The following is a 121,896-nucleotide window of genomic DNA, read 5'->3' as shown; positions in this document are numbered from 1 at the left end:
TGTTTCAAAGGAACAAACCATTTGCCAATCTGTGGCAAAGCGGAAGTAGAAAACAGAGATGACTGTGCATCCAGCCAAGATGCACAACAAGAAGCTTACTACAGAGCTTGTAACACCAATGCATTTTAAAAAATGACATGCGATCGACCAGAATGCCTGGACTGAGCCTATGTGGCTTTAACTACAGACGGCTGGACATCTGTGTGCATGATGTCAATGTAAATGTAAATCCTTAATTTTGCAATTAGACATTAGACTAATGAGTTTAACATGGCCCAAAATGGTCACAAGGCTACTCCAGTTTGTTTTTTTCATAAGATACTACCCCTAGTGGTCATAAGCAGTATCGGTTACACGGTTAACCATTTTCTAAATGGGATGGTAACCGTTTACAAAAATTGATGATTTGTCACATCCCTATAATCTACATTTCTTAAAAGGAAACTTTATTTCTAAATTCAAATCCTGGTTTCTAAAATGGGAATCCTGGTTTCAAAATGTAAAATCCTTGTTTCTAAGAATTTATCTTTATTTCTAAATGTAAAATTTTAATTTTAAACTAAGGAATCCTAGTTTATGAAAAGGAATCCATCATTCTAAATTTTAAACACTTTTATTTTTTACATCTTTATTTGCAAATTGAAGTCCTTGTTCCTAAAAACTAAATTCCCATTTCAAATTTGAAAGCCTTATTTCTCAAAAACAATTCTAAAAAAGAAATTTGCATTTCTGAAAAGCAATCCGTATTTCTATATTGAAATCTTCTTTCTTTCAAAGAACTCATTTCGTAAAATTGTGGCCCAAATTTTTTAAATGTCTGTCTCTGTTTCCTAAAGCAGAAGGGTGAGCGAGTACGGCATTATCCGTATCTGTCTCCATATCCGTTGAACGAACTAAAATATCCGTATCTGTACTCATACTTGGAAATGGGCATGTTACCTGAACGTGGGCGTGATATAAACTGGAAGTGGTGTCGCTAAAACAGTCCCTTGCACATTGTGATTTGCAGTAAAGTACATTGTAAAGCCAAGACTTACAAATAAACCTGCCCAATCAAATCAGCACAATGGGGCACCATAGACGATCATAACATCGACAACTCTGGCCAACAGATCTAATATATTACTTATTGGACAACAAAACATAGATGTGAATAAACAGAGAATCGCAAACCATTGCAAATTGTTCTCACAAAGACAAGACACAGCAAGATGATCCCTCCAATGAAGAACTTAATAATTTAACTATGCAACTATTAATAGACAGTTACAACAACTGTATAAAAATTTAAGGTGGATTGGGAATTACGAATAAGAAATTGGAAATAAGAAACCAATTAAAAAAGATAAAAAGAATCAAAACCGGGCTTAGTCATCTGGCTAGCTTCTCTATTTTCAGCAGAACATAGCCAACATATGCAACCATGGCAACACGCTGAAACAGTAGCCACCAGTAGCAACGGCTTGAGGAAAAAGTATTTTGAGGGTGAATTGCCAAAAATATTAATAACCCCTGCTTATAATTTAATCTTTGGTAAAAGACCAAGACTGTCCTATTGTTTTTACAATAGAATTTAGAATTTGGACCGCTGTGTGTACACATGAACTGAACAATACATTTCTCACAGAAAACATAATTTGTCCACTTCTTTTCTTCACAGCAGTGGTAATAAAACTTACATAAACTAAGTGTTAGTGCGTTCTAAGTCTTTACTGGTCCCTGTATGAGGTTAGAATGATGTAGCTAGCATAAGTGAATACCACAAACCCATACAATTGGCTTTGTCAGCTCACCTCAAGCACGCACAAAGCATACTGAGAGCACATGATGTTGGCCTGTGTCTGAAACTTCAATCAGAGAGCAGCAAACTCCTTCTATGCTCTATGCTACAGTCTATGGTCTGAAAGTTATGTTTGTAGCAAGGTTTGGCAAATGAGGAGTGAGTGGATATGGATATATTTTCTACATAGACAACCCTGTTTTCATGTGTATGAATGGCACTGCTGTGGAATGCTATGTTGGCTGCCATGGCCAGAAGACCAAAGCTGAGCAAAGCAGGCTATGCGTAAGTTATAGATAATATGTATTTTTTCCACAGCTAACCGGCTAGCTAGCTGGCATGCTGTGTTTTTCAGTTCCATGCTAGCCAGTTGAGCAGGCAATGCATCGTCAATATGTTCAGAGCTAGCCATCTCTAGTTAATAATAATAATAATACATTTTATATGAGATGCCTTTCAAGACACCCAAGGTCACCTTACAATGGATAAAAGAGTACAATAAAAACAGTGGAATGTGTACATTGGTGCAGTGGGTAGCACAAGACAGGACAAGAAGGTGTGAGAGGGGGGTAGAACGGGGGGTAGAGTAAAAAAGTGCGGAACACACAATGCAGTGAGAGTTACAGAACAGGCCAGTTTGAACAGGTGTGTTTTGAGGTGGGATTTGAATGTAGTGATTGAGTCGATTGAGTCAAACTGGCGAAGGTGTGGGGGCAAGGAGTTCCAGAGCCTAGGAGCGGTGCAGCTGAAAACCCTCGCTCCCATGGTGTGTACTCGTGAAGGAGGCCAGAGAGATAAGTGGGAGCAAGGTTATGGGGGGCTTTGTAGGTGAGCAAAATGTATTTGCAGTGAATTTGGTATTGTACAGGGATCCAGTGTAGGTGGATGAGAATAGGGGTGATGTGTTCAGATGATTTAGTGCATGTAATGATCTGGGCATCCGAGTTCTGAATAATTTGGAGCCTTTTGAGTAGTTTGGTAGGGAGGCCGGTAAGGAGAGCATACGGTCCCGTATAAGAGCAAGATACGTTTTGCTTTTTCTCTCTTCTGCTTCTTCTGCCTCTTCTGCTTCTTCTCTTTGACGCACCCTTTGTGGCCATTCGCTTCAGCTCATCTGCTCCGAGACTGAATGCTGCACAGCGCATTACCTCGCGGTAACTTCGTGGCCTATAGCGAGTGGAAACTGGTGTATGCGGAACGCTACATCAGTTTACCCCTGCAAAGCTAACCAACGAACAACAGCAACGAACTTTCCACCCGGAAAAGGGACCAACGAACATCCTTCCAGCAACCGAGCGAACCAGACGACAACGCGCGACTAAGACGCCCCAGCCTGCGCATCTCTCCAGGACACACATTCACAGCACCATCGCGGCTCCTACAAGGACAGCACGTCTTTTGGATCCAATGCGTATGGACTCAGTAAGAGAACAAACATTCAGGCATAGCCAGTGTTTAGTTTAGTCTTAACTGTTTTTGTGAATCTGTGTTTCCATATTTGCCGTCTTATCATTGGAATGTATTTTGTTAGCTATATATGTACGTGAATTGATTCGCCGTCTTTTGCGCATATATAGAGTAAACTACGCAAGTAGTCTTCTCACAGCTAACAATAACTAACACACCCAGAACTCTAGCTTACCCAAGCTAGCTACTCCCACTTTTACCTTTCCTTTGTTCAAGCGACACGCGCTCTTGCGCGCGCCACACACACACACACACACACACACACACACACACACACACATACCCAACTAAATTTCATTACTAGCTTCCCGTTAGTTTATCTGTTCTGTGTTTTACGTTTGTTTAATAAATATATTTTATTAAACCCCGGTGTCCGTTTTGGAATCACATAGACATGAGAGCCGAGTTAAAGCAGTCTTTCGAAGAACTTCCAACCTTCAGGTTATCGGTATGTTTAATCATTAATATTGGTTATTTTAATTATTAATTAAAATACTAACTTTGTGGTTAGATATTTCTGATAATAGTAATTTTATGAGACTGATTACTTTCTGCAGTTATACTGCTACACAACGTCTAACTGGCGCCCCGGTTTCGTAGAGAGTAAAATCCCTGCGTTATTTGGCGGCCCGTGCGAGGACCCTACATAATTTGGAGTCCCGTGCGAGGACCCCTACACTGGAGAGGGGAACAAGGAATCCATTAATGATGATGTTCGGGGGTGTGGACGGCCTGTAGCGTAGTGGTTAAGGTAAATGACTGGGACGCGCAAGGTCGTTGGTTCTAATCCCAGTGTAGCCACAATAAGATCCGCACAGCTGTTGGGCCCTTGAGCAAGGTCTTTAACCCTGTATTGCTCCAGGGGAGGATTGTCTCCTGCTTGTCTCCTCCTCTAATCAACTGTACGTCGCTCTGGTTAAGAGTGTCTGCCAAATGCAAATAATGGAATGGAATTTTGGGCTTTGGCGAGGGTAGTTTTAGAGAAATTTAAAGAGAGTTTTAGGGCCTCAGTTTTGCTGCCATTGAGCATCAGATAGTTCCTGCTCATCCAGCTCCTGATGTCCTGGAGGCAGGTGGTGAGGGAGGTGGCTAAGGCAAATGAGCACAAAGAAATGTTTACGTAGAAAATCTGTGACCCAAGCAAACCAAATCTAACCACCGCATCTATTTGTCTGGCCTTAGCTACGCCCTTCTCAGTATATTATTGTGGGCTGAGTGACACACATCCTCATAAATGTTAGAGGACTGAAATTGTAAATTGGCGGCAAATACTAAATAATCGGAAAATAGATAAAGGAATATATGTTAACATAAGTCTGATTTTGAGAAAAATACTAAATACAACAAAAAGTACAAGCAAATATACATTCACCGAACCCTTTATTAGGAACATTTCTACTTTATTACACCTACTTATTCATGCAATTATCTAATCAGCCAGTTGTGTGGCAGCAGTGCAATGCATACAATCATGTAGATACGGGTCAGGAGCTTCAGTTAATGTTCACCTCAACCATCAGAATGGTGAAAAAATTTGATTTTGACCTTGGAATGATTGTTGGCAGACAGGGTGATTTGAGTATCTCAGAAGCTGCTTAATTTCTGGCATTTTCATGCACACTAGTCTCTAGCGTTTGCAAAGAATGGTGCAAAAAACAAAAAGAAATCCAGTGAGCAGGAGTTCTGGAACACACAACACATCATAACTCTAAGTGGATAGACTTACTCTTTAGACTTCTCCTGCTGTAGCCTAATACATACCTAATTAAGTGCTTGGTGAGTGTATGTATAATTTAAATACCTTATAAATTTGTTTGTTTGTGTCCATTTAATTTTATATTTATTTATTTCTTTATAATCCATTTTATTTCATGCTGGCTTTTATTATTTGAGAAGGTGCACACACGAGCCCCCATAAATGAACTCCATTTAGCCTGAATGTGGTCTAGACAAAGTGCTAACTAGCCTACTAATTGTCACGTCACCCCCCTGCTTACTTCCCTCCACTGGCTCCCTGTCATGGCTCGCATCAAATTCAAAACATTGGTGCTAGCCTTCCAAGCAGTTAAAGGGTCTTCCCCAGCTTATCTGCAAAAAATCATCAGACCCTACACCCCTGCCAGACCTCTTCGTTCAGCCTCCACAGGCCGCTTGGCACCTCCCCCTCTCAGAACCTCCACCTCACGCTCACGACTACTGTCTGTTCTGGCTCCACGGTGGTGGAACGAACTCCCCGTTGAGGTCAGAACTATAGAATCTCTCCCCACCTTCAAGCGCAAGCTGAAGACGCACCTCTTCAAGCAGCACCTCTCCCCATCCCTCCCTACCTCCCTGTGAACCTTAATTGTTGTCTCTGTGACTTGCTTTGTGTATCGGTATTTTTAGTTGGCTAGGGAAGCAGTGTTTGGATAGTTAACTTTGGTGACTTTTGCTCTGTTTGTTTGTTTGTTAAAAAATAAATAAATAAATAAATAAAAAAAAGCCCCTTGTCCTTATCTTTGTTGTACAGGTAGCAGTTGAAATTGTACTTACCTCTAGGGTCTTTCAGCGAACTTATCCCTGGTTATGGGTATGCACTTTGTTGTACGTCGCTCTGGATAAGAGCGTCTGCCAAATGCCAATAATGTAATGTAATGTAATGGTCAATTTAGATGCTTTGACAGAAAAGTCAACACTTTTTCATGAATATGATTAATTAATTAATTGTGATGAATGATAAGATTGAGTTGCATCAAACAGCTATTCAAAAATACTGAAAATCCATGAAAATAGTCCAGTCGCTATGATTCACAAACTTTGATAGTAGCTACCCACATTTGTCTGGTACACATACTACATAAGTAATTTAGACATCTACCGTATCACAGAATGTGTGAGTTAATGTCAAATACGAGGAGTGCCACTGTTACAACCTACCACGCTACTGGGGTGAGTTTTAACACTAACTGCGGATGGATGTAACAGGAACAGAACATTTTGTTAAATCAGACTCATACCATTACATTTACACAAGAACTTGTGCATAGGCCTAAAGTATACTCTTTTCAATAAAACAAATGAAAAGTAAAGACTTTTGTTCTTAAATTTAGCTTGGGTTCTAATTGTGTTTCTAAGTGTGCCAGGCAATGCCACAATAATCTGTATTCCCTCAAAAACAGAAAATCTTTTCAGTGAGAAAAAAATCTTCCACTTTCCCTGTGATTGTGCTTCTGTAACTTTGATTTAGTAATATTTAGAGTAATTCTGACTCTTGAAAAACAAGCCCAAAGGGTTACCTTTCAGAAGACACCAGGGCTATGCCTGTAGTCAAAAGGGTTCAAGAATTTTATTTTGGGGATGTCATTTTATTTTGTTGAGAAAAGGGGTTATGTAACATGTTTCTATCCAGTGATTATAAGTGATCTAAAGCTGGGTTTCAAACATGATTGCAAAGTCTTGTTCAGGATTACATTTCTTTTCAATGTGGTTTCAATATTCAAGAGCAAGAAATATATATGTATGTATATTCTGGCAGAATATTTCTAAGAATATATTTCAGAGGATCTTGTGTTTTGATCTTGTGCCAACAGGTTCTTGCTAAATATCCTTCAATAATCATGCTGTACATAAAAATAAATAAACATCTACTTCAACTGACTGTAACTGATTGCAATTGATAGCATAAAAAACAGCTGGCTGACAAGACCATGCATTGCGCTCTAATAATGTTTAAAGAAAGGTGCGCTGTACTGATAGTCCCATTATTTCGTGCCATGAAAGTATCACAAACAGGATATATGAAAATATATCTTGTATCCGACTGCACAAAGAAACACCCAATGAAGAATTTGACATTTCTTTTTTTTACTTTATTAGTTTGTTTATTTGCACATACATGGGTAATAACTTTGTAATAAAAAATAAAAAAATAAAATAGGTTTGGCACATTTCACTGTAACAGTGGGTCAGTGAAGAGCTCCCTAGAAGTTCATTTTAAATACAGGTGTCACTTATATTTTATTGTGTAGTTCAAAGCTGTGGTAGAATCAACTGAATGAGCATTAATTTCATCCATGTTTATTAAGCCACACTTTTGGTGTTCAAATGATGTGATACATTACAGAAAACATTAATTAAAAAACAACTGTAAAGTAGTCAATGCAGGAGAACATCATTTTTCAGTACATACTATAAACTATTAAGACACATACTGGATAATATGACAAATACTGCTTACAACAGTTATAATATGTGTAATTTCTGGTTAGATAGGAATCAGTTATAAATTGCACTTTATTTCACACATACACATACATTACAATAGATCTAAATAGGACCATTATTAGCAGGCAACCTTCCCAGAAAACATTAAAAGCTTTTAATGTGACTCTTCTCGCTACCTCATTCTCAATCTGAAAACATTTACATATTATTTTTCACATACAGATGCACACACACAGACACGCACCCACATACAGACATATACCTTCATATGTGTATGCCTATGTAATATCATACAGTATCCATACGTTTAGCTATGTGATGGTATGACCAGATTTACAAAAATATATGCCTTAAGATAGTGTTTTACAATAAGCCCCCAGGTAGTTTTTACATTTCAAATCCATGCTTACTGAACTGTACATCTTGATAGACTGATAATGATATATCATGCAGGCAAACTATCAATCAGAAAATGGCAGGCCAAGAACCTGCAATATTGAATTATCTTATTACGTAACATTGTGAGGTGATCGTAAATGTGTGATGCATGAGATGATGCATATTGATGGCTTCCTGTGATCAGTTTGCTTTCATGCAGCTTCTGTGAGGTGGACATCATGATGAAAGTGAGTTGAGGTCACTAAAGAGATTATCTTCATTTTATGTCAGTGTAATTCTTTTTAATGACAGAATGTATCTTTAAGCTAACAGTACCACAAATCCCCTGTCAGCATGTAAAATGGTATACACAAGATAATACTGTAAACAGGATTCAATATGCTATTTGAATGACATACTGTAATGTGGAGTAAGACATCAGCTCTCTACATTGCACAATATATTTTAAAGCAGCTTTGAAAATTATACTTGGAACAGTCAATATTACTTGGCAGAATTTCAGTGAACAATTTAACCAAATGCACTTGTGGCAATGTGGCAAAGCACTTTTTTGTCATGTTGGATATATATTTTTTGTCATATCAGAGATCACATAATACATAATGAAAACCAAATAAGGACTATGTGGCAGTAGTTGCTTTAGAAAGACATAATACTGATATACTGTATATGATAACTGTATATTTACAGGGCATTGCTCTAAAAGAGCTCAGTCAACCTAGCCTGTATAAATAAATGAATAAATAAGCCTTTTAAATAAATGTAAAGCCATAAACACACTCTAAGTTTAAATAACGGTACATGAACACTGTGAAGTGGAACCAAATTACTAGATAAATATAATATCTATGGTTTATATTAATTGTTACAGTGCTGTGAAAAAGTGATTTCCTCCATCACACTTAATTGTTTCAGATCGTCAATATCACCCATGTGAAAATGCTTCCTTATACTTTGACATCAGTCTTTCAACATTGCTGTGGTAGAATATTAAGCCAGTATTTTTGCAGGATTGCTTTAATTCAGACAAATTGGAAGGTTTCATAGTATGAAACTGCTAGTTTTAGGTCCTGCCGCAGCTTCTCTAATGGGATATGGGTGTTTGGTTCAGGATATGGGTGTTAATAAGTGTTAAATAAGTGAAAATAATTACAAAATGTGTCTTGTGTTTACTCAGTTTCCCCTTGTCGGATATTACATTTTGTCTACAGATCTGAAACCATTCAGTGTGACAATTATGTAATGATAGAGGAAATCAGGAATGGGGCATACTTTTTCCTGAGACTGTATATGTGGCGGGTTGAAGTGGTATTCTGATGCAGATTGAAAACTGACCTGCAAATGGCTCCCTGAACCCCTCTTGATAACCTTCCTCTGGAGTTCCCATTGAATGATGTTACAGCTATAACTTTGTAAAGATTCTGTCCCATGCAGAGGCGTCCAATCATGTGCCAGACACCCCTGTAGCCAAGTTGCCGTGGTCTGAACCTCTGTAATTTTTTCCCTCTCAGGCTGACATTTTGCATTATATGTGTGTGTAAATGAACTTTATTATATTTTGTGAATTGAAGTGTTTTGATATCGTTATAAATCTCCCTGCCGACGCATCTATTAGGCTAATGTTAGAGCATAGCCAAGGCAGAACAGTTCTGAGTTAATTCTCTGTAGGCCCTATGGTCATATTGTTCCACCAAATAAGACTATTTCTGCCAATTAGAAGTTATTCTTCAGTGATAAGCGACCATGTGTCTGTCACATCTGATAGTCGGAGGGATTAGGACAGTGACAGCCTACCAGCAGTGAGTAACATTTTCGTATCTACTAACTAGTGTCCTCTTTTTTGAAAACTGAAATATGGTCACCCTAGGTAAATATTAAATTGACATATTTACCATGTTATCATATCTGTTGAACCGGTCCATTCACTACCTGTGGGACAGCAGCATTTCCGGATGACATTTTGTATCAGCTAAACGTTAGCTAATGTTAGCTGGCTAGTTAGCTAGACTTGCTAGCTAATGCTCACTATAATCAAAGGCTAAATATAATTTACTGCATTGTATGGGTTAACTAATTGACAAAAAATGATTCAGGAAGAACCTGCCTAAAAGTTCCAGAAAAACTGTTTGCTGAGGAGGAGAGAGAGTGTAGCTCTGTTGCCAAGCAAGAGTGAGGCAACTGTCAAACAGCTCTTAAACAGCTAGCTAGCTTGCAACATTAACCAAACTATAACAACCTCATCAGTTAGCACAAGCACATCACGGTCTGGTATTCTACTTCTTGTCAATGTGATTTCATCTTACAGCACGGGCTAGCCTCATAATTTGACAGCTTTGAAAATGAACATTACCTGTGCAATGTGGTCCAACAGAGTTACAATACGTGCTGATATATCAACTAACTTACAGTTCTCAAGGTTAGCTAGCTAAGATGGCATTTACTTTGGTCACCTCAGGCCAATGTCTTTTTTAACCCATTCATGTCCATAACAGAAACATCTTAGCCTACTGATTTTGCAGGAGTGTTTCAAAATGCATTAAAAGTAAGCTGGTGGTAAGAAGAAAGGATGTTTGTTTAGCCTACATTTTTGGTACGCAATAGCCTATTAGAATACATTGTTTGCTTTCAAGCTAACTTTATTCCATTGGATCAGTTGATTTCAATACATTATCATTGCAACATTCTCAGTGTCAATTATGACAGAACAATGTCTGTGATACACTAATTTTAAGAACTCACTGTGAGGGACAAACAACAATTATGACAGAAATACGAACAATGTGACTTTGATTGTATTATACGTATAACACAATATGACATAATTAAGTAAGTGCATAATTTTAACCAGGTGTATCGTATCGCTGTGGGCCGTCCACTAGACGCGGTAAAGTAAATTTGTAATTGCTATTTTAAACAGCAGAGGTTAGGGCTGGAGCTAGTTTGTTTTTATCACTGTGTTAATCACTGAAACTGGTTGCATACCTGTCAAGTGATTGAACATTTGTTTTAAATAGTGCTGGAATGGGTGTCTCGGTGGCGCAGCCTGTAGAGCACTGACCGCATGCTCATTGTGAGCTGCGACGTCGGTGGTTCGAATCCGACCATCTGACATTTGTTGCATGTCTTTCCCTCTCTCTTGCTCCCATTCTTCCTGTCTCTCTATACTATATACTGTCCAATAAAGCTGAAAAAGGCAGAAAAAATATCTTGAAAAAAAAAAAGCACTGGAATTTATGATCTAAAACCATAGAACAAGCCGCTTCTAGTCAACTTTCTTCTTTCTTTTCTAACAACAACCTGCTAGACCCCCACCAGTCTGGCTTCAGATCTGGCCACTCGACAGAGACCGCGCTCCTCTCCGTCAGTGAATCACTCCATGCCGCACGAGCAGCCTCCCTCTCCTCTGTCCTCATTCTTATAGATCTCTCTACTGCCTTCGACACTGTGGATCCATCCTCCTGTCCGCCCTGTCAGCAACGGGCATCTGTGGCACAGCCCCTACCTCTCTGGTCGCTCATTCCAGGTTGCCTGGGCTGGCACGGTATCGACACCTCGGCCCCTTGCCACAGGAGTTCCCCAGGGCTCTGTCCTAGGCCCGCTTTTTTTTTTCTCTTTACACTCGTTCCCTTGGCCCTGTGATCACTGGACATGGTCTATCCTACCACTGCTATGCGGACGATACCCAACTCTTCATCTCATTCCCACCATCTGATACACAGGTTTCAGCCCGTATCTCTGCTTGCCTGAGTGACATCCAGCGCTGGATGGACAACCACCATCTAAAGCTCAACCCAGGCAAGACTGAAATGATATTCATCCCTGCCATTACCTCTCCCCATCTGGATCTCTCCATTTCCCTAGGGGATACCACACTTACACCACCACCCAATGCAAGGAACCTTGGCGTGGTGATGGACAGCAGACTGTCTCTCTCCGAGAACGTTGCGGCGGTGACCCAGTCATGCAGGTTCTTCCTATACAACATACGGAGAATCCGCCCCTTTCTCACCCCCTACTCGACCCAGCTGCTGGTCCAAGCGATGTTTCTGTCCCACCTGGACTACTGCAATTCCCTCTTGGCTGGCCGCCCAGCGTCCGCCATCAGACCCCTCCAGCTTATCCAGAATGCAGCAGCTCATCTGGTCTTCAACCTTCCCAAATACTCATGTCACGCCCCTGCTGACTTCCCTCCACTGGCTGCCTGTCATGGCTTGCATCAAATTCAAAACATTGGTGCTAGCCTTCCAAGCAGTTAAGGGGTCTTCCCCAGCTTACCTACAAAAAATCATCAGACCCTACACGCCTGCCAGACCTCTTAGTTCAGCCTCCACAGGCCGCTTGGCACCTCCCCCTCTCCGAACTTCCACCTCACGCTCACAACTACTGTCTGTTCTGGCTCCATGGTGGTGGAACGAACTCCCCGTTGAGGTCAGAACTGTAGAATCTCTTCCCGCCTTCAAGCGCAAACTGAAGATGCACCTCTTCAAGGAGCACCTCTCCCCGTCCCTCCCTACCTCCCTGTGATCCTTAATTGTTGTCTTTCTGTGATTTACTTTTTTGTGTATTTTTAGTTTGGCTAGGTAAGCAGTGTTTGGCTAGTTAAGGGGTTTGGTCATACTTTTGCGTTTGTTTGTTTGTTTGTTTGTTGAAAAAAAAAAAAAAATTTCAAATTGGCCCTGGTCCTTATCTTTGTTGTACTGGTAGCAGTTGAAATTGTACTTCCCTCTAGGGTCTTTCAGCGCACTTATCCCTGGTTATGGGTATGCACTTTGTCGTACGTCGCTCTGGATAAGAGCGTCTGCCAAATGCCATTAATGTAATGTAATGTAATGACAATATAAAAAATAATTAGCCCTTTTTATATTGGCCTACTGAGTATTACTTCAGAACTTTAAAGGCAGATTATGTTGTTTTATTTACCTATTTATTTTTGAAAATAATTAAGACTTTTTTTCCAGAATATTTTCAACTATTAGTCCTAAAAGTAGATTTGCTGTTCATAGGTTACATTGTGATTCATGTGCATTAAAAATTCACCCGAACGCAGGAAATGACATCAACTCAAATTTCGGAAAGATTTTATCCGTAAAATGTGTTTTAAGATTCTCCCCGAGCCAATGGTAACTCAAATTTTTCCCAATAAAAAAAGCCAGTTCTTTAGGCATTCAAATAGGGATGGGGTTTACCATAAATCTACCAATGCAAAGCAATGCACTGCTTCAGTCTGTAACTTTGAGTTCCATTGAAAAATGGATCCTCGTTGCTTTCCATAGAGTCTCTAATCATGGATCTAAACCAATCAGAGCTAAAGATACCCTATCATGAATGTGAGCAGTCCCACTACAGATCATCCTGCTCTGTCAAGGAAGGAGTTAGAAGACAGAGGAATGGTTTGTTAGATGTAATGTATATAGTTTAATACTTGGGCACAGTTTTGCTTTCCAATTTGGGTCTGCTTTGGTTTTCTCATGCCAAGACCATGGAGTATATGAACAAAACACCTTGGAACACAAATACAAATAAATATTTATGTTTACAATAGTATAATAGTATAATACAAGAATTTCACTTAGGGTTTTTGGGAATTTGAAATGACTGTTTCATGGTTTGTCCATGTAGCTGAGACTGTTCTGAGGATTGAGGATGGCATGATTGTGACGGTAAAGGCATACAATAAAATGGAATAAAAACCTGCATACACTGAACTGTCCATGGTGCATGATTGGGCATAACTGGTCTGGTGGTACTTTAGTAGCAATATAAATTGTTGTTTGTTAGATTTACATTACACTTATTGATTACTGATTATTATCTCGTCTTCCTCCTTTTTGGAGGTATCACATTTTTTGTATTCATACTGATTACATTGCTCTGGATAAGAGGATCTTCGAAGTGATTGTAATTTAATGTGATGTAATGAGTCCAAAATATAAAATCTCCATTCAGGCCTGGCAGAGAGCTCGGGGCTTGTTTTATGCTAAAGGGAAACTAAACTCGTCAATATGCTTTACAACTAAATCCTTATTAGACAGCATTATATGTCTGGTTTACTGTGCGGTATATTTGGGGGGGGGGCGGGGGGGCGGGGAGACGTTAATTTTTCAAATACATGATTTTCTATAAGACATACAATTTTAATCAATCTAAGCATTGGTTCCCCAAAGTATTTGCCTTACTAGTCAATTTGTCTGGCTGACATTTTAAAAACCATAATCTTGGCAGGAGATGCTATGGAATATATTGGTGTGCTTCTGTATCTGAATATATTTGACCTCTGAAAAACACAAGTTCTTTGACAATTGAGTTTTACAGCATGATTCAACAAGCCATTGTCTACTTCGGGGTTGTACGTCCTGGTGGTCGTTTGTTTTTAAAATGATGCATACTGGCCACACATTTCCCTATATATCATTTTTCATAAATTCGTTTTATTTTGCATGTGACTAAACATAGCAGTTTTTTTTGTTATATGCATAGTTTTTGCTTGTTATTCTGTCGCTAGTGGGAGATATGCTAGACACAGTCACAACTATTGATGCATTTGAATAATACTTTTTTCCTTCTCAGAGATTTAAGAGCCAAAAACACGTCTGTGGTGGGCTGCATTCAGCTCCTGGGCAACCAGAGTCTTGCATTTTGTGAAATTTCCCTGTGGACTTATCGACCGCATGGATGTCTTGTCCTTTGTTATGAAACTTGTTTAGCTTGTCAAAAGTTTTTCTTAAATCATGTTTACCCTCATTGCAGGAAAATAAATGTGTATGCAATTTTTTTTCCTGTGCTTGATTTTAGTGACATAATTTAATTGCACACTGCAGCACCATCCTTGCATGTTTAGAACTTTAATGTAAGGGAGTTTTAAGACATACACAGTCTAAAATATCTGCATGTTTCAATTTAAAAGCTGTAGCTTGAACTGCACCATGATATTGTTGCCATTGTAACCATCTACTTGTCATAGTCCTTATAATCATCTTTCTCAATCTTTGATTAAAATGCAGATATGAAGTGTAAGAATTATGTGACAGAAGCTTTTGATTTCCTTCCATCTAGATCCTGGAATAACCTTGTTATGAAAATAACATGTTTTAGAGGGCTCCATTTCACCAGAAGTCAAGAATCCAGGAAACGGTATCGGAATTATGTACTGTTAATGTTTTCAACAATAAACATTCTTTGTTTCATTATGGATTGATAATGGCTATTGTATATACACTCACTGAGCATTTTGGCAGACCTGTACACCAGCTTGTTAATTAAAATATTTAATCTATTTAAGCCAATCATGTGATCTAAGTGACTTTGTCCGTGGAAAGATTGTTGGTGCAAGACAGGGTGGTTTGAATTTGAATTGTTAATGAGAGAAGTTAGTGGAGAAGGGCCAGACTGCTCAAAGCTGACAGGAAGGTGACGGTAAGGCAAATAATCACACATTACAACATTGGTATGCAGAAGAGCATCTCTGAACACACAACGCGTCAAACCTCTAAAGTGGATAGGTTACAGCAACAGAAGACCAATAAGTGTTCAAAATTAAGTCTAATAAACACCTAATGAAGTGCTCACTGAGTGCATGAGTGTATCTTCTGTGTATATTGAGATGCTCTCATGGCCAATCCCTGATTTAAAAATATATTGTTTGTTATTTTAAATAGTATTCAGTTTAAAAGTGTTTTCTAATGCCCTTGACAACAGTAATAATACTGATGGCATGTTTTGAAGGAACATCTGATTAATAAAATAAGGAATAGTGGAGTTTAATCTATATTTGGTGTCTAGCAAAATTTCTAAGACAGCAGTATTGTTAAATTCATTCTTTGAAATGAGAAAAAGAACATATCCTAAGTAATGAAATGAGATGCAGAGATGCACATTCTTGGCCAAAGCAAATAAGAAAATAGTTAATAACACCTAATGTTACCTCCCAAACATTCTTATAATGAAAAAATGGTGGTATTAGAGCAGTTTTCTTGGTTAGAGGTATTTCTAGGGTGAAAACCTAGACCACTATCTGACAGTGCAGTCTGGGTAATGAAATGAATCAAGAAAACATATGTATTCAATCCTGTTTGTCTAAAAGGAACACAGCCTGGTTCATTCTGACACAGTAATTCACATCTGCTTAACTCTCCCATAAACTGAAGATAATACAACTGCTGCATTATCCTCATGGAAATACAACTGCTTTAGAAAGTCAAAGACTGTGAAAAACATAGAAGGAGAAGGGAAAGAATGTGTCACATTTTTCCTAACTAAGAACAATTTGATTATTGCAACAGGATTTAGAAATCTGGGACTCCTAAAAAAATTAAAAAAAATTTTTTTAAAAGCACACTTGAGAACAACAATATGAGCAGTAATGAATCTCTTTGTCCATCCTCTGTGTCCTTTCTAATCAGCAATAGCCACGCTCTTGAAAACTAATAGGCGCACAACCATAGCAGGCTGTGTGAACTCACAGGGTCACTGGCCTAGACCAGATTTGCTTGCACCAGTTTGGTAGTGGAAAAGAAATGATCAGAAGGTTACATTAAAAAAATTTTTTACCTATGAATTATGTGTGTAGTTTTAAGACAGACAGCACTGAATTAAAAACTAAAATGAAACATAACAAATCCAGTGATGCAGCACTGAAATGCAGAACTGCATTTTAAAGAATGGAGGCATTATGGTACTGAATTACTGCAGTGGGCATGATGATTGCTTAATGAAAATGCTGCAGAAAAAGATTCAGAATAGTGTTTTTCAACAGTACAGTGTAAACCGTTAGACAAAATAGTTATGCATTGCTGTTGTAAAAACATATAATGTGAATGTACTAGATTATTAAAATGATTACTCATGAAATTGGGTGTTTGTCTACTCAAACGATGAGACGATTTATGAAGCTGCCTTAATCTTTTTTTTTTTAAGACCAGACCAGTGAGGAATACATGTGTGTTGATATTTTATGTTTCCTTGAAGATCTTTAACACTGCGCATCAATCAGGATCAGGTTATAATAAAATACTGGGTCACAACACTACCCATCATAACAGTCATTGAATATAGAATCAAGATTGATATTAGCCAACAACATTGTGATCAAAGTCACTGCACAGCCACAGTTCCAATTACAGAGAAGACATCAAGAAAGTTTTTTCTTTTTTATGCATTTGTTGGCACTTATAGATTCCACACTTTTGAACTCACAGTACAGGGAGCTTGCTGTGCCTCCTCATTTTAAAGAGACAGATGCCCCTCTTCACAGCTCAGATGACTAGCCAGTGCTTGCGCTGTCCAAAAAGGAATCAAGAAGAAATGTGCAAAAATTAGATTTGAAAGAGGAACTGTGAAAATAATCATGGAATAATTTTCACTAGTGAAATCAATGTCTCTCTTTATCATCAATATATTATCAAGTGACAAAACCACGTAATTTGGTCAAAACAAAGATAATAACGCTTCCTATGGTAAATCATCCGGCCAATCTTCCCAGACTATCTTTAGTTGAATGCGATAAACAATATGGCAGCACCCATTGAACTGTAAAGCGGCGCAAAGCAGTAGCTACCGTCTGAATATTTGCAATGTTTGTTGAGTCTTTACTGACCTATTTTGATCACAGGTGGGTTTACCATGATGTGGCACTGAAACTTGTAATCAACATTATATGGTTTACGTTCTGCTTTTTGTCACTGCACAAACTTCCTGTTTCATTTGGTTGTTTGCCTCTGCGGTAAGAATTTTGCCGGCCGGGGCAAAACTATTACGAGTCATTTGTAGAAAGGTTTGCTTTTCACACAACCACCACCAGGTGGCAAATGTGAGGGTAAAGGGTATATCTTCCACTGCAGCACTTAATCTCATTAGCACTGGAAACTTTTATGAATCAATCCTGTAGTCTAACTTTTGCTGTTTATGGATGGTGTGACAGAAATTTTCAGTGTAGTTGGCTGTATCGTTCAACTGTCCAAGTAGCCTACTGTGGGGACTAGTAAGGCCAACAACACACAAACACTTCCTTCTTGTAAGTTATCCTCAACTATGACCAGCTTAAGATACCAGCTACCCACCATCGTTTCTAGCTGGTCAAATCATGTTGAGTATGTTCTAACTGGTCAACCAGCTACCAGCTGTTTCAAAACCTAGCTTAAGCTGTTTTTTTTCAGGAGGTGTTGATATTCGCTTGCAAAGCTAAACAGGGATGTAACGTTACAAGCGACCAGAAAACAATGATCTCATTAGTTTTTGGCTGTGGGTTTACCACAAATTTGTTAGGGTTAAAGTGAGGTTTCAGATCAGCTTATTTATTTATTGTCTTCCCCCACCCCCACAAGACTCAGATAAAGCGTGAATGTGTGTAGCTAGCGATGACCTGCTATTCATCTGAATGACTGTAGATTACAATGCACGTGATAAGGTGTAAACTTAAGTTTACGCATGTCAATTGTTTAAGAAAAAGACCACACACTGACTTCTTGTAAGATATAAAAAAGAGGGGTTATTTATCCACATTGCAGACAATACGCTGGTCAATACAATGGCTTTTTTTACTATATTCATTAAATTCAGCCTTTCTCCACTTCATCAATGTGAACTACGGATCTAGCATTGAATCATCTTGGATAACTGCAAATCAAACATAGCCTGAGCAGCCAAAATGAGAGAAAGACTGGCAGGACAGTATTTGCAGATAAATGAAATTCGGAATAAAACTTGTATTTATTTGCTTTCATGACTTCCCATTCACCTCCATTTCAGTGTGGAGGCATTATCGAAAAAGCAAGCACATCAAAGTAAATGTAAGTATCATAAATTCATAACCAATTAGCTACTTGTACACCGTTATAGGCAAGTGGTTAACCTCACAGGATCTTTGGGAAAGCTATGGAAACATTTATTTTGTAATTAAGCACTATAGTTGCATTTATGTATGAAATGAGAGGACAATAAAGTTTATTGTATGAATCACTGGAGGTAACTGATTCCCCGACAACTAAATCTGAGGTGCTCATAAAGATAACATTAAAAGGTCTTGTTCTGAAAAAACACATTCCTTTCCAAATGCTCTTCTTACAAAGGTGGCTTGTTCATCTACAAGAAGCTGACTTACAACACATCTGTCTACTGTCTGAGTGTGATTTCACCAGGTGGTTTATATAGACTACGTATATGTTATCTTCCATGAAGAGATTTGTCTCAATATTATTCATAAATCCGTGTAACATGATCCACAAATAAGAAATGACTCACAAATGTGTTTAATATATCCACAGAGAAATATCTCTTAACTTATGTCTTGTGTCTTCTGATTTGTATAAATGCATACTTATTTGTACATGAAGTCAGTTCCTACGCAATCAACACAGAAATAGCTATCTATCCACAAAAGTGGCAAGCTGTATATTGAACACCAAAAGGGTCACAATTCACCAGGTTTTCTCCATGGTCCCTTTGCTCAGATGGCTAGCATGCTTAAATAAAACCTTTGTACTTTAATATGTGTGTGGTCTCACATCGGCAGTTTGTTAGCTGGCGTGACCAGCTGGCTAGGTCTGTAAATACTGGGAGTAATGCTAAATTAGCTAAGCAATTCAATCTAAGCCTAAAGCAAAGCAGGGAATGCATTTATTTAATTCAGAGCTTGCCAGCTAGCTGTATATTTTAATTGAAGCTGGCCAATTTCACAATAATTCCAGTTATGTGCTAGCCAGTTGTCCAGGGGGTACACCATGAAATAGGATTACTGAGTTAGCAGGGTAAAATCTGGTGTGTCGTTCCTCCATTGAAGCATGTGCCACTTAGAGTCACCAGACTCACGGCAATGATTCCAGAGAAACATAAACTATGTTTTGGAATCAGCTTGCTCCCAAGAAAGAATTGGCACATATACCATGGAAAGTGATGAATATGAATATTTCGGCATTTGCAGCGATTTGTCCATTTCCAATACAGGAACTGTCTGCTTCTCAACGGTTACACAATCACATAAACTGCTTTTGTGGCTGCAGTTCAGTTTCATTTGATATTCCTGGAGAAATGTTTGGGCTTTCATAATCTGCATGTTCTCATGTCAATTTCAGAGTAAAATCAACACACATAGGTGTACCCCCTATGCATTATGGGGTACATGATGCATTCGGTGAAAAAAATTCAACACAACGCCTGAACAGCTGTTTTATTCCAAACCATGTTGCAGTTTTGCAATGGTTCCGAGTTTTGTTCGGTGAATTTCCGGCTCAGTGAAATTATGGTAATGTTGGTCAAATTTAGTGATGCAGCTAGAAGTATAATTTCATTGGAAGCCCAAAGCTAAGTAGGTTATGCATTTATTTTGGTCATACCTATCTAAGCTAGCTATAAACTAAATAAATACAAGAGAGTTAACATTAGTGCCAGCATTTGCAGACCGAGCCAGCTGGTCATATCATCTGACAAACTGCCATTGTTAGACACACAAATGGAAATAGCAAGCTAGATACCTCGTACTAAAGTCTAGGGGTGAGCGAGTAGTGCAGTACTCATATACAGAAACGTATTCACCAATACAATTATACGTTACTTGTACTTGGAAGTGGGGGTGAAGTAACCTGCAATTGGTGTCATTTAAACAGTCTTTACCTGCATAAATGCAAAACTACTACATTTTTGCATTTATGCAGGTAAATCTCAATTGAATCTTTATCTGGGTAATCTTAACATTAATTAAAACTTAAAATGTCTATATAAAATGAGGTGTGTACATGCATGAACAATTTTACAAGGAACACTTTTGGCTGAAGCACTATACTCCTAAAGCACTATACTCTTAAGCAACACATCCAACACAGTTTGTTACATAAAATAACGCAGATAAAAATCACTACAATAACATACCAATAACATACAAGCAATAGAGGCAATACACCTCATTCAATACACTGGGCTCGCATGGATTATCGGTACGTTTCAAAATAAGAAACAAAACTGCCCCATACCTTGCTATCGGGTGACGTCTATCCATCACCAACACTACAGTACAGTTAGCCTAAACTAGCTGGGTAGGCTACATACTTAAATACTTAAATTCAGGAGCTAAAATGTATACATTGACATGATCATTAAAACACTGTACTTATAAGCATGATTGATTTCTTTAACAACCTCGACTGGAGAATGCAGTAACTCTGACCCAGGTAGAAAGCTCACTCCATACAGTGCCCCCGTTAACGCTTTGAAATGTTTGGGGCATTATGGGTTTATTCAGGACAGTAATCCTGCTTTGTGAAATACCACAAACTCAGATTGCTAGCCAGATACTACAGTGAAAGTAGCTAAAATGGAATTCTGTGCTATACATACATGTAGCAACAACAGCAATAAGCCAACAGGGTCCACCAAGATAAGCATTTAACATTATAGTAGACCAACTGTTAGATTAACTAACATGAAGAACCAGAAATGGAGGCATTGAGTTGTTAAACATAGGCAAGGAATGGCTAAACATTAAGGATTGTCAGATGTCCTCACATATTAAGGTGTGTTCAGAACACTTCAGATTACAGGTAATCTGACGAGAAAAATCGGTAGGACATAACAAGCAAGCTCACTAGCTACATTAATATTATGGAAATCTCGAAAATCCACCGCAACATCACTGCAAACAACTTCAACAAACAAATCAATCCGATGGCAATCGCCCACACGTGTCACAGCACAATCCCAGTACCTAGCTAGCTGGCTAGTAACATTTAAAAATTTGTTCATTCATTCATTATCCTAGCCCGCTTATCCTGAACAGGGTTGCAGGGGGGCTGGAGCCTATCCCAGCATACATTGGGCCAAAGGCAGGAATACACCCTGGACAGCTCGCCAGTCCATCGCAGGGCACACACACCATTCACTCACACACTCATACCTACAGGCAATTTAGACTCTCCAATCAACCTAACCTGCATGTCTTTGGACTGTGGGAGGAAACCGGAGTACCCAGAGGAAACCCACGCTTACACGGGGAGAACATGCAAACTCCACACAGAGAGGCCCTGGCCGACCGGGATTCGAACCCAGGACCTCCTTGCTGTGAGGCAACATTTAAAAGTGAATAACTAAATAACAGGAATCACCACCAGAAGAATGTGAAATTTACAAAATGCACTACCTTACCTCTAGTTAAAATAATGTTGAAATATCCAAATAACTTATTTTAACTTAATAACGTAATAGCATTTTTAATCCTGGATCACTTATGTCTAATGTTTGCTCTGTACAGTAGCTTGTTTGAAGCACATGGCTGTGTGTTTACAACAGGTATACCCTGTCGGCAGCCAGTCTCTTGACATGCGCAAGAGAAAAAAGAGGAAAACAACAGCAGGTAGTAGTTTTACTGATCTATTGAGGGAGAGGAACCAGGGAGGAATGTTACACATTTGTCACTGATGTGCAGCAACTGCAGCCAATGTAAGAAATAAATAAAGCATGGATATGAATCAAATTATTCGTATTCAGAAAAAAGTAAATAATCTTTACAAGTACTCGTCTGAAACGGATACTCGGATCACCCTACTAAGGTCTTATTTAAGTGCGCTACCCATCTAAGCAAAGGGACCATGGAGACAACCTGGTGAATTGTGACCCTTTGGGCATTCCATACACAGCTTGCCACATTTGTGGGCCGCTAGCTATTTGTGTGTGGATTGTGCAGGAACTGCGGTATGAAAAAAAAACAAATAAAAAAACAACTCACGTTGCTGAATGCACGTGTGCTATTTGATCCGCTAACGCAGATTTGAGACTGGATGATTGGAAAAAATACACTCAGAATTTTGATAAAAAAATGTTGCTCTTCGTATACAAATATTTATGCATTTGTACAAATCAGAAGACAAAATAAACTCTAAAAGTCTCTTTTTTTTGTGGATCATGTTACACGCACTTATTGAGACTAATCACTTTCCATATAAATTAGCTTTAAACCTAGGTTTTTGCAGGTTTGTCCTTAAGACACTGTTTTCCCAGCAACAAGCCTGTATGTTTTCCACATTCTAAGACAAAGAGAAAGATAAATTATAATTCTAAGAAATCCATGTTTAAAACTTTTTTCTATGTATAAATAGAAAAAAAACATAACCATGATAACCAAATGTCTGTTTCCCTCTGGTGAGTATTCCCTCATGATGAAAAAGGGCACTGCTGCCCTTCCCTACTGTCAGAAACTGCAAGTATGTCAGACCGCTTTGGATTAGTGTGCTAACATATAACATATAACAGAATTGATATGGAAAAAAACAAAAGATCTCCCGGAGCCTGGCAGATCTCCCAAGGTAGAACCACCAAATGAAACCACCGTAGTTAGCTCATTTTGACATTCAGCAGTCTAATATAATATAATTTATAATGTGATGTTGTTTCTAAAGGTTCACAGAAGTGGACTTGAGAATTCAAACTAGCTACTGACTAACTGAACATAGTGTTCCACTATGCTGTATATATAAAAACAATAAAGCAATACATCTTTGTGCAAATGTTCCATGCAATATTGCAATATGCGGTTTACATTATAAACTCGCAATCAATCTGTGGCCATTTCTGGGGGGTTAAGAATGCAAACACCGCAGGGAATTGAACGCTACAGTAGCCAACCATTACTATCAAATAATTTATGTGTTTTAAATGTGTAGCTGTTGGTCCACTTATTGTCACGTTTCATGTTTGTCACGTCATGTTTCATGTTTAGTTATTGTCTTAGTTATGTTATTGTCATGCCACGTATTATGTTAGTCTCGTCTTGCCACATTTTAATGTTTTATTTCCTGTTACATTTCATTTTCATGTCATGTTACGTTTCATGTTTAGTTGTTACGATGTCACGTTATGTAGTTTATTCATGTCACAGTTCACAAACTTACGTCATGATTTATGTTTGTTTCATGTTATGTTCTGTTAATTGATTAGCATACACTTTTTTGTGTCTTTCTGCAAATCTTGCATTCATGCTTTTTCTCTCTCTCGCTTTTCTGTCACTCACGCTTCCCTAATTGTTTCAATTTCCCTTGTCTTCTTACTAATCTACTAACGCTAGATCAGGATTGGGTAATACTAACATTGTGTTCATGTTTACCTTACGTTTCTTGTGCATGTCATTTACTAATTTACTAACGCTAGGGCAGGATAGGTTTAACTAATTATCTTGTTAACTTGTCAATCCTCTACATCTGATTTCCATTCTCATGCTGCTCTCAAGCTAATTGTCTACACCTGTCTACACCTGCATATAAGCTCAGTTTCATGTCAAGCCTTTGCGAAATTGTTGCCTCCTGTTCGTCAGTGCACGCTTTAGCGGTTTTGGCAAGCCATTGTCTACCCTTTACGAGCTAAGCCTGTTTATTGACCAACGATAATTGACTTCTGTTTTGTTGACCATTGCCTGCCTGTACCACGATTTTGCCTGCTGTCTTTGTGCTTTTGCCCCGCGGAGCAGACTTCGGTCTTGACTCTTGCGCCGTCATTGACCCTGAGCCTGCCTGCTGTCCGCCTGTACTTCTGCCCCGCTGACAGCTTTCCTGGCTACTGGACTTTTTTGCATGGTGTACCGATTACGAGACTGCCTTCTCCCTCGGTACTGTACTTTGGTTTTGGCTGGATTTTTTGTGTATGAACATTGCTTGTTTTTTGACTACGCTCACTGGACATTTCCTGAATAAAGCCCTGACAGGACTTTACTACACCCCTTTTGTCTGGTCCAACCCCCCACTCATCCGTCTCACTTATGGCTTATTGTATGGCGTTTCTTCATTTGTGACACATGCAAATTCGAACTACCAGCAAATGGAAGATTGCTTTCCACTATGCACTATCCACTATGACTGCTAAAATTGTCAGCGAAAGATTGACCATATTTATGTCACCACCACGATTGTCCCATGCCATTTAAAGTGCATTGAGAAAGTTTACCGTTACATGAAAACATTAAAAATTGTATAGAGACCTGTATTGGCATAAAAGTAAAATCATTAGACCAGTTACCTACGGTAAAATAGATCCGGAGTTATATTATAGCAGGCAAATATTGTGTGACTACGGAACTGTAAGTGCACACACCCGTCTGTAACAAGTTCTTAACAGCAGCATATTTATGGATTTCATGCCAATCAAGTCTGCCAGGCAGAAGCCATAGGGAACAGGGTTGAAAACCTGAAGAATTATCATTTAATGTAAATTTACTGTTTAAAAAATGGAAAGGTATCCGTTTACTGAAACTGATGATTCCTGACATCCTTAGTTTATAAAGCTGTGTAACCTAGCGATGCATATAGTGCAAAATAAAAATATAAATGTAATAAAATGTGCATTTTAGTGCAACAACAGCTGACTCCTAGGCATCGTACTGGATGTCTGTGATGTTGTTCAGAAGCCATGTTAGATAGCAGAAACTCATTGTGACAACATTATCAAGTGATTCAAATGTTATAATGATACATTCTAATCACATTGACTGCTCTTGGTATCCAGGGGTGTGGTTACATCTTATAGTGGCATGGTTTTAATTAGATTAATTTAAATCAATTACCAAAATGAGTATCTGCAGTCAGAAATAGTTAAAATATGATAACATGTCAAATATGAAACATTATTATAGAATAATGGCACTTAGGTTGCCTGGCTAGTCTGGAAGTTAATGGAAAAACAATAAAATGTTTTAATTTAAAACAGAAATTAGAACATTCATGTACAAATTTCATGTACAGAATTTTGTGTAACTTAAAAATATATGTCACAGACATTGAAAAGTTTATGGATTACAACTTCAAGAAAACAAACAAAACTTACCGTAAACCGTCGAACCTCACCACTTTCCACCAAGTGATGTTCTGGCTCTGGGGTGATGGCATAAGCAAGTTTCTGCAATGAAGAAGCACTTTATTAGATAGACCTGTACACCAGCTTGTTAATGCAAATATTTAATCAGCCAATCATATGGCAGCAATTCAATGCATAAAATGCATACATGGTCAAGAGGTTCAGTCATTGTTCAAACCAACGATCACAATGGGGTAGAAATGTTATCGAAGTAATATCGGCCATGGAATAATTGTTGGTGCGGGCGGTTTGTGTATATCAGATACTGGTGAACTCCTGGGATGTTAATACAAAACAGTCTCTAGTAGTTACATATTATGATGGGACGAGCAAAAATATCTCCAGTGAGTGATCAGCAGCTCTGTGATTTGCAGACAAGCATCTCTGAACACAGCAGCTACAGCAGCAGAACACCAATAAGTCTAAACATAATAAATACCTAATAAAGTGATCACTGAGTGTATACAGTATATACAGTGTGTATGAAAACACATGCTGAAAGAGGATAAATTCCTACTTACATCACAAAAGCGTCCAGGCAGGATGCAGAGCTTGTATAGGGCATAGAGGGGAACCATAGACATGGATGATATAGCTAAACACCAGCCAAGTACGTTGGCCCATGTTGGAAATACGTACGTATCATAACCGGGGGGGTTAGATGTCGCAAAGCTGACACCTAACATAAACTAAGAAAAGGCAAAAGAAACATATTTTAGTCATAATAACCTCTGACTGTGTAATAGTCCATGATAGTGGCATAATCCAACATTCTAAAGACTTTACTGCATTTACTGTAAGAGAAACACAATTGCTGGAATGGGTAAAGCTGTGGATTGTTCTTAAAATGTCACAAATGCTTTCAAAAATAGAAATGTTAATATTTCATTTTTTATCAATTAACAAAATGCAAAGTACAGAAGAAAAATCTAAATCAAATCCATATTTGGTGTGACCACCCTTTGCCTTCAAACCAGCATCAATTCTTTTAGGGACACTTGCACAAAGTCAAGGTTTTTCTAGGCATATAGTCAGGTGTGTGATTAACCAATTATACCAAACAGGAGCTAATGATCATAAATTTAATATGTAGGTTGAAACACAATCATTAACTGAAACAGAAACAGCTGTGTAGGAGGGTTAAAACTGGGTGAGGAACAGTTGAATTCTGCTTCCAAGGTGAGGTTGCTGAAGACAGTTTAATGTCAGAAGTCATACACCAAGGCAAGACTGGGCACAGCAACAAGGTCTCTCCCAGGCAGAAATGTCAAGGCAGACAGGGGTTTCCAGGTATCCAGCTATCCAAGCTCTGTTGCAGAAGCACAAAGAAACAGACAACGTTGAGGACCATAGACGCAGTGGTCGGCCAAGGAAACTTAGTGCAGCAGATGAAAGACACATCATGCTTACTTCCCTTTGAAATCAGAAGATGTCCAGCAGTGCCATCAGCTCAGAATTGGCAGAAACCAGTGGGACCCAGGTACACCCATCTACTGTGTGAAGAAGTCAGGTCAGAAGTGGCCTTCATGGAAGAATTTCAGCCAAAAAGCCATACCTCCAACGAGGAAACAAGGCCAAGCGACTCAACTATGCATGCAGTGGGGTACAGAAAAATGGCAGCAGGTTCTCTGGACTGATGAGTCAAAATTATAAATATTTGGCTGTAGCAGAAGGCAGTTTGTTCGCCGAAGGGCTGGAGAGCGGTACAAGAGTGTCTGCAGGCAACAGTGAAGCATGGTGGAGGTTCCTTGCAGGTTTGGGGCTGAATTTATGCAAATGGTGTTGGGGATTTGGCTGGAATTAATGGTCTCCTCAATGCTGAGAAGTACAGACAGTTACTTATCCATCATGCAATACCATCAGGGACGCATCTGATTGGTCCCAAATTGATTCTGCAGCAGGACAGTGACCCCAAACACACAGTCAATGTCTTCAGCATAAAGAATCTTCAGCGTAAAGAAGAACAAGGAGTCCTGGAAGTGATGGTATGGCCCCCACAGAGCCCTGATCTCAGGTTATAGCTAAATATGCTTATAGATTAGCTAGCTGGCTACCTAGCTCAATGATATAAACTGATAAACTGCAAAGTCTTGTTTGTGCTAACTCGGGATGTGACAGTTACCATTACGGTTGCCACACATTCTGGTTTTCCCGGGATTGTTCTCTTTTTTGAGCAACTGCCCTGGAAAATGACTATTCTTTCCCGGGACACAAATTGTCCCGGTTTTCTGTAAATGTCAGAGTTCCAAATAAAACCAGATTCTTCTAATGATGAATCCCTGATTCCCTGATTCTGTTTTTTCCTCTTTACGTTTGACATCCAATCCCGTGTCTGTAAACAGGTCAAAATGAGTAAAACACAGCAACGATTGGCCATATGTCTATACTTCTTTTTAATGGGTAGCAGAAATACAAAAGTTTACCTTATCACCTAGCAACTGCTGCACAGGCTTTCAGTCTGGCGAATGCATTCACTTCAACGACCCCACCGTGGGAAACTTCAGCTAGCTACTAGCCTAGAGGTAATCGCCTAATACTTCTGATTTTTTATTTTTTTATTTTGTCGGTTTTATAAAATGGGGGGAGAGGCGGACGAGGAGGACGAGAGAACAAAATCAGACAAGCAACCAGCAGCAAAAAAACAAAAAAGAGCACTTTTCTGAATGGATAAGGCCAACCCTCTCTGCCACATGTATTTTGAGTCCAGCCAAGATCTCAGTTAAATATGATTATATAAATATGATTAATCCCTGATTCCCCCTCTGGTTGCCACAGAGTGCATCTATGTCAGGACAAATAGAGGTAAGAGAGGCCCTACAACTGTTAACAAATATATGTGTAAATATGGTTTAACGGCCCATGTCACGCGTCAAATGTCCCGTTTTTTCACAAATCAAATGTAGCAACCCTAGTTTTTCAACGGTTAACTGCTTCCACTTATGACCACTAAGGGTCATATCTCTCTTTTCTCTGGATTACTGAGAAATTTAATAGCATTTTCAAATATTAGTTTGGGCCATCTCAATAGTTAAATGTCAACATTGTAAGTCAGATACTAGTAAGTCAGCCTAATTGCCAAATTAAATATTTACATTAACATTGACATTGTGCAGTGTAACTTCACAGTTGCAGAAATCTGTAGTTACATCCCTGTAGTCCCTGTAGTCCAGACATGCTGGTCGATAATTTAAAATGCATCGGTTAAAATGATAATTCTTTACTTTTTCATCCCTCTTCCTTATGGCTTCTGTCTGATAGACTTGATTGGCATAAAATCTGTATATATGCTGCTGTTAAGAACTCTGGGTCTGTTTTAGCCATGGGAAACTGGTCTAATGAATTGACTTTCATGCCAATACAAGTATATATTTTTATGTAACAGTAAACTTGCATTTTATATGACAATGCATTTTATATGCCGTGGGACAATCATGGTGGTGAATGTGCATTCATTTTAAATTGAGTTGACCATTTCACCTTATCGGTTATCGGTTAGCATTTTTTTGTAAACGTTTACAAATCAGTTTCGGTTAACCGGTTAAACATTTAACCGTTCACAACCCTGGTGCGTAGGCTAACCCTGTTGCTCACCAGCTGCTTTTAAATTTTGCTATATAGTTATTTAAAACAGTTGCTTGTTTTTGTTGCAGTAGTGTGGCTAACATTAATATCTGTGTCAGAAAGATGATGTTGCAAGTCATTACTTAAAGGTACAATAGGTAATTTTTGACTCCTAACATTCAAGAGAGTAATTGCAAAAGCAAACACCCTCAAACCACAACACTTATCTATGAATATAATGCGTAATATAAAGCGTTATTATACAGTTCCGTGTTCTCATGCACTGTTTTGGAAAGCTGACAGTGACAAACCCGACAGAGCCTGCCATCTTTTCATAGTGCTCTTGTAAAAAAAAAATGTTTGCCTAACAGGTAACTTTATGAAATGTTGACTGTAGTGTGCTGCACTACACTATTTATATTCCTTTTGTCTTTTTGAAGTTTCACTTTAGCTAACCAACTGTAATATGAGCAAGCAATTTATTTGGGTATGTAACTAGCTAGCAATATAACCAAGAAATGATAGTCTACCACAAACGATGCAACTGTAAGTTACAGTTCGAGACAAATAAAGGTTAAGCTAAGCACGCATGATTGAACATATAAAGAAGTTGGCATTTATATAGCGCCTTTATCCGAAGCGCTGTACAACTGATGTTTCTCATTCACCCATTCACACACACCAACGGCAATTGGCTGCCATGCAAGGCACCACCCAGCTTGTCAGGAGCAATTAGGAGTTAGGTGTCTCAGGGACACATCGACACACCCAGGGTGGGAATTGAACCGGCAACCCCCCGACTGCCAGACGACTGCTCTTACCAACTGAGCTCATGTCGCCCCTATGCGTAGCTGCCCAAATTGGACTCCATACAAGCAATCATAATCTCTGAACTATTTGTTGTTATCCAAGCAAATAATACATATCAAATGATACCAGTTTGTTATCAGTAGCAACAAGCAAATTAGCTATTAGTTAGCTTGTCGAATTTACAAATATCCACCTGAGACATAACGCGTGTGCAACTATGCTCGCAACGCTCGATACTATGTATATATTGCCTCAGGTGGATATTTGTAAATTTGTCGAGCGAACTATGCCTAGTTCGCTTGTTGCTACCGATTGTAAACTGGTACTGTTTCATAACTAGATATGTAGTTTTTGCTTGGATAATGAGCAATAGTATACCGAGTTTCTGTTATCGCTTGGTCACAATGGTCTTGCAACAATGTTTTAACAGAAAAATCTGACCTATGGGACCTTTAAACTTTAAGCTAGTTAAGTTGATATTTCTCAGTTCTTTATAAGCCTAATATTCGCTAGCTAGCTAGCAAGCTAGTTAATTTTATAGGAATTAGCTAACTTTATTAAAGCAAGCTAACTAGGTTAGTATTAAATTATACAATAGTTTTTATGAGGACCCCAGTAAGACTAGCCTGTCGCCTGTGCCTTGGCTAAAGGGGAACCTAACTAAACCATATTAGATTACTACCCTAACCTTGTAAAACAGGCTCATACTTTTAACGTTCATAATGTTGCTGTGGTTCAACTTTTTTTGTGTGTAACTTAAAGGCTATATTTAACTGGTACATTAGAAACTATTAGAAACTATTTTAATAGATTTTAACCTAATTTGTTCTACTCAGTGCATTTCTTTTGCTTGATTATGTTGTTTATGCATGAACAGTTCAACCGCTGAATAAAGAGGTGAGCCTGTTCCAGTGAACATTTGAAGCAGTAGCTTCAAAGTTCATCTTGACCACAAGTGAACAATTTCTGGATTCACAATCACTGAACTGAAATGAGAGCTCTCCGAATTTTAGTTTGTTTTGAATAACTGGGTAGCTTTTTATTTATTTATTGACAACAGTTCTACTGTTGTTAGATACAAACACAAAATGTCATTTTTATTTGATACTTTTTACACTGTATTTTGCCTGTATGCTTATTGATCTGAATAACTACACAGATAATAATTTGCATAATGAAATTACCAGTTATATCATTTAGTAACAACTGTCTTGCGCAGTGAGTTACTTTATCCTTATTTCTGAGCCCAGGTTATTGATGTATAACCTGTACTGAATCGAGAGTAGACGTGCTACCCATATGACTAGTATACGCCTACTTTCTTAAAGTCTACTTCTCTTACCTAAAAGTGTATTGCAGTATACTTATGAGAAGTGCACTTTCTTAATCCTGGAAAATGACAGTCCCTTCAAAAAGTATTGGAACAGCAAGGCAAATTTTTTTGTTTTTGCAAAACACTGAATACATTTGGGGTGGAGAAAAAGATTAAGAACAGACCAGAGTTCAGAATTTCAGCTTTTAGTGCCTGGTATTTACACCTAGATGTGTTACACTACTTAGAACATAGCACTTTTGGTATCTGACCAAATTTGGTATCAAACATATTTTCTTTAGGTGAGCAAAAGTATTGGAACAGAGAGTATAATTAACCGCATCAAGCCTGTGACTCATTGACATCACCAAACTATTGTATTCTTCTTTTGTGATGCCTTTCCAGGCTTTTACTGCAGCTTCTTTAAGTTGTTTGTTTCAGGATTTTTTTTTCTCCATTTTCCCCAATAAGTTTGGGCTCATTTCCCTGTAAGTTGTCAGAAAGAATGTTTTTGTAGACTTCTGAATTTATCCTGCTGTTAACATCATGAGATCAATAAAGATAAGTGAGCCCAAGCCATGACACTTCATCTACCGTGCTTCACAGATGAGCTCATATGTTTTGGATCTTGAGCAGACCCTTTCTTTCTCCACACTTTGGCCTTTCCATCACTTTGGTAGAGGTTAATCTTGGTCTCATCAGTCCATAAAATTTTGTTCCAGAATTTTTTGGCTCATCTCTTCTACTTCTTTGGAAATCTCGCCTGTATTTTAATCTGTCACTGAGTGATTTGCATATATTGCGGCACTCTTCAAACCATTGATTGAGATACCTTCACCTGTTGCGATATCTGCCCTGTGGATATGGTTTGTGATTGTCTCTGACTAATGTTTTGGGGTTTTTCTTCACAGCTCTCACAATGTTTCTGTCATCAACTGCTGTTGTTTTCCTTGGTCAACCTGCTGGACGTCTGTTGCTCTGTCTGATTCTTTATTTTTCAGGACATTCCAAGTTGTTGTACAAGCTATCCCCAATCATTTCCCTTCTTTTCTAAGCTTCAAAATGGCTTGCTTTCCTCCCAAAGACAATTCTCTGGTGTTGCTGTTGATTTATGTTTTCTAACACAAATGCAGTCTTCACAGGCAAAACAAATCTACATAATAAAATAATAATAAAAGCTGAAATTCGGATCTGTCGTCTCATGTTCATCTTTTGACCTAAAACTCAATTGTCTTCATTGTATAGCAAAAACAAAGGAATTGACCTGGCTGTTTAAACTAGCTGGCTATATAACCATATTTAAAGTTTATTGTGTGCATAGTTTATGTATGCTTAACTATACATAAAGTATGCTGACTATCATACATACACGTTTTTTAAATGTATGAAATGCAGAGAAATATACTTAAATGTATTATATTGCAACTTACTGGTGTCTGAATCTAGTACAATCAAGTGCACCAATTACAACTTAAGTATACATGAAGTACTACTGTAGTACAGCTCAAGTACAAAAAAGTATAGTCAAAATAGTACATTTCAAATGTAGTTGTCATTAGCACCTGGAAATATAATAAAGTATACTTAAATTAAGTCTGCTTTAGTTTACTTTCACCTGGGAAAACCAGGAGTGCTGAAATATGTGGGGGCCGAGTATATAAACAAGGCCAAAGGTCTTCAATACCAATACCTTACCATGGCAAATTCACTACATTGGGTTGAAATAAGTAACTTGTGGAGTACACAAGTGATGTGAAATGTTTAAGAAATTATTCTCTTTATTAATATCAACTTACCAGAAGAAAACATGGGCTCACAAACTTCCAACAGATCCTCCAATACAACCCTGGTCTGTGGCCAATCATCTCCTGGATGTCATCACTGAAGCGATCGACCCCTGAAACCACACATTATCAGCAATGTTTTACAGTGAAGGAAATAGCTCCTTAGTCTCATGGGATTAGAAATGAGATCCTATCATATCTGCATATGAGTACTGCTATATACAGTAGTTTTGATACTGTGCCCTTCAAAGGTGGCATTTTATTTTATTTTGTAATTCATTTGCTGATTAATTATGGTGGCCAAGCACTGATTAACTGGGATTATTATGTGGAGTGTTACTGAGTGACGCTGAAATTATCCAACCATAATATCTTAATATCTATCCAAATCTTCACATAGCGAGCTTGTGTTCTTCATATTGGCAGTAAATAAAATGTTATTTACTGTCTCCGTCTGAATAAAATGTTGCAGTATACCTTGATAAGAGCAAGAGATTGTAGTTTGTAAAGCCTAGTTTTCAGAAAAACTAATTTTGGAGATTTCTATATTTGTAGACAGCGGCTATGCACAGTATTTTCCTGATTCATAGAACTATTAAACAGCAGCATATATATGAGTATCAAGAACAAGGATATCCTTCCATACACTTACCTTTGTTTCAGCATTACAGAGTAAATCCATTCTTGGCTCTACAGGACCATGTATAACTACAGTATCACATACCAACCAAGCAAGTAAACACTCAAAATGCATATCGTTTTTACTGTTGACCATCCCCATACTCTTAAAATCAGTTTATACAGTATGTGTACTTGAGCTTATCTGCATGCGGGTACGTGTCTGCTGAAGGCATATAGCTATTGGTCCTGCAGGGTGAATACAAGTACAGTCTTGTACTGGGCTTACTTTGTTACATCCTTTTTCAGTGCTCCAGTACCCAAAGGCACTTGTCAAAGGCAGAGGTAAAATCAGTGTGACTGCAAGCCAGAGGAGGGCATGTGCCGCGGGTCTCTGTCGGCAGTGATTGAGGTCTGCTAAAGGTCGAGGGAGCCTGGAGGTGGACCTGTATGCCTGGTGCAGATGGCCACACTTGTGTGCTCGACAGGCCCATGGTGAAACCCTGACCCGAGAAACGGTGAGGCCTGTTAGCACTGCCTGCTATAAGTTTTTCTAACTATATTCATTATAGTAAACCTATAATATTCATTATAGTCCTATTCATTTAAAAATCATTTCCTATACCTGCAGCACTATGGAAGCATATTGCAGCCAAAAATCTAATGAAACACTTTAAAATATAAATATAAATATAAATTCCATTTTCATTTGTCATTTCGTATACAAGAATTAACATTGAATTTAAGCAGGGATTTCCATACATGATGGACATTACCTTGTTATCAGAAGAGACTGACCAAGGATGGGTTCATGTGAATTGCATAGTTAAAAATGATTGCCTGTTTATACAGAAGCAAGTATACATTTGATTTAACAAATTTGTGATTCCTACATCTAAATAGAGGACTTCCTTGGGAATCTCTCATGCCTCTAAATTCAAATGAAATACTTTATCACATGATAAACCCAAATCCCAAAAATTCCACTTATCGGGAGAAAGAATAAAGGGGACACTGAAGTCAGAGTTCAAATGTCTATATGAAAATCATCATTAACTGAAGGGGCAATTGGAGAAGGATCTGTGCATTTGTCATCAACATAGTTGAATCAAATTGCATCTAACGATGCAGATTCACACTCTCACATAGGGCTAATGCATAGCTGATATGGTTGGGAGAAGAAAAGGCCAGACGGGCTCTTCAGTCATGGCTCTATGAAGCTCCTTAATTATGTTTGGTGCCTCTGAAGCAGGGTAGCCCTGTGTCCTGCCTGATATCCCATCAAAGGCCTAATGAGGCATTGGGTTTGCTGGACATGAAAAGCCTGGGGCTGCCTTACCGTAAAACCAGGCAATGCCGATGATCTCAATAAGCACTCCAAAGAGGATCGATGTCCCTGCCACATAGTGGTCCAGCAGAGTAAACACGTAAATTCCACCCTGAGGAGAAACGAGTCAGTTGGCACACAGCTGACACACAGCCGGGTCACAGAGTCACCAATGGCAGGGAGCGCCTGCCTCAACCCGATAGCGCTGGGACACAGACAGGTTCTTGCTCTTCCCTCTTTGTAAACCTAAAGCTTTAAACTTTCAAAATTACCTGATAAATTATTTTCCCCTCACACTGAGAGGTGATTTCAGGTCATTTTACTGTAGGCCGAGCCCAAAGGATCTTTGGCATGCTGACAGTGCCTACCACCTAGCTAACTATTTCCTATAATAGTTCCTATAATAGTGCTACAATGTGAGGGCAATTGTTTCATGTAAACTTGAACATGTTTTTCACAAGTAACATTGCAGGGACAGTTATAGAATGTTATACAGGTTTGTTATTCCAGTTAATGTATTTAACCGTGGTTGGTAATTCATGCTAACCCTGTCAGGAAAGAGCAATGTAAAACACATTTGAAATTGAGATACTTTCACTCGGAACAAACATGTAATGCATTTCATGTATATTTTAGTTTTTTTAGATGTTTTTCATGAATGAATGATAACAATCATAGCAATCAACATGACTGGAATATTCTTTCTGTGAAATTTCTTTGAAATTAATTATTTGAAACAGTGTGTACTGAATGTTATTAAAGTATTTGGGGAATGGATGTGAGGTGCAAAATGTCAAGTAAAAACAAATTTACCAGTGTATTTTTTTTCCTCTAGCATAAATATGGCACTTCCCCAAAGATAATATGACTCTTGTTTTCTGACATGCTAAATAATTCATATTTTCAGATAAAAATCAAAATATTAAGTTTGTCCTATATATATAACTTAAATATAAATTTTTAATGAAAATAAATATTCAGCTTATAGCTTACATTCTTGATCCAGAAATGTGGAATTGGAATATTAAACTTTGGTTTCAAAAATAAATACTTGGCAATTTGTTTTTGCTTAAAATCTTTGCAAAAGATTTAATATTTTATACACATGTATGTTTAAGTCTATTTAACATTTTTATATTTTAAAAAGTCATTAATAAAATAATAAAAATACATATTTAATTCAGCCCAGTCTACATGTACCCTTGAGCAAGGTACTCAACCTGAAAAGTTGAATGCAATGTTAATCACTCTGGTTTAATCATTTAATTCAGTCCAGATAAACAAAGAGCAGACAAGTAGTGTCATTTTTCAGCCAAGCTTTTGATACAGTTTGACACTTTGCAGAGTTGCAGAATAGTCCACTTACATTGGTGACACAGACTAGTGATACAAGGAAGGTGGACACAACGATGAAGAGCGTGAAAAGCTCTCGATGCCTGTGCAGACACTTGAACTCGTCAATCAGCCCTGTAATCACGGATTCCATCCCACCCATCTACAAACAGAACCAAAATAGACAGTCACATTATCTGATAATCTATGAAATTAAGATCTCCACCTCTCCATAATTAACACTGATAGCTGAAACAAAGGTTTTGCTGCTCACACTCAGTAAATTAAGAAACTTTGTATGAGTAATACTAATAGGCTACTATGTACACAACCACATGCTATTGCCAATACTAGTGAAGCTACAGAATACTAACACTAACATGTTGAATCAAACATATGGATGTTCTGCTATATTAAACCATTTGACATTATATTTATTAGTCTGAAATATCTGCCAACATGCCCACACCCATGCAACCATCAGATAACATAATATCGTATAATTATATAATTATTATTTACTTACAGCACTGTCAATGCCTAATGTCAGTAACATAATGAAAAAGATGACTGCCCAAACGGAAGATCCAGGTAGTGTAGCAATAGCTTCTGGATAAATTATGAAAACAAGTCCAGGTCCTGTGTATGTACAATATATAAAAATAAATGAATACATCTGAAGGTAAAAAGATATAATACAGAATTTTCCTGCAATTTTTTGTGTGTTAACATTCAGTTCCTCACCTTCCAATTACATTTGTTAAGCAGTATATATTTAAAAGCTGATGTAAACACTATAATGTTCAGTCGATTGATAAGAAATGGATAGATACTAGATATCGCTCTGAAACTAGGATATTTCATTTACCATGGCAAAAGGACCATCAATGAGTGCAGTTTGCCATTATTTACTTTTATAAATAATATTGACATTTATTATTTTAGCCTTTTAAATATAAAAATATTAATTAGCAAACCTAAAATTAATAAATTATAAAGGAGCAAAGTACTCAATCCCATGCTGTAGCCTGATATCACTTTGGTTTTGCAGGAATTATGAAGATGGTTTGGAAATGTTGGAATAAAGGATTTCTCAGATGTGTTTTGCTTCCCGGGCCTTCACTGCATATTGACTGAATATGCGACACTCTTTGCCCCTGTTATTCTGAATTGATTTTCAATCATCGGCAACACCCAGCATCTCAAATTAGAGTTTTGAATTTTCCAAAGAATATATCAGAAAGCTAGAGCCAAGGCTTTAGAACAGCCATTACTGATTGACTGATATTCCAAAGGCATTATTCACCCGGCGGAAAAATCAAATAGGATGTAATTGGTTTGAAAAATTGCCTTCAATGTAAAGACAATCAATCTCTGAGCTTTGAGGATGGGGATTGGCCTGTGGATACTCACCATTGGTGGCAACTTCATCTAAGGCCACGTTGTGCTTCTGGGACATGTTTCCCAGGAAGGAAAAGATGACAAATCCAGAAAAGAAGCTTGTGAGGGAATTGATGGAGCTGGTGATGATGGCATCCCTGAAAAATGTAAATATAGCTGTATCTGAAACTAATATGAGCACCCAGCCAAAAGTATGCCGTGCCCAAATTCTATGTCTGCTGTCGACATCCCAGCTGTCTCTGGGATTAGCAATGCTTTTGTAATTACAAGCAGCCTTTAATTACAAATGGCCCTGTCGTTGTACACCACCATGGCAAGATATCATCCTTTTGATTATGACCATGAGACCGGGTTGTTAGTTTTTGCAGAATTTCCATCTGAAAATCTGCACCTACTTGGATGGGGGTGGCAAATAACATACCAAATTCCGCTGAGTAAAATTAACTGGAATAGGCTTTGACAAAAAATGTCACCACAGTAGTTTATTGGCCAGCCGTATTACCAGGTAGCACTACCGTTGTGATAGCATTGATTGGTTAACATTAGTGACTAAGGCGGTGCATGGTTAGGTCCAAACCAGGTTTTCCGCAGGCCATTAGCTTATCTGTTCTACTTGCCATTAAAGCAGAATGTGAGTGTGACATGAATACAGGGAGAAACCTATTGTGTACAGGCATGACATGATAGTGTAATTACCCTGCAAACATTAAACTAAACTCGACTGATCACTGACCACTCTGTGTCAATATGTTTAGAGAAAGTCTTTTGCTACAACAGGCTTGACATATTATCAGCAGGCCAGCTCACTGACAAAAACCATGTCCGTGGGAGGCTTCAAAGGTATTGTAATCAACAGCACATGTGATTACTGCCCGATTAGGGTCTCAACACAGTGTCTGTCTTACCTATAGCAGTTGTTGCTGAATTTGTTATAGCTTGAAAACGCTATTAGCACACCAAACCCAACTCCCAAAGAGAAACAGATCTGAGTGGCAGCGTCTATCCAGACCTACAAAACAAACGCCCGGGGATCGGCACAAAAGATTGAGGAAAAAGGCTGTTATTAGAGATAATTGCAGGAAACTCATTCAACACAAAGATGAAAGACACTTCTGAATACAGGGTAATTTTGCAAATTGCTGCTGCATGCATGTGTCTAATCTAATTCTCAAATTGGTGCTTTGAGTCCTTAGTCGTATGTGCTCAGGGGAAATTGCATGTTCCCTTGTCTTTCTTAAGGCAAATGAGATATTTGTACAACTTCAGCAGCTGGCGAAAAGGATTTAATGGAAACAATACGAGCTCTTTCGATAAGAAATAAAAAATAAAAAAGTTCAGAAATGAGTCAACATGTGGCAAGTGAACTCATTTGTCTCCATCTGAGATCTTTGATGGGGTTCTGATTTTTTTTTTCCTTTCTGTCTTGAATCTTTATGATTCAGGTTGAACACATATGCATGAACTGTTCAAATATCCCATGATTCCTAAGCAGCCAATTTTCTGAAAGGTTTATCTTAAAATGATGCCAAACTGATTTTACTGTAATGTGCTAATGCATTACGATTTAGGATGATAACATCATACAATCATACACTGTGCTCACAATACACTACATACAATACAGAACAATACACTCAATACAATACAATACACTCAAAGCACCATACTTTCAGATGTTCTTTTATATCTATATTGATAGGTTATGTGTGTGTGCGTACAGTGCAGTCTGTAAGTATTTGGACAGTACAATTTATCTTCTTTTGGCTCTGTGCTCCAGCACATTGGATTTGAAATGAAGCAATTTATATGATCTTAAAGTGCAGACTGTCACCTTCAATTTGAGGGTATGTATGTACATCCATATCATGTGATCTGTGTAGTAATTACATCTATTTTTATGCATAGTTTCCCCATTTTGGGGGACCAAAAGTAATTGGACATCTCACTATTTCTGATTAGTCAGCCTGTGTCTCTGCCAGTTTTTTTAATAAAATTTTTTTATTTCTCAGCCTCATAATGCCACGTTGACTTTCGTTGGCACAACCCTGGTCCAGGTTGACAAATGGCAATAGACTCCAAAGACAAAAGCCTAGAATCAAGACTAGATATTGAAAGCTTTCATTTACCTGCACTAAGGAAGTGATTGAATACACCTGAGTAATCAGAAATAGCTGAGAATCCAATTGTCATATTATTTTTGGTCCCCTAAAATGAGGAACGATGCATAAAAAGGGATGTAATTCCAACATGAATACCCCGACATGGATGTAAATACCATCAAATTAAAGGTGACAGCCTGCACTTTAACCTCATGGCTTAATTTCAAATACAATGCTGGAGTACAGAACCAACAACATACATTTTACCACTGCCCAAATACTTTTAGACTGCACTGTATAAGTATTTTTTATGCGTCACTGTATACACACACACACAATAAGGCACTTATATACTGTTTTGTCCCACAAACAGATGCATCAATTCGTTTTAGTTTATGTTTGATCCAGTTCAATCCTCTCATGGCTCTGGAAAGCAGGTAATGATTAGGCCTTAATATGACTAAAATGCTACTCATCAGGCATTTGCTTGCCGTTTGCTATTTGTGTAAGCACCTCGGGGGTAAAAGTGACTTGGCTCACCTTGGGCTCGCAGAGTCTCAGGAAATCCACACTGAGGTAAGCTTTAATGCCATCCATGGCCCCCGGAAGGGTGACACCACGGATGAGCAGCACGGTCAGGACCACGTAGGGCATGGTCGCAGTGATCCACACAACCTGTACAAGACACACAAACACATGCATATACACAAGCACACACAGATATGCATACAGGCATGTGCATACATGCACAGGCACACACATGCACACCACATATACACACATGCACATGAACATGCATGTATGTGCACATGCATATATATATCCAGCACATACATCGCACATACATGTGTATACAGATAAATGAACACACACGCACACACACACACACACACACACAGAGGTCTGAATACAAACCTAATCTACACAGCCAAACACAGCATGATGCAAAATTCAGGACCTGAAGTGGGTATTATGTACCATTTATATTGCCCTAAGTTCTACAATCATTGTCTTAAATTGCATGTTTTGTATATTGTAATATTTAGAATGTTATTCCGTAATATATATTACAAAGTATCCTCAGGATGTATATGTAATTACATTTTTATAGCTTTTAATGAATTGATCAGTTTCATATTATATCATACAAAATGAAATTTCTTCATAGAAATTAATATGAAAATTGAGGCAAATTTACTCAGAGGGTAGAAGTTGGAGGACAAAATAAATACCTTTCCTGAGGTCTTGACCCCCTTCCAGAGGCTGAAGTAGAGCACCACAATGACCACCGCCAGACAGGAAGTTAGCTGCCAGCGTGGCAGTCCCAGATCATCAATACCCTTACTGTCCTGAAGGTGGAGCACTCCTCGTCTGTGAAGCCCAGTGAGATTACATTTCATGATGATGATGATGATGATAATGAAGATGATGATAATGACGATAAGGAGGAGAAGGATCTTCAAATAGAAAAGCAAGTGAGATACAGTGTGGGGTAATGGTAAGAGAAACTAGTTAGGTAGGCCATAAACTAGTTATCAAAAATCAGCGTCTTTAGTCAGCAGATACAAAATCGCATTTCAATTAATCCACACTATTTGGAACTATTTGAATTAACATTAATTTACTGTATCAGCCTGCTTGGCTGATATCTCTGCGTGGATGACCACCACCTGAAGCTTAACCTTGGCAAGAGGCTGAGGTTCTCTACATCCCTGCTAAGTCCTCTCCGACAATCGACCTGTCACTGATTGTTCAGGACTATATTATCCTGGTCCCATACGGCTATGAATCTTGAGGTGACTTGATAACCACCTCACCCTCACTCCACATGTATCCTCCACTGACAGAACCTGCAGGTTCTTCCTCTATAATATTTGCGGTATCTGTCATCTTCTGACGGAGAAAGCCACCCAGCTTTCTCAGTCCAGGCACTCGTCATTTCCCGTCTGGATTACTGCAACTCCCTCCTGGCCGGTCTCCCAGCTTGTGCCATCAAGCCCCTCCAGCTGGTCCAGAATGCTGACCACCATTCAGCCCAGGTCGGCTCATGTCATCCCACTCCTCATTGGCCTCCACTGGCTTCCTATTGCCAAACTCATCCGCTTCAAGGCACTAGTATTGGCATTTCCGGCTGCTAAGGGGACTGCCCTGCACCCCATCAAGACCATTCCGGTCTGCCAGCTCCGGTCGCCTTTAGGTTCCCTCACTACGAGCACCTGGCGGTTGAGCTGCACATTCACGCCTATTTTCCGTTCTGGTTCCTCAATGGTGGAATCCCTCCCCATATTTCGATGCAGACTAAACACACCTTTTCAGACTATCCTGATTGCACTTTGATTGTCTTTTTGTTTAGAACAGCCCTTCATGCGTATTTTACTAGTTATGGATTTGACGCTTTTAACCTGTGGAAGAACCTATGCACTTGTAAGTCACTTTGGATTAAAAGCGTCTGCTATGCTAATTCTTGATACTAGTTTTGGTGTCAGTTTGATGATCAAACCTGATATGCTTCAGTGGCTTTGACTGTCTCATAAGCATACCTTCATGTCATTAGTCAGCGAGGAGCTTGAGCTAAAGGGAGGCGAGTTATCCTGTTCAAAATATGTTTTTTTATGCTTAGCATTCATACATTTATAGTCTGCAGTTGCACCCTTCACAATGCATCAACATAAGAATATACTGTTACATTAAAAGGGAAATAAAAACCGTCATTAAGGACAAAAATATATATACAATTTAGACTGTGAGGAGACATACTTATTATATATGTACTTGTTCCAATGTAACCCCATTCATAGCTCCATTATTTATTTTAGGAAGACTGTCCTGTTCTGTTTTTTACATAATAACAGTTTAGTCAAACAAAATATTTATGGAAAGACCGATAGAACATGACAGATTTTTTTTTCCCAGCATTTTTTTCCTTACTGGAATAGTTTCCTAAGTGCACACACAGGAACTTTTTCCTACAGAACCACTTTTCCCATCTCAACATGCTTCCTGTGCATTTTTGTTCATGGTATACATCACATAGCAGCATCAACCAGATGTAAACCCTTTGTTTATGTTCTACGTATTTCTGAAATAATGTTCTGAGGCAAAAGAATGGCCTAAAGCTGTTATAAGGTATGAACAAAAAGTTTTCATCCAGAACAACCATCCTGTCTCTTTCTTCTTCCCATTCGCTACAAAACTCTTGAATGTGTTGTTTTTAAATCCCTCTCATTTTCTATAACAGAAGAACCTTCTCAACCGCCATTAGTCTGGTTTCAGGGCTGCCATTCAACAGAGACAGTCCTACTTGGAGTCACTGAGGAACTCAATGTTGCAAAGGTAGCTTCTCTCTCCTCTGTTATTGTCCTCCTTGACACCTCTCCAGCATTTGACATGGCAAACCAATAATTCCTGCTGTCTTCCCTGCTTCTTCCAGTTCTGAGACCTCAGGAACTCGTAGCAGGTGTACCTCAGAGCTCAGTCCTTGGACCTCACATCTTTTCTCTAAAGCAAGTCTATTTGTTCTGTCATCTCCTTCCATGGCCTGCTTCTCATTCCTATGCTGATGACACATGATGTGATGTCTTTCTTCCAAACGTCTTATACATTGGTCTTGGCATACATCTATGGTTGCCTACAAGATATTTAAAGCAGAATGCTTCATCAAAATTTGGTTGAAAGTCAGATACCCCACTTCTCAGCTTCCTGCATGCAACTATTCCTTACCCTAGGTTCACATTCTTCATCTGCCAGGAATCTTGGAGGGATACCTCTGCTATTAAGTCCTCTGTAGCTCATCCAGAATGCTGCTGCTTGTCTGATCTACAGGCTCCTAAGCCATATCAACCCCTTCTCCTTCCATCTCCTACCAATATTGGCTTGCAGACCATACACACTTGCTAGAGCCATCCATTCTGCTACCTCTGGCCATTTTCCACCACCCCCTTGCATGAACCTGCACTTCCAGGGCACGTGTCTTGTCACTCAGTGGTGGAATGAGCTTACCACAGCAGTCAGGTCAGCAAAAACCCTGCCCATATTCCACCACATACTGAAGACTGTTCAGATTACATAATGGCTCCCCTGAACCCCTTTGACCGCTTTTAATTTTCTCTTTCTTTTTTAGGATTTAATTTTGAATAATGTTACAGTTGTTGTTGTGTAAAGGTTATTTGACCAGGGGTCATTCTTTCATTATAATACAAATTGTTGTTTCTTAGGTTCACGTTACACTTAATTATTTTTAATGGGCCTCTCTGACTTCCTGCATTTTGAAGAGTTACACTGATGTTCTCCACTTCTGTACGTAGCTCTGAATTCCAATATCTGCTAAGTGCATATAATGTCATGTAATGAAAAAACTCACTCAAAGTATTCAGCTGCAGGGGTGAACTTGTGGGTGTGGTTGAAAGTAGTGTTGACAGCCCACAGCTCGGAGCAGTTGGCACTGTTCCAGCTGTTGTTGCAGTGGACCCAGGGTAGCTCTCCAGTGAATGAAGAGAACAGGTAGAAGAGAGCCCATGCAATGATAACGTTGTAGTAGAACCCAACGTAGAGGGATATGAGGATCACTGTAAACCCCACACCTATCAGAAAGAAACACAGATCACTTTAAATTAAGATATTTTGCAAAGGGGTTCACTAGTGGCTAGGCGAGGAAAGGTGGATACACAGAAACTTTGTTTCACTGCAGTTGCACATAAAATCTCAGCACAGTATCTCAGTTTCACAATATGCTTGCTTGTTTTGTTAAATGTACATGCTTTCATCACTTTATACCCAAATACCCAAATCATGGCTCCCGTGACCCCTCTAACCTTTTTCTTTATTTTTATTCTCTTTGCTAAATGAGAATGGGCAGCACAAACTGTAAATTGTAGAGATACAAGTTCCAATTAAATTTTCATCTGTCATTTTACATTTTTTTTTAAAACTTTGCTTTGTCTTAAATGTTCAAATCTTCACCAGATTTGATGTACAGTATGCTGGGTCTAATCCCGATAAAACTTTTTTGATGTTCTGAACCATTAATTGACAGGTCAATTAATTGTTGTGAGCATGGCCATTTTTTCTAAAACAGCTGTAACTCTTGAACCCTATATCTGATCCTCACCAAACTTGGCGTACTCATGCAACTTTACTTGTGTAGGCAGTTACTCTGGGGCAGCATGCCAATTTTCATGTAGTTTCACCAGTAGGTGGTGCTATAAGAGGAATATAAATGAAATACTTCTTTACCAATTACTTTACCAATCAAATTGAAGCTTTTTTATGCTGTGTCTTTCTGTTAGGCGCCAATTGAATATATAATGATAAAGTCACTAGATAGACTTCCTATAGTCCGATCAACTTGAAATTTGTTCCATATGTACAATATGTCACCCATGGGAATTGAGAATTGGCCAACAGGTGGCGCAACAGTCATAAATCTAACTTTTGAGTGCTTCAACACATGTATTTCTCACTGTGTCTGCACTATTCTGATCAGCTTTATATACCCCTATCTGTCTATGCCTGTAGAGAAATTAGTGCTTTAATGACCAACCATATCCACCATATTTGATTTCAGCACATTTCCATTTCTTACAAACTTAAAATGCATCTTGTTCTTCTATAATTGGCATGAATTTTGGGGTCCTGTTGCATTAGACTAAGCTTCTTAAAAAACATCCTAATCCCGTCAACATCAAAATTTCACGATTATTGAAATCAAATTGGCCTTAGCTCCAGCCCTTTCTTGTTAGTCATAAGTGCAGATGCATCTGACTCCCCCAAGAAAGTATTTTAAACCTGAACTTATATTTGTCTAGGTCTATTAGCACCACACGTGTGGTCCCTGGTCCATTCAGGCCATTGATCTAAAGGAAACAAACATGTTTATCTACATAATTACTGTAATCCTCTTGAAGAGTGACAGGCACTCTGAAGCCAAGCTTGTGATTAAACCGTCAAAATTGTCACTGTCTCAGTGAGCTTTCTCAATGTCTGACAGTGCTGTGAAGACAGCAGAAAGGCAGATTGAAAAGACAGGATGACAGAGATCTTGCCATAAAAGGATGCAAGCAAATGATGCTTTGTTCTTAGGTTAAATATTACGTTTATTAAGTTCAAATGAAAGTGATACACATTTTCTTTTGGTCTGTGTCGTTAGAACTTGGCAGACTGTTGACTATTGATTCTATGGCACATAAACAGTGTCACGTTTCAGGTCTGTCTTGCCTTGTTTTATGTTTAATCATTTTGTCTTAGTCACGTATTGTCTTATGTATTATATTAGTCTAGGTTCGTCATGTTGTTTAGTTTATTTCTTGTTATGATTAATTGTCTTGTCATGTCTAGTTATGTTTTCGTTGCGATTATTTCATCTTGTTATGCTCAGTGGCTATCGTCTTAGTTCGTTTAGTGTTATGTTTTGATTTATGTTTATTGTTACGCAAACTGGTCGTTGTTTAAACATACACTTTTACATGTCTTTCCGCAAACCTTGCGTTCTGGCTTTCTCTCTCTCCCTTTCGGTCACTCACACCCTAATTGTTTCGATTGTCCATTTACTAAAATCTACTAATGCTAGATCAGGATTGGGTAATACTAACATACTAATCATGTGTTCATGTTACCTTACGTTTCTCGTGCATGTCATTTACTAATTTACTAATGCTAGGGCAGGATAGGTTTATTACTAACGATTACTAATTACCTTGTTAAACTTGTCATCCATCGCACCTGTTTTCCATTCCCTTGCTGCTCTCTAATTGTCTACACCTGTCTACACCCGCATTTATAGCCCAGTCGCACTTCTGTTCTTTGCAAAATTGTCTGCCTCTTGTCCGTCAAAGCAACTCTTGAGCATTATTTACCATTGATTCCACGTTAAGAGCCAAGCCTGTTTTTCGACCATCGTTATTGATTTCTGTTTTCTTGGCCATCGCCTGTTTTTGACTACGTCCTCGCCTACTGCTATTGCACCTTTGCCTCGCTGCTTTGTTTACGGTTACGACTTCCGCACAACTATGACCCTGCCTGCCGCCCGCCTGTACTTCTGCCCCGCTGACAGCTCTCCTGCTACCGGACCTCCCTGCACGTCTACCGACTACGAGTTTGCCTCTTCCCTCGGAACCGTGTTTTTGGATTATTTATTGTTTTATTGGCTGGATCTACGTGTATGGACTTTGCTTGTTTTGACTACGCTCCTGGGATTCGTCCCGAATAAAGCCCTGATGGGACTTTATATTACTATTGTTTCTGAGTCGTGCATTTTGGGTCCACCCGCCCCCACGCACCCGTCTAAAACAGTTCCCTAAAGCAGAACATGTAGATGTTTCATGACTAGATAAAAAAGAAAACAAAAGTTAATTTTGTGATTAAGCCCATATTCACCCATTATATGTACCATAGTGGTTTGCCTTTAAATCAGAATTATGGTTTTCCAAAAATGTACATAACTTTTGTAGTAAAACAATGAATCCGGTGACATGACAAAGTAAATGTGCAATGGAATGTAATGCTTACATAGGACAAACAGCAATTAGACTAGGCTGAGTACAAGCCTTTGTGGTTGACATTTGATTACATAAAATGTATTTGGATTTGCATTAAAAATATTGCTGCAGTTATATTAAGAAATAACAAGCCTAATGCAGGTTTGTTCATCCTATCAATCTGCAGATGAATGCAGAAATATAATATATACTAATGTTCGATGCACCCATCTAGTACTGTCTGAAGCCACTTTATTCGATGCACCTATCTATTACTGCCTGAAGCTTGCGGCATGCTAGTAACAATTCTTAGGGATTTTGATCCATGCCAATTCAACAGCCTCATGCAGGACTTCACATTTATGCTGCAAACCTCACTTATGTATGTTCCACCTCATTCCCAAAAGTAACATGAGAAAATTCATGTCACTGTCATGTTTGTGAAACTAGCTTCAGATGATGCTTTCTTTGCACTACGGCACTTTATCCTTCTGGAAGCATCCTTTTGAAATAAGGTAGATTGTGAACACAAAAAGGATAATGCTTAGGTATGCTGTGGCATTCAAAACATGATCAATGATATTAAGACATTTCCCACAGCATTACACTATTTACACTCTCCCAAACATTACATCACTACCAGCAGCCTGTATTTTGACACAAGACAGGATGGATCAGTGAATTCATATTGTATATGGCAGATCCCCAACCATCTGCATGTTTCAGGAGAAATGGACATTCATCCGACCAAGTCACATTTTTCTTCAATCTTCAATCATCGAGTTTTCATGATCATGTACTCCAGTGGTGGTGATATAGGTGGCGCAGCTGCGGCCCGTGGTTTAGGAGGGCCCGTACCTCTCCGTGTCTTCTATCAGTACATTTTTTACTGGTCTTTATATTTTAACTACTCACTGGAAAATAACACGCAGACTATGTTTGCTTCAATAGAGGTGTGCCTACTGTACTTTTTCAGGTGAAAATCTGGCTACATTTTGAAATAAGGTAAATACAGGGCAGCCTATAGCGTAGTGGTTATGGTAAATGACAGGGACACGCAAGGTCGGCAGTTCTAATCCTGGTGTAGCCACATTAAGATCCGCACAGCCGTTGGGCCCTTGAGCAAGGCCCTTAACCCTGCATTGCTCCAGGGGGGGATTGTCTCCTGCTTAGTCTAATCAACTGTATGTCGCTCTGGATAAGAGTGTCTGCTAAATGCCAATAATGTAATGTAACACATTTAGCTAAAAATGAAAGTTTTATAGCAACTAGGACATAGCCATGCTATATCCAGGTAAATCCTGAGCTGTATTGGGGTTAACCTAGTCCATCAAAACGTCTCTCAACCTATATTCCCCCGATGATGATTATGGTTTTGCTAATTGGGTTGATGCAGCAAACTCAGAAAAATGCAGCAACGTTCATGTTAGCTAAATAACTTCATTCCTACATTGCTCAATCTTGCAATGATTAACATTGGTCAAGTAATTTAACATTTAATTCCGTAAATGCACTGAAATGAGCATTCAAATGAGCCAAGGAAGCTGCTAATTCTCCTGGCAGTTACTGTGAATTACATTTGTTTGTACAATTGCTGGACTGGTTTTCTGCTGTAAACTTAGGGTTCCAACAATGTTAGGTCAGAGGGCTGTTTTTAAAAACCTTATGATATAGAAACAATAAATTGTATCACTTAACAAATAGGAAGCGACCAAATAGGTGTGTGGATGTTTGATTGGCAAGTTTGGTCAGTTTAGTTTTATCAACTGCAGGTGGAGTTACATCCATAATAAGAATAAGACTAATAAGTACCTGCAATAAATAGAAATACATTTTTTAAATAATGACAATTGGAAAACAAAATAAAACACATAAAACAAAAGCTAAGAATTGAACTGATTTCCGTACATTAATTCATCTTTTATTATAAAAAATATATTCAATGAATTAGGCATAAAAACACAGTGAACAATACATTCAGTGTATTGTGCTTTTCCTCTGATACTGACACATGAGTAGCCTATATAGCTAAGTTTTAGTTATGTAATCATCATAAGTATGGTTTGTTGATTTGTTGAGTTGTTGATTTGATTTTATGACCATCAACATTGGTCCATGGTTCTGACTTGATTTATACAAATGTTTTAAAGTATCACAAACAGTAGCCTGTCCAAATAACCAAAGTAACTCATAAGCCAAATAAAATCCAAAGTATTGTCTGTAAAATATCTGCCTAATGGTGCTGTGTATGTGTGTGTGTTTGTGTGTGTGCGTGCATGCGTGTTAAGATCAGGAAGGGCCCACTAAATGTTTTTTGCACCGGGGCCCATCCTAACTAGCTGCCACCACTGATGTACTCACTGTAGCGTCATCTTGCTGTCCTTAGCTGTGAAAATGTTACTGAAATGTCTATTAGTATCTTACTGTGGCGATTAGCAAGTGAAGGTAGCTCACTACTTACTTCTTAACTCATCAAGCTGCCAGCTACTGCTACAAAGCTACTGCACAGGAGGACAGTATGACCCAAGTAACATCACATGAAGGCGCTAAGCAACTAGGAGAGGGGTTACCTGGGCTACCTTCCCTGGGTGATACTATAACCACTTATGTATTAGCCAAGTGAAGCTGCCAGTCACAATCAGCACTGGCATAGGGCACATTTGAACATGCTATGCAAAAAAAGACACACAGTGGGAAGGCATGCACACTGTTCATTTACATGTATTTTACCAGATATGTATCATGAACTCAGTTGTCATTTGTCTTGACAACCTGGGGAATCCATGTGGGTATAGCAGGAGTGTCGCAAGGTTTTGTTCCACCAAAAACTGATCTTTGGTCTTCCAGGTCATTTCAGAGGTACATACTCCAATTATCATGAGGTGTGGACTTGAAAAAATAAATTCGGACAACATATATAAATTCCTAAATACTTCATTTGCTTACTTTATTCAAGATTGAATAAATTACAAATTTTAACATTTGTAGCAGTTTATAATCTTAACCAACTAAGATATCATTAAAATTCTTTCAGATTCTAAATTAGACCTTTTAAGATTGTTTTCAGAAATTTTTTTAGTCATGAAAAATTATGAAATTTCAGCATCTAACAATATTCTTGTGATGCGGTACCCGCCCCTAAAGCTTATAACAACAATTGGCTCAAAACACTACCCCGGATATGGAGTAAAGGTTTACAAAGTTTCATAATGAAAGGATGACTATGCACTGAGAAAGATGGTTATATAATTATAGTCCTGTAATATCGTCCAAAATCAGTAACTAACTCGATCCATTGTTAGATTGGATCAGTAACTAACTCGATCCATTGTTAGATTGATAGATAGCGTTTTCTCATACCTAAAGCCCTTTACAGTGATGAGGGAGAAACTCATCTCAACCACCACCAATGTACAGCACCCACCTAGGTGATGCAACGGCAGCCATTTTGCGGTAGAATGCTCACCACACATTAGCTGAGGTGGAGAGGGAGAGATCCATATTTTTTTAACCAATTGAAGGTGCAATTCGTAATTTCGGACTTTTAACGGTCAAGAGAGGAATTACAGGAACAAACACCCTCAAACAACAACATAGTTTATCCCTCTGTGAATACGCTGAAGTTGAACCCCCCCCCCCCCCCTCCCAAAGCATTGGCTGTGGCAATTAGAACCAATTTTGAATCATTGTACGGCGATACAATGTTTTGGTATAGAGTGTCGGTCCGTCAACTACAGTGGGCTCAAGAATTATTGGTACCCCTCACCAGCAAGGCATGAACAAGGCTTAAAAAAAAGAATAATATAATTATAGAGAAAGGTAATACACCAACATGTGCCAAATATTGTACTTTATTAATGTTTCAATGGAAACAACCAAAATCATAACAATCATTTAATAAAAAATAAATTTCAACAAAATCAAGGTTTCAGAATTATTGGCACCCTTCACCTAGTACTTAGTGCAACCACCTCTGGCAAGGATAACAGCATGGAGTCTCTTCCTGTAATTTTTGACAAGATTAAGGAACACATTTGGAGGGATTTTGGACCATTCCTCTTTGCATATCTTTTCAAGATCCTTCACGTTCTTGGGTTTGTGCTTATCAACTGACCTCTTCAACTCAGCCCACAGGTTTTCGATTGGATTGAGTTCTGGTGACTGAGATGGCCATTGCAGAACGTTGATTTTGTTGTCACAGAACCATTTCTGTGTGGATCTTGAGGTGTGTTTTGGGTCATTGTCTTGTTGGAAAGTCCACCTACGACCAAGTCCCAGACTTCTGGCAGAGGGAACCAGATTTTCAGCCAAAATTGTCTGATACTTGCTGGAATTCATTATGCCATCAATTCTAACCAGTGCCCCTGGACCTCTGGAATTAAAACAGCCCCAAAACATGACTGACCCACCACCATATTTCACTGTGGGTATGAGGTGCTTCTCCTTGTATGCATCTCTGTTCCTACACCAAACATACTGATGCCGTATCTGACCAAAACGTTCAATTTTGGTCTCATCTGACCAGAGAACCTTGTTCCAGTCATAATGTAAATGATGTTTGGCAAACTCCAAGCGCTTTCTTCTGTGTCTTGTGGTCAGAAAAGGCTTTCTTCTAGCAACCCTTCCAATGAGGCTGTGGTTATGGAGGTGGTGTCTGATGGTGCTTTTTGAAACCTGGTGACCCCAAGATGCCACCAAGGCCTGCAATTCTTTCACTGTGATCCTTGGGGATTTTGTTGCTTCTCTCACCATTCTCCTCAGTATCCTGGGGGGCAAGATGCAGTTGCGTCCTCTACCCATGAGATTTTCAACAGTTCCATATCTTTTGAACTTTTTTATAATTGCTCTGACAGTGCTCAGTGGTATATTCAATCGTTTGTGAATTCTCTTGTAGCCATTACCACGCTTATGAAGGTCTACGACCATCTGCCTCTTTTGAACTGCCAATTCTTTTGTTTTCTTCATGGTGTTGGATGACAAAGGGATATTGCATGTGTGTTACCTTGAAACAGGAAGTGATGTAATCACTCAATACAGTTCCTTAACACATAGATAAACTTAAATAAGTGGAATTTAATACCTGGTTTAATTTTGGTAGGTGTTATTTACAATAATCTTTATAATTGTGAAACATTGATTTGGAGGAAATTGATTTTTAATTAAATCAGTAAATTATTTTTGTTGGTTCCATTGAAACATTAATATAGCACAGTATTTATCACATGTTGGTATTTCGAGTTTGTCTATAAATATATTGTTTAGAATTTTTTTGAGTATTGTTTGTCAATTTTCTGTCAGGGGTGCCAATAATTTTTGAGCCCACTGTACATATTTTTAAACCCGAATTTAAGGACTATAAATACAGGCAGAGGGTGAGTCAGTGAGCATTTTTCAATGATAGGAAGGGATTTACAATGGTCTTGTCACAGTGTTTTAACACAAAAATCTCACCTATTGTACCTTTAAATCAGAGGATTATTAAGTGGTATGTTAAAACGTTTTTTTTTTAAGACGGTGCCCTTACATATTAAAACGTGCCCTGATTTTAATTCTTTATATAATATTATAGGCTATCCCACATTGCATTTTGCAACTCAATGGGCCCAAGGCTATCACTTCACTTGCCTCCCCTAAGGCCGGCCTTGCAGACAACCAGTTTTTGCCAAAAAGAACAAGCCAGAATACTGGGGCTAAGGATACTGTTTTGATCATGACAGTAGTGGAAATACACATGGGTGTGGAATTTTGTAAAAAATATATATATATTTCTTGCTTCCACCCAATATTGTAAGCATTTGCATATCCATGCAACAATGAAAAAGAAACTGAATATGAAGTTATCTGCCTCGGCGCCCCGCTGTAAAATCCAGCTATAACCAGCTTGCAAGCTATTTCAAAACCTAGCTTGAGCTGGTCAAATCATGTTGAGCATGAAGCTAGTCTGAACTGGTCAACCAGCTACCAGCTGTTTCAAAACCTAGCTTGAGCTGCTTTTTTAAGCAGGGTGGTGTACAAAAGCAGTGTGGAAAGCACTTCAAACTCATTGTGATAAAAGCACCTCCACCAGCATACTTGGTGGAATTGGCCCTAAAGACTCCCAGACAAGAAGAAAGCCACATAAGCTTGGATTTACCATATAGTTAAATCAAAATATCATTCATGCAGAATGAGTATTTTCACCCATGTGAAATAATGTTGTAACACTGACCTCCTGGACCAAGCACCAACAACAAGCATTTCAAAGTGAAGCCCTGTTCTCAAAAAGCTAATGAGTGAACTGCAACATCTGGTTGAAAAAAGAAATATAAAGTCAATAAAAAAAAATGTCCCATCCCTTCTTGGGACTGATTCTTAGAAATAACTGCAGCAATATTCCTAAATTTGAGTCAATTTCAGCGGATGCAATGTGGCTTCTCACATTACCATAAGAACATATAAGGACACACCCCATCCTGGCTGCCTAGGACAGAGAGCTTTTGATAATTTGTGCATTGCATGACAATTGTAGAATTGCAATACGCTAAACCAAAATGGCAATGAGCAGCAGCAGGTGTGAACTTAACTGACACACCACAGCAGTTACCTAAAACTTACTTGCATGCCCATAGGGGCAATGCATCATGGTCATTGTAGTTATTGCAATGTTTATTTCTGTTTGAACTGCGTTGAATAGCTGGTTTTTAAAAACTACAACTAAAGAAAATGAGCACAATGAGCTCAGAGAAAACCATTTATCCACAAAATGAATGCCCCTTTTTTGACACAGGTTTGAAAATTACATATCCAAAATAAAATGGTTACTATTCTTGAACCCTTTTGACTACAGGCATAATCCTGGGTCATGTTCAGCCCAGAAAAAAGCATGATTTCCTCCTATGGCGTCTGAGAATGTGTTCTCCGGCCTTTAATGCATAGGATTACATCATCATTGATTCGGGATACACCCCTGACACATCCACCAAACAGGAGCAAACATACCTCAAAGCCTGTTGTAAAACATTGTACCCCGTTGGGAGAAAAGGTAGCTCATTGGCGTTGGTTTTCTAAGCGTCAGAATTACTCTACATGTTCCTAAAGCAAAGTTACATCAACCCAAGCACAGTGAAAGAGGAAGCTTTCTGTATTTCATTTTCTGTATTTGAATGGATACAGCTTATAGTCGCTGTGGCTGTCATCAAATTTGATGACAATATCATTCAAAATGAGCATTCTGCATTTTTCCAAGCTACAATCCCCTCAAAAACTATTGGAACAGCAAGGCCAATTCCTTTGTTTTTGCAATACACTTTGGGGTTGAGATAAAAAGATGAACATGAGTTCAGAAATTCAGCATTTATTTATTGGTATTTACACTTAGATTTGTTAAACTACTTACAACATAGTACATTTGGTATCAGACCACCCCATTTTTAGGTGAGCAAAAGAGAGTATTTAAGTAAATGAGAGTAAATAACACTTAATATTTGGTAGCATATTCCTCGCTTGCAGTGACTGCATCAAGCCTGCGACCCATTGACATCACCAAACTGTTGCATTCTTCATTTGTGATGATCTTTCTGACATTTACTGCAGCCTTATCAGTTGTTGTTTGCTTCGGGGGGTTTTCCCTTCAATCTCCTCTTCAGGAGGTAAAATGCATGCTCAATTTGGTTAAGGTCTGGTGATTGTCTTGGCCAGTTCCACCTTTTCTCGTTAATAAAGTCATTTGTTGTTAGCTGTGTGTTTTGGGTCATTGGCCTGCTGCATGATGAAGTTCCTCCCAATAAGTTTGGATGCATTTCTCCCTAAGTTGGCAGACAGAATGTTTTTGTAGACTTCTGCATTAATCCTGCTGCTACCAGGATAGTTGTTATCATCAATAAAGATTAGTGAGCCTACTACAGAAGCAGCCATGCAAGCTGAAGCCATGATACTTCCTCCTGTGCTTCACAGATTAACTTGTATGTTTTGGATCATGAGCATGACTTTGGTAGAGATGAATCTTGGACTCCTCAGTCCATAAACTTTGTTCCAGAACTTTTGTGACTCACCTCTATACTTTATTGCAAATTGTAATCTCGCCTTCCGATTTTTAACCATTGATAGAGATACCACCTGTTGAGAAACCTGCCCTGTGGAGATTGTTTGTGATGTCACTGACTAACGTTTTGGGGTTTTTCTTCCCAGCTCTCACAATGTTACTGTCATCAACTGCTGTTGTTTTCCTTGGTCAACCTGTTGGATGTCTGTTGCTCAGTATGCCAGAGGTTTCTTTCTTTTTCAGGACATTCCAAGTTGTTGTATAAGCTATCCCAATGAGTCCCCTTATTTTCTAAGTTTCAAAATGGCTTGCTTTCCTCCCAAAGACAATTCTCTGGTGTTGCAGTTGATTTATGTTTTCTAACACAAATGCAGTCTTCACAGGCAAAACCCAAGGTTAAATCTAAGAGGAGACCTAGAATTATTTATTGTTTAACCATCTAACAGGACACATCTGCAACAAGAAACACATGTCAGTCACATGTTCCAATATTTTTGCTCAGCAAAAAATAGGGTGGTCTGATACAAAAGGTGATATGTACTAAGTTGTTTAACAAATCTCGATAAAAATACCAGGAAATAAAAGCTGAAATTCGGATTGGTCATTTCATGACCATCTTTTGACCTAAAACCCAATTGTCTTCAGTGTATAGCAAAAACAAAGGAATTGACCTTGCTGTTCCAATACTTTTGGAGAGGACTGTACATAAGACTACAACTGCCACATGCCACAGTGTTTATTTCAGAGATTGTTGATGCTGATGGGGGGGGGGGGGGTTATTGACAGGAAATGAGGGGTTAAGTGGGATGATCTGCGGTTGTTCATCATGGGAATTGTTGACAGTCACAGTGGTTCTCTGCTGACATTAAGGGGACACTAGCAAATGTGCTTGGGGGGCAAAGCACCTTCCACAACCTGCTGGCTCTTTGGTAATATTTGGTTTTGAATTTTAAATGCAAAAAAACTAAATTCACAATGACATAATTATGTTCTTATTTGTTGAAAAATCTAATGTGACAATGTACCACACATAGTGTCACAACTTACCCACTGAAGGGGCAAGATTTCACAAGTGTGACAATATGCACCGCTCTTCCCTACTAATTATCAGTCATCAAAGGGCCACTCAATATCTAGGACTATATGTGTAATGGTTTGGTATAAATAGCATTTGAGGCAAAATTTCCACAAAAGGTTAAGGCTGAAGTATAAATATCAATCACAGGACAATAATAATTCACACAAAGGTTACTGCCACAGTTACTGTGGAAAACAAGTGACAAGGTAACACAAAAACATACCTGTGTTACAGCTTTGTTCCATAATATTTTTAAACATGAATTTAACAAATGTCTGGGGTCTACTTCAATTCCAATAGTTTTTGACATAATACATTCAGTGTGAACACTAAATTACTGATTTGCATATGATTGGGCATCACCTAATTCAATTCAAGTGGACTTTAGTCTGCTGAAAAAGTATAGAAACATGTCCAATTGTCTTCATCCAGACAAGCTGAAAGCATTCTGTTATTATATGCCAAACAATCCATTTTTATTTGTGATACTCAAGGCTCTGTGAACACAACTGCAGCAAAGCATTTTTGTAGTATAAAATGCCAAATAACCAAATTGTTTGGATTTTTCAGAGCATGAAAATATGTCACAAGAGAGCCAAGGTACGTACCTTTAAATATTGGACAGATTTTCCACACCCCTGCTGCTCCTTCCCGATTGTACTGTCCTAATGCTAGCTCCATGTAAAAGAGTGGCATCCCTGCTATCACCATGAAGAAGAGGTAGGGAACAAGGAAGGCACCTATAACAGAGAAAATTACATTAAAATCAGTCCTTCACAGAAGATGCACACCAGAATATTAGTGTTGGTAATTGCATTGTTCTTAATTTAAAAAAGGATTGCTCAATTAAAGCAATCACAAGTCTTAAAACAGACAGTGTTTTAGAGCACATTTTGCACATTTTTTTAGAGCACAATTTGGCAAGGTTATCAAGGTCAGTGGGACGTAACCTGCTCATCTCAACATTTAAAAGGACCTTCAATGCGCTTTTAGTATCACAGAACCTTTTGGTCTTGTTTTTAGTTTTCACTGATTTCCTTTGAAATATACTTGGAAGTATGCAAATTATTCATTTAAAACTGTATGGTTCTGAAAAAAAACAAAAAAACAACGGCAAAATAAATGATCGCTCTGTTTCTTGATCAGTCTGTGTCAGAGGTAGAATCCGTGCTTAGTTCTTGTAAAATGAAAATGATATTCGACAGAGCACTGAACATAACACAAAAATAAATTTGCTTGTGCTGGTATAATGGGTAATCTGATGTTGACGGTAGGGGAAAAAACAAATGATTTATTTTATGACTTTCCTGACTCAGAACAAAGGGTTCAATAGCTGTGCAATCTAATTTCTCTCAAGCCCCAGCCTTTCAGCAGATTCGGCCTCTTCCCTCCATGCATACAGATACGGCCTCTCACCTCCCCCGTTCTTGTAGCACAGATAAGGGAACCTCCAGACATTGGCCAGGTCTACGGCAAACCCGATGACAGAGAGGAGGAAGTCAATCTTCTTGCCCCATGTCTCACGTTCCTCCTCGGAAGGGTGAATCTGTACAGGGCTGACCAGGGTGGAGTTGGTGAACTGGACTCCATTCTGCTCCTTCACCAGGATCAGCTCCACCTCCTTGGGTCCCATGGTGTTGGCTGATGTAGCTGGGGTTACGACTGAAGACATTTGTCCGACCAGTAGTCTACCTTTAATCATGAGGAGATCAGTCCAGCAGAGGAGGATTTAGACTCAGTGCCCCGTCGCTACTGATTCACCCCAGAAAACCTAGAACTGAGGGGGGGTGATATGGACATAGTTAGACACCAGATAACTCTGTAATGGGGGAGAGAGTCCTCGTCAGAACCCAACCAGAACGTCAGTGAGAAACACTGCAGCTCAGCAGCTGTAGTCGCTGGTGTGGCTATCCTGAGATCAAATGAACAGCTATCCGCTGCCATTTCAGAGCAAACAGAGGTGGACATTTTGGTTCCTGGATGTCAAATTGTTGCTGTTTTATTAGAACCATATACTTTGAACAAAAATATTTAATGGAAACATCGAAATGTAATAATTTATTCCATCACATTTTAAAATAAATTCCACTTTTAATTGCTTATTTTTACATTTTTGCTAATACAGTAGTCATAACTTGCTTTTCTATATGAAGTCACAATATAACAATTTTTTTAACAAGATAAAATTCTATTATTGTTTTTAAGAATGTTGTATTACATTTGTGATATATATTTATTCTCTACTTCAAGAAACATCAAGAAATAACATTTGTGAATATAAAAAACATGATATTGTGTATTTAATTTGCATTATGAGACAATAATATATATATATATATATATATATATAGTATATATATATATAGATATATATATACCATCAATATGAAAGATGTTATATTACTATGACCATATAGTATTTGTACCCCCTATATTATATAGTATTAGCTCTTGAAAGTTTGTTTTTAAACACATAATGAACAAAAAAGATGTTTCCAAATTTCACATTTTTGGAATTGATTACACTGACACACTTTAAAGACAATAAAATCAATTTTTAAAAATTGAAACTTACGAAACTGGAAAAATATCCGAAAATACGTCTTTTGCTCATTATGTATTTAAAAACAAACTTTCAGGATTCAAATTCTTAAATACAGCAAATGACATACAAAAGCTTTCAGAACATCTCACCTTAATCAAAATGGTGAAGTCTCTGTTTTTTGTTTTCCTTGCAATAAAATTTGTTTTAATTCCAGTTGTGTTGAGTCTCTTTCACAGTCCCCATCATACTGTAAATGAAGCAATATTCTGCAAACCTGAAATTACTGTTAACTCTTGTCTCCAACTCTGTCTTAAACAACTCGCAAGCCTGGAGCAGAAGATTGGAAAATGGGGATTCTTTTGGGATGATGATGAATTAGCGGAGTGCCCTGCATGGAGATGCCGAGGGGTAAGTTATGAAGGGACCACTGGACCCTGGAGGTCTGTGAGGGAAACCTGTGGGACCACTCTAGAAATAAGAGGCATGTGAACCCTCCCCCTTTCCTTTTTCTCTCCCGCTGCCAGGCCTCTCTCTCTCTCTCTCTCTCTCTCTCTCTCTCTCTCTCTCCCTCTCTCTCTCTCTCTCTCTCTCTCTCTCTTTCTGTCTCTCCAATTTTCAGTAAATCTCACATTCACATGTCTTACATTCCCCTTCTTTGTACATATGAGATATATACAGCAAATAAAACATCATACACTATAATCCATGTTTCAAAAGATAAAACATAGCATGCATGACCAGTTACCAGACAAAATAAGTGTTTACAAATGAACAAAAATATTAATCTCAAAAGTCCCCGTCCTGAAATGAGCTATCTTTAATCACACCAAAAACTACAAATAAATAATATTAATGGATTGAGGCCAACATTTGTTTCAGAGGAGCTGCAAAGATGTTGGTGTGAACAGGCAATTAGAGATCAAAGAGCAGCTTATTGTTTTAGCATTTAGACAAAATTGCTGCACAGTGTGCAGCTCATTATAGCTTCATGCAATGGCTATTCGGAACAGTGGAACTGAATTCATGTCACTCTGCACAGATCAAACAAACTTTGAAGCAAATAATTGTGTAATTTTTTATTGAATGAATGAATGAATGAAAATCTGTAAAAAATAAAAATATCTTCCAAGAAATGGTAAACTGACCAAAAGATTATTGACCTGCAATGCCCATCACAATCCCAGTTGACAGACTATAAACTGATCAGTAAGTACAGGCCACTGGATCTGAAGAATGTATTATTATTATTATTATTATTATTATTATTATTATTATTACTGTATACAGATTTCCCTCCACTTGCACAATATAGGCTCTTTCCATTCACTTCTCACTTTTAACCTTCGTCCCCCTCCCATCCTCTCCGGTTCCTAGAATGACACTCATTGCAGTCTGGGAAAAAAACGCAGTGTGGAGAAGAAAATAATGGATTACCTTCCAAATGTTTTCATTGCAATGTAAAATGCTGAATTCATCCAAGACAACTGCAGGCTCATGCCATGAGATCCCACATCATTCACAAAATGGAATCGAAATGCATCCATAATGCATCTATTTTCTTTTGAACTCTTCTGACCTCTTAAAGGGTTGATCAGCTTTTTGGGATAAGAGAAAATGACTGAAGTTTATGAATAATGGTCAAGTCACATTTACTTATAAATTACATTTAAAATGACTACCGTCAACCAAAGAGCTGTTCAGTTTCTAATAATATGTAAAAAAAAGAAAAACAATAAAAACAAAATACACAGTACTGCAATAATAATACATAAAGATCAAAACAAAAAAAGACAGTTCTCATGTGGAATTAAAAGCAAAGGAAAATAAGTGAGATTTGAAGGTGTATATGGATGGAGGCAGACCTGATGGAGAGAGGCCACAGCAAAAGCCCTGTCACCCTTTTGCTTTGTGACCCAGCCATGGAATATGGATGAAGATCTTAAAATCAATTATACAACTAACTGGGAGCCAGTGGAGAGAAGCTAGAATTGGTGGGACGTGTTCTTGTTTTTTGTACCAATTATAAGCCTTGCAACAGCATTTTGCACTAGCTGCAGGTGGCGGAGGAATGTCTGGCTAAAACCAAAGTACAGGTAATCACAGTAATCGAGGCAAGATGATATGATATAAATGCATGAATAGCTATTTCCAAGTTGTGCAATGAAAGGTAGGGCTTGGTTTTGGCGATGGTTCAGAATTTAGAAAGCTGGTTTTGTCTGTGTGTCAGTGTCAATATTCTGCAAGAACATGTTTTAGTTCCCAATTTGCAGTACAAGTACATACTGCAAGAAAGTAATTGTTCCTGGGGAGAAAGGGGAGTGGGGGGGGGGGGAGGGGGGGAGTCAGATTTTGAATTTTCAATACTGCATGCCATACTATGAACAGCCAATATTCTCTCATATTAAAGGTCATATTTGACCTGTAACCACCACTGATATAATATTTGAATTAATATTTTTTTTAGGGACCTTCAGAATTGAGTATAGCTGTTCTGTTCATGAAATGTACACAGTTCCGCCGAAGGGCTCAGGTAGAATCATTTAGCCAGGGCTGTGTTTTGATTTTAAGAGGGGCTACGGAGTCCAGAATAGCTAAGCAGGTGGCATTAAAAAATTAACCAACTCCTCTGTGCTCATAAGCAAAGGTGGAGTCTCAATAGTGCGGGCATCAGGAGCAGCTATGCTTGGCAGGGGTGTCCCATCTCACCATATTTATTCATAATTGCCATTGAAATGTTAGCAATTAAGATCCAAGACAATACTGAAATTAATGGTCTACATATCTGTGGCCTACACACCAAGATATCTATGTATGCAGACTACACAAGCTTCCTTCTCTCTCCATGTCAAAACTCCCAAAAGATAATTTTAGAAGTCCTAGCTCTCTTTGTCATCAGATTTAAAATGAAATAACGATAAATGTACGATATTACAAATTGGATCTTTAAAAAATATGACGTTTACATTACAGTGCATTCACCACCAGTTAGATGGTGATATAGTAGATCTGTTAGGACATTCGAAAGAACTTGAGTGAGCTCTCAATAATAACTGCAACCATGGCAAGTCAATTGCTTGAGTTATATGAAAAACAGTACTAATAAACTCTCTAGTAACCTCACAGTTTATATACTTATTTATGTCTTTACCATCTCCAGATAATTATTTTTTTAACTAAAATATTTAAGTATCTGGAATGGAAAACCAGATGAAATCAGACGAACATACCTGTATAATAAATATGACTGAGGAGGGTTACAGTTATTCTTTTAAATCTTTGAAATAATCACTAATTGGGAAACTTTGCTCAAATCCTGACTGATTCAGTAGTAGGTTATTTGAACGGGCCCATCCCTTGTTTAAGGGTGGCCTTTTAGCATATTTACAGTTTAATTCTGTCCTCTTCAAATGGTTTAAGAAACTATTTCATTTCAATTTGTCAAAATTTCTCAGTCAATCCATACAAAGCTGATTACAATTCCAATATCATCCATCCAAAACTTGACCAATTATCTCAAGAGATTATATGGTTTAATACAAGTATAGTAATAGGTAATGAACCTGTATTTATGAAACAATGGTTTGAGAGTAGAATTATCTTTGTAAATTATATTTCAAATGAAGAAGTTAAAATGATGTCATATGAACAGACTACTAAAGTGCCATGCAAAGTCAAAATCTATTACTTTCATCCCGATCACAGAATTGGAAAAGAGAACTGGTTTAGGCATCTGGAAAATGAATGGTCTGCAGACCCTGTATAAAAAAATAATAAATGGAAAAAAACTAGTAATATTAATAAAGAAATGTAGCTTTTTTAATTTAAAAAATAAAGGTGGATTTGATATACCATATAAAATTCAATACAAATAGTTATTCTATATATAAAATAACTTTCGATTCCTTTATGCTAGCTTCCCAGCTGAAACTATTGAAGATAATTTTAGCCATCAAAGAAAAGTTACATTGACTATACAGGTATTGAACAATCTCCAGTATGTAGATTATCCCAAAATGAAACAGAAGTTTTATGCAAATATTTTGGCACGCCTTTTATTTGGCCGCATACGCATTGCATACCATGAATTCCTGATTTTGTTCTACAAGCGATACTATAACCCTTTGTATTTCAATGGATCTCTAGGGGAATTGGGTGGTGGGACTAGATTCATCTGTAAATTATGCTGATACAATATGGAACAGATTTGTTGGCTAAATGGCTTTTAGTCATCAAGGGTCTGAGGTATCTACTGTATATCTGCTACTAGATATACAGTAGATACTTCAAGGGTTGTTTCTCCTGAATAATTGTTCCATTGAGCTCAACAGGAAAATTAGTCAGGAGAAATGTCCCTTGTATTATCTACAGCATATCTGGCAGCAGCATAATGACTTGATCTGATACCTTGGACCCTTGATGACATAAAGCCATTTACCCAACAAATGTATTCTGTACTATTTTGGCATAATTTACAGCTGAATCTAGTCCCACCCCCCAGTTCCCTTAGAGATCCATTCAAATGTGAAGAGAATTTTGTATCACTTGTACAACAATCTGAAAATATGACATCCAGACTCCAAATGTTGATTGGTCACAGACCTCAGGAAATAATATGCAAATAATATGTAACCAAATACAAAACATGACTATTTTATTTGACATCATGTTCATTGTGGCACGGATGGTGCAGTGGGTAGCACTGCCGCCTCACAGCAAGGAGGTCCTGGGTTTGAATCCCCGTTGGCTGGGGCCCTCTCTGTGTGGAGTTTGCATGTTCTCCCCGTGTTTGCGTGGGTTTCCTCCGGGTACTCTGGTTTCCTCCCACAGTCTAAAGACATGCAGGTTAGGCTGATTGGAGAGTCTAAATTGCCCGTAGGTATGAGTGTGTGAGTGAATGGTGTGTGTGCCCTGCGATGGACTGGCAACCTGTCCAGGGTGTATTCCTGCCTTTCGCCCAATGTAGGCTGGGATAGGCTCCAGCCGCCCTGCGACCCTGTTCAGGATAAGCGGGTTAAGATAATGGATGGATGGATGGATGGATGTCTCAAACATTGAAATGCGGGCTATGTATAAAAAGTACTTACTACATGCTGAAACCAATACCCTTTAATAACAGCTGAGAATCTGCACTTTTGACATTGCCGGGACCATCGTGTGGTGTGAATGGGTCAAAAGTCGGTTGATCCTGAGTTCAATATCCTGTGTATATCTCCAGCTTGGAAGATGCAGCTGCACGCATCTTGACCAGAAATAAGAAGTATCAGTATAGTACCCCAGTGCTAGCTTTGCTTGACTGGCAACCAATTAAATATAGGACAGATTGTAAGGTTTTGCTCCTAACATTTAACACTCTGAAAAGACTTTCACCAGTGTACACAAATAACCTGCTTTTACCCAATAAGTCCACAAGGTTCTCAAGATGCAGGCTACTTGGTAGTCCCAAGAATGACTGAAAATCTGATGGTTGGCGGGGCTTTCTCCTACAGAGCCCCATCCTAAATGTATCAGGGAATAAGGCACATTCTCAATATTTAAAGGCAGACTATGCAGAATGTTAGCCCTTGATACTGCCCATTGTTTACATACAAAAAATGTCTACGCCCCTGTTCTAAACCCCGCCTGCCGTCATCCCCAAGATAATTCTGCCCATTGCAGACTATGATATGATAGCAGTGAGCAAGCTTTTTAACTCATGTGTTTGTATTTAGTTAAGCATCATTAGTGGTGATACTAGCCATTGCTAAAGCCAGTGGATTCAGTCTGCAGTAGCTAGTCTCCCTGGAAGGAAGCACAATTCTGCAACGTAAGCGCACATACTCACAAACACATCAATTCATTGTTGCTTTTATTTTCATCAGACATCTGAAGTCTTCTGAAATCCCTGGAGTCTAGACATGAGCTCCCTGCCCAGGAGAGGAAATAATCTGGTAGAATCTCCTTAAAATAATGGCAGCTACCTACTTTAATGAACAGTAGCCAGCCACTTAGCCACCAACACATCTCTCGTAAACCAAGCTCTGTGCTAGCCTATTACCCTCCTTATATTGGATCATAGAACATAGAACCTTTATTTCACCACCTGTTGCTCCCAACCAACTAACGCCACCTGGCCCCACCCACCATCTGAGCTGCCATTTCAGGACTGTCACTTAGCTGTGGCATTCAGGAACCGCCTTAGAGTTAATTGTAGCATAGGGACTGGTAGTTTGGCTTTGCTTTGGTTGGGTGGTTCCATCCTTATTTTGAGTTTCTTTAGCCCTCTTGACATTAGAGGAGCGAGAGGCGGGGTTCGCCTGTGGGGTTTCTTCCACGTCTCTGGAAGTACCCTGAGATAGCCTTGTAGCCTGTCCTACATTTTCTCTCAGGTTGATTTTCTGTTGGCGAAACACCGGGGAGTTTTGGTTCCCTTTTTCGGTTACTTCTTTCAAACGAGACTCGCCCATTTCTTCGGGAATTCCAGGCTAGTCTGTAGATACCCGGTTCGACCAATCAGTTCAGTTTTTTTTCCCCCCTCTCCTCTAGTGGCCCCACACATTCGTGAGGGGTTATACCAGCGGTTATCATCTTTTCATGGGTAACTTTGTGGTCCCGTCACATTCGCTCTTGGTCTCCGCCCCACTACCTCACAAAGCTGGGTTTCAACTAACAACATCGCTTCCACATGTTCCACATGCAAATGTTGGCACAATAAAAAATAAATTTCCAAGGCCCCAATAGCCAATTTCTCCTCTTGCTCAGGGAGATGGCATTTTTATCCCATAAATAATGAAGGAAAGTACCTGCATGTTGCATACATGCACAACAAAGTGTAACAATTAAATGTGCTTCTTTGTGTTTGTGTGAGAGAGACAAGTTAGATCCTCCTAATCATTACATTATTCAAATTTAAGGGCAAAGCTTGGGGATGTCAGATTGAATCTGATTTTAACATTCCTAATTCACAACCAGAGCAACCACCTTTTCATTCTCATTCCCTCTCACCTACCCTTTGGAGAAATCTCATTACATTTAAAGGCTACCTGGCATAATTAAATAAATGCAATGCTGGGGACTTCAATCTGTTTTGATTATACAGTAAACATAATTGAGATTAATGAGAAATAAAATGTTCAGAGCAGTATGTACACAAAACACAAAATGCTCAAATTCTAAAGGAGAATGCAACATCATATTATTTTGAAACGTCTGCTTTCTTGCAGTACTGTCAATGAAAAAAAAAACACTCAGTTGCCTGCAAATGTCTGTAGGTGAATTTATTCTGTATTATTATTATTATTATTATTATTATTATTTATTATCTAATTTATTCTGTATTAGTCTATCTATGTATATATTATATGTAATCTGAAATTGAGACCATTTATTTTTAATTATAGCTCAATATGTTTCTTAATGCCATTTCGCAGGTCTACTTCAATGGCAATGTGCTTGCCAAATACTGAAATTGGTATAGCTACATTACACTATTACTATGTTGGGAATACCCCTAAAAAATGAGCATAAATAATAAAGACCTTTTTCATGCAAAACAACTCCATCAGATCCCAATGCAAGACCCCGCATCCTGTCACACACATTCTGAGACCCTAACCCTAAACGTTTTCATAATTTCATGGTTGTAGAGTTTATTCAATTTGAAAATTAAACATTTTGATGATTAATTATCCATAGACTAAAAACAGGGAGACACAATGCTAACATATAAAACAGGCTAGCTTCTCAAAGTTGGACAGTTCCAAATTTTAACTGAACATGAGCATAATGGGAGACTGTTATGTCCTGCAATGGTGTCACATCACAGGCAGCACATAGCCCACAAGCAGTAGTACCTACAGCAGTCTTACAGCAGTCGAGATAGCCTATTCTGAGCCACACTCCATCATACTTTAGTTAAAGTGGCTAGCTTCCATTAGCTTTTATTAGCTAGTAAGGCCCAGGGCCTGAATTTTACCTTCCTGCATGAATACACCCCAGTCATTATGCTTAGCCAGCTTAGTGACTAGCGGGATAATAATGTAACATTTGCTAGTTAGTCAACAGTAGCTAGCTAATAACGTTCACACGTTTGTCTTTGAATGCAGACTTGTCAGATGGCTGTGGTGTTGTCTGCAAACTTTATGATTGAGGCAGAGCTGGGTTGACTATATTCCTGTGATTGCATGTTTCCTGTTGCTGGAACCTTTTAAATGTAGCTAGCTGGGTTACTTTTATTTCACACTCAAACTTGTGTTCCAATGTTAGCTGGCTACTCAGTCCCAGTCCTTAATGATGCTGCAAAATTTCAATCTTTGCAATGATTGATACAGAATCAGTCAGAAAATGCCACTTTCTTATACTGCACAGATGACTGAAAATGATAGGCTAGCAGCAGCTACACATTGGCAGATGCGTGTGATGAGGAAGACCCAGACCACACTCCCTTAGTTGAATGATCCCAAACATTCACCAATGCTCTCTTTCTTCCTAATGATGTTAGAAACAGTTACTTTTGGTAAGCCTTGGTAAGTACAATTTATTACAAAACTAAATATATTTATTAAAAAAGTAAATATAATGGAGTATATTTACAGCATCACCCACCTATGCACATTGGTCAAGTACAGTACAAGTTATGTAACTGATTTATCATATATCAAATAAAACACAAGTGTTTTGCTATTTTATTTATTCAGTTGTTTTTGGTTTCCTTTCTTTTTTTTTAATACACATCCACACAGACACACATACACGCACGCATCACCAGCACACACAGACACACACCCACCCACACACACATGCACTCTGCAATAGCCCTCCCACTGGTTGGGACAGTTGGTCACATAGAGGGTTCAAGTGTATTTTATTTTTGTTATTATTATTATTATTATTATTATTATTATTATTATTATTATTATTATTATTATCAATGTCAATGTTTATTATCAATCAATGTCCCATTGAGATTAAAAATCTCAATTTTTCAAGAGAGACCTGGCCAAGACAGGCAGCAGCACAAATAATTTACAAACAAAAAGTTTCTTACAAACCACAAACAGCAAATTACAACAAAGTTCATTAACAAACATACATTCAATAGTCAACTAGGTAATTAAACAGGGAAATGTAGTATTGTTGCTTGAATAGGATATTACAGGAACCACAGATCAAAGGGGTTCACACTAGCAATGGGGGTCCCCAGGAAGTCTGGGTGCAATGTATATTCTTTCCTGGCAATGTTTACTCATGAGATTTGTTACTCCTCTGAGCTGGCTACTTCACTTGTGGTTAGCTTGTTGAAATTCAGACGGAAGGCTGTCATCAGGTTCCAAGTTGATTCCACTACGGGGTCAAATTTTTGTCAAATCTGTAAACGCCGCTTGAGAATTTTTGGAATTATCAACCACCTATCACTGTATGTCAGATTTGCTGTTATAATGACTTGAAAATAACTTTAGTGGTGGAGAAGGTGAGCTACCAAGAAAAATAAATGAGTTGTGCCAAAGCTATTTCCCAGGTTTGGCAGGGGAAGTGGATGATCTGGAAGCGGGAGAAGAGATGCAGACAGGAGAATGATCAGCTGGAAGGACCTGTGGAGCATGGATGCAAGCAGAATTATCTTTCACATCATATGAACCTACGATGTGCTTATATCACCCCTAAATCTCACCCAGTTGCTAAGAAAAGATTGAACACGTCCCTTCAGTTCAACTCCAGCAACCCTTGACCAGATGGTTGTTCACCTGGTGACAGAACCATGTGCTTAAGTGCCTGGCAGCAACAACTGACAGCAAATAGACTACAAAATCCTATACTACAAGAACACTGCAGGAGTTCTGAAAGAAGGAAGCAGCAAACGTAATGGAAGTTAACCAACATTTGCTAAGTGAGCTTTGTTCACTGGCTTTGTTTCTGCCCCATTTCACTGAGCTAATATTCCATTCCAAACATTTAGTAGCAAACTCATGTTTCAAGTTTATTTATCATATGCACAGTAACAGTACAAAGTAGCAGCTGCGAATGCTTAATCTGAGAACTATACAGAAATTTACATAAAAAATAAGTAAGAATAAAATTAATATAAACAGTATATATTAAACAGGTGCATCAATCAAACAATGTACAGTAAATGTAAACAATGAGACACTAAAGACTATACAAGACAAGTTTGTGCAGGTAGGAGGGGGGGAGTGGTATTAGGGGATATGAATTAAATAGTCTCATGGCCTGTTGGTTCTGGACTTGATACCCTGATACCGTTTGCCAGACAGTAAAAGAGTGAATAGTTTGTGGCTGGGGGGAATGGGGCCCTGGATGATTCAGTGAGCCTTCTTCAGGCATCGCTTGGTATAAATGTCCTGGAGGGCTGGCAGATCACTGCCTGTGATGCCCTGTGCTAATTTCACCACCCAATGTACAGCTTTACTGTCCAGGGCAGTGCAGCTCCTATGCCACACAGAGATGCAGCCAGTCAGGATACTCTCAATGAAGCACTTGTAACAGGTATTGAGGATTTGAGGCGCTGTGCAGAGGGAGAACAGCCTCTGCCTAGCTGTTTTCACCACAATGTTGGTGTGAACTGGCCTTGTCAAATCCTCAATGATCTTGACCCCAAGGAACTTGAAACTGCTGACTCTCTCCACTTCAGCCCTGTTGATGTGCTTCCTATATTCTACAATTATCTCCTTCGTCTTGTTGATGTTTGAAAGGTTTTTATCCTGACACCAAGATGTTACGGCTCTCATCTCATCTCTGTCAGTGACCCGGCCTATGACTCTGTTGTCCGCTAACTTGATGATGGAGGTGGAGCTATGCTGGGCCAGACAGTCATCTGTGAACAGGGCGCAAAGCTGGGGGCTGAGCACACAGCCCTGGGGAAATCCCAGTGCTGAGAGTCAGAATAGATGAGGTCCTGGTGCCTATCTTCACTGCCTGGGGTGTGGTTTTGACCAGCTGCTCGAAGCACTTCATGATGATAGACATGCCACCGGTAGCCATTCAGGCAGGTTATCCTGTTTTTTTGGGGACAGGTAGCCTTGATGGTAGAAACATGTGAAACTGTGTATATAAAGCAGTTTGACTCAACATATTTTTACTCATTTTACTCATCATCTGATTCAGACATTACATTACATTACATTATTGGCATTTGGCAGACGCTCTTATCCAGAGCGACATACAACAAAGTGCATACCCATAACCAGGGATACGTTTGCTGAAAGACCCTAGAGGGAAGTATAATTTCAACTGCTACCTGAACAACAAAGATAAGGACGAGGGCCAAATTATATATATATTTTTTTTTTGAACAAAGAAACAAAGAAACAACAGAGCAAAAGTAACCAAAGTTAACTATCCAAACACTGCTTACCTAGCCAACTAAAAATACCGATACACAAAGCAAGTCACAGAGACAACAATTAAGGTTCACAGGGAGGTAGGGAGGGATGGGGAGAGGTGCTGCTTGAAGAGGTGTGTCTTCAGCTTGCGCTTGAAGGTGGGGAGAGATTCTACAGTTCTGACCTCAACGGGGAGTTCGCTCCACCACCGTGGAGCCAGAACAGACAGTAGTCGTGAGCGTGAGGTGGAGGTTCTGAGAGGGGGAGGTGCCAAGCGGCCTGTGGAGGCTGAACGAAGAGGTCTGGCAGGGGTGTAGGGTCTGATGATTTTTTGTCGATAAGCTGGGGAAGACCCCTTAACTGCTTGGAAGGCTAGCACCAATGTTTTGAATTTGATGCGAGCCATGACAGGCAGGCAGTGGAGGGAAGTAAGCAGGGGGGTGACGTGTGAGTATTTGGGAAGGTTGAAGACCAGACGAGCTGCTGCATTCTGGATAAGTTGGAGGGGTCTGATGGCGGACGCTGGGAGGCCAGCCAAGAGGGAATTGCAGTAGTCCAGGCGGGACAGAACCATCGCTTGGACCAGGAGCTGGGTCGAGTTGGGGGTGAGAAAGGGGCGGATTCTCCGTATGTTGTATAGGAAGAACCTGCAAGATCGGGTCACCGCCGCAATGTTCTCAGAAATGGACAGTCTGCTGTCCATCACCACGCCGAGGTTCCTTGCACTGGGTGACGGCGTGAGTGTGGTATCCCCTAGGGAAATGGAGAGATGAGGACAGGTATTAGCAGGGATGAATATCATTTCAGTCTTGCCTGGGTTGAGCTTTAGATGGTGGTTGTCCATCCAGCTCTGGATGTCCCTCAGGCAAGCAGAGATATGGGCTGAAACCTGCGTATCAGATGGCGGGAACGAGACGAAGAGTTGGGTATTGTCCGCGTAGCAGTGGTAGGATAGCCCATGTGCAGTGATCACAGGGCCAAGGGAGAGAGTGTAAAGAGAAAAAAGAAGCGGGCCTAGGACTGAGCCCTGGGGAACTCCTGTGGTGAGGGGCCGAGGTGTCGATACCGATCCAGCCCAGGCAACCTGGAAGGAGCGACCGGAGAGGTAGGACTCAATCCAGTCCAGGGCTGTGCCACAGATGCCCATTGCTGACAGGGCTGACAGGAGGATGGAGACCTACTGGTATATTGAGGAACTGCCAATGTCATGAGGATAGTTCTCAGTATCCCTTGACAGCTTAAAAAGCCTATATGGGCCATTCTACAGAAATCATGCAAATTAAGGGTTGTAAAAATGGAAATTGGATTATTTTTCCAAATTTTATAACACATATAATAATATATATGGCCTGTAGCGTAGTGGTTAAGGTACATGACTGGGACCTGCAAGGTCAGTGGTTCGATCACCGGTATAGCCACGATAAGATCCGCACAGCCGTTGGGCCCTTGAGCAAGGCCCTTAACCCTGCATTGCTCCAGGGGAGGATTGTCTCCTGCTTAGTCTGATCAACTGTACGTCGCTCTGGATAAGAGCGTCTGCCAAATGCCATTAATGTAATGTAATGTAATGATAATATACTAGTTGTGCCATGCAATATTGTGTATTTTTTACAGAATCAGGATGAGTTTACATGATGGAAGCTCTGTTACAGAAATAAAATTATGCATCCAAATGATAGATGCCTGGCTGCAGCAGCTGCTTTGGTTAAGTTAAGCACTCCTGAAGAGTGTTTCTGATCTGTCAGACAGGTTTTTTGGTGGTTTTCTTCATTATGGTCATCAACTGTAGAAATTTTATTTGGCCCAACAGCCCGTCAATTAGTTACCAGGGCTTGCTCTCTTTTAAATGATGTTCCAAATAGTTTATTTTGGTAGACCTATTGTTTGGCGTATGTATCTGACTGATTTTTCTCTTATTTCTCAGCTTCATAATGGCTTTCTTGACTATCATTAGCACAACTTAGGTCCTTATGTTGACAAATGCCAAAAGTCACAGACTCCAAAGGCAACTAAAAGCCTAGAATTAATACTCGATACTGAAATCTTTCTTATACTTGCACTAAAAAAGCGATATACACCGGTCTAATCAGAAACAGCTGCGAAGCCAAGTCTCCAATTACTTTTGGTCCCCTAAAATGGGGGACTATGTATCAAAAGGAAATGTAATTCTACATGGATCACCCAATATCAGTCTGCATTTTAAGCTCATAGTTATTGTTCCAATGTGCGGCAATAGAAAGCCAAAAGAACAGAAATTGGACCATTGTTCAAATACTGATTGCCCTCACTGTAAATGTAATTAAAACGGTACTATTATGGTATTTCACCACATTTCTATGCAGTTTGTAGAACTACAGCATGGGGTTATACCCCCTCTTCCAAACACAAATTTGAAAGGCACATCCCATTGATTGATGTTTGGTCTTTGCAATTCCACAGCCACATTCAAACATATTGATAGAAAAGGTGTTGGCTAATATTACCCAAGTCAGCCCATGAGGCTTTCTTGACATTGTAGCTAAATCCATTTTATACAGATATAATTCTATACATTTAGAAGTCTAAAATGTCTTTGTGAAACCGGCCCAAAGGTGTTGGCGTATGAGATGCGCAATGTGATTTTACGCAAGCTGTGTGCCGATGACAAACTTGACTACCTTCTCTCGCCAGAGGGCCAATCTTGCCCAAAAGCCTTGCAGTTTGTCTGTTGTGGTCAGAATGGTCTCGTTTGTCCTGTGCATTTTGATGTTCAGCTCATTCAAATGGCTGAATATAGCAGGATATGCCATCTTTTCCCACAATGATCCAATGATCTCTGATTAGATCCATGTCAGGCAGTTCATGTTCTGTTGCAAACTGTTTCATTTTCATTACTAGTCAAAATGTAATTATGGATATGTGGCCCTGGAATTTTTACTAGTCAGAATTTATAGATAGATATTTATAGATAGATATCTTCTAATAAATTATTGAAAGTACAGATATAAGTAAAGAGATTCTAATTCTTACTTGTCAGAATAGAACTTTAGAGCTCTTGTTTTATTTGTTACAAAAAAAAATCCTCCCCACATTGCGTGACTGAGCAGCTGCTTACAGAAGAGGAAATTCTCCATCGCCATCTACATAGCGAACGTTTGTGATCAGCTGGCAGTACCCGCTAATATCAATTGACTCATTGATTTGCAGGGAAAACTTTCTGTTAGCTGTGAGGTTTTCTTTAACACATTTGACATATTGGAAATAAAGCATACTTAAGTGCCAAATAAGTATATTGCTTCTAATTTGCCAATACACTTTACAGTGCACTGCTCTTAAGATTCAAACCTCTCACAATCTGCCCAGTGGTGAGCACATGTTATTTGACATACAGGGGATATCATACATGACTGTAGCAGTTGTCATAGATCTGTGCTGATACCTTGATGGAGACCAGGCTGATGTTAGCAATTTAGGGCTGATCAATTTAATGTCCTGTCTTTTGAGGCTTTCAGCAAATTAAAATATTTCACTTAAAACATAGTTTTTTTTGTGATCTATTATTCCATTTAAAATGTTTGTTGATAATTTAACTGGCAGCATTACTTGGATAATTTTCTTGCAAGAAGATCTAACCACTTAACCTTGCCAAAAACCAGTAGCAGCTTTTCAGACAGCTGCCCTTCAAGCTAGTGAATTGTCATTCACTGCTAGTATGTAGTCAACGGATTTATCTCTTATCTTATTTATCAACCGATTCTGACCAAAATTTCTGCATTAAAATATTAAGCTTTAACACATCTATAGAGACAATGCTGTATGGACGTATAATATATTAACAGGTTGAGTAGCAAATAACAAACAGTTGCTTTCCTAGAGAAATCAGATAGTATAGAAGTGATAGAAGTGTATCAAAAAGTACATTCTTCAGCTGCTTGCATTGGTGTGAATGGCAAAATTGTGAAAAACATTTAAAAACATTAAAAAACAAGAGACTGATTAAATGGATACTTGATTTGTTTGAAAAGGCTGAAAGGTTGCTCCAAGTAACAATGTGCAGAGAATGTAGAGAAAACCCTTCATTGTCATGGTGGAATGAGCCACACTAATAAAAATTGCATTCAATCTAATAAAATCAATTTTCTCTTATTGTTTGGTTTGTTCAGACTTGAACCTACAATCAAGCCACCCTGGAAAGCAACTTTTCCAAAAACACTGAAACCAGCACTCAGTCAATGTGCAACGTGATTGTGTTTCACTTGCCTTCATCAGAATATCTATTTCCTGTCAAAGGATGGAAACATTCTTAGTTCTGAAATTGCACATAATGGGACAACGTGTCAATTATGTAAGACAAGTAGATTGAGTATTGATTACAGTTTACTGGGCTGTTTTTTAAAGGTAAATTTTTTTTTTAACTCCATCTTCAGTGCCATCTGTTGGAGCATCCCGGACAGAATACACTAAGGACAAGAGAAAAAATATCATGAACATATAAATTAACATAGTGACACTGGTAAATAGCTGTAGTAGTAATACCCAAAGTGTAACAATTTATAACTTAATTTTCACTAGTTAAAATACATTTATTTACTAACAAAAACATTTTTACTTGTCAGAAATCAAGATACATACGATAAAATTTTAACTAGCTTGAAGGGCAATTTTTACAAGTAAGAATTGCATTTTTAACATTCATAATTCATATTGAAGATATCTACAATTCAATTATGACTAGTCAAATGTTGCTATTGACTCGCATTGCATTTCGCTCTCTGTTATCTACAAGTCAATTGTTACGGGTAACAGCGTTATGAGTAGAAATGAAAATGAAAGATATCTACATTGACATTCTGACTAGTAAAATGTCTGCATATCCATAATTATATTTTACTAGTCTTAATTGTATTTCAGATATCCACAACTCTATTCCCGATACCGGTGGATTGCTCCCTCCGGGTTGGGAACGAGTCTTTGCCCCAAGTGAAGGAGTTCAAGTATCTCGGGGTCTTGTTCATGAGTGAGGGTAGAAGGGAGCGTGAGATCGACAGGTGGATCGGTGCAGCGTCAGCAGTAATGTGGGCGTTGCACCGGACCGTTGTGGTGAAGAGGGAGCTGAGCCGGAAGGCGAAGCTCTCGATTTACTGGTTGATCTACGTCCCAACCCTCACCTATGGTCACGAGCTTTGGGTAGTGACCGAAAGAACGAGATCGCGTATACAAGCGGCCGAAATGAGCTTCCTCCGTAGGGTGGCCGGGCTCAGCCTTAGAGATAGGGTGAGGAGCTCGGACATCCGGAGGGAGCTCGGAGTAGAGCCGCTGCTCCTTCGCGTCGAAAGGAGCCAATTGAGGTGGTTCGGGCATCTGATCAGGATGCCTCCTGGGCGCCTCCCTTTGGAGGTTTTCCGGGCTCGTCCAACTGGGCGGAGACCCCGAGGGAGACCCAGAGCCCGCTGGAGAGATTATTTATCTCTCCTGGCCAGGGAACGCCTCGGGATCCCCCAGGAGGAGCTAGAATGCGTTGCTGGGGAGAGGGACGCCTGGAATACCCGGCTTTGCCTACTGCCACCGCGACCCGACTCCGGATAAGCGGGTGATGATGGATGGATGGATGGATGGATGGATGGATATTCCCGATATGAGACTACACAATGTGAATTACAACTAGTCAAAAATTACATTAGAGATATCTTGAATAGTTTTATTACTAGTCAAATTTCAATTATGCATATGTGGCCCTAGAATTTTTACTAGTCAGAATTTATAGATAAATATTTATAGATAGATATCTTCTAATAAGTTATTGAGAGTACAAATGTAATTGAAAAGATTCAAATTCTTACTTGTCAGAATTTTATTTACCAGGATTTTCTCATAACAATAAAGCAATTTGAATTGAATAAATGTGAAACTAATACGAAATCATTGGTACACGCACACATATTACATTACATTACATTACATGGCATTTAGCAGACGCTCTTATCCAGAGCGACGTACAATGAAGTGCAAATCAAACACAAGTATGAGTGCTAAGAGGACCTGAGAGGACAGTACAGTTCCGAGTCCTAGTGTAAACATACAGAAAATCAGAACCCTTGAAGAGTACAATCAACTTCCAAACTAGCATGCCACTGTTGGCAGCTAGAATACCCTGAATACAACAATACAACAGCCAATAAAAAACAACAATATCTGTACAAGTAACAATATCAATACAATCTATACATAAGTGCCATTACAGTCTAAGGCTAATCATGGTGGTGAGTTAGGGAGGGAAAGGTGTAGCCTGAAGAGATGAGTCTTCAGTCTGTGCTTGAAGGAGGTCAGAGACTCTGCCGTTCTGACATCCACCGGGAGGTCATTCCACCACCGTGGGACCAGGACAGACAGCAGTCGTGAGCGTGAAGTGCAGGTGTGGCGAGGGGGAGGCGCCAGACGGCACGAAGTGGCAGAACGGAGAGGTCTTGTTAGTGTATAGGTCTTGATAAGGGATTGAATATATACAGGGGCTGATCCCTTAACTGCCTGGTATGCGAGCACCAAAGTTTTAAATTTGATGCGAGCCATAACAGGCAGCCAGTGGAGGTTGCTGAGCAGGGGGAAATGTGAATGTCTGGGAACATTGAATACCAGATGGGCTGCAGCATTCTGGATCAGTTGTAGGGGTCTGATGGCAGATGCTGGAAGGCCAGCCAGCAGAGAATTGCAATAGTCCAGGCGGGACAGGACTATTGCTTGAACAAGGAGCTGAATGGAGTAGGTGGGGAGAAAGGGTTGGATTCTCCGGATGTTGTACAGGAAGAACCTGCACGCCCGGGTCACCGTAGCGATGTTCTTGGAGAAGGACAGCCTGTTGTCCATCACCACTCCAAGGTTTCTTGCACTTGGGGATGAGGTCACTGTGGTATCCCCTAGTGAGATGGAAAAATCAGAGAAGGGAGAGGTTAGAGCAGGGATGAAGATTACCTCCGTCTTACCTGGGTTGAGCTTTAGACGGTGGTTGCCCATCCAGCTCTGGATGTCTCTCAGGCAGGCGGAGATACGGGTAGAGACCTGTGTGTCTGATGGGGGGAAGGAGAGAAAGAGTCGGGTGTCATCGGCATAACAATGATATGAGATGCCATGAGCAGAGATAACGGGGCCAAGGGATCTCGTGCAAATGGAGAAGAAGAGGGGTCCGAGGACTGAGCCCTGGGGGACTCCTGTAACAAGGGGGCGAGGGGTTAACACTCCTCCAGCCCAGGACACCTGGGAGGACCGGCCAGAGAGATAAGATTTAATCCAGTCTAAGGCTGTGCCACAGATCCCTGTAGATGCCAGGGAGGCTAAGAGGATGGAGTGGTTGACCATGTCGAACGCTGCAGAGAGGTCAAGAAGGATCAGGAGAAGGAGAGAGAGGTTGCTCGTGCAGCCTGAAGGGACTCATTGACGGAGAGGAGTGCGGTCTCCATCGAGTGGCCAGGTCTGTAGCCGGACTGGTGGGGGTCCAGCAGGTTATTCTGTGAGAGGAAGGAAGAGAGTTGGTTGGAGGCAGCACGTTCAATGGATTTGGATAGAAAAGGAAGGAGAGATACCGGACGGTAGTTTTGAATGCAGGAGCGGTCTAGAGTGGGTTTCTTTAGGAGTGGGGTGATGTAGGCCCTCTTGAATGATGAGGGAAAGCAGCCAGAGGACAGAGAGGAGTTAAGAAGGGAGGTGACAAACGGAAGGATGTCAGGCGTGATTGCCTGAAGGAGGTTTGAGGGGATGGGATCCAGGGCACAACTAGTAGGGCAGTGGCAGAGCAGGAGGTGAGACACATCAGCATCTGTAAGGGGACAGAAAGAGGAGAAACAGGGGGCAGACACAGGAAGGGAGGCAGGCATAGAAGTGGTGGTGGTCGCGAAGGTGCTGCGGATATCTGCAACCTTCTCGTCAAAAAATACCGCAAAGTCATCAGCAGTGAGCGAGGACTGAGATGGTGGGGGAGGTGTGCTGAGGAGAGAGGAGAAAATGGAGAACAATTGACAGGGGTTAGAAGTGGAATTCTGGACATATATACTATATACTAATAATAATTAATACCATATAGTATTAATATATTAAATAAATATGAATACTATACAATAACACTCAGTGAGCTACCCCAAACATTTGGTGAGAATTGTTATCTTGCAAGAATTCAGAGAATTACTTTAATTTGGTTCATTCTTATATTAATATGGGAAAACGTATTTATTTTAAGACTTTTTTGAAAGACTGCTTATTAATATCCCTGTTGCTGGCTGCTATGCGAATCAAGATAATTCACTAGCTTACTTATACTTGCAGAGGAGACACCAACATTATTATCAACAGTGTTGGGGGTAATGCGTTAGTGTTATCAGATTACCTGGTAACAAATGTATTAATGTGTTGCTGTTTAATTTCCGGTAATCACATTCAAGTTACTATTAACCTGATAAAATTTTGTTACTTTTGTTACAAATAGAATTTCAACATAATTATACCATTTATAACTGTTGGAAAATAGTAGTTTTGACAAGTACCCGTAACGATTATTCACTTCCTTTTTCCGATCACGAGTTTTGTACGAGTAATTGGATCGTTATCCATGATCATGGGCTGCTTATTTGTTTCTTTTTTACATTGGCTGCAGTAGCTGTACATCAGTGACAAATGCATAACATAAATTTAACACTGTTTCGTAATAGGCCAGTTCCTCCCTGATTCCTCCGCCTTAGATTAGTAAAAATTACTGCCTGCTGCTATTTTCCTCACTTCATGTGCATGTCAAGAGACTGTTGTGTCGGCTTGTTCCGATTTGTAGATTAAGGATATAACTACTTAACTAGTATATTGTCATAGTGTGACCAGAGGTGTGGTCAAGATTGCAAACATTAGCAAACATATTCACTCAGAGATGCTGCCATTGGGGGAGACGCAGACGTATGGATACGTGTACAGATAATTTAATTGGATGAATTGATATTGGCATATCAAGGTAAATATAACGGATCAGCTAACCTGGCTAGCTCTAGTAGATTAGCTAGCTAATAATACAGTTTGTCCATCACATTAAAATAAAATGTTTGAATACTCTAAGGTGGACAAAATAGCAGTTAGCCAAAGAAGAATCCCTGAAACTAAATACATCAGTCAGGAATACAACGCAAACCATATGTGTAACTTGGAGTACAAGAAATAAGTAAATGTTACAATGAATCTGTACATGATGAAAATCAAACACTAAATGGGACAGAGTTAAACATGAGACCTTTCTGCTAATTTTAAAGCAAGATTGCTTTTTTATTTATTTTTTTACAATAATAACAAAAGAAAATGGCCCGTGCAGGGAACATTTGAAGTCATGGCAAGGTCTGGAAGACCTAGAAAAAAATCAGATAGAATGGATTCATTCCTGGTGAGAAATGCTCAGAAGAACCTACACATCACTACAAAAGAGCTCTAAAAAGTGAGGCAGACAGAGTTGTTAGAAAGAAGCCTTTCCTACAACCTCAACACAATATGAAAAAGAAAACATTGAGAAGCCTGAAGCCTTTTGGTTTTTGACTGATGAAACCAAAATGTAACTTTTCGGGCACCAGCAAAAAAGGTATGTTTGGAGAAAAAAGGGTGAAGCCTTTGTAGAGAAAAACACCTTGCCAACTGTTAAGGATGGAGGTGGATCCATTAGGCTTTGGGGCTGTGTGGCAGCTGTGGACACAGGAAATATTGTGCGAGTGGATAGAAGAATGGACATGTGTAAGGCTGAAGAATATTTCTGAGCTAGATGCGTTTTGCCAGGAAGAAAAAGGAAAAATTCCAAAAGGCAAGAATTGAAAGACTCTTAGCTGGCTACAGGAAGCAGTTGCAAGCTGTTATTGTTTTTATTAATTTCAAACAGTAAACATTTAAATAAAAAACATTTATCTTTTTTTTTTTGAAGAAATGTGTCATGTTTAACTTTGTGCCATTTAGAGGTCAGGTTTGTTTCTGTTCACTTACTGTGGATATCAATTGTAAAAGGCTTTTTTACCAGGGGTGCCAACATTTTTCTGTTAATAAACCAAATATCAAGATTTGCATTTCACAGTAGTAGGCATAAAAACTGCAGATATAAACATTACATACAAGTCACACACCTGTGAATGTAACCCACAACAGCTGGTTCAGCAAATGAACGGACTTGTAGACACCTATTCCTAATAAAACATTATATTACAGTTATGTAGCTGATGCTTTCATCTGAAGTTGATTAGACTAAGCAGGGGTCAATCCCCCCCTGGAGCAATGTGGGGTTAAGGGATATGCTCAAGGCCCCACACATCTTACTGTGTCTACACTGGGGCACCACTAGGCTGTAGACTGCCACATACTTTAATACACTTAGACATATACCTTGACAAAATCAGGAAGCCAACCTATGGAAAACTATAATAATTTATACAGATAGAACCGTGAATTTTAATGCTTTCAAACTCTATATCATGTGACCATACCATCAAAAATACAAATGAACCCATTCTGGCCCAACTTATGGTGTTGCTACACTTGTGCTCTTTGTAATATGTACAATGTATTGTTTACACATAAGCTGAATATTAATTTTCCCTAAATCCCACCATTGTCTAAGGGAATATATTTTTTTAGATAGATAAACAGACAGACAGACTTGCCCATTATTCAAAACACCATTCCAATCATTTCCAGATTTGCTATTAAAGCAAGTAAATGCATTGATTTAATATCAAAGTCGTCCAAACTCTGAAAGGATTATTTTTTTGTGTGCAAGAGGTTTGGGGTTAAAATTCAGGAAAAGCCATTGAAGGTTTGTATGTTTATTATATGTTTATGCAAGCTGTCTCTCAAGTGTGACTGGTTGCATCAGTATGAATTTCATAAGCAGATCTTAGAGTTTCTAAGACATACTCTTTACAACTTTGAAAGGTATTTCCAGTGTGTATTACATGATGTACAGTACTGTACTTCAGCACCCTAGACTTTATTATATATATGTTTACTTTTATGTGTGTGTTGGTATAAAAGAACACATTTGAGATTTCCAAATATTCATTTTCCAAAAGATTAAATTTTACAGAGACATTTTTTTATTTCATTAAAAAAGTAACATATTACTGTAAGCAATTGACTACTTCCATCCATTATCTTAACCTGCTTATCCTGAACAGGGTCACAGGTGGACTGGAGCCTATCCCAGCATACATTGTGCAAGGCAGGAATACACCCTGGACAGGTCGCCAGTCCATCACAAGACACACACACCATTCACTCACACACTCATACCCACGGGCAATTTAGACTCTCCAATCAGCCTAACCTGCATGTCTTTGGACTGCAGAAGGAAACCGGAGTACCCGGAGGAAATCCACGCAAACACGGGGAGAACATGCAAACTCCACACAAAGAGGCCCTGGCCAACAGGATTCGAACCCAGGACCTCCTTGCTGTGAGGTGGCAGTGCTACCCACTGCACCAACCGTGCCACCACAATTCACAATTTTTTACATAAAAACTTGATCAAGGCTGTCTGAGATCAAAAGCAAGGACCAAACCAAAGTCTACAGAAGAACTGTGGCAAGTTCTCTGACATGGTTGGAACAACCTCCCTGCTGATTGTCTTATAGAACTGCAGGACAGCATTGGCTATCTCAGAGAAGTGATGCAGTTTTAACACCGAAGGGTGGTCACAAAAAATATTGATTTGATTCAGTTTTTAACTATTCTGCCAAATTACTAAAATGTAATGTAAAATGCATGGTACATTTATTTAGGACCTTTCACTGAATTATTTTTGAAAGAATTTTATCTGTACAGAATGTTATACAGGTGACTAAGACTTTTGCACAGTACTGTACATACAATCAACTGATTGACTTTCTTTTTCCAAACACTTCATGTGTCACCATCAAATTGAAATTATTTGATTAGTCTTATAGTACATATTTTTGAAGTGTTTTGTTAAAAAAAAAAAAAGAATCTGCTGGAGGCAGCTGTTTCAGTCAAGGCAAATAGGCAAGGCAAAGCTTTTTGTAATATTCAACCTTACAAAAAGCACATGTACTCATGTAGAAAACTGATTTGTCATCTCCTATAACTCTTGGTCTTAAATATTGTCCAATCAAACAGTAATCCACAGAAATAGAACTGATTATTTTGGTTATGACCACAGATCTGCTTTTCAATACTATACCCATACCAAGTACAGCTTAGTTACACAAAATAGAAAGCACATAGGGCCAATATGTGCAGTAAGGCAAGCAATAATGGCCATTTGGTTTACTTTTGCCACCTTGTGGGCATACACGGCATTGAAGAATTGAGAAGTTGAACTGCTTCTGATTAGTTCACTTCTGCAGCAAATGTTGAAGAATACTGTCACCTAGTGGTGTATTTGTGAATTGTTGTAGAGCCATTTTCACAACTCGTAATTTTCTCTGATTATTTCAAAAAGGTATACAAAGTAATCTTCATTTATGTTGAAAAATAGTATTGCTCATGCAAGAAGAAAAGCTATTTTTACAGGCAACAACAAATAAGTTTGGTTATTATTACTCTATGAATGCCCTGTTTGGCATTCAGATATAGATGATCATATTCACATTTGTAGAGCCTTTCTGTTTTTGAAGGAATGCTTTTTTCTATTTTTTAGATCAATAATTCATGTTTGTGAATAATGTTTAGTCAGAGCTACGTGCTCCAATCAGCTGTGAACTGACAGCCATCACCACATAGTTAATGAGAAATAAAAATTGGGAGAAAATGTATTTTACTAATAAAATACCAAGCTTGGGAAAAAGTAGTTTTCCAGAAAGAAACTAATGAAAGTAACAGACTTTTCCCCACTTGCAAAAAAAGCACAATTTTGGCACCAGAATATTTGAGGCGTAAAAGAGCTGTAAACAAATGTTTCTGTGCATTTACAGGATGTGGGCAAAATAATATATAAAAATATATAATATAACCTGAACCCTGGGCTTTTGGCTGAAAAATCATTTAACTTAGTCATTAATTACTAAACACAAGTGAAAATCACAAATAGTTTAAAAGATATAATCTGATTGTAAATAATCTATTGTTATATTTTTAATTGCACACAGAATACTTGAAAATACTTGAGAATACTTGTATACTGCTTGCTTTGAACTAATAAGAAAAATAGTAAGACATATATTGATACTCCCCTATTTATTATATTGATCTACATCTCCTCTTCTCACTGCAGACCACTTCTGATTCTCCTGCATCAAGGGTAAATACTCATGAGTCCATCTCTTCTAAAACAGATGAGCCATACACTGAACTTGCTACCATCGGCGTCTGATGTAGAAATCTGATTTCTGGAAAAGTCTGGAAGGAAGGAAGGGATGGGACACAAGGATGTGGTTTCGGTCAGTGGTTCAAGATCAAGTGGGTCGATCATATGCTGTCGTAATGGGACAGTTATTTAGTATAGCCTCCACTTCGTAAAGGAGAGTATGTAGACCCTCAGTTGCTGATTCAGAATGGAGCAAAGACCTTAGGATAGTTTAAAAATTGAGACAATGTCCACTCGGAAGGCACGTCTTGGTTTTCTATCCTGCCCTTAAGCACATTGCTCTTGTTTAGCAATGTATTTGAACAACGTTTTACATTCAAAGGACCAAAGAGTGATAGACACCCCCTTCCGGGGGTGTCTCGGTGGCGCAGCCTATAGAGCACTGGCCGCATGCTCATTGCGAACCGTGACATCGGCGGTTCGAATCCGACCGTCCGACATTTGTCGCATGTCTTCCCCTCTCTCTCGCTCCCATTCTTCCTGTCTCTCTATACTATATACTGTCCAATAAAGCTGAAAAAGGCCTAAAAAATATATTTAAAAAAAGAAGTGCCTTCCTCTTGTTTTCCTGCAAGAGAAGTCCTTGATTTTGTGTGCAAAATCCAGTTCACGAAGGACGTCATTTTTAATTGACATAAGTGTAAGGTAAGCCGATTTACTCTCTCTGTGCATCGTTGATCAAAGTCTATTTATCACCAAGGAAAGCTTTGAAAAAGGCAGCTCTCTGCTGGCAATGTCAAAAATATGTGAAGAGCGATGTCAACATTTGGAAACACTGTCTGTAGTTTCCTTCACCTTACTACACATAAGTTGTAGTAGTTCACTTGCAGATGTGTTCTGTTCTGATAAAGTCCCTAAATTGAACCGCTTCCTAAACAAAGTCAATCTCTTTTAATTATTAAGAGCCAGATATTGAGTCACCACGTTAAAGAGCTTTTGTAAATATACAATGGGCTCCAGAATTATTTAATAAAAATAGGGGAAAATGTTGCACATTATAAAAAACATGGATAATTACCTATATTTTATGTTCAAACATGATATTATACTTGTATTTAAATACATTTACTCCCATGTTTCAATGTTTTTTATTTAGTAATCTAGTCATCTTTTTCTGAACACCACAGGTGCCAAAATTACTGGCACCCCTAATAATTATTGTAAATAAAATCAAACTGTAATCTCGGTCTAAAGGAACAATATTGTGTCATTCCATCATTTTCTGTTTCACTAGAGTATATAAATGAGGTAACAGGCATGCAATATCACGTTGATCAGCATCAAAATGGAATGCATACAAGGAGAAGCTACTCATACATACTGTCAAATATGGCGGTGGGTCATTGATGTTTTAGAGATGTTTTGCTGTCAGTGGTCCAGGGGCACCTCCTCCTGCTGTGTTGCGTGTTCCCACAGGGCTGTGTCTCCTCCTGCCATGGGCTCCCGCAGGGCTGCACCTCCTCCTGTCACATGCTCCTGCTGGGCTGCGTCTCCTCCTGCCACGTGCTCCTGCAGCAGTGCTACAACCTCATGCAGGACTTCAGCAGGAGCAAATGGAAGCAAAAGAAGAGCCACTGAGTCTGATTCTGAAGGGGAATGGCATGACCTCAGTGTTAGGAGCGTCATCAGTTCCCCTTCTGCCCACAGAGGACCCCTGGAGTTCAGCTTGATGTGACACAAGAGTACAGCCCCTTGGAACTGTTGCAGCTGCTCTTTAGTAAGGAGGCCATCGCAGTTCTTTGTGAGAACACCAATAAGAATGGATGGCGCAAGACACTTCAGGGGAAACGGAAGCAGTGGACGGATGTTGATGCTAAGGGCATGCTGCGCTACAGTAGCAAGAAAAAGTATGTGAACCCTTTGGAATTACTTGGTTTTTCTGTATTCACATTAACATAAAATGTGATCTGATCTACATCTAAGTCCCAAGTATAGACAGACTCAATGTGCTTAACCTAATACCACACAAACAATTATAATATTTCATGTCTTTATTGGACACATCCATTAAACATTCACAGTGCTGGTGGGAAAAAGTAAGTGAACCCTTATGCTAATGACTTCAACAAAAGCTAATTAGAGTCAGGAGTTAGCAAACCTGGAGTCCAATCAATGAAATGAGATTGGAGCGAGGTGTAGAGCTACTTTGACTTTGACACTCAAACTTTTTGAGTTTGCTATTCACAAGAAGCATCTGCTGATGTGAACCATGCCTCACAAAAAAGAGATCTCCGAAGACCTACGATCAAAAATTGTTGACTTGCATAAAACTGGAAAGGGTTACAAAGTAATCTCCAAGACTTTAGGTATTCACCAGTCCACAGTTAGACAAATTGTCTACAAATGGAGACGATTTAGTACTGTGGTTACTCTCCCTAGAAGTGGGTGCCCCGCCAAGTTGACTCCAAAGGTACAACGCAGAATGCTCAGTGAGGTAAAAAAGAAGCCTAGAGTAACAGCTAAAGGCTTGAGGGAATCATTGGAACTGGTTAACATCTCTGTTCATGAGTCTACCATATGCAAATCATTGAACAGGCATGGTGTCCATGGCACGACCCCACGGTGGAAGCCGCTGCTTTCCAAAAAAAAACATCACTGCACGCCTGAAGTTTGCCAAAGAGTACCTTGATACTTATTGCTGCCAAAGGAGGTTCGACCAGTTATTAAATCCAAGGGTTCGCTTACTTTTTCCACCAGCACTGTGAATGTTCAATGGATGTGTCCAATAAAGACACATACTATTATAATTGTTTGTGTGGTATTAGGTTAAGCACATTGAGTTTGTCTATACTTGAGACTTAGATGTATAACTTAGATGCTATGATGCTGTTATAAATTTGATTTGCGTGCCGTACCTTGGAATGGGTTACCGCATTTATGTGGATAATTTCTACACCAGTGCGGCGCTCTTCAGGCAGCTCTACCAGATCCACCTGTGGCACCATCAGGGAGAACAACATTGGCTTTCCCAGGACAACAGTTAACGCCTTCCCAAGAGAGCTGTGCGAGGCGACATGTGCTGGATCAGGGACAGTTCCCTGCTGTATGTGAAGTGGAGGGACACAAGGGATGTCACTATGTGTTCTTCCATTCACAAGATGGGAGGACAACACAGTGTTGTGTGAGGAACCCTAATGGTAGCTGGTCTCGGTGTTGCAGTCCCAGAACCTGTCTTTCAGTCCAACCAGTAAATGGGGGGTGTTGACCTGTCAGATGTCCTCATCCAGTACTACAGCATCGCACAGAAGAACTCAAGCTGGTACCGGAAGCTGTTCGTCCACTTTGTTGACATCGCAGTGGTGAACAGCTTTATCCTTCACAAAGAGCTGGCTGTGGAGAAACAGCACACTCCCCTGACCCAGAAAAAGTTTAGGGAGGTCCTCTGCGTACAGCTAGCTAATGTGGGCATGGATGGCAGCACACAACAGAGGGAAGATGAGGAAGTGGCAATAGCTGTTGTGCTGGCTAACGGGGCTCTGGTGAAAAATATAAACGCCATATAATGGACCAAAAAAATGTATTCTTGTTTGGAGACTTTTTGGGTAGGTATTTGGACACCTAGAGTCTATAATTCAGAAAATGTATAGGTTTACCAACTAACTGTTTGTGGTTCTTCGTATTTCATTGCAGAATAAAGGAGAACAATTTTTTCTGGCATTTTCACCTACTTTGTTTTGTATTTGTTGCACTTAATTTTTATAATTTAGGTATAAATAAAGTTGGTATTGTAAATGGTACAAGTATCTTGCTTCATTTAAGCCATTTTAGAAGTATCTGTGATGTTCATGTCTGGAGCTATAAAGCCTCTAAGTTGATGCCTCAAAAATGATGTGTGTATGTGTGTGAACAATTTCATGAGGAACACCTTATAAGCCTGCTTAGAGCTAACTTGGTGTTCAGAACACAGTGAGTCTATGTTAGCTGGCTGAATGGTATGGGTAGCGACAGCTTGAAGGAATGTTTTGCTCGAGGTCGCTTGAGTGGGCGGGTCTTAGGATTCGTCTCCACTTAATTTGCATAGCTACAGCTGAAGCACCCGCAAAGAAGAAAGAGGAGAACCAACAGGCAATTATGACCGGACTCGGCTAGATTTTATGTTTTAATTTTGTTTTCATATTTTCTTATTGTGCCATTTAATGGATTTATAGCTGAAAATCGGCGCTTATCTCATTCTTGACCAAAATCGAATCTGACACAATTGAAGTATTCTGTAAGATTGAGAACTGTGAGATTACCACACGGCTCACATTTGTGTCAGTCTTGGCTGTTACTTGCCCCTTACGTCTGGCCCTTGGCCGCACTTGCACTGTGCCCATATCAGTGTTCAATTGGAGGGGCGTCTTTTCTCTTTTGGGTGACGTATTTGTGCCGCACTGATTGGCACTCATTTTAGCGCCCATGGCCAATAGGCATTCTATTTCTACCCAGTGCCTTTGCTTGAGCAGCGACCATTGGCAGTGACTCCTAGCACTCACCTTCTACCCTACTTTCTTGTCTTGCCCTCCACATATTTGCTGCCGGGTAGGAGAACAGGAAAGAGTGAAAGAAGAATGTAATGACTGTAAAGAATGTAAGAAGTCCTTCCATCAGCATACCATTTTAATATTTTGTGTAGCCTAAAAGGTAACTGTAAAGTAGATGATGTAAAACGTTCAAATACATTGCAAAAGTTCAAATAGTTTTTTATGCTCTTTGCTAAATTAAAAGCGACAGCAATAACTTCTGAATATGGTGTGTCCTTTATATCCTTTATTTTGCACAATCAGCATGCTTTCAGACATGAGAGAATATCCCAACAAATCCTCTATTCGGATAGTGAGCTAATTGAATGCTTTCGTTTCTGCTGGGCTGAGCTATTTCAATTAATCGACAGGTCTCAGACCCGGAAGTGTATCACAAAGCAGGAAACCCGAGTTGTAGAAGTTCACCGAGTAAAATCTGGAACAGTTAATCTTCCACTTTTGGAAGGGTTATGGGTTTTAGTCGGTGAACTTATCCAGCAAAGTCAGTTAGTCCTGCTCCATGATATAGCCCCGGAAAGTTGCACCGTCTTGGGCATATAGCAGCACAAAAAATGTATACTAATAGCACTTTTCAGAAAACCAAGGAACACGATTAATGCCAACAAATCAAGCAAAAGAGGTACTGTCGCCAAGCAACACATACGATCCTTTATTTTTATTGAACATTTGTAGTGTTGATTTACACCCAAGATAAGGTACCATATTTAAAGATTATGGCCAACCAAAGTGATGAAAACTGAGTAGCAGCCTACATAGAATGACCGATGGTAATAAAGTGAAAATCTCTGTACTTCCGATAAAAATGAAGAGAATGTGTTCTCTGGCATATTTGACAGTGGTGTGCGTGCTTACCATCTGTTTTGACAAGTGTGATCGACTTGCCAGAGATGCCCTATTAAAGGAAACATTTTAAGGTATTTATATAATATTGTGAGATAAAGAAGGTCTTGTAATGTTTGAACATTGTACTGCTTTTTCTTGTCTGGTACCAAATCATACCTTTAAATTTGCCTCGCAGCTAGACAACCATGTTTCTAATTATCAGAGCTGAAAACATGAAGGTATATTGAGTTGTGAAATTATAAATCTATAATTCCAAAACTCTGTACCTCCCATCACACATCATTTTCCAGGGCGCGCTGCAATCATGTTCTTCCTGCAGCTTTTGTAATTGCAAGTGTCAAGAGCAGTCAATTGCTGTAGAGCTTCACTTCACTTCTATTTTAATTTAGATTGAGAGGGTTTTGTCAAATCGCCCCCTGGGCAGACTGTATCGGGTCATGACATTTGCATTCGGCAACATTCCGAGAAAGGAGGTTAATAGTAAGAAGAAAAGCTGGGGAGAAGGTTTCCCCTTCTTGTCTCAGCGGTTCTGAAATTAAAAGGGGAAAATGCAATTTAAAGACATGAAGTAAACACTCACCTAACACTTGTTTCCAGTAGAAACAATTTCCCGGTTCTTGTCCAATTTCATTATAGCCTGAGGGCATTGCAGTCTAACATCTGGTTCTACACCACTGATTAAAATTCAAATGCTGATATAAAATCAATCCATATGACATTTTAAAGAATGAAACACTAGGATTTTTCTTTTTTTTTTTTACATTAAGCAGCATTTTTGTTTCTTTTTTTGTAAAGGTGGCACCTAGAAGGGCTAGTGCTACTAGGCACTATGTTCATATGCCTTTCAATAAAAAGTGTGTGTGTGCTTTGTGTGCATGGCAGTCTGTCACACATTCTATCATTTAAAAAAAGCATTAAAATGTGACATCAACATACACAAAACATGTTGGATGTGACCAACTGGTGATGCCTGAGGGCAGTGGCGTGCTCTCATAGATGCCAGGGGGTGCCATTGCACTCCCACAACTCACCACCTCCCTTGCTTATTAGTTTTACCAAAAAAGAATAATAGTTTTATTCCGAGCTTGGAGGGGTGCAGGTGCTTCGGCAACACCCGGACCCCACCCACTATGGTGCCCCCTACATCTTGGGAACCAATCCCAGCTTGCACTGCCACTTAGAGGTCTTCACAGGTCCACTTGCACCCAAAAACCCGAGGTAGATTCCGAGACCTGAGCAGGTTTAGGTCCACAGCTCTGCCTCATCTCTCAGTTATTGGAACTGAAGTAATAACTACAGGTCTCAGGACATTGAAGCTGAAACTGATTTACCCGGTTACCTGATTTAACTGGTGGACCTGACCAGTTTTTATATGTTTTTAATTTATTTATTTAACCATAAAATGCACAACATATTGAATACCCCTAGAACGCATGACATGGGTCCATATGGACCCGTATTCATTTTCTATGGAACTTGAAGCATAGCTGAGGGTCTCCTTGTTACCTCTTTTTAAATAATGAATCTACTAATTTGATATTCAAGGTATTCATTAATTATCTTGTTTTTTGACGATCACAAATCATCATATTGTTTTTCCTTTCTTAAAGGAGCACTGTCATGCTTAATTAAATGCTTAAATTATGTGTGAAGGCATTTTTAAAATCACCATCAATGCAGCTGTTTCCTAAATATGGGGCAAAACATCAAAGGGCAAATACATCCATTGACGTTGAATCTCCAGCCTGTGTTTCCCAGAAGGGAACAGCCGCTCAAACTCCACCCTTGAATGCAGAGACTGGTTTATGTGATCTAAGTTATGGCAACCCATCACACGATACTGTTAGCATACAGATATCACAGAACTTATTCTTATCTATTTTTGCACATCACCACCATAATAGATAATATTGTAAAAAATAATATTATAAAAAATAAGTACAATAATAACATCCACAGTCTAAATTAGGTTATTTAAGTAGGCTAAATAATGGGCACATTTTATAATAATAATCATCCTCATGAAGCAAATAAGCCAAAACTACAGTGGACTGTTTAGGGGGAACAAGAAAAAGTTTATAAACGGTCCGCAATATTGTTCCATTTTGCCAGTATAATCCAATCAGTTGCTTACAGTGTACTGTGGTAGACTACATCCCTCTTCAAATTGATCCCATGGAGCCATCTATCAAACAGAACCCACTAACAGGACCGCCAAACTGGGTTTTGATGTTCCGACAGCACAAAGTAAAAGTCTAACAGCATCCTACGAGCACAGCTGAGCTGCCATCACTCAATCTTCCTCTGTCCAAGAGAAGGCAACTACAGCATCTCTCAAGGTAGCATGGATCCTTGGTAAAAGTAAGAGGATGTTTACCGAAGTGGAGACGATAAAATAATGCGTGCTTGTGTGACAGATGTAGTTTGGCTGGCAAGCAGAATGACAAACCCACAAAAGTAGCGTTGTTGATGAAGGATATATTATTTTCTTTCAGATGTTCTGGCAATGAAACAGTTCAGCAGCAGGGTCATTCTACGAAAACGTGCCATTTTATGTCCCTGACACAAAAACTACATAGCTGTATTAACAACAAAACATTTAAAAATTTAGTTGGTATCATTTGGTAAATAAACAGTCTTCATTTCAAAAATGTATACATTGATTTATTTCATGAATTTAAAATACTTATCTTGTAAAAATAGCTAAAAATGGCTTGTCCCTGGGTAAAATATTTCTATTACAACAGGCTTTGAAGGAGGATGAAATCAAATTATCTGAAAAGAAATTATACTTATGAAAAGCTTCAATTGTCAGTTAACCTATAATGCATGTATTTCATCTCACCTTTTTGAATATTGAAAAAAATTACATTTTAGTGCTGTCCCTGCGTTTTGCGTCAATCCTGTTACTTTGGATAAACACCCCACTCAGGGACAATGGACTATCCCAAAAGTGACATCATTTTCAGAAAGTGATATCCTCTGCCTTTTATGAAGATGATGCCAAGCAGACAAGTAAGTGCTCCTCTCTTTTGATGGATTTTCATTGCGTTATGTTTAGTCTGACAGAAGGGGACAGTCATAGTGTGTCAATCTTGTTACCATGATATCATGTATTAAAAAGTTATTTTATGGAAAATTGAAATGTACATATGAACAAGCATATTAGCCTCTCTAGAATGCACACCATGTGGTGTCATTGTGTTAACCACATGGCTAGTAATGGCTGCCAAAAACATATTTCGTCAACCCTGTTACTGTCAACCCTGTTACTATTAACCCTTTCCCTGCCATGTCCCAATGTTTACTGTGTGTTCAAAACCAGAATTATTTATACAATATGCCAAATCCACTCACTACAGTCTAAAAACAAACTCGTCTCCTGAACAGGTATGCTACCGTCAATCCTGTTACTCTTAGAATACTCTTATATAATGAATAGAAAAAAAAGTCAAATATGCATAAACTCTTTTGATATGTTAAGTAAAATATAACAATACCCCCCTTAAGTAGTTAGGATATGATTATAAACACATTAGTTTGTTTTCATGATTTTTTTCTAAAAACTAAGATACAGTGACTGGGCAGATTGCACATGAGTGTATTCATCCATGTAAAAAAAACCTATTCCTCATTATTTTAATCTTAATATCTTAATGTAAACAAGGCTGATGTATCTTTCATAATATACCAGATTTATTTGAAGTATGACTTATAATATATAATATAATTTGATGTGTGTAACAGGGTTGACAAAACACACTCGTGCATGTTGATTATTTTACTTGCACTTGCACTTTCTGCAATCAGTATTAAATTTCAGTGATTATTACCCTCATCAACATTTAAAAAAAAAAGTTCAATACAGGCAATCAACAATTTATATTCTAACCAATGGTACATGTTGTTGATTTGCAGGTTCATGTTGGATGTACCTGCAAATCCAGATTCTTGCACATGATCGTCCCTGACAGACAATAGTCTGCGTCACTGCTTGCGAATTGCCCTCACTTCGTATGAACTGTCAGCATTTGCCCAGTCAAAAAAGTTTGATTTCTCCCATTAGAGGCTCATAGACGTGCAGGCTTAGACCTATCTGTGTGCTTGTTGCTTTGAGAGTTATTTAAGGATTAACAGACAACAACATTAACAACAGGGTCGTGCGTCTGTTAGATAATGTCAGAACCACTCTTGCATGCAAAACACAAAAAGTCTCGTCAGCCTCGTCGTTTCGCCGTTTTGGGACCAAAATACATGAAAAATCTTGGTAAGGCAGACGCGCTATTCCAATTAATCCCGAAAATCTCATAAAAATCCGTTTGGTAGTTTTCATTAAAAAGATGAGTGAAAATATGAAAATTTTTTACAAAATGTTTAAAGCGTTTCACAGTTTCTCACCCAATTAGAACACGTCCTACTTTTAAATGGACAAGTTCCTTTTCATAAAATCGTGTTTTCATGTGCTACGGGTGTTATTAAAATTGATATTTTGATAACGAGGCCCCGTTGAAAAATGAATGGTGAAAGGTTAGCTCATCCGTTAACCAGTGAATCTATAATGTAAGGCATTGCGCAACTGCGAGCCACACGCCTCACGGAACATACGGATTATACATTGCCAGAGCCATATGGAGCCAAAACGGTGCCTCTTGACATCCAGGAGTGTGAATAACAGGCAGTGTTTTAAGTGTCATTTAGCTTGTGTGTAATTCAAAGGCATACTTTGCGATCTCGATAGGCTACAACCAAATGAGACCTGGTCCGTATTATTGTTTTCCTGTTGCTTATATGACGTTACATCCCTGTCCATCTTCGCAAGCCAATATTGAACCCCTGCTGAAAAAGACACCTTGAGCTAGGTTTTTAAACAGCTGGTTGGCCAGTTGGACCAGCTCCATAAACTAATCCCAGAATCCCAATGTGTCCAATCTCAACACCGTGTACTGTTACAGTTTTATGTTCTTGGCTATTGTTGGTTGCATCTCAAACACTAATTCAGAAACATCTCTGTACATTAGTGAAACGTAGTCTATATGGGCTTGGTGGTAAAGTAACGTTAACATTACTAGCTAATTGCGTAAGCTAGCTAGCTATGTAACATTACATAGGACAATTTAGCTATAATGGCAACATCTAGCTAGTTCGCTATGTTATTAAGTCCTGTAAAGCATATACATTAAATGAACAACAGCAGACTAGTTGTCACCGCCATGCCATTTATCCTTGTTTTTTTAACTTCGGCCAATGTTGCTACGGCAAGCAGGAAAGAAAAAAACTTAATATGCTCTAATATGCTCACGCAACCCAACATAAATTTCACCACATTCAGTGCCATGTAATTCCAATGGAGGGAAGAAGGGTGAAACTCATTTAGGATTAGATGGATGCATTTTTAAATATGCCAGGTGGCCTTTTTTTTTTTAAGATGTCCTGGAGCACCTGTTTAGACATGATCATGAACCCCACAACATACCAACATATTTAAATAACAAAACAATGTACCCCCTGGCCCAATGAGCTTACAAGATTTCCACTTTCATAAAAAAAAAAAAACTTTTTAATGCAATTCATTTATGATTATCTGCTTATATAAGCATGTGTTGTCATTAGTATCATAATATTTACATGGTCTTGGGTAGAAAGTTATATGAAGTAAAGCGCATGCATCTCTTTCATCTCTTCTCTTTTTGCTCTTGCTTAGTAACCTAGCTAACTAGGTGGTTTAAAACAACTTTTAAAAATCCACTTGCAATGGCACAATCCAAACGGTAGCTGAAAGTTTGGCAAAATCAGCCATCGCAGTGCTTCCGGACAATTACCGTAACTTCAACTATTTCATTTTTGACTCAGTCCGGAAAAGGCAGAAAAGAATGTGGTTCAGTGGGTTCAAGGCTTGTTGGCTACTGCATTGAAGCTCTTGCTGCTGTGACGTTTACGTGTAAGGGCCACTATGCATTTGATAGGTAAGTCTTAAACTACTCACGGTTCTCGATTCTTTTTAAATGTTCAAAAATTCAAATTATTTTAGTCATTAATAGTTCAGGTTATTATGGCAAAATTTATTCAGAATGCAAGTGGAAAATTGTAAAATGCTGATTTTTAAATGGTTTACTTTCTGATAACACAAGATATTAACAGTCAGGGCAATCACTGTTTATATAGATATGATTACATTACCTTCCGGTTAAAAAAAGTCTGATAATTGAACACAAAAACTACGTTTAAAGTGAGAGATAATGTCATAATGGTTGGCAATAGCCAAAAAAGACAGGAAATTCAACCCAAAAACAATGTTTTAAAGAAGAGATAATGATTGGCAAAAGCTGAAAAATACGGGAAATTCACAGAAGCACCAAGAACATTATCTTGACCTATGCACTGACAATGCATTAATACCTGCTATGGGTACTGTGACTATGGTGGTCTACTTCAAACAACATGTACCACTGGTCAGGCTGCGGATTCAATCAAATATTCTCTTTGAATCAACAACCAAATAGATTATTTTCAGAGATGTCATCTATCAGGAACAGGAGAGGAGACAAGGTGCATCCTGGGTGGCGTCCGACACGCATATTGATCGAGCTTGACTTAATCTGAGGATTGACTATCAGTCATTTCCAGTACCCTGGTATAGGCTTTCCCAGGGATTCCTCACTAATTGGTCCCCATTCTTAACCCTCCTATTATGTTTGGGGTCACTTTGGCATCTCTTAAAAACCAGTTAACCGAAGGTGCTATGCACAAGGGCGGTTCTTAAGGGGTGGCACTGGCACCCCTAAAATCTGATGGGCCACCCCAGTGCCACCCCACACGTAGCCAGTCTGCCTTTATCAAGATACCGTTTTTACGAAGACACTGTCTTTCGCGCTTGCAAGACTGCCAATTGTGTGGCAAAATATTGAGAATCACCAGGACAGCTTGCAAGCTTGTATGGTGCAATTTGTAAGCCTCTAAACTTTATTTTGCTCTTGGCAGTGTGACAGGTTGAAATATTGTATAAGTTGAATGGTAATGTTATGTTTGAAATATCATTTAAATGTCATCATGAAATAATATCAAAGTAGTTAGCTAGCTGTTCGCGTTAACTGACTAAATTTAAGACTACTCACTAGCTAGCTAAAGTATTTGCCATGCAGAAATATCACTACTACTAATAACAGTGGTTCATCAGGTTACTACTATTTTCTTGAACTGTATATATAGCCAAATCGCTAACATCTAGTTCGATAGCTAACGTAACGTTGTACAGATGGTATGAAATGTGTATTTACATAATAATATTGTATTGATGCCAAGTACTCAAGACAAGAATTCATTCATATATTTTCTAAAAGCTCTTAAAAATGTTACATTTTTCTCAGGTCACATTGTGACATCGCTGTGTCTGACCCTAACTGATTTAATTTTAAAAAAGATAATTTTTCTTATGTCGTTGTTGAGCTCTCCATATTAACTCAGAAGAAGACTAACATGAAGTCACTGGATAAGTAACATGCATCAGAGCTGGTGAGAATACGATTTTGGACAAACCAACAATGTGTATTATCATCATTTTAATCAATTTAATTAATCATTTTAATCATAAAAGGTAATTTGTTTGAGCTCAAACCACAAATTCATGAACAGGCTTAGTCCAGGCTTAGTTTATTTTGCAGAATATTGAGCCTTATTGAGTCAGGTATCGTGCAGGTTTGGGTTTCTGTCTCATTTAAAAAACTAAACAAAAAGAAAAGGTAAGGAAGACGCTCAGCCTGTTGGTGCTGTGTGCACTGCTGACGCCTTCCGTAAGGTTCTTTGTTTTTCTTTGATTTCATTTTCAGCTCGTGTGAGCTTGCGGGTGAGGGACGTTGTCCCCGGTATATGTATTTTGGTTGTGTTTTTTCCTGAGCTGCGTCTCAAGGTTCTTTGTTTTCTTGCCTAGTGTTTTTTACTAGGTTGTTATTTTATTTTGTCCCCGGTCTGGGGTTGTTGTGCTCATTTTCAGCACTCATTTTTGTTGGGTTGTTCGCCCTGGTTTTTAAGGGTCGTTTTATTTTCCTGTGGCCGTTTTGTGGGCTGTTCCTTTTATTTTGGCCGGAGTGATCTCCAAGGCATTTTCTCTTTCCTCGATCTTCCAGGGTTTTGTGGCGAACACGTTTGCGTGTTCGCTTATAAGGGATACCCTTAGTTGCTCTTGGCTCTCCGCCAGTCCCCGAGCTCTTATAGTATGTCTATCCCTCTGCCTGGGAAACTATATTTTATTGCCTATGCATTCATTTGCATCCTGCTTCTTATTCATACTGATGTTTCCCCCCCCTACACTGATTCATTCTGGAATTTTCTGTATAAAAAGCATACATTTCTGAAACCAATCTTGTGGGACACTGTGGGGTTATAACAATGGCAACTTTACTCCATTTACAGCCATTATGATCAAAGTGGACATACAGAACAAATAATAGTGTCATTTAATACTGAGTTTCGCAATTTGAGCTTACACTGACTGGGCGTTTGTGGGCATTAGTCTGTGATGACTTTGTTTTTACATTATAAGTCACCCTCAGGCCACAGTGCACCAGGACTGACAGGCGGCTGCTGTTCTCTCAGACTGCAAAATGTTTTACCAGCTGCACCAGCTTGTCAATCAGTGATGACTGTTTTCAGAACATATTTACACATATTTTTTGTCATTTAAATAATTATTTTGCCGACGACATACGATTCCTATTGACACATGGTGGGTTTTTTCTACAGAGCACAAAGACAATTTCTTCTCTGTCTCTGTATCACTCATTCATAGTTTGCTCAATCATTTATCAGATTCTTTGGAGACCCTGTGACCTGCATATTTCCTTGCTGTATCTCAAAACCCCTCCTTTGTTAGCATAAAATATGAATTGTGGTCTTTTTCAGATGCTGGTGTTCCCTTTCGTATCTCTTTCATTCGCCACAGTGTCCTCGGACTGTGTCCTCTATACCAAGATACTCAAGAGAAAGAAGCCCTTGATGGAGAGCAGTTTAGAATGTAAAGCCACATGTTGCTGAACATGAAGGGAGTGTTGTAAGACAAGGGAGATCTTTGAGGCTAACACAAGTTCTTGGCTCTCCTTCACATGCCGGTCTGTCAACCCTGGCCGGCTTCAGACACCTGTATTCTGTAATTTTAAACGGCCTAAGAACACACAAATTCTTTTTTCTTTTTTCATTTTTGTTCCAGGATTGGTGGAATATATGTCAATCAGTGTTTTAGCAAAAAGCCTTCCTAGGAGAGTGGTGGCAGACTGAATCTTGTTTGAAGCACTTTAATAAACCTTTTCATATTGCTGCCACACGTGACATTCGACATTGTGAGCAGTACCGGTCTTAGAATTTGAATTGACCCCAACAAATGCTACGCACAACACAGACAGTGTATTTATTTGGGGCCAGCTCGCCAGTGGACATCTGTGGGATATTGATAAGCTTGTCATGGCTTACAGATAAATGTAAGAACCACAGGCAGTGTCATTCAAATATATTATTTTAGCAGGAAGACATTTCTCTTAGTATTCTTAGTATTACTAAAAATATTTTTTATACCAAGATCAATGGTACAAACATTCTCTTGACATGCACAAAAGAAAAGTGGCAGCAGGCAGTCATTTTTATTAATCTAAGGGGGAGGAAGAGGCCTATCATGAAACAGTGTTAACTTTATGTTACGCATTCATCACTGATGTACAGCTACTGCAGCCAATGTAAAAAATTAATAAATAAAGCGGGCCAATTCTCTGATCACGGATAATGATCCAATTACTCATACAACACTCATTGGAAAAAAGTCAATAATTGTTACGGGTGCTCGTCTAAAACAAGTACTCGGATCACGCCTAGTATTTACCTCAAGCCTGTGATACAATGCATTCAGAACTAGTAGCGTTATAGAAATGTGGATGTTGTTAATGTTCATCAGTATAGACATGAACTTAACATTCAGTAAACAAAAGTTAGCCAGCCAACATTGGCTGTTGATATTCGCTTCTAAAGCTGGACAGGGATGCATTACAAGCAAAATATTATAATGTCTGTTACCTTTATGTAGCAATGGCAAAATGGAGCTTTAGAGTGCAGACTGCTGAATGGGTGTGCACGTGAACTCAACAATTCTCACAGAAAATGTAGTTTGTCCACTTTTTTACTTCCCACCAGTGGTGATACAACTTACAAGAACAAAGTGCTAGTGTGTTGTTGGCCTTTACTGGTCCCCATATGAGGTTAGTAGCTAGCATAAGCCAATAACGTAATACCATACAATTTGCTTTTTAACAGTACTTGGTCAGTAGAACCATAAAAACAAAAGCTTTCGATTACGGTCAAGGGCACTGAAAATTTTCACGCTTGTCCTACCTATTTTTCTGGTCAGATTTTCTGTGATCTGAACTGGTCTGAACACACTTTGATGTGTGAGGATGGCTGAAAATCCTTAATGTCTAGCAATTCTTTGCCTATGTTCAACTACTGAACACCTCAGTTTCTGGTTCTTAATGTTAGTTAATCTAACAATTGGTCTACTATAGCATTAAACACTTATCTTGGTGGACCTTGTTGGCTTATTGCTGTTTTTGCTACATGCATGTATAGCTCAGAATACCATTTCAGCTACAGTATCTGCAGTAGGTAGCTAGCAATCTGAACTGGTGACATTTCACAAAGCAGGATTACTGTGCTGAATAAACCCATAACACCCCAAACATTTCAAAGCATGAATGGCGGCACTTTGTATGGAATGAGCTTTCTAGTTGGGTCAGACATACTGCATTCTCCGGTTGGGGTTATTAAAGAAATGTTGTTTAATGATCATGTCAATGAATACATACATTGTAATGTGTTTGACTTGTTGATGGGATATTTGACAAAACCTTGAATCAGTGGACCTCAATGAATACGGGGTAGCCTGTAGCGTAGTGGTTAAGGTAAATGACTGGGACACGCAAGGTCGGTGGTTCTAACCCTGGTGTAGCCACAATAAGATCCGCACAGCCGTTGGGCCCTTGAGCAAGGCCCTTAACCCTACATTGCTCCAGGGGAGGATTGTCTCCTGCTTAGTCTAATCAACTGTATCGCAACTGTCGCTCTGGATAAGAGCATCTGCCAAATGCCACTAATGTAATGTAATGTGAATACAAGATGGAATTTATTGTGATTATTGTACTTATTTTTTTTATGATCTTCTCAACCTGTTGCTGTCTGATGATAGCTCCAAAGAGAGGGAGATTGAGATAGAGAGGTAGGAGGAAGTACAAACACTTTTCTTCAGGATAAAAAGTGTTGTATAGTTTAGTAAGCAAAATGCAGTATTTTACACCTCATAAGACTCATAATATAATTGTGTTTCAATGTGTCTTTTTGGAGTCCTACGATTTGAAAGGACATGTGTCCAGTGTGTCTCAATTACTCACCCTGTTAAACTCTATATTGTCGTTGTTTATCGTCCACCAGGTGCCCTGGGAAGTTTCCTTGATGAGCTTGACACTCTACTCAGCTCATTCCCTGAGGATGGCACCCCACTTATCCTCCTGGGAGATTTCAACATCCACCTGGAAGCCTCCCAGTCTGCTGCCTTCTTACCACTACTTCACTCCTTTGACCTCTCTCTGCAGCACTCTCCCCCAACTCACAAGGCTGGAAACCTTCTTGACCTGATCTTTCTGAGGAACTGCTCCTCTTCTAACCCCACTGTTACCCCTTTACACAAGTCCGATCACCACTTCATTTCCTTCTCCATCCCCCTAGCTGCTCTACCTCCCTCCCCTTCTCTCACCCCCACTGTTTCTGTCCGATGTAATCTCCGCTCTCTATCACCCTCCTCCCTTGCCCCCAGAGTCACTGCTTCCCTGCCTCCTCTTGAATCCTTCTCCAAACTACCCACTGATTCCGCATCTTCCGTGCTGCTTTCCTCTCTCTCCTCAGCCCTTGACTCTCTCTGTCCTCTTGTCTCCCGGCCTGTTCGATCCTCCCCTACCAGCCCATGGGTTTCTGACCTTCTACGTTCCTCCAGGCCAAGCCTACGTGCAGCCGAGAGGAAGTGGAGGAAATCAAAAGACCCGTCGGACCTGTCTTCCTACCAGTCTCTCCTGGCGGAATTCTCCTCCATTATCACCACTGCCAAAAGAAATTACTACCAAACAAAAATCCAGAACTCCACTTCTAACCCTCGTCAACTGTTCTCCATTTTCTCCTCTCTCCTCAGCACACCTCCCCCACCATCTCAGTCCTCGCTCACTGCTGATGACTTTGCAGTATTTTTTGACGAGAAGGTTGCAGATATCCGCAGCACCTTCGCGACCACCACCACTTCTATGCCTGCCTCCATTTCTGTGTCTGCCCCCTGTTTCTCCTCTTTCTGTCCCCTTACAGATGCTGATGTGTCTCACCTCCTGCTCTCCCACCGCCCTACTACTTGTGCCCTGGACCCCATCCCCTCAAACCTCTTTCAGGCAATCACGCCTGACATCCTCCCATTTGTCACCTCCCTTGTTAACTCCTCTCTGTCCTCTGGCTGCTTTCCCTCATCATTCAAGAGGGCCTACATCACCCCGCTCCTAAAGAAACCCACTCTTGACCCCTCCTGCATTCAAAACTACCGTCCGGTATCTCTCCTTCCTTTTCTATCCAAATCCATTGAACGAGCCGCCTCCAACCAACTCTCTTCCTTCCTCTCTCAGAATAACCTGCTGGACCCCCACCAGTCCGGCTTCAGACCTGGCCACTCGACGGAGACTGCACTCCTCTCTGTCAACGAGTCCCTTCAGGCTGCACGAGCAACCTCTCTCTCCTCTGTCCTGATCCTTCTTGACCTCTCTGCGGCGTTCGACACGGTCAACCACTCCATCCTCTTAGCCTCCCTGGCATCTACAGGGATCTGTGGCACAGCCTTAGAGTGGATCCAATCTTATCTCTCTGACCGGTCCTCCTCGGTGTCCTGGGCTGGAGGAGTGTCAACCCCTCGCCCCCTTGTTACAGGAGTCCCCCAGGGCTCAGTCCTCGGACCCCTCCTCTTCTCCATCTACACGAGATCCCTTGGCCCCGTTATCTCTGCTCATGGCATCTCCTATCATTGTTTTGCCGATGACACCCAACTCTTTCTCTCCTTCCCCCCATCAGACACACAGGTCTCTACCCGTATCTCCGCCTGCCTGAGAGACATCCAGAGCTGGATGGGCAACCACCATCTAAAGCTCAACCCAGATAAGACGGAGGTGATCTTCATCCCTGCTTTAACCTCTCCCTTCTCTGATTTCTCCATCTCACTAGGGGATACCACAGTGACCTCATCCCCTCGTGCAAGAAACCTTGGAGTGGTGATGGACAACAGGCTATCCTTCTCCAAGAACATCGCTACGGTGACCCGGGCGTGCAGGTTCTTCCTGCACAACATCCGGAGAATCCGACCCTTTCTCACCACCTACTCCACTCAACTCCTTGTTCAAGCAATGGTCCTGTCCCGCCTGGACTATTGCAATTCTCTGCTGGCTGGCCTTCCAGCATCTGCCATCAGACCCCTACAACTCATCCAGAATGCTGCAGCCCGTCTGGTATTCAATGTTCCCAGACATTCACATGTCACCCCCCTGCTCAGCAACCTCCACTGGCTGCCTGTTATGGCTCGCATCAAATTTAAAACTTTGGTGCTCGCATACCAGGCAGTTAAAGGATCAGCCCCTGTGTATATTCAATCCCTTATTAAGACCTATACACCAACAAGACCCCTCCGTTCTGCCACTTCGTGCTGTCTGGCGCCTCCCCCTCGCCATACCTGCACTTCACGCTCACGACTGCTGTCTGTCCTGGTCCCACGGTGGTGGAATGACCTCCCGGTGGATGTCAGAACGGCAGAGTCTCTGACCTCCTTCAAGCGCAGACTGAAGACCCATCTCTTCAGGCTACACCTTTCCCTCCCCAACTCACAATCACTGTGATTAGCCTTAGACCGTAATGGCACTTATGTATAGATATCGTTACTTGTATAGGTATTGTTGTTTTTATTGGCTGTTGTTGTATTCTAGCTGCCAACAGTGGTATGCTAGTTTGAATTTTGATTGTACTCTTCAAGGGTTCTGAATTTCTGTATGTTTACACTAGGACTCGGAACTGTACTGTCCTCTCTGGTCTACTTTTGCACTTGTTCTTGTGATTGATTTGCACTTTGTTGTACGTCGCTCTGGATAAGAGCGTCTGCTAAATGCCACGTAATGTAATGTAATGTAATGTTGTGACTTGGCTCCATTCTGTTTCTAAGAGCACTAGCCACAGCTAAAATAATCTGTTTCCAGTCAAAAACAGAAAATATTTTCAGTGAGGAGAAAAAGCTTCCACTTTGACTGTGTTTGATTGTGTGTAACTTTTTAGTAATATTTGGAGTAATTCTGACTCTTGAAAAACAAACCCCAAAGAGAGACCAGAAAGGAAGAGACCAAGACTCTGCCTGGAGTCCAAAGGGTTCAAGAATAGTGACCATTTTAATTTGGGTTCATCATTTTCAAGCTTGCGTCAAGCTCGCGTCTGGGGCCTGTTTTTTTCATGATTAAAAATGCTTTTAACTGTATAAACTTGTCTATGAACACTTAATCATATCATATAATGAAATATTATTAGTTTTTTTTTTTTTTAGGCCTTTTTCAGCTTTATTGGACAGTATATAGTATAGAGAGACAGGAAGAATGGGAGCGAGAGAGAGGGGAAGACATGCGACAAATGTCGGACAGTCGGATTCGAACCACTGACGTTGCGGCTTGCAATGAGCATGCGGTCAGTGCTCTACAGGCTGCGCCACCGAGACACCGAAATATTATTAGTTTAATTTAAAAATGAAAATGGAAATCTTGGAAATTCATTGGGGGGGGGGGGGGGCATTGTTTTGTTATTTAAATATATTGGTATGTACTGGTGTTCATGATGCCCGCCATATTTAAAAATTCATGTCATCTAATCCAACATCAGTGTATTCAGGGAACTACTGGAAAAGGGAGCTCTGTTCTCAATTGGCCTTCGCTGATTAAATGTAAATGTAAATAGATGTACACATTTTGTTATTTTTGTCTGCCTGTGTAGTGTAAAGGGAGATACAGCCATAGTGGGTTTGGGGTTGCATTGTGTGTTATCCTTCTGCAGTGTACCTGACCCCTTAACATACGCTTGGCTAAATGTCTCCGAGTCATGCTTGCTTCCCGTCTTTGTGCAAGGACATCATTGAAAAGGATGGGAAGAGCCTGTGCAGGTTGTAAGGGTTGAGGTAAGCTCTACTTTTGGCTGGCCATATAACAGGCGAGGAATGCAAATGGCTGACAAAGTGCAGAAAACAGCAGGAGATTAACACTTCTTCGGTATTGACAAGGCAGAGCGTCGGCTGACAGTAGACACAGATCCACTCCAGTGTGAAAAGCCAGACAAGTAGGTGGACTATTGACCTCTCTGCCATTTGTCATTCAAAGGTTATCTGCAGTAACAGTCTATCAGTGAACAGTGGATCACTGCTACCCATATTTCTCAGCACTTCTCATGAAAGGATGTAGTCCACAAACAGAATGCTTTGCGGAGGGGATACTAGTGCATTAATATCCAGCCTTTCTTAATGGATACATAGACTGCATACTACAATTATTATTTTAATTTTGTTTTAATTGGAGTAATCATAGGAACTGTAATTTAAGAATAAATATGTATTACAATATAGATTTTTGATTTGTGCATTGTGTGAGGTGAAATAAGCAGTATACTGTGTATGATGCATTAAATGCTAAGCATTGATACTGATTATATACACTCAGTGATCACTTTATTAGGTAGAGCTGTACACCAGTTTGTTAATGCAAATATAATATATTTTATCAGCCAATCATGTGGCAACAACTAAATGCATAAAAGCATACAGACAAGGTCCAGAGGTTCAGCTGTTTTTCAGACAAAATGTCAGAATGGGGAAGAAATCTGATTGAAGTGACTTTGACCATTTAATGATTGTTGGAGCCAGTCAGGGTCTCAGAAACTGCTGATCTCCTTGGATTTTCACACACAACAGTCTCTAGAGTTGGTGTGAAAAACTAAAAAACATCCAGCAAGGAGCAGTTCTGCGGGCAAAAACGTGTCATATTAATGAAAGAGGTCAGAGGAGAATGGCCAGACTGGTCAAAGTTAACAAGAAGGTGACAGTGACACAAATAACCACGCATTACAACAGTGGTATGCAGAAGAGCATCTCTGAACACACAACGCATCAGACCTCTAGGTGGATAGGCTACAGCAACAGAAGACTTAATAAGTCTAAAAAATATGAAATACCTAATAAAGTGCTTTCTGAGTATATAGTGCAATCCATAAGTATTTAGACTTATGGATTTGATCGTGGAGCTGCAGCCTTCCTCCTTCCCGACCGAGCCTACGTTGTCACCCTGCTGGACACTTACCAACTCTTCCGAATCCGCCAAGACAACTGCTCTGTTTCTGACTACGCCATCCAGTTCCGGACCGTGGCGGCCTCGGCTGCTTGGAACCACACCGTGCTACACGCTGCCTTCTATAACAGACTGTCTTGTGACATTCAGGATGAGCTGACCACTGGTGAATTGCCCGCTACTCTGGACGGACTGATAGACCTGGCTATCTGTGCGGATTCACGTCTGAGGGAGCAACAAGCCACGAGACGTACTAAGGAACTCAGCTACCCCAGCAGCTTCAGGGGGCCAGCTCTGAGCGGCGAGCTGAAAAGCTATTTCTCGATTTCAGTTTATTTTGTTGTCTTCACCCATCTCAAAAATAATAAACTATTTATCTAACATAGCAACAAGGGTGGCCGCATTTCCCCTTCAGCAGATCGATTTGAAAAGCCAGTCAACAAGAGGGACGGAGTTGGGGTGTTCAAATGAAAAGCTAAAGTTGGGAATGTGATGCCATTGTTGGTTCATGCCACAAATAATTCAGGTTGTTCTGGGAGCAACGGGAGGTCCTAAACAGTACTAGAAAGGTATACCTAATAAAGTGGTCTGAGAATATATCCTAATGACTAATCTCTACTTCTTAACCACAAATCTTTATGCCTAATTATGATTATGATTTTTTTTAAGTGGAAGGTGGAAATAAATAGTATAATTACATTTGGCAATTAATATTAAGTTGGCGGAGAACCAACATTTACTAACAAGCAACATGGAGTATGAGTGCATAATGGCAGAATTTGATTAAATAAATCAAATAAATCAATTGCCACGTACATTTTTATCTTGCAATGATCAGTGGTAGCAAATTTGTTACCACGACAGATTTATTTTTATTACAAATACCATCCCTGTGTGTTTCAATCTGTACATGTGTCCGTCTTCCCTGACACAAAATGTCTTGTCTGAACATCTAAACATTTAGGGTGTTTTGTGAGGGACGCTCTATGGAAGAATTAGCCTTTTCTCAGGAATACAAGCCAATGTAAAAGCCATCTACAAGCACAATTAACGTAACATAATCAGTCTGTCAAAGCCACTTTACCATAATTAAACTGGACATCAAAGGCCAGTGTGAACATTTGTCAACTGACTATGTAATGTTAGACAAGGATGAAGAAAGTAATAATTACAATGAATGCTTGCTTGACAAGCAGGATCAAAAAGAATAAAAAGAAAAGGAAAAAACAAAGGGAAGAAAATGGGCCACTTTGATAAAAGGGCTCCGGCTCCATGCTTGGCTTAGACCATATTTTAATGTGTAATGATCTCGGGAAGTTTGTAAGTGGTCTTCACAGTCTCCTTGTCTATCAACATGGCAACAAATGGCCCGTCTCAGGGCATGAAACATGCTCTGGGGCTAAATGTGCTGGAATAAAGAATGCTCTATCAAGCAGATGCTGTTTAGTCTAATCTGCCAAGCATCTGTGCCCAAGATATCAAAGCGATGAAATTCCTCTCTCCCTTCCCCTCCCAATTCTGAACAAAGCCCTCTGTTATAGACCATTAATGTGTTACTACAACTTCCTGTACTAAGCCAGTTGTCTAAGTATTTTTGGAACAGATAAGACTTACATGCATTCTGATATGGCTTTCTTACAGCACACCCTGCTGTTATTCAAGACAGCCATACATGGTACTCAGGCAGATGACAAAAATACCACGCTAAGTATAGTATAGTCACACATAATATGAATATCAAATGAATAATAAAGCGATCTTTCAAAATGTTTATTTTATTAAATTTATTTATGGGGTTTTTTTGGGGGGTTTTTTTTGGGGGGAGGGGGCGCAATTGAATTGTGTCTGAATAATTTTGCTTCGCCTTATCACTGCTTGATTTTTCTTTTCTTTTTTTACTAATTCTAATTTGATTTTCTTTTTTCTTTTTTCTTTTTTTCTGGCTGCTGTGGTAAATATTGTTGCCCTCAACCACTAATAATAATGGTCATCATCATAATCACATCTAATCTCAACATAGTGTCCAATGCATACAGTTCTGGCTACTAACAGTTGGGGGAGCTCTTGTACTATGGTTTCTATGGGAGATGGAGCTGCAGGAGGGAGAACCATCACATTCCAGACTCAATTGTACAGTTCTGAAGAGCACTGGAGTGGTTGAAAACACCAGGAATTCAACACTACTTCATTGCCAAAGCAGTTTTGTCTGTTTTCCGCAGGCATGTGCAGGGATTGGGCCCTTATATAGTGATTTCCACAAATAGGTTATATTACTACTCTGTTAAATCAATAATCAATTCTTAAGCTTTCTCCTTATACATAATCTATCTAGTAATTTACTCTTTAGTAAATCAAACCAGGCAACTCATTATCAAACATTTCTGAACATTTTTTAAAGAGACTTTAAAGCACATAAAACCTATCACCACATGAAGTACTTGAAGTATTATGCAAACAATTTATTCAGTCCTGAAGACATAGGAAGCCAGCTCAGGATTCAGCACATTATTGTTCCAAAGTTTGTAAAAGGTTTGTTTGCTGTCTGAAGTTATAAAAGGTGCATGAAGGCTATCATAGTAAAGGTAATATAAAATAATACATTTAATGGCAGTGTAGCAATCACAGTGCATAAATTTACATTCTGAGAAAAATAAATTGTTACTGTCACCAAAGCTGCACTTTTTTCAGTTTGACCATTACAGTTCTGTTTAATACTGGCATTTTATATTTACTTATGTTATACATTGCCCATGGCCCTTTTATTAAGAACAACAAGATGCGGTTCTGTAATATACTTTCATTGTATTAAGTCAACTAATCTAGTTGTCATGTCAGTAGAATTTATTATTGAAGCTGTGTGTGAAGGTGTTTGAACACGGGATAGTTCATCATTCAAAAATGAAGTTGCTATCCTTTGTAATAAAATATTGAGTCACACAAAACAGGTAGAACAAAACATTTCCTGGATCATAACCACAAGAGTGCCAAGTGTGAGGGTGATATACAGAACCAATAAAGATCTATGAAGCAAAATGTAAGCAGTGTAAAATGACTAAATTATGCATGGCTGTAAATAATAACATATATTTTCCTACACATCAACTGTTTTGAGGTTTATCATAGGGTCTTAAGATATTAAGCATATAAGTTTGCCCCTTATGGTGGTAACACTAAAAAGGCAGTTTTTTGCTACCTAGAACCGCCAAGCCAGGCGACAGTAGCATCAGGCACCATTAAGTGGCATCATTGCAGAATTGATTTCTGCATTCACAGTAATCTAATTTCATAAAGAATATGAAACCAAATGTTGCAAAACATTTGCAACAACTGACTATTTGAACATTTTTATGATACTTTATACTTTTTAAATGATGGAAGCCATCTTTACAGAACATAAGCACCGGAAAATTTCTGAGCCAACCTGGTATGGATGTCTGTGAAGACCTCATGCTGGCAAAGGCAAGTTAAAGTAACCCAGTTCTGAACCCTGGTGCATTGCCATGATAACAAGCTAAGTTAACATTCCATCAGCAGTCAGTTGTCCCCATTAGGGGCAGATCACACCAAATGCCCTTTATCAGCTGGGGGCGCATTTTTTATCATTATTGGGGACAAAGCAGCAAAGCTACATAAGCAAACAATGTGTTTCTACCTTTTGTTATTATTATTAATTATCATTATCCTTTTCTTCTGGTTAGGGTGTCTATGGCAGCCCCTAAAACTGTACAGTAAAAGGTTTTGAAATTTGGCAGACTGGGGGCCGTCCCATGATGATTATTTTCACCAAGATTCATGTCTCCACCTTGAGTGCTCTAGCGCCATCAAAAATGAGGGGCCGTTGGATTCCTTGGATCAAATCGAGTTCAACACATTGAACTCGACATTGACCATTGACGTCAATTTCCGCCATATTCGATTTTCCACCATATTTGATTTCCTAAAAAGTTTTTTAAAAATTCATGAATTTTGGTTCTTCTATGAATTTATTATGGGTCTTCTGAAAATGTGACCAAATCTGCGGGGTAAAGATGGACTACTCTTTACTACTGCGGGGTAAAGATGGACTACTGATGGACTACTGCCCCTGCTTTTGCAATTAAACCTGCCTTTTTTTCTGCGACCCTGTCTGCTTTTGGTTCTTCTGTTCCCCCCGGCATAACACTTGTAAGGATCCCAAACACAGAACTGGTTGATTATCCACCCATAAGGCTAAGGACCAGAGCGGAGAAGAAGAAAATAACCTTAACCGGGGATTTCAGAAGCTTGTCAAGAGTTGCAAGAAGTTTCAGATTTGTCTTCTGACCTTGAATATTATGAACCTCACTGCACTTACAGTACTGTGCAAAAGTTTTAGGCAGGTGTGAATAAATGCTGTAAAGTAAGAATGATTTCAAAAATAGAAATGTTAATTTTTTTATCAATTAACAAAATGAAAAGTGAGTGAACAGAAGAAAAATCTAAATCAAATCAATATTTGATGCTGCCTTCAAACCAGCATCAATTCTTCTAGGTACATTTGTACAAAGTCAGGGATTTTGAAGGCATATAGTCAGGGCTGTGTGATTAACCAATTATACCAAACAGGAGCTAATGATCATCAATTTAATATGTAGGTTGAAACACAATCATTAACTGAAACAGAAACAGCTGTGTAGGAGGGTTAAAACTGGGTGAGGAACAGCCAAACTGCTTCCAAGGTGAGGTTGCTGAAAACAGTTTTTGCTGAAGACAGTAGAAGTCATACACGATGGCAAGACTGATCACAGCAACAAGACACAAGGTAGTTATACTGCATCAGCAAGGTCTTTCCCAGGCGGAAATTTCAAGGCAGACAGGAGTTTCCAGATGTGCTGTCCAAGCTCTGTTTAAGAAGCACAAAGAAACGGGCAACGTTGGACCATAGATTTAGTGGTCGGCCAAGGAAACTTGCAGCAGATGAAAGACACATCATGCTTACTTCCCTTCGCAATTGGAAGATGCCCAGCAGTGCCATCCGCTCAGAATTGTCAGAAACCATTGGGACCCAGGTACACCCATCTACTGTGCGGAGAAGTCTGGTCAGAAATGGTCTTCATTGAAGAATTGCGGCCAAAAATCCAGCCCTCCTATGTGGAAACAAGGCCAAGCGACTCAACTATGCACAAAAACACAGGAACTGGGGTGCAGAAAAATAGCAGCAGGTTCTCTGGACTGATGACTCAAAATGTGTTGAAATATTTGGCTGTAGCAGAAGGCAGTTTGTATGCCGAATGGCTGGAGAGCGGTACAAGAATGAGTGTCTGCAGGCAACAGTGAAGCATGTTGGAGGTTCCTTGCAAGTTTGGGGCTGCATTTCTCCAAATGGAGTTGGGGATTTGGTCAGAATTAATGGTCTCCTCAATGCTGAGAATCATAGGCAGATTCTTATCCATCATGCAATACCACCAGGGAGGCATCTGATTGGCCCCAAATGTATTCTGCAGCAGGACAACGACCCCAAACATATGGCCAATGTCATTAAGAACTATCTTCAGTGTAAAGAAGGAGTCCTGGAAGTGGTGGTATGGCCCCCACAGAGCCCTGATCTCAACATCATCGAGTCTGTCTGGGATTACATGAAGAGACAGAAGCATTTGAGGCTGCCTAAATCCACAGAAGAACTATTAACATTTCTATTTTTGAAAGCATTCTTATTTTACAGCATTTTTTCACACCTGTCTAAAACTTTTGTGCAGTACTGTACCTGAAAGAGTTTCCTCCCAGAAGTCTGGATGCTGCTAGGCCACCAGTCACCGTCCAAGATGAGGACGATGCTCCTCATTGGAAGTTTGAAGTCGTGCTGATGACAGCTCCTCTGTCGATAGTGACACTGAGCTACAGTGCCATAACTTGGACAAGGAATCTGATCATGATTTAGCTCCTGATGACACCAGTGATCCTGAATCAGAGTCTGACCAAGAGCAAGATACGGTAAAGGTGTCCATGGATGACATGAGAGTCAGATCTGAGCCAAGGTTGTAACAATATAATTGTTATGCAGTGCATGTTTCCGGTGGGACCAGTTAGAGTGGGACACACCTGGATATGGCTGGCTAGACTTGCAATGTAACGTGAGATGTTAATAAAAGTGTAAGCAGCTTTTAATTGCTTTAATCGTCCATTCTGTAGATTTAAGAGTATAAGGCAGAATGTAACATAGTGGCAGCGGAGTGGAAACGAGTCTGAGACGGTAAGAAAGAAGAAAAAAAAAAAACGAACTTTTGCTGCAGAAAAGTAGCTAGCTAGCTTACCGCGGATAACAGTGCAAGCGCGGGAGTAACGTAATAACTTGTGTGTCGGCTGAGGAGATGGAAGGATTGAGGCCTCCGCGGACGTTGTGCCTGGACTCTGGCAATCTGGCAGAGTCATGGAAGTCGTGGAAAGAAGAATTCACACTCTACATGGAGCTTTCCATGCCAGACGCGGCAGACGAGGTGAAAGTGAAACTCTTCTACTACCTCATTGGAGAGGCTGGTAGGAAGCTGTGTGAAACGTTGATGAGTGACGTGACTTCAGCCGGGAGGAAAGTCAAGGACTTGATAGCAAGATTTGATGATCATTGCAACCCTAAGGTGAATGAAACAGTTGAAAGATATTGTTTCTTCATGAGAAATCAACGTCAAGATGAAAGTATTAGCTCTTATGTAGATCTCAGAGTGTTAGCTAGCACATGCAACTTTGAAGAAATAAAGGACTCACTCATACGTGATAGAATAGTGTGTGACACCAATGATGCAGGTCTCAGAGAGAGACTACTCAGAGAGGATAAGTTGACATTAGACAGGTGTCTACAAATGTGCAGAGCCACAGAGTTGTCACGGGAAAATAGTAAAACCCTCTCAGGAAACACTGTGGAGGAAGTGCACATGGTGAAACAGGCAGCAAGACAGGAGGATACAGTGTCATGCAAGTTCTGTGGAAAGACACATGAAAGAAACAAGGCTAAATGTCCTGCCTATGGAAAGAACTGCAAAAAATGTGGTAAAGAAAATCACTTCGCAGTCAAGTGTAAATCCAAGGGGATAGACAAAGAAAAAAAAGCAAAGAAAGTACACCATGTGACTGAACAGGACAGTGATGAGGAATATGAGGACATAATGAGTGTCACCACCGGAGAGACAGTGACACAGACTGGTAGTGAAGCCAGAAATGACAAGGTCAAGAACAGCCAACTCTTTGCAGGGATGTTAGTAGGCAAAGAGCTTGTGAAGTTCCAGATAGACTGTGGAGCTACGTGTAACATAATCCCGGTAAATCTACTAAATCCGAACACCCAGATGGAAAGTACAAAGAAAGTGCTAGTAATGTACAACAAGACAAAGCTACATCCACTCGGCAAGTGCAGGGTGAAAGTGAAGAACCCGAGAAACCAGAAAGTATACCGCCTGGAGTTTGTAGTGTTGAATGAGGACTGTAAACTGCCACTGCTTGGTCGGAAGGCAAGTGAAGCTATGAATATGATAAAAGTAGAGTATGAAAACATATTAGCTATTGACAGCATCGTGAGTGAAGAGACACCATCTCAGAGTGAGCTTCTAACCATGGAACAGATAAGGCAGGAGTTCGGAGATGTGTTTACAGGTGATGGTTGCCTGGATGGAAAGTACCGGATCGAGATTGACGAGAGGGTGGAGCCAGTGAAACTCCCTAAACGACGGGTTCCGGTCGCCATGATGACTCCACTGAAGGAGGAGTTGAGAGATCTTCAAAGAAGAGAGATCATCACACCTGTGGAGAAGAGTACAGATTGGATCAGTAGTCTGGTCACGGTGCAGAAGCCTAATGGTAAGCCAAGAATATGGATTGACCCAAGACCACTCAACAAAGCACTGAAGCGCAGCCATTTTCCCCTCCCCACCATTGATGACGTCCTCCCAGATCTCTCGAGAGCAAAGGTGTTCACAGTCTGTGATGTCAAACATGGATTTTGGCATGTGAAACTGGAGGAGGAATCAAGTTATCTGACGACGTTTGCTACACCAATTGGCAGGTTCCGGTGGCTCAGGATGCCCATGGGAATCAGCCCAGCTCCTGAAATATTCCAGTACAAGTTGACACAAGCGCTGGAGGGGCTGCCAGGCATATACATCATAGCCGACGATGTATTCATCACAGGGGAAGGTGATACTCAAGAGATGGCTGACAAAGACCACACTGACAAACTGAGACAGTTCTTAACCAGATGCAGAGAGAAGAACATAAAACTGAACGCGGACAAGTTCAGACTGAGACGGCAGGAAATGCCATACATTGGACACTTGCTGACAGCAGAAGGGCTGAAAGTCGACAGTGAGAAGGTCCGAGCAGTGAGAGACATGCCGAGACCCACAGACGTGAAAGGCATACAGAGAATTGTCGGAATGGTAAACTATCTGTCTAAATTCTACCCACACTTGTCTGACGACTGTGAGATTCTGAGACAGCTCACGCACAGAGACAGTATATAGGAGTGGACAGAAGTGCACGAGGACGCATTCTGCAGGCTTAAGGACAAGATAGCCAATGCACCAGTACTGAAGTACTACGACCCAAACAAGGAACTTACACTACAGTGTGACGCATCTGAAACAGGGCTAGGAGCTGCACTGACACAAGATGGGGAACCAGTGGCGTTCGGGAGCAGAGCGCTGACACAGACGGAAAGGGGTTATGCCCAAATAGAAAAGGAATGTTTGGCCATTGTCTTTGGCACAGAGAAATTCCATCAGTATACTTATGGCCGGAAAGTGACTGTACAAAGTGACCATAAGCCCTTGGAGAACATTGTCAGGAAACCACTGTTGAGCGCGCCAAAGCGACTCCAAAGGATGTTACTCAAGCTTCAGACATATGACATAGATGTGATCTACGTCCCTGGATGTGATATAGTGCTCGCAGATACCTTGAGCAGAGCATACCTGCCAGAGAGCTCAAGCACTGGGTCAGTGGAAGCAGAGATTGAGACAGTCAACATGGTGGACTATATACCGATCTGGGGGAGAGACTCGGCACAATCCGCTCTGCTACCAGTAAAGACAAAACGCTACAGACACTAATCAAGACCATACAAAAGGGATGGCCAAAAAACAAGAGAGACACACCAATCGATATCAGACACTACTACTCAGTCCAAGAGGAACTGAGCGTTCAGGATGGGATCATCTTCAGAGGAGAGAGAGTTGTGATTCCGGACACGCTCCAAAAGGACATCACCCACCGTATTCACTCCACTCACCTGGGGGTGGAGGGATGCCTCAGACGTGCCAGAGAATGCGTCTACTGGCTGGGAATGAACAGCCATATCAAAACGGCCATAACTAAATGTGATGTGTGCAGATCAGTGGATACAAAGCAGCAGAAAGAAACACTGTATCCACACGAGGTACCAAACAGACCATGGGCCAAAGTGGGTACTGATATGTTTACGTATGACAACAAAGACTATCTTCTTACAGTTGACTACTACTCCAACTTTTGGGAAGTCGACCACCTACCAGACACAAAGTCAAGTACTGTGATAAGGAGACTGAAGGCTCACTTCGCCCGTCAAGGTATCCCGGATGTTGTGGTTTCAGATAATGGGCCACAGTACACTTCCCAGGAGTTCCAGACGTTCTGTCAGCTGTGGGGATTCCGTCACACAACTTCATCCCCTGGCTACCCACAAAGCAATGGGAAGGCAGAGTCTGTCGTGAAAACAGCAAAGCGGCTGATGATGAAAGCCAAGGCTGCAGGTGAGGATCCATATCTGGCGATGTTGGATCACCGCAACACACCAACTCAAGGTCTGGACACAAGCCCAGCTCAAAGACTGCTGAGTAGGAGGACCAGAACCCTACTACCAACGAGAGACAGTCTTCTGCAGCCACAGGTAAAATAGACAACAGGAGAGCAGCTGAGACAAGTGCAAATAAGACAAGCCAAGTACTTCAACAGGACAGCTAAGGACATGGACACACTGAAACCTGGAAACCGTATTAGAATTCAACCTGTGGAACCCCATAGGGTCTGGAGAAAGGCGACAGTGGTGCATCCTGTGGACTACAGATCCTACAAGGTACAGCTGGATACCGGAGGGGCTCTTCGGAGGAATCGGCGTCACCTCAGGTATGACAGGGGCACGGAGCCCAGTGCGTCAACCCAGACAGTGACTGTCGAGACCCACAATACACCAGAGACTGTTGCAGCCCAGGGTGACACACAGCGATCGGTGAACACCAAATCCGGTCGAGCAGTTTGTAGGCCAAGGTATCTGAAGGATACTGAACTGTTTAGGCTATGAACAGGGACACTTGAGAAAAAAAAAAACTAAAAAAAAATATGTTGGGAAATGTTGATATCCAATGTGTTATGTGTTATTGGTACAGCACAGTATTGTTTATTCTTTTTATTGTTCTGAGATGTTTATTGTAAAAGAATTGTTTTAATTACGCAGTGTGTAATTGGTTAGGACAGTGTTACTGTGAATTTGGAAGCTAGGATTTTCAACATTGATAAGAAACAACATAAGTCTAGAAACAAACTTATTTGGTAATATTGTTTAATGTTAACATAAGTTACAAAGACAGTATATTTGGATAGATTTATGTTACTGTGTTACAGTTAGACTGTTTAGAAAGGGATACACTTCAAAAGTAAAAGAAAAGGGATGTAACAATATAATTGTTATGCAGTGCATGTTTCCGGTGGGACCAGTTAGAGTGGGACACACCTGGATATGGCTGGCTAGACTTGCAATGTAACGTGAGATGTTAATAAAAGTGTAAGCAGCTTTTAATTGCTTTAATCGTCCATTCTGTAGATTTAAGAGTATAAGGCAGAATGTAACAAAGGTCAAAGAGGTCTGTAAAGCCAACAATCAGACTTACTTATGATGAGCCAGGTAGATACAGAGACCAGCCACTAACCATTGTGCACAGAGGTATTGTCATTAAGATTGGACAGACTGAGAGCAAAACAGTTCATGCACCCACAATACTTAGTTTCTGAAGTCTCTTACTGTCTTATGAGGACGTGGAGACATTTAGAAAGGGGAGATTCTAACCCAGTTGGGGAAAAGTTATTATTTTGTTACAATTATACCTTATTGCAATGCTGCTGTTGTTGAAATATGTTGAAATATTCTATATTAAGTATTCACGGTTATTTAAAATGTATATTATTAGAAATGTTTTATTGTACTTACCTATTGTAAATGCATGGCCAATCAGCAGTAAGTGTGAAGGGTCAGTGTGGAGAAACGGGGAGTGATCAGGAAAATTGAGAGAGATGAGAGATGAGAGGTGGGGAGAGATGAGAGGATACGGTTAGTTTGCAGCTTGTAAATAACAAGAAAAACGTAATGCACGTCTTTTGTAGTAACACTCTCATAGTTTATGTGGTTAATGACATATTAATCGAACGTGTTAGCTATAAATAGTGAGACTGGGTTTAGCATGGTAAAGATTTTACTGTTAGCCAGTTTCCAGTTCCACTGTAATTGTGCATTAACAAGCTAGCTGGCTAGGCTCAATTGTGTCTCTTATTACTGGGACTACATGTGCCACATTAGCTAAATCAGCAAACATATGGAGTTACACCCCAGTGGAGAAGATACTGCACATTGCACAGACACCCCAGATAGTGGTTTGAGATACCGGTAATGTTGAAACTTCCTCTGGGCTGGCTGGATTCTGTTGAAATAGGCTGCAAGGAACAGATCGTCTTGTCCTGTCTTGTATCCTTTCATGCATTAATGCACACCGCTATTGTCCTGAATGGTGTGAGTGAATATTTGCACATGCTGCCATTCTCCTGAACTGCCTGAGTGTTTATTTTTTCTATTGGCTAAAAGTGGACATTTTTTGAAAGTTTTAAAATCAGGCCTGCAACGAAAGGTTTGAAAACATCCAGTGAAAACAAGGGTTTGTTTTAAAAGAATGTTAAAGGAGTTAAAGGACTCAGAGCATGAGGAAAAAGATTATCTGGTCTGATGAGACAAAAATTGGGGAGAACGCCAAACACTATGTCTGGCAAACACCAGGCACTGCTCATCACCTGGCTAATACCATCCATACAGTGAAGCATGGTGGTGGCAGTATCATGCTATGGGGGTTCTTCTCGGCAGCAGGGACAGAGAGACTGGTCAGAATTGAGGGAAGGATGAATGAAGCCAAATAGAGAGTTTGTTGAAGGGCACATGACCTCAGACTGGGGTGTCAGTTGACCTTTCACCACAGCAATGACCCAAAGCATATAGCCAAGTCAAAGCTGGAGAGGCTTCGGAACTGTTCTTGAGTGGCCCAGCCAATGTCCAGGCTGGAACCCCATAGAGAATCTGCGGAGAGACGTGAAGATGGCAGTTCAGACATGCTTCCCATCCAATCTGACTGAGTTTGAGATGATCTGCCAGAAATAATGGGGTAAACCACCAAAATCCAGGTGTGCAAAGCTTGTAGTGACTTACCCAAGAAGACTTCAAGCTGTAATTGCTGCCAAAGAGGCTTCTACAAAGTATTGAATTAAGGGTTTGAATGACTTATATAAATTAGATTTCAGTTTTTGATGTTTAATAAATTTGCAAAAATGACGAAAAACATGTTTTCACTTTGTCATTATGGGTTATTGACTGTAGATTGATGGGCAAAAATGGCAGTTTTATCAATTTAAAATTAAATCTACAACACTGTGAAAAGTGAAGGGGTCTGAATACTTTGTGAAGCCACTGTATATACTGGACCTGGACCTAATTTGTGATACGGTTAGAGAACACATTTGAAGGGATGTAGACATTTTCAGATGTCTTCAGTTCAGACCACAGGTTTTTCATGGGATTTAAGTCTGAAGACTGAGATGGCCATTGCAGAACATGGTTGTTGTTTTTACTTAAAGGTGCAATAGGTAAGATTTTTGTGTTAAAACTTTGTTACAAGACCATTGTAAATCCTTTCCTATCATTGAAAAAGGCTCACTGACATGTTGACTCACCCTCTGCCTGTGTTTATAGTCCTTAAATTCAGGTTTCAAAATATACAGTTGAAGGGCCGTCATTCTGTATCAAAACATTGTACAGCTGTACAATAATTCAAGCTCATTGGTTGAAAATTGGTTCTAATTGGTGTGGGGGCTTATTCTAATATTAGCTAAAAATCGGTGTTGCTATGGATAACAAAATGGTATTGAACTAGATATGTATTCTTCACTTGGATTATAAGCAATAGTTTACAGAGTGATCGCTTGCCTGGAGTGAAATTTGGGTAGCTGCATGTTCCTTTTATCTCATTACATTACATTATTGGCATTTGGTGGACACTCTTATCCAGAGCGACATACAGTTGATTAGACTAAGCAGGAAACAGTCCTCCCCTGGAGCAATGCAGGGTTAAGGGCCTTGCTCAAGGGCCCAATGGCTGCGGATCTTATTGTGACCACACCGGGGATCGAACCGCTGACCTTGCAGATCCCAGTCATGTACCTTAACCACTACGCTACAGGCCGCCCATCTCTTTATGTTTTCTCTTGCGCATTTAGCTAAACATTTATTTGTCTCAAACTCTAAATTACAGTTGCATCGTTTATGGTAGACTATCATATCTTAGTTATATAGCCAGCTAGTTACATAGCCAAATAATTTGCTTGCTCATAATATAGTTGGTTAGCTAAAGTGAAAACTTCAAAAAGACCAAAAAAAAAAGTCTTGTGTAGCACACTAAAGTCACCTGTTCGAACAGAGCAAAAACGTAAGCAATGTGTTTTTTAAAACTAACAGGTAAGTTCACCAACATTGAATAGATGTTTTTTCTCCCCCGGAAGCACTTTATTGAAGTTTGGAGATGTGTAACTTTTTCTGTAAAAATATTCTCTTTAAATAACCAGCATTTTGGAGACTGCTGGATGGCTCATTAGACAGTGGCTTTCATTCCATAGAAGGGGATCTGGTATCAAATCATGTCTGCTTATGGGGTCACCACACCTACAAGACCATGTGCAATTCACCACAGCATCCCACAGGGAGGGTTTTGGTATGTAGTATAGTCCTAGATTTCCCAGTACATTTTCCAGGCACTAATGAAAATAACTCCGTCAACATACTGTCTAGGATAAAACATTTTTTGTGGTTTTCAACGGTTGCTTTTCAGTTGAAAACTTCTGATTGATTTGGTAATTATTCACCCTGTTGGTATATGTTTTTTTTTTTGAGTAGGAAGTATATAAACATGATCCTTAACATATCACCATCTGCTCTAGTGTTCACATAGAGGCAATGACAATGGTTAACAGAAGTAGTTTAAGTAAAACATTTCCTCTTGGTCAAGGTTTGCGAAGGATGTGGAGCCTATCCCAGCAGACAATGGGTGAAAGTCAGGAATACACACTGGACAGGTCACCAATCCACTGTAGGGCCATCATAGTAACATAGCATGTAATCTGTAGGAGTGATTTTACTTCCACAGCCAATTGCATGATTGCATGAAGAGTAGCCAATTTAATTTGCTAATGTAGGACCATCCATCTAATCTAAGGTAACTGGTTTCACACCAGTCCAGGCTGGGAACCAAGGTGAATTCTGGCCAGGTAGGAATTAGCATCTGAAAATCGAGAGCAATTCTTAATTTCTGAAATTTGGTTAGTTATTGGTTCCACCTCTGAGGGTAGAGCTGAGAGAAGGGAAGACTCATGTTTAGAATTCAGCAGAAATTGAGTAGGACATATGAAGCCCTTGACCACATCTGTATGCTTTTATGCAATTATTGCTGCCACATAATTGGCTGATTAAATAATTGCATTAACAAGCTGGTATACAGGTCAACATAATAAATTGCTCACAGAGTGTATAATGGTGAAGTATTATTCATTGAAACTTACTGTTTCCATCTTGCCATTTGAGCATTGTAAAATAAATAGAAACAGAAGATAAAAACATTAAATATTTTTAATGAAATAACGCTATACAGATTATGGGTCAATCCTGAATTTCTGACTGGTTTTGATAAGAACAAACAAACATAAAAACTAGAGAAAGGACAATGCCAGTTATAATAGTCTGCATAGTACATTTTATGTTATTGAATTGATAGTGAAAGTATTCTACTCTTGCAGAGGCTTGCTTATACTGTATATTCCTCAGTTCTCCCTGTTTTAATCAATCACTCGCTTGTATCTGGGTAGGGCTTACAAGGTTTAGACTGTGACATAAGGGATTCAATGTTGTCCACTTCTTACTGATTACACCGGACACAAGACAAAGGGATACAAGACTGGCCTAGGCATTTATTTGCCTGAGAAGCTGGGAGAAATAATTGTGTGCGGGATAAAGATGGCGAGTGCTTTTTCCCGGTTATCGCCCACACAGGCAGTCTCTTTTCCAGGGACGGAAATGCTAATCATCAATCTCTCCTGCATGCTATGTCTCTGTTTAATAGCTGATACGGCGTCTCCAAAGACTTCTTTGCTTCTTTGTTTAAAATGACATATAATGGGGCTGGCCTTATCAGTGTCTAAATTTATTTTCTGTGCTGTATCCCCACTTGGGGATTTGGTCCAGTCTAATGAATGCGTGCAGGATTGATTTTGAGCTTGGGATAATTTAATCCATCAATTTAACATGAAATGAATATGCAATGGAGGGAGCCACTTCAAGGATGAGAAAAGGGAAGAAGGGGGGAAAGAACACTAAGCAGAGAGAGGTTCTTATTAATTTAAAATGAATATGAGCGATGGTGGCTGCTATTCTGTCGGCAGGCCCAAAAATGTAAAAGAAATGGCTGACCCCTGAATACAGCTCCTTTATTTGTAGCACACCAACATGTATTCATCCACACTGAGACACAACAAGCCAGGATGCCTGTAAAAACATGTTCATTCACCGGCCGCTTGGCATGATCCACCTGCATTCCCAGCAGGACAACACAACAGACTTGCACTTGCCTGTGATGAATAATAATAAAGATTATAGATTACGAGGCAGGAACAACAGCCCTATGACAAAGCCCCAGCAGGCAATGAATAATTAGACCCTGCTATTGATTGCTTAATCTGAACCGACTCAACACTCCAGAACCTTTTTCTTGACATCGCTGAAGAAATTATTTGATCTGACTCTGATGCTGGGTCGAGAAGGACCGGGCGACTGAGAGCAGCCTGGCACGCTGGACTCCATTAGCATGGCAACACTGCACTAGCTTAATTTTTAGCACCGCAGTGTGCTATGATCTGCCATGATGGACGTATCTATCAAGGGGGAGATACTGTATGAATTACGCTCTAAGTCTGTAATGGCAGCTGATTTATTTATTTTTATAACTGTAGATAGGATTACAACACGGATAAGTATGAATGCACTGTCGTTTCTGTTGTCTGGGGGGGAAATGCATGTCTGCAATATGTGTTTAGACCTTTACCTTTACCACCTTTACCATAGACCTGACGAAGATGCACTGCTGTCAAACCGTTGTCTACAATAAAGGTGTGTCCGGAGCAGGCTTCCTTCTTTTCAGCCCAGC

General features: G+C 39.6%; 1 protein-coding gene across 1 annotated transcript; it reads right to left on the bottom strand.

Annotated features, from left to right (window-relative positions):
• Window positions 1–17,009: 17,009 nt before the first annotated feature.
• Window positions 17,010–58,185, bottom strand: slc6a3 (solute carrier family 6 member 3). The gene is made up of 14 exons (XM_061257113.1): window positions 57,900–58,185; window positions 57,092–57,223; window positions 44,274–44,493; window positions 41,146–41,284; window positions 40,454–40,588; window positions 38,720–38,823; window positions 37,827–37,951; window positions 36,940–37,052; window positions 36,448–36,576; window positions 35,094–35,193; window positions 33,149–33,249; window positions 26,191–26,358; window positions 25,640–25,711; window positions 17,010–17,124 (listed from the first exon to the last, which is right to left on the bottom strand). Exons 1-14 carry the CDS (start codon window positions 58,183–58,185, stop codon window positions 17,101–17,103), a joined length of 1,848 nt encoding a protein of 615 aa, XP_061113097.1. The 3' UTR covers window positions 17,010–17,100.
• Between the last annotated feature and the right edge of the window lie 63,711 nt (window positions 58,186–121,896).

This window comes from Conger conger, chromosome 1 (genome assembly GCF_963514075.1).
Source record: "Conger conger chromosome 1, fConCon1.1, whole genome shotgun sequence".
In the NCBI taxonomy this organism is placed as follows: Eukaryota; Metazoa; Chordata; class Actinopteri; order Anguilliformes; family Congridae; genus Conger; species Conger conger.
Note: the sequence above shows the minus strand (reverse complement) of the source record. Positions and strands in the feature narration are given on the sequence as shown.

Coding starts and splice junctions, on each gene's coding strand:
- slc6a3 (XM_061257113.1), bottom strand. CDS start 58,185: ATGATTAAAGGTAGACTACTGGTCGGACAAATGTCTTCAGTCGTAACC. Junction 41,285..44,273: donor CCTGCAGCTGAATACTTTGA/GTGAGTTTTTTC, acceptor TGGGCTTCACAG/ACGAGGAGTGCTCCACCTTC. Junction 33,250..35,093: donor CGGCATTGCCTGGTTTTACG/GTAAGGCAGCCC, acceptor GTGTGGTTTCAG/GGGTCGATCGCTTCAGTGAT.